A 144179-nucleotide genomic window follows, 5' to 3' on the forward strand; every position below is an offset into this window, starting at 1 on the left:
TGAGCACCCCCCTGTCATTGATCACCCCCCTGTAAGTCTCCATTCAGACGTCCGTATGTGTTTTGCGGATCCGATCCATGGATCCGTGGATCCGCAAAACACATACGGACCTCTGAATGGAGACAGCCTTACCGGGGGGTGATCAATGACAGGGGGGTGATCAGGGAGTCTATATGGGCTATATGTCATTGATCACCCCCCTGTAAGCCTCCATTCAGACGTCCGTATATGTTTTGCGGATCCGCGGATCAATGGATCGGATCCGCAAAACACATACGGACGTCTGAATGGAGCCTTACAGGGGGGTGATCACCCCATATAGACTCCCTGATCACCACCCTGTCATTGATCACCCACCTGTAAGGCTCCATTCAGACGTCCGTATGTGTTTTGCGGATCCGATCCATGGATCCGTGGATCCGCAAAACACATACGGACCTCTGAATGGAGACAGCCTTACCGGGGGGTGATCAATGACAGGGGGGTGATCAGGGAGTCTATATGGGCTATATGTCATTGATCACCCCCCTGTAAGCCTCCATTCAGACGTCCGTATATGTTTTGCGGATCCGCGGATCAATGGATCGGATCCGCAAAACACATACGGACGTCTGAATGGAGCCTTACAGGGGGGTGATCAATGACAGGGGGTTGATCAGGGAGTCTAATATGGGGTGATCAGGGGTTAATAAGGGGTTAATAAGTGTCAAGGGGGGTGTAGTGTAGTGGTGTTTGGTACTACTTATTACAGAGCTGCCTGTGTCCTCTGGTGGTCGATCCAAGCAAAAGGGACCACCAGAGGACCAGGTAGCAAGTATATTAGATGCTGTTATCAAAACAGCGTCTAATATACCTTTTAGGGGTTAAAAAAATCGCATCTACAGCCTGCCAGCGAACGATCGCCGCTGGCAGGCTGTAGATCCACTCGCTTACCTTCCGATCCTGTGAACGCGCGCGCCTGTGTGCGCGCGTTCACAGGAAATCTCGCCTCTCGCGAGAGGACGCGTATATGCGTCCACCCAGAATAACAGGGCCGCCGCCAGGACGCAATCCTGCGTACGGCAGTCCTGAGCTGGTTAAAGGCCTGATCCCTGTTGTTGGGAAAATGGCGTCTCTGTGTTTTGAAAGGTAGTGGTGGACTTACTAATGTAGTCTGACATATGACAATACACATAATACAATATGCATACAGATGCAAACCATGTGAAACATACCAGCGATGCTACCGTAAGCTTAGATATAGAGGATGGATCAGGACACTACCAGACCGTGCGGATACCTCTGTAATGGTGGCAGTGCATGAGGGAAATGGCTGCTATGTGCAGGGCTGATGCTGTCACTAGAGTTCACATAGGCTACAAGTTATGGAAGCTGAAGTGGGTCAAACTTCTAGTGTGAAGAGCTGCAGTGTATGTAAACAGCCACTAGATGGTGCAGTTACACAATGAACAGAGAATTATGAATTATAAAGCATATTAACTGTGAATAAAGTAACAATAACAACTGCTGAAGGCCTGACAGACACCGTCTATTGAAAAAGTACACTTTATGTCAGATACATTTTTTCAGTGCACACGTTACACTGCAGATGTGGCGCCGGTAATGTCACTGTCAGAAGCGGACACCGTCTACAGAAAAAGTACACTGTATGTCACAGAGAATTTTTTTCAGTGCGCACGTTACACTGCAAATGTGGCGCTGGTAATGTCACTGTCAAAAGCGGACACCGTCTAATAAAAAAGTACACTGTATGTCACAGATACATTTTTTCTGCGCACACGTTACACTGGAGATGTGGCGCTAGTAATGTCACTGTCCGCAGCAGACACCGTCAACAGAAAAAGGACCCTGGATGTCACAGATATTTTTGGGATGCGCACTCTTTACACAGGAGATGTGGCGCAGATAATGTCGCTGTTTGCAGCGGCCTAACTATTGCACGCTATTTAGCGCAGGTTGCAATAAAAATATATATTACTGCTGCCAGACACAACAATAGTCCTTAAAAGGACTTTTGGGTCTCTGAAAAGTTTTTCTAATAAATATATTCGTATATCACTCTCTACACTGTCTTTCCCTTCCTCAGCACAGATGACATCATCACCATGTGACCAGTAACCTAGCAATATTACTGGTCACGTGGCTATGAGGTAATCAAAGGTCCTTTCTTTTCTTTTCAATTATTTTTTTATTGATTTTTTTTTAAGTAGAACAGAAAATTGAACAGGTGGTACAATGTTGCCAGGATGGACAAGTGGCAGGAGTAACAAAGACATCATGTATCTAAGTATGTTGACACTGCACACAGATATAATAGACATATTGTACCAAAATGTTGAAGGTTATAAATGTTGTGGGTGAAAGGGAGGGGTGGGGTGCTAATAGGAGAGGTGGGAAGAGGACAGCACGGGAGGGGGTGAGGGCTCGGAATGAATAGAGGTCTTAGAATAGTTAAAGGGGTTGTCCGAGTTATGAAAAAAAAATATATAGCACTGAAAATCTGAGATATAACTGAGCTAAGCAAGTTTTATGCAAGAAAAATATATATATTTCCTCATTTCCCTGGTTCTTTTCTGGCCCTTTGTTTACATGCAATAAAAACAACCTCTGCCCCTCCCCCTGCTCTGCAAAGGGAGTGAATACAAGAGCTGCCCTGAGTGACATGTCCGCCTGCTGGGAGACTCTGCAGCATGTTGTATGTGTAGGACTACAAGTCCCAGCTGTATAATGACACTGCTAAGGGAGAGTGAAGGCAAAAGGGCCAACAAGTGCTAAGCATCTCTGGGAACTCCTTCAAGACTGTTGGAAGACCATTTCAGGGGACTACCTCTTGAAGCTCATCAAGAGAATGCCAAGAGTGTGCAAAGCAGTAATCAAAGCAAAAGGTGGCTACTTTGAAGAACCTAGAATATGACATATTTTCAGTTGTTTCACACTTGTTTGTTATGTATATAATTCCACATGTGTTAATTCATAGTTTTGATGCCTTCATAGTCATGAAAATAAAGAAAACTCCTTGAATGAGAAGGTGTGTCCAAACTTTTGGTCTGTACTGTACATAAAGATAAAACGTGACCTTTAATAATGTAACTATGAGGGTCCATTCACACGTCCGTAAGTGTTTTGCGGATCTGCAAAACACGGACACCTGCAATGTGCATTCCGCAATTTGTGGACCGCACATCGCCGGCACTATAATAGAAAATGCCTAATCTTGTCTGCAATTGCGGACAAGAATAGGACATGTTCTATTTTTTTGCAGAAACGAAAGCACAGATGTGGAAGTGCAGATCCGCAAAAATGCAGATGTGGATCCGCAAATGCCGATGCGGACAGCACATTCCGGCCCCATTGAAAATGAATGGGTCTGCACCCGTTCCGCAAAATTGCGGAACGGATGCAGACCCATTTTGCGGACGTGTGAATGGAAAAGATATCCCTCAAAATGAAAATAAATAAAATTATTAAAGTTAAGCAAAAAGCATAGATGTGGTCGGCAATAACAAGTGCTCGGCGGCACCAAATCAGAAACCATATGTCCTACCACAATCCGGGGGGTTCCAGTGCACATTCATGAAACCGGGAGGGAAAGCAAAAAACATCCATCCCTGGGCTAGATGATGATGTGGTATTGAAGGACAGGGTGGGCAAATAACTGTCCCTGATATTGCCCTACAGGGGGGGCTATTCTGGCCCTGATAGCCTAACCACAGACCACCCGCCCTGATAAGAGCGACCCCATCCGGAACCTTACCCTATATAAAAATGGCCCTAGTAAGGCCCTAGCCCCTAGGCCCCTGACTTCCAGGTGATCACTATATAGATCTATGTGATTTTGACTCATTATAAAAGTATATTATAAGTATATCGCACCCCTCTGTGTATCACACATATAGATAGCACACCTATACTAGTCCTTAAAAGGACTTTTGTGGCCCTATTAGCTAGCGTTTGGTGTCCCTAACAGCCTGTCCTTGCTCCACACAGCAACCTCTCCCTACACTGGCAAAAGACTGAATGTAAAATGGCGGCCAGATCGGGTTCTGTTATAGGGTTGGGGGTATGTCCATGTGCTGAAACGTCTCAATTGGCTGTCCTGTACCACCTGATGGATGTGTCATGGGTCAAAGTTCTTCACAATGTAAAAGAATATGGCGGGCGCAAATTTCTCCATATGTTCGCATGTTCGGCGAAACAACCGCCGGGCGAACCGCAAGGCCATCTCTATTCCAGATCTTCCAGTCTTCTTAAAGTTCCAGTACTAGCGGGGAAGGCCACCCCAGGAGGGGGAAGAAGAGACAAAAAAAAAAAGGTGGGGTTCAAGAAAACATATTGTCATCCACTAAAGGCACATTGGGCTGCAAGAGAGGGAATTAGTGCATGCGTCATTTCCTCCGCACGCCTGAATTTCAGCAAGAATGCCAGCATTCACCTTGCCTGGCAACCGTCCCGTCTGATTTAATGCAGAGAAGTTGGCATAGGCATACCCTCATCCCAGAAACAGTTTTGGGTTATTCTGCCCTTTCTCCACCTTCTTTATTGCCCTCCTTAAACCAAATCGCTTATGGGATCAGCCCCCTCCCTCAGGCTGGACAGAACAGAGGTAGCCCCCAAATGTATATTTCAGGGCAAAAGGGGGGCCGCCAGCTGGTTTTCCCAGCTGGAACCTTAGAGCCGATCCGTCGGTCTCAACTCCCCTCAATTGTTCTCCCTTGAGACTGCTTGCCTCACCTCAGTTCAAGGACCCAACCAGCCGCCCGATTCCACTCCGACACTGCAGTGAGAACCGCTCATCCACCTTCCTCCGTTCTCCTAAGAGGGGACCCAAAGGAGCCAGAGGCGAAGAAGCAGTCGACTCTCAAACCTGTTTAGCGAATCGCCACTTAACGCTGCCCTTCTCCATCTGCGCTCCGGTCACGCTCTCCATCAGGGCAGGGGTTCGGCAGGGCTTCAAGGGCTTCAGACGTTCTCCATTTCACCGGGAGAAAGAGCGATCAGGTGAGTCGCAGAAGCAGCGGTTCACGGCCAGGGCTCTCGGCGAGATTCACAGCAAGGTTCGCATGTGGAAGTCAGCTAATCAGAAGATCGTCAGCTGGGGCGGCATCTCACCTGGGCTGGGAGCTCACCATTCGGGAGGGAGGAGCGTGCGTCACCTGCGTGCGCCCGCACACATGCTCCCTGTCTCATGCCAGAGAATACCTTTAGTTTCTTGTAGTGAGTGGCCTGCAGGCCCTGAGCTAACATTTCAGTCAGCTTGGCTAAAGTGTTAATTGCACTGTCACTAGGTGGGCTTCCAGCACTAGCCATACTGGGATGGGGGGGGGGGGGGGGAAATGGATGACTGGGGTCTTCCTTTACCTGAACCAGTGGGGGAACAGGAGGTGAGTAATCCCATGTAGCAGCTAATGGGAGGTGCCCCTCTGAGCCATATCGCTTCTCCATATCAATGACTTCTTAATCTCAGCACTGCCTCAAAATGTAGCCCTATTTGGGGTGGTGTGAGTAATGTCCCTCCCACAACAGACTCGGGCGCTGACCTGTGTGTATAATGGGACCTAGAGCCTTTGTTGAATGGAAGAGTGGGAACATAAGTAAAGTATATCAGTGCCTCCACCCAGGTCAGAGCCTCTGTATTACAGGGAGGATCTCTTCCTGGGACTTACATATGGAGTATAGTTAGTAGCCTTAACAAGGATTACTGTGCTAATCTCACAGTCTGAAGAATACATATAGATACCACATAAGGTTATAATAGTAAGGGTAAGAATGATAATAAAACATACATGCAGTATATGGAGAGCGCAGCAAATATTGAAATAACCAGTTATATACCAGGGTGTATATATATATATATATATATATATATATATACAGGGCTTTTTTTCTCAGAGAAAAGGTGGTGGAACTCAGCCCCCCTCCCCTGGCCACGCCCCTCCCCACCCCTAGGACCGCCCCCTAAAACCGAGAACAGGGATGCAAGTAAAATTTGGGGGGGCTATAAAAGTCCAGCCCAGCAAAGAAACCCCCCAGATGGGGATGGCACTGTTAATAGGGGATCTGGGGATGGCACTGTTAATGGGGGATCTGGGGATGGCATACGCAGATCCCCCATCCTACAACAGTGCCATCCACAGACCCCCCATCCTATAACAGTGCCATCCACAGACCCCCCCACCCCATAACAGTGCCATCCACAGACCCCCCCCCTTTAAAGTGCTATCCACAGACCCACCCACCCCATAACAGTGCCATCCACAGACACCCCCCCATCCCATAACAGTGCCATCCACAGACCCCCCCCACCCCATAACAGTGCCATCCACAGACCCCCCCTTAACAGTGCCATCCACAGACCCCCCCTTAACAGTGCTATCCACAGACCCCCCCACCCCATAACAGTGCCATCCACAGACCCCCCCCCACCCCATAACAGTGCCATCCACAGACCCCCCCACCCCATAACAGTGCCATCCACAGCCCCCCCACCCCATAACAGTGCCATCCACAGACCCCCCCCCACCCCATAACAGTGCCATCCACAGACCCCCTTTAACAGTGCCATCCACAGACCCCCCTTAACAGTGCTATCCACAGACCCCCCCCCACAACAGTGCCATCCACAGACCCCCCACCCCATAACAGTGCCATCCACAGACCCCCCCACCCCTTAACAGTGCCATCCACAGACACCCCCCCACCCCATAACAGTGCCATCCAAAGACACCCCCCCACCCCATAACAGTGCCATCCACAGACACCCCCCACCCCATAACAGTGCCATCCACAGACCCCCCCTTAACAGTGCCATCCACAGCCCCCCCACCCCATAACAGTGCCATCCACAGACCCCCCACCCCATAACAGTGCCATCCACAGACCCCCACCCCATAACAGTGCCATCCACAGACCCCCCCCTTAACAGTGCCATCCACAGACCCCCCCCCCATAACACTGCCATCCACAGACCCCCCCATTGCCGCTCCAGTACAGTTATAAAATGTGTAAAATTAATAATGATTCTATTCATGAGGCCCCCTCTGTAGTAGAACATTCAATATATCCATCCTACTCACAGGGCTGTTATCGTAATCCAGGCCGGCGTCACTGACTGACGTCACGTGCCTGCGCCGCCTGCTTCATTCATAAAGTAGGCCGGGCAGGCACGTGACGTCAGTCAGTCACGCTGCCGCTCGTCTGCCCGGCCGGCCTGGATTACGATAACAGCCCTGTGAGTAGGATGGATATATTGAATGTTCTACTACAGAGGGGGCCTCATGAATAGAATCATTATTAATTTTACACATTCTATAACTGTACTGGAGCTGGGGGCCGGAGCACAGTGAACGCACCGGCCCCCAGCTCCTCCTCCCAGTCCCTCCCCGCTGATACATCGCAGCCTGCCATGCTGGAGCATGGCAGGCTGCGATGTCAAAAGGTGGCGGAACGCCGTTCTGGTGCGTTCCGCCAGAAAAAAAGCCCTGTATATATATAGAAAGAGTCCTGTGCACGATACCTCCAGACAACAGAAGAGATGATCCAGGTGCAGGGGCCCCTGTGGATGACTGTAGATCCAGAACTCTTTCAGATGACAGACAGCCGATCAGAAGAAGACGATGACGATGATGAAAGGATTTCTTCCAAGCTGCAAACAGGACAGCAACAGTAGTAGATGCAGGCCTGACTACCCTAACACTGAGTCCTTAACCTGCCAACTTATCTACCAGTGCAACCGGGCCTCTAACTATCTAGTTGGCCATCTGAAGCCTAACCTATAATTACCCTGAACTATATACTGATCCCTAACTACAATTACTAGCTAGATTCTGTGAATATATACACTCACCTAAAGAATCTTTAGGAACACTATACTAATACGGTGTTGGACCCCCTTTTGCCTTCAGAACTGCCTTAATTCTACGTGGCATTGATTCAACAAGGTGCTGATAGCATTCTTTAGAAATGTTGGCCCATATTGATAGGATAGCATCTTGCAGTTGATGGAGATTTGAGGGATGCACATCCAGGGCACGAAGCTCCCGTTCCACCACATCCCAAAGATGCTCTATTGGGCTGAGATCTGGTGACTGTGGGGGCCATTTTAGTACAGTGAACTCATTGTCAAGTTCAAGAAACCAATTTGAAATGATTCGAGCTTTGTGACATGGTGCATTATCCTGCTGGAAGTAGCCATCAGAGGATGGATACATGTTCTCATTCTGTTTACGCCAAATTCGGAATCTACCATTTGAATGTCTCAACAGAAATCGAGACTCATCAGACCAGGCAACATTTTTCCAGTCTTCAACAGTCCAATTTTGTTGAGCTCGTGCAAATTGTAGCCTCTTTTTCCTATTTGTAGTGGAGATGAGTGGTACCCGGTGGGGTCTTCTGCTGTTGTAGCCCATCCGCCTCAAGGTTGTGCGTGTTGTGGCTTCACAAATGCTTTGCTGCATACCTCGGTTGTAACCAGTGGTTATTTCAGTCAACGTTGCTCTTCTATCAGCTTGAATCAGTCGGCCCATTCTCCTCTGACCTCTAGCATCCACAAGGCATTTTTGCCCACAGGACTGCCGCATACTGGATGTTTTTCCCTTTTCACACCATTCTTTGTAAACCCTAGAAATAGTTGTGCATGAAAATCCCAGTAACTGAGCAGATTGTGAAATACTCAGACCGGCCCGTCTGGCACCAACAACCATGCCACGCTCAAAATTGCTTAAATCACCTTTCTTTCCCATTCTGACATTCAGTTTGGAGTTCAGGAGATTGTCTTGACCAGAACCACACCCCTAAATGCATTGAAGCAACTGCCATGTGATTGGTTGACTAGATAATTGCATTAATGAGAAATAGAACAGGTGTTCCTAATAATTCTTTAGGTGAGTGTAAGTAACACAGAGCAGAACTACCGGCTGGGAGATAAAGAGGAGCAGGTGGCAATCTATTCTTATACACTCCAGCCTCACTAGCTGATTTTAAAGTTGTAGATACTCAAAGCCCTGCTTATCTATTCCTCCTAGTTATAAAGATTACACATGCTACTGGCCTTAGACTTCTGGAGACATAAGATATGGTTTTTGGAAGGCAGATTTCACTGGAATAATTTTAAGTTGCCATGTAACATTTGAAGACCCCCTGATGCACCCCTAGAGTAGAAACTCCCAAAAAATGCCCCCATTTTGGAAACTACGGGATAAGGTGGCATTTTTGTTGGTACAATTTTAGGGTACATATGATTTTGGTTGCACTATATTACACTTTTTGTGAGGCAAGGTAACAAAAAATAGCTGTTTTGGCACCATTTTAATTTTTTTTATTTACAGTGTTCATCTAACAGGTTAGATCATCTGGTATTTTTATAGAGCAGGTTGTAATGAACGCGACAATACCAAATGATTTGTTTTGTGTCTCCATATAAATTTTTTTCAATATGAGATGACAGTTTGATTGATACTATTTTGGGGTATATAAGACTTTTTGATCGCTTGGTATTACACTTTTTGTGATGTGAGGTGACCAAAATGGCTTTTTTGACTTTTTTTTATTTTTTATTACAGTGTCTACCTAAGGGGTTAGGTCATGTGATATTTTTATACAGCAGGTTCTTATGGATGCGGCAATACCTAATATGTATACTTTTTATTTATTTAATTACGTTTTACACAATAACAGCATTTTTGAATCAAAAAATCATGTTTTAGTGTCTCCATATTCTGAAAGCCATATTTTGTTTTTATTTTTTGGGTGACTGTCTTAGGTAGGGTATCATTTTTTGTGGGATGAGATTACGGTTTGATTGGCACTATTTTGAGGTGCATATGTCTTTTTGATCACTTGCTATTACACTTTTTGTGATGTAATGTGACAAAATGGCTTTTGACACAGTTTTTTTTTTTTTTTACAGTGTTTACCTGAGGGGTTAGGTCATGTGGTATTTTTATAGAGCAGGTTGTTACGGATGCGGCGATGCCTATATTTTAAACAAATAAAATCACGTTTTAGTGTCTCCATAGTCTGAGAGCTATAGTTTTTTTTTATTTTTTAGGCAATTGTCTTAGGTAGGGGCTAATTTTTTGCGGGATAAGCTGCCATGTAACAATTGAAGACCCCTGATGTACCCCTAGAGTAGAAACTCTCAAAAAATGCCCCCATTTTGAAAACTACGGGATAAGGTGACGGTTAGATTGTTACTATTTTGGGGGGCGTACGCCTTTTTGATCGCTTAGTGTTGCACTTTTAGTGATGTAAGGTGACAAAAAGATTGCTTTTTTAGCACAGTTTTTAGTTATATTTTTGACGGTGTTCATGTGATATTTTTATAGAGCTGTTCAATACGAACGCGGCGATACCTAATATGTCTACTTTTCTTTTTTTGAATTGAATAAAAAGTGAAATTAATTAAAAAGTGATTAAATAGTCATACAGACTCCAAAATGGTATCAATTAAAAATACAAATCATAAATGAATATGATGTGCAAAGAAAATAATTTTTTTCAAAGTTGTTTTTTTCAGTATTAGGGCTCATGTACACAACCATTGCATGTTTTGCCGTCTGCAGAACACGGATACCGGCCGTGTATATTCCGCATTTTGTGGAACTGAACGGCTGGACCTTAACAGAACAGTCCTCTCCTTGCGGACAATAAAATGAAATATTCTATTTGTTTGCGGAACGGCCATTGAGTGAATGGATCCGCATACGGGCAGCAAAAACATGGAATGGACACGCAAAAAGAATACGTTCGTGTACATGAGCTCTTCAAACACAAGAATTCCATGAGTTATCCAGGAAATGATACATTATTACATTGGCAAGGCTATCACCCCCGCCGATCGGCTGTTTCAGAAACCGCCACACTCACCGGAGCTCTGGTGAGAGCGACGGACCCCCATCAGCTCACCAGGCACAGCGCCGTACATTGTATAGCGGCTGTACTTGGTATTGCAGCTCAGCCCCATTCACTTCAATGGGGCTGAGCTGCAACTAGGCCAGATGAACGATGTATGGTGACATCACTTGGCCTAGGAAGAGGCTGCAGCGGGGAAACCCGGGATCCCTGCTGATCTTGAGGATAGGTAATTTATATAATTTACCAGATAACCCCTTTAAAATTGCCCAGTCAGGACAGGCATCAACCTGATATATGTCTGGTAGATGGGCTCCTGAGGGTGTTTGAGTCTCCTGGCTTGATTTTGTGATTTCAGTTTTCAAGGCTGTATTCAGTGAGCTGATTAAATGAAAAGTTATGGTGAACTTAGTAAAAAAAACTTTTTTTTTCCTCATTGTGAAATACGAAAGCTCATAACCGGGTAGAAAGGTAAGTGTGCATAACATCATTCCGGCACTTATCTCCATAAAAACAGATGCTTTATTGATCCGTGATTGAAAATGCCATCCGTAAGTATAAAAGTGGTGATTATAACAGACCTACCAACAACAACCAACCTATCCTTACTCACGGTCTTAACCGGAGCCAACACGGAGGTCTGAAGCACCACTCTGATGTATGGGGAAGATTATGGGATTATAGCCAGGGAAACATTTATCTATATCTGTAAAATGTAATCACGTTGAATAGTATTGTACTATAAAAACAAGCAATGTTAAGAAAGTAATAAAGAAGAATTTCAAAATGTAGGTCCCACCGAGATTTGAACTCGGATCGCTGGATTCAGAGTCCAGAGTGCTAACCATTACACCATGGAACCTTTGCCTATAGAAGGGCATGGTTGGAGTTGGAGTTGGAGTTGGAGTTGGAGTTGGAGTTGGAGTTGGAGTTGGAGTTGGAGTTGGAGTTGGAGTTGGAGTTGGAGTTGGAGTTGGAGTTGGAGTTGGAGTTGGAGTTGGAGTTGGAGTTGGAGTTGGAGTTGGAGTTGGAGTTGGAGTTTTACAATAGCTGGAAAGCCGCAGGTTGGCCATGCCTATATTAGGCCATAAGTCTTCTCAGGTCCCAAATGATCATGATAATCATGCAGACTTCGGAAAATCATTTTCTAAAAGCAACTTGGGATAACTAACTGGAGCCTTCCAGGGTAATCATTATACAACACCACACGATAAAGTAGGCCCTTGTCTAATTCAAACTTCTCCCAGTCTCATAGAAATTGACTGCACTCAGATGGTAGAGATGCCTTTAACATTTCTCTATCTTGAGAACTCACTGCTTGATAAAGAGGTCTAATTAAAGCATCAGTCTTTTGACTCCAGATCATTCACTTTGAAGATATAGAGCAACTCTCAAAGGACCCTAAAGCGGCAGGGTATGCAAACATGTCTGCTACAGCTTCGGGACCTCCTCCAAAAGAGTCAATAAGTCGAGTTTCAGACAAAGCTACTTGGTCTTCAACTACAGCAGTCATGGCACACAAAGGTCCTACTCCCAGACTTGGTACTTCTTCCCATTCATCCACTGCTTCTGGACTAGGTAAGCCCGGCCGTTTTGATAGAGTATCTGCCCCAATGTTCTTAGGCCCTGGTTTATACTTGAGTGTGAATTGGTAGTTGGATAAAGCTGCCAACCAGCGATGTCCTGTAGCATCAAGTTTAGCGGTTGTCAAGACATAGGTCAGTGGATTGTTATCTGCTCTTACTTCAAATGTAGCTCCGTATAAGTAGTCCTGATCAGGTAGGGTTCTTCGGTTCAGAATCCACACATAGGCGAATTATTCCAGATTTTTTTCCTTAAGACCACAATAGATGAGGCATAGGGACTTTTACTATCCACGATGATCCCTTGATCTTTCATTTGCTATAGAGTTTGTCTTAACTCATCAACATCCTTTGGAGCAACTCTCCCAGAAGGGAGTAGAATCAGTCAATCGGAAAGTGTGTTGAGCACTCTTAGCACAACCTACATCTGCATCATCAATGGAGAATACTTCTGATAATTCTGACAACTTCTGTGTCAATCGCTGATTCCACGCCTCTGGTAAATGTGGATCACTCAAATCAAGATTGAGATTAGGGATTGCATCTCTGATTTGAATCCTGCACACTTCAGCGTATGGATTTACTCCAAGCACAGGGTAGCAGCGCATTCTAGTATGGTCCAATTACGATCGGGTGCGGTGGACAATTCCTCACTGACACACGTGGATAACTCCACTTTATTCCTCCAGTCCTTTCCCTTCAGGATCACCATCCAGCCATTCTGGTTAATCATTTCTTCAGGGGTTTCCATAAGGACATAACTCCCCCCTTCAAGCAAGTCGGGAGAAATGCTGGAGGCTACTCTCAGAACTCTCTCTCCGCTGGCAGGAACTTCTACGTTTCTCTCAACAATATTATATACTGTTCCATGTCGATAGCCAGCAGACAGGGCATCACAGAGTTCTCGGAGATCAGAGGATATATTCACCGGCCGAACTGCAGGGTTCCAATCTCTTCCAAGAAACTTCTGAAAAGCATGATGCACTGCGGAACAATTAGTGCCAAGTATCACAGGAGCTGCACTGGAATCCCCTGTGTCAGGACAGACAAGGGCTGTAATCTTCATAGGAGCGACACTCTGATCTTCTAATTCAGGAATAGCTAAAACTACTAGTAAGCTCCCATCCACAGGATATGAAAAGAGCCCTTTAAGGAGCATGAGATGCTCCAATGCTAACATCAGGGGGCCTACCTGGGTGAAAATAAGGGTATGTCCGGGTTCAGCTTTAAACCCAGACAACCCCTTTAAGGACACTGACTACCCTACCGATGATGGCCAAGTGGTTACACTATCAATATGTCTGAACAATGTCTCTTGCCGCAGATTCAAATCCTGTTCATGTTATGCATAGTAATTTTTATCATTTTACAAGGCATGTGGCATTGGTAGATATCAACCAGGTAGGTAGAAGAGCTCCTGATGGCATACGAGTCTCCTGCCTTGATTCTAGAGTTGCTATTTCAAGGTGTATTCAATGAGCCGGTTGAATGCGAAGTTATAGTGAAGCTAGTCATTTTTCTCATTGTGAAATACAAATGCTCATAACTGGGTTGAAATGCAATCACATTGAATAACATTGTACTGTAGAAAACAAGCAATGTAAAGAAAGTAATAAAAAAAAAAATTAAAGGGTTAGGTCCCACCGAGATTTGAACTCGGATCGCTGGATTCAGAGTCCAGAGTGCTAACCATTACACCATGGAACCCTTGGTGCTCATACTTGTTGACCCACCTCCAGAGCTTGTCATAGTGTATGCGCCTACTTACAGGAGCTTTAGAATAGTTCTATAAAACATTACAATCCATACTACTACTTTCAAGCCTGACTTCACCTTTGACAGCCCTCTACAGATATTACCTTCTTCTATATACTGGCGTCTCCTGCCAGTATAAAGGTTCTATTTGTTTGCGGAACGGCCATTGAGTGAATGCATCCGCATACGGGCAGCAAAAACATGGAATGGACACGCAAAAAGAATACATTCGTGTACATGAGCTCTTCAAACACAAGAATTCCATGAGTTATCCAGGAAATGATAGTGATAACCTATCCTCAGGATAGGTTATCATTATTACATTGGCAGGGCTACTTGTCTTATCACCGCCGCCGATCGGCGGTTTCAGGGAACCGCCACACTCACCGGAGCTCTGGTGAGAGCGACGGACCCCCATTAGCTCACCATGCACAGCGCCGTACATTGTATAGCGGCTGTACTTGGTATTGCAACTCAGCCCCATTCTCTTCAATGGGGCTGAGCTTCAACTAGGCCAGGTGAACGATGTATGGTGACATCACTTGGCCTAGGAAGAGGCTGCAGCGGGGAAACCCGGGATCCCTGCTGATCTTGAGGATAGGTAATTTATATAATTTACCAGATAACCCCTTTAAAATTGCCCAGTCAGGACAGGCATCAACCTGATATATGTCTGGTAGATGGGCTCCTGAGGGTGTTTGAGTCTCCTGGCTTGATTTTGCGATTTCAGTTTTCAAGGCTGTATTCAGTGAGCTGATTAAATGAAAAGTTTTGGTGAACTTAGTAAAAAAAAATAATTTTTTTTCCTCATTGTGAAATACGAAAGCTCATAACCGGGTAGAAAGGTAAGTGTGCATAACATCATTCCGGCACTTATCTCCATAAAAACAGATGCTTTATTGATCCTTGATTGAAAATGCTATCCGTAAGTATAAAAGTGGTGATTATAACAGACCTACCAACAACAACCAACGTATCCTTACTCAAGGTCTTAACCGGAGCCAACACGGAGGTCTGAAGCACCACTCTGATGCATGGGGAAGATTGTGGGATTATAGCCAGGGAAACATTTATCTATATCTGTAAAATGCAATCACGTTGAATTGTATTGTACTATAAAAACAAGCAATTTAAAGAAATTAATAAAGAAGAATTTCAAAAATGTAGGTCCCACCAAGATTTGAACTCAGATCGCAGGATTCAGAGTCCAGAGTGGTAACCATTACACCATGGAACCTTTGGCAAATGTTGTGGCTAACGCAACTCCAAAGTTGGTCATAATAACAATAACAGTTTGTAAGGCTGGAAAGAAGCCCTTTGTCTATCCAGTTCAGCTGATTATTATTCAAGGTGGGAATAAATGAGGGCATGATGTGGCTCTGTCTGTAGCCTTCAGGATAAGGAACAAATATGAGGAGCAGGTGAGATGGAGGGAAAGATAAATAGTTTGAGGGTACTTCAGGAAGTACCGGGGTGACAACTATCATAAGAAGAGACATTATTTGCCGTAACAATTTCTTTAGTTACCTATAGTTCTGATTCTATTCTGGTATAATTCGATTATGTGCACTTAAAGAGTTGCTGGGGGAGGGGGGCCTATTCAAAAATTTGCTGTGGGGCCCAGTCATTTCTACTTATGTCACTGGCTGGTGTCATATTCTGTAATCTGTCAGAAAGTTGTGTATGTGGTTGGAGGAGTTTACATGGGTCTGGCATGATTGGCTGAAGTCAGGAGATCATCTGCCAGTTTGTCTCTCACGTTGATCATGAAGGGTCCCACATAGGATGGATTGGCGGCATACCAGCTGATGTTTATCTTCTGTGTATGGTCGGCGTGAGCATTTCAGGGTTGGGCTAACCCCTTTAAGATGAAACAGCATGACCCCAAAACATGTTGTGCAATCAAATGACTTATTCCAGGTGAGTCTTCTCCATAGGGCAGAGCTGCTACTGCTGTTTCTTCACTTGGCTTTCCTTCTTTTATAGCTAAGTGCCTGAGTAATGGTTATTCTACCAATGTGGCATCACCTACCAAGGTGGGAAACAACAAGACCACTAGACCCAATGTCATGCCTTTAGACATCTACTATGTGTGCTAGTATTCATGCTGTTTTAGCTGCAACTAGTGGTTGTTTATGCTAATACTTTCTAGTTAGTTAGCATTTAATATTAGAGCGGTCTTATGCCAGCCACCGTAACCGCTCCCTCTGACCTTGCAGACATCATCAGCTCAGCCCATAGCGGCCACCCTCTTTTCCAAGATCAGTGAAAGACATACAGCATCCATTACCATTCTCCTCACCCAGTCTAACGTGGCATCACTGGTATGTAAGATTGTCTAGTTTAAGATTGCATCTTCATGTACATTCATATGATATACTATATGTTTCCTGTATTTTATGCTCATGTTCTACTGTGATGTGTTAGCATATTGCCATGTGGTCATTCACTATAGTATGTACATCCCTTTCTTTCTGTTCTCTACTTCACCCTACCCTCACAATCATTGGCTGATAGTACTGAAGCTCCACTGGACTATGGAAGTCACGCCGACTTGACTTACATGGTCCAGTGGAGCCTCAGAACTACACTGCGTGCAGAATTATTAGGCAAATGAGTATTTTGACCACATCATCCTCTTTATGCATGTTGTCTTACACCAAGCTGTATAGGCTCGAAAGCCTACTACCAATTAAGCATATTAGGTGATGTGCATCTCTGTAATGAGAAGGGGTGTGGTCTAATGACATCAACACCCTATATTAGGTGTGCATAATTATTAGGCAACTTCCTTTCCTTTGGCAAAATGGGTCAAAAGAAGGACTTGACAGGCTCAGAAAAGTCAAAAATAGTGAGATATCTTGCAGAGGGATGCAGCACTCTTAAAATTGCAAAGCTTCTGAAGCGTGATCATCGAACAATCAAGCGTTTCATTCAAAATAGTCAACAGGGTCGCAAGAAGCGTGTGGAAAAACCAAGGCGCAAAATAACTGCCCATGAACTGAGAAAAGTCAAGCGTGCAGCTGCCAAGATGCCACTTGCCACCAGTTTGGCCATATTTCAGAGCTGCAACATCACTGGAGTGCCCAAAAGCACAAGGTGTGCAATACTCAGAGACATGGCCAAGGTAAGAAAGGCTGAAAGACGACCACCACTGAACAAGACACACAAGCTGAAACGTCAAGACAGATTTTTCTAAGGTTTTATGGACTGATGAAATGAGAGTGAGTCTTGATGGGCCAGATGGATGGGCCCGTGGCTGGATTGGTAAAGGGCAGAGAGCTCCAGTCCGACTCAGACGCCAGCAAGGTGGAGGTGGAGTACTGGTTTGGGCTGGTATCATCAAAGATGAGCTTGTGGGGCCTTTTCGGGTTGAGGGTGGAGTCAAGCTCAACTCCCAGTCCTACTGCCAGTTTCTGGAAGACACCTTCTTCAAGCAGTGGTACAGGAAGAAGTCTGCATCCTTCAAGAAAAACATAATTTTCATGCAGGACAATGCTCCATCACACGCGTCCAAGTACTCCACAGCGTGGCTGGCAAGAAAGGGTATAAAAGAAGAAAATCTAATGACATGGCTTCCTTGTTCACCTGATCTGAACCCCATTGAGAACCTGTGGTCCATCATCAAATGTGAGATTTACAAGGAGGGAAAACAGTACACCTCTCTGAACAGTGTCTGGGAGGCTGTGGTTGCTGCTGCACGCAATGTTGATGGTGAACAGATCAAAACACTGACAGAATCCATGGATGGCAGGCTTTTGAGTGTCCTTGCAAAGAAAGGTGGCTATATTGGTCACTGATTTGTTTTTGTTTTTTTTGAATGTCAGAAATGTATATTTGTGAATGTTGAGATGTTATATTGGTTTCACTGGTAAAAATAAATAATTGAAATGGGTATATATTTGTTTTTTGTTAAGTTGCCTAATAATCATGCACAGTAATAGTCACCTGCACACACAGATATCCCCCTAAAATAGCTAAAACTAAAAACAAACTTAAAACTACTTCCAAAAATATTCAGCTTTGATATTAATGAGTTTTTTGGGTTCATTGAGAACATGGTTGTTGTTCAATAATAAAATTAATCCTCAAAAATACAACTTGCCTAATAATTCTGCACTCCCTGTATTGTTCACCCGGTTGGCGGTCTGGCCCCCGCCTAAGGAGATTTCAGACTAAATCGGCAGCACCAACCAGTTACTTTTTCCAGTTGGCCTTCATTGTGGTTGCTCCAAATATTGGTGCAACCTTAACAGGTGAGTTTAATTTAACCCACCTTTGTTTGGACAACACTGTTTATTTGACATACTCACCCTATGAGCACCTTTCTCTCCCCGTGGCCATTTTTTGCTGAATCATTGGCTGAAGCAGTGACCGAACTCAGTTGGTGATTGGCTGAACAGGAATCTCCAGGCAATTTTTGAGTTGGGACCAAGAAGCAGGAACCAGCAGGATGCAGTAATCTTAGAAATAGCCTGGGCAGTGACCATTTTGGATATCAAGTGTAGTTATGATGATAATGAGTGTTTTAGATGGGGAATGCAGTATTATATGGACACTGCCAGAGGCGCTGTGGCTTAGTTGGTTAAAGCGCCTGTCTAGTAAACAGGAGATCCTGAGTTCGAATCTCAGCAGTGCCTATTCTTTTCGACAATTTTTTTTTTTGAATGAACATTCATGATACACATTCAACTTCTTTTCATCTCTAAAATGGACTTGTAAGCCCAGAACCCTGAGATGCCCTTACTTCAGCATGTTGTGCATATTGACATTAGTTTCAAAGAACGTCCCTGGTCATCCTGCTTCTCACCTAACCTTATCGGCTCCCCTGTTCTACTGTAACCTGACACTGCCCTGTTATATACTACGAGATTGGCCTTTTTTACACAAAGCGTATATGCAATCCGTATATGTCGTGTATTTTCTGTACTGGAATCTGCTGCTAATGTTAATGAATAGGGCTACCCCCAGGGGCGTACAATGTCCCTCAGTATTTGAAGTTTGCAGCATGTCCTAGATTTGCTTCCAAATACACCAATTATAGTCTCTGGAAGAACATCGAAACGCAGGAAGGAAAGAATATACAGTACAGACCAAAAGTTTTGACACACCTCATTCAAAGAGTTTTCTTTATTTTCATGACTATGAAAATTGTAGATTCACACTGAAGGCATCAAAACTATGAATTAACACATGTGGAATTATATACATAACAAACAAGTGTGAAACAACTGAGAATATGTCATATTCTAGGTTCTTCAAAGTAGCCACCTTTTGCTTTGATTACTGCTTTGCACACTCTTGGCATTCTCTTGATGAGCTTCAAGAGGTAGTCCCCTGAAATGGTCTTCACTTCACAGGTGTGCCCTGTCAGGTTTAATAAGTGGGATTTCTTGCCTTATAAATGGGGTTGGGACCATCAGTTGCATTGAGGAGAAGTCAGGTGGATACATAGCTGATAGTCCTACTGAATAGACTGTAAGAATTTGTAATATGGCAAGAAAAAAACAGCTAAGTAAAGAAAAACGAGTGGCCATCATTACTTTAAGAAATGAAGGTCAGTCAGTCAGCCGAAAAATTGGGAAAACTTTGAAAGTAAGGGCTATTTGACCATGAAGGAGAGTGATGGGGTGCTGCGCCAGATGACCTGGCCTCCACAGTCACCGGACCTGAACCCAATCGAGATGGTTTGGGGTGAGCTGGACCGCAGAGTGAAGGCAAAAGGGCCAACAAGTGCTAAGCATCTCTGGGAACTCCTTCAAGACTGTTGGAAGACCATTTCAGGGGACTACCTCTTGAAGCTCATCAAGAGAATGCCAAGAGTGTGCAAAGCAGTAATCGAAGCAAAAGGTGGCTACTTTGAAGAACCTAGAATATGACATATTTTCAGTTGTTTCACACTTGTTAGTTATGTATATAATTCCACATGTGTTAATTCATAGTTTTGATGCCTTCATAGTCATGAAAATAAAGAAAACTCTTTGAATGAGAAGGTGTGTCCAAACTTTTGGTCTGTACTGTACATGTAAATCTGGATGAATTACTGAACCAATACTGAAGACAATTCAGATAATCAATAGGACATTCACTAGAAAAATCAGGATCCACATTCAACTTCAATTTATCTGTAATATCGTCTTCTAAGCCCAAGGTACCATCTATAGATACCCCTACTTAACCATGAAGCACCCATTGACATTAGTTTGAGAGAACACCCACCTCCATCTTGCTTCTCGCCAACCTTACCAGCTATCCTGTTCTACTGTAACCTGACACCCAACCTGTTATGTTCTAGGAGATAGCAGCAAGATGACCCCCAGCTTCTATACCTGCCCAGATGTTCTGCTCTCTTTATAATCCATTCGTCCTCTGATCTCAAAACCGTTTGTCTTGTCAGAAAGACAAAGTTAAAGAGAGGCCGATTTCCAAAAGATCTCTATATTGACTGTCCAATGCAAAAAAAAAGTAGGGTGATTGATCATACATCAACCAAGATGGCAGTAGAAACTCATGACTGGATCTTAAAGGGGTTGTCTGGGTTCAGAACTGAACCCGGACATACCTCCATTTTCACCCAGGCAGCCCCCCTGACTTGAGCATCGGAGCAGTTCATGCTCCGATGCTCTTTTTTGCCCTGCACTAAATCGCGCATGGAAAATGCATTTTCTGGAGTTCCGGTGACGAACCGGCTTTCCATGGGGCTGCCAGGAAGCCCGGTGGTGGGCGGGCTTTAGTGCTGCCCTAGCCAGTAAAATGGCTAGGGCAGCGCTAAAGCACGCCCATCGGAGCCGGTGACGTCACCGAACACACTGCTGGGCGGAAGCTTCCGCCCGGCATTGTGTTATTGTAAACAAAATAGCCCGTGCCCTGCGCTATCTAGCGCAGGGCAAGGGAGCGCATCAGGGCATGAGTTGCTCCAATGCCAACATCAGGGGGGCTACCTGGGTGAAAATGTGGGTATGTCCGGGTTCAGCTTTAAAGGGTTTCTATCACTTCGTATGACATAATTAGCTGTCAGACACTAGCGATCTGCTAGTGTCTGCTCTGGCCAACCATCCTACTATAATCACTTGTGGCGCAGCGGTTTTGCTAAAAAACTAACTTTTATAAATATGCTAATGAGCCTCTAGGTGCTATGTGGGCGTCATTAGCACCTAGAGGCTCCGTCTACCTTCATACACAGCCGCCGCCCAGCGCGTCCCTCCAGCCCGCCCATGTCCTCCTCCGTGTGACGCAGCGGACAAGTTCTCGCGCATGCGCCGTGCGCGGCTGTATTCGGCGCATATGAGATCTCAGCTCGGAGCGGTCAGACATTCAATGCGCATGCGCCGAATACAGCCGCGCATGCGCATTGAATGTCTGACCGCTCCGAGCTGAGATCTCAAATGCGCCGAATACAGCCGCGCACGGCGCATGCGCGAGAACTTGTCCGCTGCGTCACACGGAGGAGGACATGGGCGGGCTGGAGGGACGCGCTGGGCGGCGGCTGTGTATGAAGGTAGACGGAGCCTCTAGGTGCTAATGACGCCCACATAGCACCTAGAGGCTCATTAGCATATTTATAAAAGTTAGTTTTTTAGCAAAACCGCTGCCCCACAAGTGATTATAGTAGGATGCTTGGCCAGAGCAGACACTAGCAGATCGCTAGTGTCTGACAGCTAATTATGTCATACGAAGTGATAGAAACCCTTTAAACCGAGACAACCCATTTAAGGACATTGACTACCCTACTAATGATGGTCAAGTGGTTACACTATCAATATGTCTGAACAAAGTCTCTTGCCGCAGATTCAAATCCTGTTCATGGTATGCATAGTAATTTTTATCATTTTATGTGGCATTGGCAGGTATCAATCAGGTATATGGTAGGTAGAAGAGCTCCTGATGGCATACGAGTCTCCTGCCTTGATTCTAGAGTTGCTATTTCAAGGTGTATTCGATGAGCCAGTTGAATGCAAAGTTATAGTGAAGCTAGTCAATTTTTTTTTCCCATTGTGAAATACAAATGCTCATAACTGGGTTGAAATGCAATCACATAGAATAACATTGTACTGTAGAAAACAAGCAATGTAAAGAAAGTAATAAAAAATTTTTTTTTAAAGTTTAGGTCCCACCGAGATTTGAACTCGGATCGCTGGATTCAGAGTCCAGAGTGCTAACCATTACACCATGGAACCCTTGGTGTTCAAACTTGTTGACCCACCTCCAGAGCTTGTCATAGTGTATGCGCCTACTTACAGGAGCTTTAGAATAGTTCTATAAAACATTACAATCCATACTACTACTTTCAAGCCTGACTTCACCTTTGACAGCCCTCTACAGATATCACCTTCTTCTCTATACTGGCGTCTCCTTATGTAATAGAGAAGCCTCTGAACCTCCTCCGACATCAAGGCTGGAGTGAGACATCAGCTGAATGGGAGCAGCATGGCAGGTATAGTTTGTGAACGAGAACTTCAGACACTGATGATACTGAATACAAACAGTGACCTCTGAAGGCCAGGAGGAGAAAGAGCAAGTATCTGAAGAAAGTGGTGGATTATTGCACATTTTGATCAACTATATCAGGCATGGCCAACCTGAGGCTCTCCAGCTGTTGTAAAACTACAACTCCCACATTGCCCTGCTGTAGGCTGATAGCTGTAGGTAGCCTGGGCATGCTGGGAGTTGTAGTTTTGCAACAGCTGGAGAGCCTCAGGTTGGCCATCCCTGAACTATATGAAGTCAAGTAAGTGCATTAGCAAAACTAGACGTAATTCCACAGGTTCCTCATGGTTCTTTATTCTCTATTCCCTTAAAGTTGTTGTCTAGGATTTAGATGTTAATGGCCATTCCGCATGATATGTCATCAGTATCTAGTCAGCGGGGGTCTGACACCCCACACCCCCACCAATCAGCCGTTTCTAGTCAACCAGAAGTAGGAGGAACTGCACAGCCTTGTCCATTGTGTAGATGATTGAGGTGGTAACTGCAGTTCTGCTCCCATTCACTCCAATAGGAGTTTCAGTTACCAGTTCTGTCCACAACACGATGTACTGGGCTGTGTAGTTCTAACTCCTACTTCCAGTGCAAGAGCTACAACAAAACAGCTGCTCAGGCCCCCATTGGTCAGATATTGATGGCCTATATTTCATTGCCCTTTGCGATCACTGTGCGGTGTAAATGACACGTTAAAGCGGTTGGTAAGTAAAAAAGAAATGAAAATAAAGTGTTAAAAGTGCTACGCATTTCGAGAGTCAACCATGTCAACAAATGAATAGAACCACCACGACTAATATAGGGATAAAACAGGAAGTGACAACACAAGGGTCAGCCCATAATTGTAATACAAACTCCGCCCACAAGCAAATCATTCATAATTTGACATCATCAATAGTTTTATTCAATCCAAAGGGAACTAAAGTATTTAAATAAAAAAATCCAAAAAGACCCCTGAGGGTATGAAATCTATTGTTAATAGAGTCGTCAATACGTTCTAAAATAATTAATCGAAAGGTTGGACGTCTCCTTTTTATGGGCTGACGAAAAATGTCTTGAGACACTGTGATTGGTAACACCCTTTAAGATGTTAGATCTATGTTTGTTTCTACGCAATCTCATGCTCTGTACCGTGCGGCCTACATGTTGCAGGAGATAGATGACACATGTTAATGTGGTTGTATGAGAAAATTTAAAATCTTGGACCAGCCATAAAATATCTTTTAAAAAAACATCTTATACTACGATCTACACAGTGATTGGCTGCAGCGGTAATGTACTGTATGCCGGCAGGTGACTGCAAATAACGTCAGAAGCACCGGACCAGCTCCACAGAGAACGGTGCTGGAGAAAGGAGTGTAAGGCCCCTTTCACACGGGCGAGATTTCCGCGCGGGTGCAATGCGTGAGGTGAACGCATTGCACCCGCACTGAATCCGGACCCATTCATTTATATGGGGCTGTGCACATGAGCGGTGATTTTCACGCATCACTTGTGCGTTTTGCGTGAAAATCGCAGCATGCTCCTCTTTGTGCGATTTTCACGCACGGTTGCTAGGAGACGATCGGGATGGGGACCCGATCATTATTATTTTCCCTTATAACATGGTTATAAGGGAAAATAATAGCATTCTGAATACAGAATGCATAGTAAAATAGGGCTGGAGGGGTTAAAAAAAAAAAAAAATTATTTAACTCACCTTAATCCACTTGTTCGCGCAGCCGGCATCTCTTCTGTCTTGTTCTGTGAGGAATAGGACCTTTGATGACGTCACTACGTTCATCACATGGTCCGTCACATGATCCATCACCATGGTGATGTATCATGTGACTGGCCATGTGATGAGCGTAGTGACGTCATCATCAAAGGTCCTTTTCCTTTTTTTAACCCCTCCAGCCCTATTTTACTATGCATTCTGTATTTAGAATGCTATTATTTCCCCTTATAACCATGTTATAAGGGAAAATAATACAATCTACACAACCTTGAACCCAAACCTGAACTTCTGTGAAGAAGTTCGGGGCTGGGTACCACAGTCAGTTTTTTATCACCCGCGTGCAAAACACATTGCACCCGCGCGATAAAAACAGAACAACGGAACGCAATCGCAGTCAAAACTGACTGCAATTGCGTACCTACTCGCGCGGGTTTGCCGCAATGCACTGGGACGCATCCGGACACGTTCGTGTGAAAGAGGCCTACGTTTTCTTTTGTTATTTTAAGACATTTTGCGGCACTTATATTATGTCTGTTATTATCCAGCACAGTAACTGCTGGCCTCAGCACTGTCCTGCATCTCATGGCCACAGCACTGTCCTGCATCTCATGGCCTCAGCACTGTGCTCCATCTCATGGCCTCAGCACTGTCCTGCATCTCATGGCCACAGCACTGTCCTGCATCTCATGGCCACAGCACTGTCCTGCATCTCATGGCCACAGCACTGTCCTGCATCTCATGGCCTCAGCACTGTCCTGCATCTCATGGCCTCAGCACTGTCCTGCATCTCATGGCCTCAGCACTGTCCTGCATCTCATGGCCTCAGCACTGTCCTGCATCTCATGGCCTCAGCACTGTCCTGCATCTCATGGCCTCAGCACTGTCCTGCATCTCATGACCTCAGCAGTGTCCTGCATCTCATGGCCTCAGCACTGTGCTCCATCTCATGGCCTCAGCACTGTCCTGCATCTCATGGCCACAGCACTGTCCTGCATCTCATGGCCTCAGCACTGTCCTGCATCTCATGGCCTCAGCACTGTCCTGCATCTCATGGCCTCAGCACTGTCCTGCATCTCATGACCTCAGCAGTGTCCTGCATCTCATGGCCTCAGCACTGTGCTCCATCTCATGGCCACAGCACTGTCCTGCATCTCATGGCCTCAGCACTGTCCTGCATCTCATGGCCTCAGCACTGTCCTGCATCTCATGGCCTCAGCACTGTCCTGCATCTCATGGCCTCAGCACTGTCCTGCATCTCATGGCCTCAGCACTGTCCTACATCTCATGGCCTCAGCACTGTCCTGCATCTCATGGCCTCAGCACTGTGCTCCATCTCATGGCCTCAAGCACTGTCCTGCATCTCATGGCCTCAGCACTGTCCTGCATCTCATGACCTCAGCAGTGTCCTGCATCTCATGGCCTCAGCACTGTGCTCCATCTCATGGCCTCAGCACTGTCCTACATCTCATGGCCACAGCACTGTCCTGCATCTCATGGCCTCAGCACTGTCCTGCATCTCATGGCCTCAGAACTGTGCTCCATCTCATGGCCTCAGAACTGTGCTCCATCTCATGGCCTCAGCACTGTCCTGCATCTCATGGCCTCAGCACTGTCCTGCATCTCATGGCCACAGCACTGTCCTGCATCTCATGGCCTCAGCACTGTCCTGCATCTCATGGCCTCAGCACTGTCCTACATCTCATGGCCTCAGCACTGTCCTGCATCTCATGGCCCCAGCACTGTGCTCCATCTCATGGCCTCAAGCACTGTCCTGCATCTCATGGCCTCAGCACTGTGCTCCATCTCATGGCTTCAGGTCCTCCATCTCATAGCCTCAGGTCCTCCATCTCATCTAGATCAGGTCCTCCAAACATCGTGTCTCAGGTGTCCTCCAAACTGTTTCTGCTGTTGTCTCTCCCAGTACCATTGGGGAGATTTATCAAAGTGGTGTAAAGTAGAACTGGCTTAGTTGTCCATAGCAACCAATCAGATTTTATATTTCATTTTCCAATGGAGCTGTGAAAAATGAAAGGTGGAATCTGATTGCTTGCTATGGGCAACTAAGCCAGTGTACTTTACACCACTTTGATAAATCTCCCCCTATGTCTGTTGCCCTCCAATACTATGGGCCTCATTTATCAAAACTGTCTTAGTTGCCCATAGCAACCAATCAAAGCGGACCTTTCATTTCCCTTCAAGTGTTCTGAAAAAATGAAAGGTGAGCCCTGATTGGTTGCTATGGACCACTAAGACAGTTTTGATAAATGAGGCCTGTGCACTGTGCAGACCCTAAACACTAAGCATCCTGGGTCCAACCAGAAGTCTTCCCCCAGTTTATATGAATTCATATTGTCAGTTTACCTCACATTTTCTCAGCAATGTACGACCAGTTTTATTAAAGTTCTAAAAAATCTTCACATTTTAATAAAAATAATGTGTAATAATAATTCACCACTTTTTTACCAGATACCTGCTCTTTCTCCACGTGGCCTGCAGGTGTCGCTGTTGTACAAGGTTTTGTCAGGGTCTGATGTTCTTGTCCACCAGCTATAGCCTCCATGCCGCTCTCATTCAGAAGCTGCAGTCATACCCCAGACTTGATATCGGCTCAAAGGCTCCTCTGTTACATAAGAAATGCTAGTACATAGGAGAAGGTAATAGTAGAGGGCTGCCAAAGGTGAAGACAGGACCAGTGGTACTTCGCTGTGTCCCGTCACAGGTGGGCGCGATGATGTCATCAGGCACACATGCGCAGGCAGTGATTTACTACCTCATAGGCCTCAGGCCTACTAAGCGTGAGGCATATGAGGGTGATACGAGGCAGGGCAGGGAACTATCGGCTTCCGCGCATCGCCACAATACCCAACTGCGGAGCGGCAGCAGCGGATCTAATCGCAAATGGCGACAAGACTAAAAAGTCTTTTTGAACAATATACCGCCTAGGCCGGTTCAGTGCTGGCCAGGTGAGAATACCCCATTAACGCCACCACACAATAGCTATGTCCCTTTGGTTCTCACTTCATAATAGAATTTCGTGCCTCCACACAGTAGTTATGCCCAGGGGCTGACTGGAAACTTATAGTGGCCCTGGGGAAAAAAAAGTGGCCCCCAATGTTGTAGATGGGTCCAAATTGACAGCAGGTGGAGCAACACAAGTAGATGGGGCCAATACAAGTTGGCAGGGTCAGTAATACCATTGTGCAGCACAGAATACCAGTCCACAGAACCAAATGCCACAGGGCAGCACAAGATACCTCCCAGAAGCTGTCCCTCTGTGGTGGCCATCAATAGCTGCCATGTTCAGTCCTCCTACTTCAGTTGTCTCCAATATGGATCTGGAGCAGGGGGCTTAGGAGGTGAGATGTGGGTCCTAACACCAAGCCAGCACTACCTTCAGCACGATGCCTGGACTTCCTCTAATAATGATCCCTATAGTTCTATCATTAGTATTTACTCGGCCACCGGCAGTGAGGAGTTCATGGGAGGCCCTATAGGCATAGGCGTGCGCACGGGGTGTTCCGGGTGTGCCTGGGCACACCCTAATCTCACCTCTGTGCTCCAGCACTGCCGCCTGCCGCAGCTGCCTCTTGAACCCCGGCTGCCCCGCACACTCGCACAGCTTCAATGACATCTGCTCGACCGCTCCTGGGGAGTCCTGTGCTCCGTGTCCTGGCGGCCGGCTGCGTAACGTCACTCACTCCGACGTCACGCGCCTGCTCCGCTGGAGGGAGGCCCACTGTCCCAGTAAGTTAGTAATAGTAGTACAACTACAAGTTTACAACACTTTACATAAGGAACGCGGCTGGGTCTAACAATAGTTGCCGGCCAGAGGCCTCCACCCCCTGTTGGGGTCACTGTCAGGGACACTGTTTTGGGGGGGGGATCTTTGGATGATGACACATATATAGCACAAGATGCTGCTATATATGTGTCATCCTCAGATCCCCCCCAGCATCTGTGGAATATGACACTGTTATGGGGGATCTGTGGATGACACTGTTATGGGGGGGGATCTGTGGATGACACTGTTATGGGGGATCTGTGGATGATGCACTGTTAATAACAGTGCGTCATCCACAGATACCCCCATAACAGTGCGTCATCCACAGATGCCCCCATAACAGTGTCATACACAGATACCCCCATAACAGTGTCATCCACAGATGCCCCCATAACAGTGTCATCCACAGATGCCCCCATAACAGTGTCATCCACAGATGCCCCCATAACAGTGTCATCTACAGATGCCCCCATAACAGTGTCATCCACAGATGCCCCCATAACAGTGTCATCCACAAATCCCCCATAACAGTGTCATTCACAGATGCCCCCATAACAGTGTCATCCACAGATGCCCCCATAACAGTGTCATCCACAGATGCCCCCATAACAGTGTCATCCACAAATCCCCCATAACAGTGTCATCCACAGATCCCCCATAACAGTGTCATCCACAGATCCCCCATAACAGTGAATCATCCACACATGCCCCCATAACAGTGCGTCATCCACAGATGTCCCCATAACAGTGTCATCCACAATTCCCCCATAACAGTGTCATCCACGGATCCCCCATAACAATGTGTCATCCACAGATCCCCCATAACAGTGCACCTGCGCACTGAGGAGAGACTGAGAGGAGGGGAAGATCCGCGGAAGCAAGCAGAAGACGGCACAGCAGACGACTGAATAGCTTCTTTTGTAAGTAAATTATTTTATTATAGTGCTGAAACTGCTTTAAAACTATAAAGAAAAGTTTTGGAGAGCATTTGTTTCTCTCTTTCTCAGGTCTGAAGCCAAACCGAGGAAGAAAGGAAAACTCCTGAAAGCTTCTCTTTATAGTATTAGGTGAGTACAATACATACCGCAGTACTCTCGGATTCTGTAATCTGTTTTATATATACTTATTTAGTTTTTTTTCAGTAGTATGATTAAGTGGTGAAAATTATTAGTGCCCCCCCCATTTTTGACTGTGGTATCTTATGTGCCCCCCCTATATATTGTTCCTAGAGTCGCCACTGCGCAGAGGCGGAGTCACGGCAACGCTAGGGTGAGGCCCGGCCTGTGTGTATATGTGTGTGTGTATATATATATATACGGGGCGTGTGTGTTTGTACTTTAGGGTGCACACCCTAATGCAATAAGCTGCGCACGCCTCTGCCTTTAGGCATCGGTCCACAGGGAAAATTAGTCCACCCTTGGTTATGCTCCCCTCACAGTAAGGCCTAGTTCACACAAACGTTTTTTTTTGAGGGTGTACGGGCCGTTTTTTTGTGGTCCGTATACGGTCCGTATACGGAACCATTCATTTCAATGGTTCCGCCAAAAAAACGGAATGTGTTCTGTATGCATTCCGTTTCCGTTTTTCCGTTCTGTTGAAAGATAGAGCAAGTCCTATATTTGGCCGCAAATCACGTTCCGTGGCTTCATTAAAGACAATGGGTCCGCAAAAAAATCGGAACACATACGGAAATGCATCCGTATGTCTTCCGTAACTGTTCCGTTTTTGCTGAACCATCTTTTGAAAATGTTATGCCCAGCCCAATTTTTTCTATGTAATTACTGTATACTGTATATGCCATACGGAAAAACGGAGCAGAAAAACGGAACAGAAACGGAAACACAACGGAACTCAAAAACGGAACAACGGATCCGTGAAAAACGGACCGCAAAAAACTATAAACGCCATACGTTCGTGTGAACTAGGCCTAAGAATGACCCCTTAATGCTCCCCTCACAATAGTTCTGCCCCCTCATTGCAGTTTAAATACCATTAAAAAGTAATACTCTCCTAGCTCTGTTCCCCCGATGAATGGAGTCCATGATCCCCCAACTTGCGCTCTCTCCAGCTCAGCCCGGCAGGGGCGATGACATCACTGCACCTCACCTCCTGGTGAATAGAGGAGCAGGTTGCTGACATCTGCAACTGACACCGTTGTATTCGTCCACAGGTTGCAGATATGGATGAAATCAGGAAATGCTGCAGCCCTCCTGGATCCAGCGGGACACTCTGGGATTTCAGCATATCCCGATTGTGGACAAAATCACTCTACTTTGATGTGGCCCCTCTAATTCCTAAGAAATTTTTGCCTCCTACAAACCGCTTCCAGGGGCCTGCCCACACTTTCTTATGCATTGGATAGTCAATATGTAGCGATTAGGGTTGAGCAAACCCGTGGAAGTTCTGATTCGCCTGAACTTCAGGTCAAAGTTCGGGTTCGGGACCCGAACTTCACCCCGAACTCAGACCCCATTTAAGTCAATGGGGACCCGAACTTCACTTTATTATTTTCCGTTATAACGGAAAATAATAGCATTCTTAAAACAGAATGCTAAATAAAATGTCTACTGAGGGGTTAAAAAAAAAAAACTCACCTCATCCACTTGATTGCACAGCCGGTATCCTCTATTCTTCAGGACCTGCAAAAGGACCTGCGGTGACGTCACCTCGCTCACTACATGGTGAGCGCGGCGACGTCACCGCAGGTCCTGCTGAATGAAGATAGAAGGACCTGCAGTGACCAGGTGAGCGCGGTGCGGTGACGTCACCGCAGGTCCTTCTATCTTCATTCAGCAGGACCTGCTGTGACGTCACCACAGATCCTTTTGCAGGTCCTGAAGAAAAGAGGATATCAAGTGGATGAGGTGAGTTTTTATTTTTAACCCCTCAGTAGACATTTTATTTAGCATTCTGTTTTAAGATTGCTATTATTTTCCATTATAACCATGTTATAACACCCAAACACCGAACCCGAACTTCAGCGAAAAAGTTTGCGTACGCTCAACTCTAGTAGAGATCTTTTTGAAATAATGTCTCGTAGCATGGACTGCCGGAGGAGGTGGTCATAAATGAAATGTCTGCTCCGGCAGCCCATCAATACTGACATAGCACATGCACGTCTTGCTAAATTAGGACCATATGGGGTCATTTATTAGGACCGATGTTTTAGACGCCGGCCTTAAAAACCCTGCACTGGCGCTTGATGCCCCTACGTTATGTAGAGGTGCCAGCCTTTAGGCGCATCCACTGCCGGTCTAAACCTACGTAAGCTCCCATACTAGTGTAGTTTAGACAATTTTCTACGCTTAAAACATAGCGTAGAAAATGATAAATTAGATGCCCTTCCCCGCCTATTCTATGCCTCCTTTTTTTTTAGAACTGGTGTACGTGACATGGATGGGGAAGAAGTTGCAGATTCGGCCTCAAGTCCCCTTCGAGACCGAATCTGTGACAGATATACAGATACACAAAAAAATGGTGTATATCTATTCATAAATGATACCCATAATTTCTAAACTATTTTTTTTCAAAAAGTTGAAGAAAGATCAGAAAAGATGACACATTACTTAGAGTGAAAAAACTCCACAGCCATGAGGTGCTGTGGCTTAGTTGGTTAAAGCGCCTGTCTAGTAAACAGGAGATCCTGAGTTCGAATCTCAGCAGTGCCTGCTTTTGGAAACCCTATGTAGTCTCCCTGCAAAAATGTTAATTTATTTCAGTAACTTTTTATCATTGTATGTATAAGGCATACGACACGAGCATGAGTCCTGGCTTGATTTTAGGCACCATTTGTCGTTTTAATTTTCAAGGGAGTAGTCAATGAGCTGGTTGAAAGCAAAGTCATCATGATGCTAGCAATTCGTCTTCTCATTGAGAAACACAAACGCTCATAACTGGGTAGAAACTTAATCATGTTGGATAGTTTTGTAGTGTAAAAAAAAAAGCAACGTAAAAAATGTAATAAAGAAGAAGAATTTCAAAATTCAGGTCCCACCGAGATTTGAACTCGGATCGCTGGATTCAGAGTCCAGAGTGCTAACCATTACACCATGGAACCTGTGATGGTCAGGCCAGATCAAGGGATGAGTGATGTGAGTTTTGGATCCTAGATCTGAAGTCACTTCTCTCCAAACTTTGTTTGAATGCTGTGCGGAGAACCATCTCCAATGTATAGCATTAAGATGTATGGGCTCCAGTGAGGCCAAATTAGTCTTGCAGGACTTCGGTGAATAACTTCAGCATTTGATTATTAAACTTAAAAAACATTTTAAAACGGGTATCCGAAGTCTGCTTAGCATCCAAGTTTTAAAGGGAACCTGTCACCGGGATTTTAGGTATAGAGCTGAGGACATGGGTTGCTAGATGGCTGCTAGCACATCCGCAATACCCAGTCCCCATAGCTCTGTGTGCTTTGATACATATGCAAATTAACCTGAGATGAGTCCTGTACGTCCGATAAGTCAGGGACAGGACTCATCTCAGGTTAATTTGCATATGTATCAAATCGGGTTTTTTACACAATAAAAGCACACCGAGCTCATATACAAGTAGAGACGAACGGACGGCACTCACCACTTTGCGCTGTAACAATCTTCCCTTTATTTTCGGTAGAGAGCGGACAACATATACAAGTGTGTACCAGCTGAGTAGGCGACGGCCGTTTCGCACCTTAGTGCTTCATCTGGCCCTTAATCGAGTGAACCCTTCACCTGCTCTTTTAAGAGATTCAGCCTGTGACGCGATATTACCTGCACCGGCCCGGCGCCTGCCCCTGTGCGTCAGAGTAAACCGCGTCACATCCGAAAGACAAACAATAAAACACAACTTTAAAATAGTACCATAGTTTTACAATTATAAATGCAACATGATGGTAGGAGAGATCGGGTCCCTATAGGAATACCCCCATATCGATTTTGTCGTTTAACCCCAGGGGTCCCATTGCGTCTGCACGTAGGATCCATTTGCTTTCTCTTCTGAGGAGTTCCTTGTGTCTATCGCCCCCCTGTGGTAGACTCTGTATTACCTCTATACCGGCAAAGCTGAGGGTGAGATGGTTCCCTGCGTGCTCCTCCCTCACATGATCTATCAGTCGTATGCAGCCTTTTCCCGTGGACAGTGAGTTTATATGTTCCCTGATCCTCTCCTGGAGACACCTGATCGTTTTGCCTATATAAAACCTATATAGGTACACGCGATATTACCTGCGCCCAAGGGGCCTGGATGTGTTTCTGGAGTGTAATAATATTACAGGCTATAGCTACTAGAGAGGGGTCGTTGATCCAGGGAGTTATTCTGATGCCTGATTGGAGTCGGGAAGGAATTTTTTATTCCCCTAAAGTGAGGAAAATTGTCTTCTACCTCACAGGGTTTTTTGCCTTCCTCTGGATCAACTTGTAGGATGACAGGCCGAACTGGATGGACAGATGTCTTTTTTCGGCCTTATGTACTATGTTACTATGTTACACCACGTATTTACTTTTACAGGTGATGAGGGTGTTGGATCCCTCCAAACCTTAAAATGTTCCATTGGGGATTCAACCTACAGCACGAACAATGTCCACACCTGCGGTTCCCTTTCGGTCCCCAATTCTCCAGCCATGTGGTAGGTTTCTTCTCTAGGAATCTGCTGCGGACTAACTTGTCCCTCAAGGTGTGGCATCTCCTGAAAGCTATAATCGGTGCCACGTTTTTTATCTCCCTTAATGATTCGTCTCTTTCAAGTATGGACCAGTTGTCCTTAATGACCTTCTTAATTAGAGAGGCCATGGGTCCATACTCGAAAGAGAAGACAAAGGGATGGGAGCCCTCGTCAGGCACTACTCTCTCTCAGTGGGTACAGGGCAGATTTGGGGTTTAATGTGATCGGCCTTCTTCATGGCCTGGTTCAGTAGTCTAAGGGGATACCCCCTGGCCAGTAGTCTATTCTTTAGCTCCAAAGCCTGGAGAAGAGAAAGCAAATTGATCCTATGTGCAGACGCAATGGGACCCCTGGGGTTAAACGATAAAATCGATATGGGGGTATTCCTATAGGGACACGATCTCTCCTACCAACATGTTGCATTTATAATTGTAAAACTATGGTACTATTTTAAAGTTGTGTTTTATTGTTTGTCTTTCGGATGTGACGCGGTTTACTCTGACGCACAGGGGCAGGCGCCGGGCCGGTGCAGGACCTGTTGGGCACAGGTAATATCGCGTCACAGGCTGAATCTCTTAAAAGAGCAGGTGAAGGGTTCACTCGATTAAGGGCCAGATGAAGCATAAGGTGCGAAACGGCCGTCGCCTTTTCAGCTGGTACACACTTGTACATGTTGTCCGCTCTCTACCGAAAATAAAGGGAAGATTGTTACAGCGCAAAGTGGTGAGTGCCGTCCGTTCGTCTCTACTTGTATATGAGCTCGGTGTGCTTTTATTGTGTAAAAAAACCGATTTGATACATATGTAAATTAACCTGAGATGAGTCCTGTCCCTGACTTATCGGACGTACAGGACTCATCTCAGGTTAATTTGCATATCTATCAAATCGTTTTATTCACACAATAAAAGCACACAGAGCTTTGGGGACTGGGTATTGTGGATGTGCTAGCGGCCATCTAGCAACCTATGTCCTCAGCTCTATACACAAAATCCCGGTGACAGGTTCCCTTTATAATGGTTTTCAAGTTGAGAGTTCAACTTCGGGGATAACGAATTTGCCTCCCCGAAGCCCATACATTTTAATGCGGTACAGAGACGGATCTCCGTACCGAAACAAAACGAAGCTTGGAGCGAAGTGACCTCGGATGTAGGATCCGAAGCTCGCTCTGCTCATCCCTAGTTGTGATAATGAGTAGGTATGAACGAGTTTGTGTTTTCAAGTTTGGCGTACAAGGTTCGGGTTATCTAAGAATTCCGTCCTGGATTCCGCTACCGAAGAGCGTATCTTGGTCCGTGGTAGCGGAATCCATAATAGAATTCTTGGATAACCCGAACCTTGTACGCTGAACTTGAAAATACAAGTTCGCTCATCCCTAATAATGAGGGGTTGTCCAGTTTCAGAAGGCTACAGCCCGCAATAAGGAAGCGATCATTACTTAGGCCTCATGCACACGACCGCTGTTGTGTTCCGTGTCCGTTGTTCCGTTTTCCGTGATTTTCTGCAGACCCATTGACTTTCAATGGGTCCGTTGAAAACTCGGATAATGCAACGTTTGTCATCCGCGTCCGTGATCCGTGTTTCCAGTCCGTCAAAAAAATATGACCTGTCCTATTTTTTTCACGGACAACTGCTCGCGGACCCATTCAAGTCAATGGGTCCGTGAAAAAACACGGAGGCACACAAGATTGTCATCCACGTCCGTTTTTTTTCCTATCATTTGCATGGCAAACTTGACTTTTTCACTTTCCTTCATGTCTGGTGGTCCTCCAAAAATCAAGGAAGACACACGGAAACAAAAACGGAAACGGATCACGGAACAACGGAACCCCGTTTTGCGGACCGCGAAAAAATACTGTCGTGTGCATGAGGCCTTACCTGGCAGATCCTGCTTTGCTGCTCCAGTTCTCATGTCAACAATATGTCACCACTGCAGTCAATTATTGGTCTCAGGTGTGACCACAGCTTATGAATGGAAGCAGCATGAGAGCTATAAGGCCTCTTTCACACGGGCATCGCGGGTTAGGGCCGGGTGCGTTCAGGGAAAATCGTGAGAGTAGGCTTGCAATTTCAGTCAGTTTTGACTGCGATTGCATTCCGTTTTCCGTGCGAGTGCATGCACGTGAGAAAAAACTGAATGTGGTACCCAAACCCGAACCCGGACTTCTTCACTGAAGTTCGGGTTTGGTGTTCTGTAGATTTTATTATTTTCTATTATAACATGGTTATAATGGAAAATAATAGCATTCTTTAATACAGAATGCAAAGTCCAATGTCAATTGAGGGTTAAAAAATAATAAAAACATTACTCAACTCATCGAGCAGCCGGGATCCTCTTCTTTGTTCTTCTTGAAGGACCTGCAAAAGGACCTTCGCTGAAGTCATCGCGCTCACCACGTGGTGAAGCTGTGGTAGACAAATGCTTAGGTGCTTGTCACCATGGCCGAAAATACAAACAAAACGCAACACAGAATACATAAACCAATGAATACAGGGAGACTAGGCTTCAGCATATCCCAATTTCAACTGTATCATCCTGAGTTAGGAGGCATGGGGATAGGGGCAAAGTTTACTAGAACTTGGAGACTCCCTCAAAGATGATAGGAAGCTAGATTACACCTGCAGCTTTTACTGGTGGTGGTATCTGATTCTGTTTTTGAATCAAAAACAGCAGTGGACACAAAAAAAGGAAAAGGAAAAAGTTATGTTCCAATTCTGAGTTTACAGCCATCTACTAGCTCTGATAATCTTCTATAGGTCTTGCTCTAGTGTTGGAGGTCTCCTTTTTCCAAAGGAAAATTTAGAGCCTCCATGGTGGAGCAGCTAACTAAAACAATTTAGTTTAATATTGCATTGTTGAGCGGTTAATGAAAAATGTTTAGCCTCCCCGTCGGGGAATCGAACCCCGGTCTCCCGCGTGACAGGCGGGGATACTTACCACTATACTAACGAGGAAATGCTTGTGTTTCCTGGCATGCTGAAATCTTCTTAAAGGGGTAGTGCACAAAGTGCATGCTCTGTTTTTATTCAGAGGAAAAAGTGCTCATTGACACCATCTTACAGAATTAGGGTTTAAACTTGTGCGGTGAGGGACTATCGCATTTCAAGCTCAGCGTCTTAATACTCCCTATACGCTCACTATATGAATAAAGGTGAGTAATCAAAATCATTTGCACCCATCCACCACGGCAAGGTGACCTCTTTTGGATAAGAACCTATGCAAAATAATACCTCTTTTGGTTTTGACCGGCCTCCAATGAATTTAGGGAAATCACACAAGGCGGCTGAGAGACGTTGTCCATACCGAATGGAGAAGATGATGAAGAGAAGATCTACATCGGAGGAGACGTCACCTGGGAGCTCCTGGATGTGACAGGTATGTACTGCTGTATAGCAAGTACAGCAAAATGTCTTCAGTGCTAGTGTTTCCCGGGGGGGGGGGGGGGGGGGGGGATGCGGTTGTTCAACTTAGAGAATTGGGCCATATGCATTGGTGCTTTGGCCCCGGATCTTTTGAGACCCTAGCAACACCCCTGTGGCTGTGTGTTGAGTTATTTTGAGGGCACACTGACTACTGTACATTGTATCAAAGTGTCATATCTTCAGTGTTGTCCCATGAAAATATTTCCAAAAATGTGAGGGGTGGACTCACTTTTGTGAGATACTGTATGTGGAGACTGCCTTGCTTGGCACCAAAAAAAAGGTAGCATTTAGTATAGGTTTTCATCCAAAATACCTTACCGTGGTGAATGGGCATAAATTATTTTGATCAAAATACATTTGCTAAGTACCTCACATTAATTTATTCATTTATATAGCGGGTATAGCACTAGTTCACACCGGTCTCAGCGCTGTTGCATTGTGTTTAATTTGGTAGTTTTTACTAGTCTGTGCTTTTTTTTATTTAATTGTGGAAAAGTCTAAGTCTACTTTCACACTGCTGTTTTGGCTTTCCATTTGTGAGATCCTTTCAGGGCTCTCACAAGCGCTCCAAAACGGATCAGTTTTGCCCTAATCCATTCTGAATGGAAAAGGATCCGCTCAGAATGCTTCAGTTTGCCTCCGATCCGTCTTCATTCCGCTTTGGAATAAATAGGACACTGGCAGTTTACTACAGATGTCAGGATCCAGATTCAGCTTCTACGTATCTGTGGTATGGACTTGTAAGCCCAGGCCCCTTGGTACCACCCTTAGATACCCCTGCTTTACCAGGTAGTTCATATTGACATTAGTTCCAGAGAATGTCTCTGGCCGTCCTGCTTCTCACCTACCCTTACACGGCCAGAGGAGCAGTGGCTCCTGTAGATAGGGGATAATTTCCTAATGGTGGATTTACATGGCCAGAGGAGCAGTGGCCAGTCGATGGTCTACCCCTCAACCAAGATGGCAGAAACACCCATCACAAGGTCTTAGAGTTTCAATACTCATGGGCTGTGATGGCCGAGTGGTTAAGGCGTTGGACTTGAAATCCCTGTTCTCATTGTAACCTGACACCTGACCTGTTATGTACTAGGAGATAGCAGCAAGATGGCTGCCAGCTTCTATACCTGCCCAGACATCCTGCTCCCTTCATTATCCCTCATCCTCTTATCTTAAAACTGTTCCCGTTTCAGTTCTCAAGGGTGAATTCAATGAGCTGGTTGAACGCAAAGTAAGTAGCTTTTTCTCATTGTGAAATACGAAAGGTCACAACTGGATAGAAATGTTAACACACCTCCAGAACTTCTCCTACTGGAAGTTATTCAGGACTACTTAGGGTTACTTTAGAATAGCTCTATAAAACATTACAATCCATACTACTTCTTCAGGGCCCATCTTCACTTCTGATAGCCCTCTACAGATATTACCTTCTCCTATATACCTGCATCTTCTTATGTATCAGAGAAGGCTTGGAGCCTCCTCTGATATAAGACTGCTGCTTTTGAATGAGAGCAGCATGGAAGCTATAGCTTGCGGACAAGAACTTCAGACGCTGACAATATCTTGTTATTGTTGTGTACAACAGTGACCCCTGCAGACTAGGAGGAGAAAGAGCTAGTATCCGGTAAGAAAGGAAAAAGTGGTGGATGAATAGTCCCAACCTTTATTTATCCCCTCTCCTGTAGATAGGGGATAATTTCCTAATGGTGGATTTACATGGCCAGAGGAGCAGTGGCCAGTCGATGATCTACCCCTCAACCAAGATGGCAGAAACACCCATCACAAGGTCTTAGAGTTTCAATACTCATGGGCTGTGATGGCCGAGTGGTTAAGGCGTTGGACTTGAAATCCAATGGGGTCTCCCCGCACAGGTTCAAATCCTGTTCACAGCGGTTCTTCTTTTTGTATGGCATTGGCAAGTATCAACTTGAGCCTCCTGGCTTGATTTTAAGCACATGTTTCTATTTCATTTTTCAAAGGGGGAATTCAATGAGCTGGTTGAATGCAAAGTTATGGTGAAGCTAGTAAGTAGTTTTTTTCCCACTCGATAGAAATGTTAGCACACCTCAAGCACTTATCCTATTGAAGGTTATTCAGGACTACTGGTATCTGGTAAGAAAGGAAAAATGGTGGATTAATAATAATAGCCTTTATTTTTCCCCTTTACTGTAGATAGGGGATAGTTTGCTAATGGTGGATTTACACGGCCGGTGGATCAGCGATTATCAGGAAGGAAGCGTTCCTTCCTGACAACTGCCTGACCGTTCAGTGGGGGGGGGGGGCACACTGCATTTACAGATCACCTGTGGCAATGTTCACCTCCAATCGCTCATCCTCATACAGCTACACTGCTTCTGGGCACCAGGATGCTGTTTAGACCGCACAATCTACTGCCCAGAAATGATAATTTCGCTGCACCTTTAGACGGGCAGATTGTGCTGCTTCTGCTGTTTGCACTACTATAACCACCCTTACTTGCAGTAGACAAGGTATGGGCCTTTTATTTCCCACTCTGTCATTTACCAGACATTTTATTATGAGGTCTATTTAAACAAGTCATAGGTTTGGTACACTGATTATTAAACGGTAGCAAAATTGCAACAGTTTTTTGGGTAAGAATTACAGGCCCAATTACACGTCTCCTGGATGAGAACACACTATAAGGGTCCATTCACACATCCGTGTGTGTTTTGCGGATCCTCAGATCCGCGGGTGCGCAAAACACGGACACCGGCAATGTACATTCCGCATTTTGCGGACCGCACATCGCCAGCTCTTAATAGAAAACGACTATTCTTGTCCGCAATTGCGGACAAGAATAGGACATGTTCTATTTTTTTCAGGATCGGAATTGCGGACCCAGAAGTGGGGGTCCGCATTTCCTGGATCCGGGCCGCACATCGTGCAGCCCCATAGAAATGAATGGGTCCGCAATTCCGTTCCACAAAATGCGGAACGGAATTGCGGACGTGTGAATGGAGCCTTAGCTGGTATTGAATTACCAAAATGCAATTGAAGCGCCCTAGAGCAAGGGTACTTTGGAGTATGGACTTTTGTGGACATTGGCCCCTACGGCTAAAACGGATCAAATACGGAAACCATACGGATATGTTTTGTGCAATAACGGAACGGAAGAGGACTTAAATCAGAGGGGGAAAAAACTCAGATACGGAACAACAGATCAGTGAAAAACGGACCGCAAAACAACAACGGTCGTGTGCATGAGCCCTAAGGCTGTGTTTCTCCACTCCACCACTCCCACTAGAAGGTTCTAGTTCAGTTAGAAACTGTATAAAAGAAGAGCAGTCAGAGTCCCTAGTTCTCTGCAGACAGGAACCAGTGTTTAGTAGGAGAGACTCTGCCAGACTGCACGGGTGACCAGAAGAAGACGCTGAGATGGAGATACTCTGCCACAGACCCTGCGTCACCAGCCTTTAGAGCAGGGAGCCCTTCAGACAACTTAGCCACAGACCCTGGGCCACCAGTCCGTTAGCCAGGGTAACAGCCTTCTGAGAGGGACAGCTAATTCAGGCCTTTCCTCAGCACTAAATTTTCTTCCGCCAGGGAGGAGAATGGAGAAGCAGCTCAGTGCACTGCCTATATTGTTTTGCACTTCCTCCAGTAAAGAAGCACACTGGTTTACTGCAGACTCTGAATGTCTGGACCAGTGGCGGATTATAATTGGGGCGCTTGGGTCTGTAGCCCTCGGCCCGGCATCGCTGGGGAACCCAACGCCGACCCAAATGCCCACCAACTCTGGCGGGACACGGGAGCGCATAGTTCCCTGCCCCGCCACCGTCCGCCGATCACCGCCATAGGCCTGAAGCCTGTGCGGTAGTAAAATCCCGATGCAGGTGGGCGTGATGTCATCACGCCGCGCCTGTGCCCGGATGCAGCACACTGACGTGTGTGCGCAGCGCGCCTGCGCCATCTACGAGTGAGCGTTGTTTGCCAACTGCCAACTCTGGGGGACATTACTAAAGGGAAAGTGGGGGGCAAACTACTACATAGGGGCAAATTACTAGTGTGGGGGAAATGAATACTGTGTGGGACAATTAATACGGTGGGGGCAAATTACTACCATGGGGGGAAATTACTGCTGTGAGGGCAGTGTGGAGAAATTAATACTGTGGGGGCAGTGTGGGGGGCAAATTACTTAATGGATGGCAGTGTCGGGGCAAATTATCTAATGGGGGGCAGTGTGGGGGGGTTATTACTTGATGGGGCAGTGTGGGGGCAAATCACTTAATAAAGGGCAGTGTGGGGGCAAATTACTTAATGAAGGGCAGTTGGGGAAAATTATCTAATGGGGGCAGTGTGTGGGGGTTATTACTTGATGGGGGCAGTATGGGGGCAAATTACTTTGTGGGAGGAATTACTCCATGGGAGGCAGTGTTGAAGAAATTACTGTATGGAGCAGTGTGGGGGAAATTACTGTATGGAGCAGTGTGGGGGAAATTACTGTATGGAGCAGTGTGGGGGAAATTACTGTATGGAGCAGTGTGGGGGAAATTACTGTATGGAGCAGTGTGGGGGAAATTACTGTATGGAGCAGTGTGGGGTAAACTGACACCCAACCTCTTATGTTATAGCACAGGGATATGACACCTCCAGCACTCCAGCTGATCAGAACAATTCCCAGAATGCTTCATTCACTTCTAAGGGAGTTAGAGGAACAGACAAGCATGTTTGCATGCTGGGAATAGTAGTTTAACAGCAGCTGGAGTGCTGAAGGTTGCTGATCCCTGTTCTAGCAGATAGCAGCAAGATGGCTTCCAGCTTCCATACCTGCCCAGATGTCCTGCTCCCTTCACAATCCCTTATTCCTCTTTATCTCCAAACTGCTTATGAGTTTAGAAAGAAAAAGTTAAAGGGTTTCTGTCACCCCACAAAACTCATTTTTTTTTTTTTGGATAGTTAGATTCCTCATAGTGCGATATAGGAGAATATAATGCTCTTACTTACTTTCATGCGGCCGATTCTTTAGAAAACGAAGTTTTATAATATGTAAATCAGGGCTCTACCAGCAAGTAGGGCGTCTACTTGCTGGTAGCCGCAGCAGAAAACCGCCCCCTCGCCGTGTTGATTGACAGGGCCAGCCGTGATCTCCTCCTCCGGCCGGCCCTGTCACTATTTCAAAAATCGCGCGCCTCTGTTCATTCGGCGCAGGCGCTCTGAGATGAGGAGGCTCGTCTCCTCAGCACTCCCTCAGTGCGCCTGCGCCGATGACATCACCGAAAGAGAAGACGTCATCGGCGCAGGCGCACTGAGGGAGTGCTGAGGAGACGAGCCTCCTCATCTCAGAGCGCCTGCGCCGATGACCAGAGGCGCGCGATTTTTGAATTACTGACAGGGCCGGCCGGAGGAGGAGATCACGGCTGGCCCTGTCAATCAACACGGCGAGGGGCGGATTTCTGCAGCAGCTACCAGCAAGTAGACGCCCTACTTGCTGGTAGAGACCGGATTTACATATTATAAAACTTCGTTTTCTAAAGAATCGGCCGCATGAAAGTAAGTAAGAGCATTATATTCTCCTATATCGCACTATGAGGAATCTAACTATCCAAAAAAAAAAAAAATGAGTTTTGTGGGGTGACAGAAACCCTTTAAAGAGAAGCCAGTTTTCAAAAGATCTCTTTATGTTGACTGGCCAATGCAAAAAATTTGTGAGGCAAACATTCCTTAGGAACTCAACACTCAACAACACACCTGGTTTAACTCGACACTCGACACTCGACACTCGACACTCGACACTCGACACTCGACACTCGACACTCGACACTCGACACTCGACACTCGACACTCGACACTCGACACCTGTGATGGCCGAGTGGTTAAGGTGTTGGACTTGAAATCCAATGGGGTTTCCCCGCACAGGTTCAAATCCTGTTCACAACGATGCATGATATGTTTTTGGTAGGTCTCCTTAACCACCTCCGGACCGCCTAACGCAGATTCGCGTTCCGGAGGTGGCAGCGCTGCGCACAGTCACGCATATACGCGTCATCTCGCGAGACGCGAGATTTCGCTCCAAGCCGGCCCGCGCATGCGCATCGCGGGCCGGCAAAAGTTAAAGAACAAGTTCGTCACCAGCCTGCCAGCAACGATCATTGGCTGGCAGGCTGGCGATTTTTTAAAAATCCAATCACAAGCCATATAACAGATCATATTAGTAAATATGATCTGTTATATGGCTTCTCTGCTCCTCTGCTGGTCCTTTTCGTCGGTTGGATCCAGCAGAGAAGCAGACTGAACTGTAAGTACACCAAACACTTCACTGTAGCCCCTGATCACCCCCCTGCACCCCAATTAACCCTTTGATCACCCCTTTGATCGCCCCTGTCAATCACCAGTGAAAGGAAAAAAAGTGATCAGTGTAAACTGTCACTTTTTTTTTTTCACTAGTATTGGCTGTTAGGTTTTAGGGATAGTTTAGGCCCCTTGGTTAGGTAGTTAGCGTCAGTTAGCGCCCACCCCACCGCACCGCAGTCACTTTTATTCGCTGAATAGCGTATCGCTAATCAGCATTTGTACTTTTATAGTATCTGTAAGTGATCAAAACTGATCACGGTCAGATCTATAATAGTATTAGTGTCACTTTAGTTCGCCCTCCACCCAAAACGCAGTGTTTGCCCGATCAGGCCTGATCGGTCGCCCACACGTGCGTTCACCCACGCCCGCCCCACCGCAGTGACAAAAAATATATATTTTTTGATCACTGCACATTCATTTTACACGCACTGCGGCGATAAAAAAATCTGTTTTGATATTTTTTATCAACCGCAGCGGCCTCCGGTACTTCGCTAGCCTCCCCTTTGTAAGACAGGCTTGCTTTTTTTCTTGGGTAGTCTCAGGGAATACCCCTAAATTTAGTAGTCCAAAATGTCAAACAGGGGGTATTCTTCTGAAGAGGCCTACAGGATTCTGACCCAGTCGGATGAGGAGTGGGAACCCTCATCTGACGAATCTAGCGGGTCAGAATATGAACCTGTAGAAAGCAGTGGCTCTCTGACCCAAAGTTCGGACGAGGAGGTGGAGGTCCCTGGCAGCACCAGGCGTACCCGGCCCCATGTCGCTAGACCACAGGTTATGCAGGATCCGCTTCAAGAGCAGCAGAGTGGGGCTGTCGCTGCCGGATTACGTGGTGAGGCATACACCAGCAGCGCAGCCCTCCCTGGACCTAGTACCAGCACTGCCGTACAACATGGTGACGTGGCGAGCACCAGAAGGGCAGTTGAAGCTGGTACGGTGGCACGTGCACTAGTTACCCCGTCGCAGCCACCGCACAGACAGGCCCGTAGAGCCCCTAGAATCCCTGAGGTGCTGGCAAACCCTGATTGGCAGTCACCAACTTCAGCCGCACCTGTAGTTCCCCCTTTCACCGCCCAGTCTGGAGTTCGGGTTGAGACGGCTCAAATCGGTTCGGCCCTGGGATTTTTTGAGCTGTTCTTGACTGCGGAGCTCTTGGACTTAGTCGTGGCAGAGACCAACCAGTATGCCACACAATTTATATCCGCCAACCCGGGAAGCTTTTATGCCCAGCCTTTCCGGTGGAAACCAGTCCAAGTTTCCGAAATTAAAAATTTTTTGGGCCTTCTCCTCAACATGGGCCTGACAAAAAAGCATGAATTGCGGTCATATTGGTCAACGCACCCGATTCATCACATGCCCATGTTCTCTGCTGCTATGTCCAGGGCACGATTTGAGGCCATCCTCCGTTTCCTGCATTTTAGCGACAACACCACCTCCCGTCCCAGAGGCCACCCAGCTTTTGACCGGCTCCACAAAATTCGGCCCCTCATAGACCATTTCAACCAGAAATTTGCAGATTTGTATACCCCCGAGCAAAACATCTGCGTAGACGAGTCCCTAATACATTTTACCGGGCGCCTTGGCTTCAAACAGTACATCCCAAGCAAGCGTGCCCGGTATGGGGTCAAATTGTATAAGCTCTGTGAAAGGGCCACAGGCTATACCCACAAATTTCGGATCTATGAGGGAAAAGATCAGACCCTGGAGCCGGTCGGTTGCCCTGATTACCTGGGGAGCAGTGGGAAGACAGTCTGGGACTTGGTGTCACCCTTATTCGGCAAGGGGTACCATCTTTATGTGGACAATTTTTACACAAGTGTGGCCCTCTTTAGGCATTTGTTTCTAGAACGGATTTGCGCCTGTGGCACCGCGCGAACTAGTCGCGTGGGCTTCCCCCAACGGCTTGTAACCACCCGTCTTGCAAGGGGGGAGAGGGCTGCCTTGTGTAACGAAGAACTGCTCGCGGTGAAATGGAGAGACAAGCGTGACGTTTACATGCTCTCCTCCATTCACGCAGACACGACAATCCAAATTGAGCGAGCAACCCGTGTCATTGAAAAGCCCCTCTGTGTCCACGACTATAATGCGCTCATGGGAGGGGTGGACTTCAATGACCAGATGTTGTCTCCGTATTTAGTTTCCCGCAGAACCAGACGCTGGTATAAGAAGGTGTCTGTATATTTAATTCAATTGGCGCTCTACAATAGTTTTGTTCTCTACAGTAAGGCTGGGAGAACACGATCTTTCCTCAAATTCCAGGAAGAGATCATCGAGAACCTCCTTTACCCAGGAGGTTCCGTGGCCCCATCCCCCAGTGTAGTTAGCCGTCTACACGAGCGACATTTCCCCAGTGTCGTTCCTGGTACCTCAACCCAACCGTCACCCCGAAAAAGATGTCGTGTCTGTAGCAGGAGTGGAATAAGGCGTGACACCCGCTATTTCTGTCCTGACTGTGCTGACCACCCTGCCCTATGCTATGGAGAGTGTTTCCGGAAGTACCACACACAGGTACACCTAGCATAGGGATTGCATCTCACAGGACAGGCACACAGGGCTATTAGGGCCCTTTTACTCTCAGCTGCTGCAAACCTCTCCTTTCACCTGGGATAAAGTGCATAACGTACTTCGCCACATCTTTGGGCGATTTGCGCTTTGCACATTGTCCCATGGGGAAGGAGAGGTTTGTTCTATAAAGGTAAAAAAAACTAAACAAAAAAAAAATTACCGGTAAGTAAAAAAGTTAAAAAAGTTTAAAAAAGTTAATATGTTCTGTTCTAAAGTTAATAAAGTTATTGCTTTGCGGCCTGGTTTTTTCTTTTTTGTTTTGTTTTTTTTACCTTCCAGGTGGACCAACCGATCGACTAGCTGCAGCACTGATGTGCATTCGGACAGAAGCATTGCGCTGCTGTCAGATTACACGCAAGTCGGTGTATGCGGCGCTGCAAGACGAGATTTCTCCTCTGCAGTAAAAGATATGTTTGCCGAGGCATATGAGCTGAGGAGGTGGCGGTGTTCATATACTTTGGCAAACACTTTGTATATATAAAAAAAAAAATCCCGGCAATGATTTATTCATCCACATCGATTGATGTGAATGGAGAAATCTGGTTTGCCAGGGCATACGAGCTGAAGTGGGTATGGATGTTGGGCGGAGCTCCTATGTCCTGGCAGATGCCTTTCCCCTCCTTTTTCTTTTTTTGGCAGAGATTTTTTCATCCACATTGATCGATGCGAATGAAGAAATCTGTGCCGTTCATTTTTTTCTTTCAGCCCAGAGGCTGAACGGAAAAAAAAAATCTCATTACCCGTATGCTCAATATAAGGAGAATAGCAGAAACTCCTAATGCTGGGCATACATGTAATGATTGCGGAGACCCTTAAATGCCAGGGCAGTACAAACACCCCACAAATAACACCATTTTGGAAAGAAGACACCCCAAGGTATTCGCTGAGGGGCATATTGAGTCCATGAAAGATTGAAATTTTTGTCCCAAGTTAGCGGAAAGGGAGACTTTGTGAGAACAAAATCCAAAAAATCAATTTCCGCTAACTTGTGCCAAAATTTTTTTTTTTCAATGAACTCGCCATGCCCCTCATTGAATACCTTGGGGTGTCTTCTTTCCAAAATGGGGTCACATGTGGGGTATTTATACTGCCCTGGCATTTTAGGGGCCCCAAAGCGTGAGAAGAAGTCTGGTATCCAAATGTCTAAAAATGCCCTCCTAAAAGGAATTTGGGCCCCTTTGCCCACCTAGGCTGCAAAAAAGTGTCACACATGTGGTATCTCCGTATTCAGCAGAAGTTGGGGAATATGTTTTGGGGTGTCATTTTACATATACCCATGCTGGGTGAGATAAATATCTTGGTCAAATGCCAACTTTGTATAAAAAAAATGGGAAAAGTTGTCTTTTGCCAAGATATTTCTCTCACCCAGCATGGGTATATGTAAAATGACACCCCAAAACACATTCCCCACCTTCTCCTGAGTACGGAGATACCAGATGTGTGACACTTTTTTGCAGCCTAGGTGGGCAAAGGGGCCCACATTCCAAAGAGCACCTTTCAGATTTTACAGGTCATTTACCTACTTACCAGACATTAGGGCCCCTGGAAAATGCCAGGGCAGTATAACTACGCCACAAGTGACCCCATTTTGGAAAGAAGACACCCCAAGGTATTCCGTGAGGGGCATGGCAAGTTCCTAGAATTTTTTATTTTTTGTCACAAGTTAGTGGAAAATGATGATTTTTTTTTTTTTTTTTTTTCATACAAAGTCTCCTATTCCACTAACTTGTGACAAAATTTTTTTTTTTCCATGAACTCACTATGCCCATCAGCGAATACCTTGGGGTCTCTTCTTTCCAAAATGGGGTCACTTGTGGGGTAGTTATACTGCCCTGGCATTCTAGGGGCCCAAATGTGTGGTAAGGAGTTTGAAATCAAATTCAGTAAAAAATGACCTGTGAAATCCGAAAGGTGCTCTTTGGAATATGGGCCCCTTTGCCCACCTAGGCTGCAAAAAAGTGTCACACATGTGGTATCTCCGTATTCAGCAGAAGTTGGGGAATGTGTTTTGGGGTGTCATTTTACATATACCCATGCTGGGTGAGATAAATATCTTGGTCAAATGCCAACTTTGTATAAAAAAAATGGGAAAAGTTGTCTTTTGCCAAGATATTTCTCTCACCCAGCATGGGTATATGTAAAATGACACCACAAAACACATTCCTTACCTTCTCCTGAGTACGGAGATACCAGATGTGTGACACTTTTTTGCAGCCTAGGTGGGCAAAGGGGCCCACATTCCAAAGAGCACCTTTCAGATTTCACAGGTCATTTACCTACTTACCAGACATTAGGGCCCCTGGAAAATGCCAGGGCAGTATAACTACCCCACAAGTGACCCCATTTTGGAAAGAAGACACCCCAAGGTATTCCGTGAGGGGCATGGCAAGTTCCTCGAATTTTTTATTTTTTGTCACAAGTTAGTGGAAAATGATGATTTTTCTTTTTTTTTTTTTTTTTTTTCATACAAAGTCTCCTATTCCACTAACTTGTGACAAAAAAAAAAAAATTCCATGAACTCACTATGCCCATCAGCGAATACCTTGGGGTCTCTTCTTTCCAAAATGGTGTCACTTGTGGGGTAGTTATACTGCCCTGGCATTTTCCAGGGGCCCTAATGTGTGGTAAGTAGGTAAATGACCTGTGAAATCCGAAAGGTGCTCTTTGGAATATGGGCCCCTTTGCCCACCTAGGCTGCAAAAAAGTGTCACACATCTGGTATCCCCGTACTCAGGAGAAGTTGAGGAATGTGTTTTGGGGTGTCTTTTTACATATACCCATGCTGGGTGAGATAAATATCTTGGTCAAATGACAACTTTGTATAAAAAAATGGGAAAAGTTGTCATTTGACCAAGATATTTATCTCACCCAGCATGGGTATATGTAAAAAGACACCCCAAAACACATTCCTCAACTTCTCCTGAGTACGGGGATACCAGATGTGTGACACTTTTTTGCAGCCTAGGTGGGCAAAGGGGCCCATATTCCAAAGAGCACCTTTCGGATTTCACTGGTCATTTTTTACTGAATTTGATTTCAAACTCTTTACCACACATTTGGGCCCCTAGAATGCCAGGGCAGTATAACTACCCCACAAGTGACCCCATTTTGGAAAGAAGAGACCCCAAGGTATTCGCTGATGGGCATAGTGAGTTCATAGAACTTTTTATTTTTTGTCACAAGTTAGTGGAATATGAGACTTTGTAAGAAAAAAAAAAAGAAAAAAAAAAATCATCATTTTCCGCTAACTTGTGACAAAAAATAAAAAGTTCTATGAACTCACTATGCCCATCAGCGAATACCTTAGGGTGTGTACTTTCAGAAATGGGGTCATTTGTGGGGTGTTTGTACTGTCTGGGCATTGTAGAACCTCAGGAAACATGACAGGTGCTCAGAAAGTCAGAGCTGCTTCAAAAAGCGGAAATTCACATTTTTGTACCATAGTTTGTAAACGCTATAACTTTTACCCAAACCATTTTTTTTTTACCCAAACATTTTTTTTTTATCAAAGACATGTAGAACTATAAATTTAGAGCAAAATTTCTATATGGATGTCGTTTTTTTTTGCAAAATTTTACAACTGAAAGTGAAAAATGTCATTTTTTTGCAAAAAAATCGTTAAATTTCGATTAATAACAAAAAAAGTAAAAATGTCAGCAGCAATGAAATACCACCAAATGAAAGCTCTATTAGTGAGAAGAAAAGGAGGTAAAATTCATTTGGGTGGTAAGTTGCATGACCGAGCAATAAATGGTGAAAGTAGTGTAGGTCAGAAGTGTAAAAAGTGGCCTGGTCTTTCAGGGTGTTTAACCACCTCCGGACCGCCTAACGCAGGATCGCGTTCCGGAGGTGGCAGCCCTGCGCAGAGTCACGCATATATGCGTCATCTCGCGATGGGCGAGATTTCCTGTGAACGCGCGCACACAGGCGCGCGCGCTCACAGGAACGGAAGGTAAGAGAGTTGATCTCCAGCCTGCTAGCGGCGATCGTTCGCTGGCAGGCTGGAGATGTGTTTTTTTTTTAACCCCTAACAGGTATATTAGACGCTGTTTTGATAACAGCGTCTAATATACCTGCTACCTGGTCCTCTGGTGGTCCCATTTGTTTGGATCGACCACCAGAGGACACAGGTAGCTCAGTAAAGTCCCACCAAGCACCACTACACTACACTACACCCCCCCCCCCCGTCACTTATTAACCCCTTATTAGCCCCTGATCACCCCATATAGACTCCCTGATCACCCCCCTGTCATTGATCACCCCCCTGTCATTGATTACCCCCCTGTAAAGCTCCATTCAGATGTCCGCATGATTTTTACGGATCCACTGATAGATGGATCGGATCCGCAAAACGCATCCGGACGTCTGAATGAAGCCTTACAGGGGCGTGATCAATGACTGTGGTGATCACCCCATATAGACTCCCTGATCACCCCCCTGTAAAGCTCCATTCAGATGTCCGCATGATTTTTACGGATGCACTGATAGATGGATCCGATCCTCAAAACGCATCCGGACGTCTGAATGAAGCCTTACAGGGGCATGATCAATGACTGTGGTGATCACCCCATATAGACTCCCTGATCACCCCCCTGTAAAGCTCCATTCAGATGTCCGCATGATTTTTACGGATGCACTGATAGATGGATCCGATCCGCAAAACGCATCCGGACGTCTGAATGAAGCCTTACAGGGGCATGATCAATGACTGTGGTGATCACCCCATATAGACTCCCTGATCACCCCCCTGTCATTGATTACCCCCCTGTAAAGCTCCATTCAGATGTCCGCATGATTTTTACGGATGCACTGATAGATGGATCGGATCCGCAAAACGCATCCGGACGTCTGAATGAAGCCTTACAGGGGCATGATCAATGACTGTGGTGATCACCCCATATAGACTCCCTGATCACCCCCCCTGTCATTGATCACCCCCCCTGTCATTGATCAACCCCCCTGTCATTGATCACCCCCCCTGTCATTGATCACCCCCCTGTCATTGATCCCCCCCCCCCCCCCTCTGTAAGGCTCCATTCAGATATTTTTTTGGCCCAAGTTAGCAGAATTTTTTTTTTTTTTTTCTTACAAAGTCTCATATTCCACTAACTTGTGTCAAAAAATAAAATCTCACATGAACTCACCATACCCCTCACGGAATCCAAATGCGTAAAATTTTTTAGACATTTATATTCCAGACTTCTTCTCACGCTTTAGGGCCCCTAGAATGCCAGGGCAGTATAAATACCCCACATGTGACCCCATTTCGGAAAGAAGACACCCCCAGGTATTCCGTGAGGGGCATATTGAGTCCATGAAAGATTGAATTTTTTGTCCCAAGTTAGCGGAACGGGAGACTTTGTGAGAAAAAAATTAAAAATATCAATTTCCGCTAACTTGTGCCAAAAAAAAAAAATTTCTATGAACTCGCCATGCCCCTCATTGAATACCTTGGGGTGTCTTCTTTCCAAAATGGGGTCACATGTGGGGTATTTATACTGCTCTGGCATTCTAGGGGCCCCAAAGCGTGAGAAGAAGTCTGGTATCCAAATGTCTAAAAATGCCCTCCTAAAAGGAATTTGGGCCCCTTTGCGCATCTAGGCTGCAAAAAAGTGTCACACATCTGGTATCGCCGTACTCAGGAGAAGTTGGGGAATGTGTTTTGGGGTGTCATTTTACATATACCCATGCTGGGTGAGAGAAATATCTTGGTCAAATGCCAACTTTGTATAAAAAAATGGGAAAAGTTGTCTTTTGCCAAGATATTTCTCTCACCCAGCATGGGTATATGTAAAATGACACCCCAAAACACATTCCCCAACTTCTCCTGAATACGGCGATACCACATGTGTGACACTTTTTTGCAGCCTAGGTGGGCAAAGGGGCCCATATTCCAAAGAGCACCTTTAGGATTTCACAGGTCATTTACCTACTTACCACACATTAGGGCCCCTGGAAAATGCCAGGGCAGTATAACTACCCCACAAGTGACCCCATTTTGGAAAGAAGACACCCCAAGGTATTCTGTGAGGGGCATGGCGAGTTCCTAGAATTTTTTATTTTTTGTCACAAGTTAGTGGAAAATGCTTATTTTTTTTTTATTTTTTTTTTCATACAAAGTCTCATATTCCACTAACTTGTGACAAAAAATAAAAAGTTCCATGAACTCACTATGCCCATCAGCGAATACCTTGGGGTCTCTTCTTTCCAAAATGGGGTCACTTGTGGGGTAGTTATACTGCCCTGGCATTCTAGGGGCCCAAATGTGTGGTAAGGAGTTTGAAATCAAATTCTGTAAAAAATGACCTGTGAAATCCGAAAGGTGCTCTTTTGAATATGGGCCCCTTTGCCCACCTAGGCTGCAAAAAAGTGTCACACATCTGGTATCTCCGTAATCGGGAGAAGTTGGGGAATGTGTTTTGGGGTGTCATTTTACATATACCCATGCTGGGTGAGAGAAATATCTTGGCAAAAGACAACTTTTCCCATTTTTTTATACAAAGTTGGCATTTGACCAAGATATTTATCTCACCCAGCATGGGTATATGTAAAAAGACACCCCAAAACACATTCCTCAACTTCTCCTGAATACAGAGATACCAGATGTGTGACACTTTTTTGCAGCCTAGGTGGGCAAAGGGGCCCACATTCCAAAGAGCACCTTTCGGATTTCACAGGTCATTTACCTACTTACCACACATTTGGGCCCCTAGAATGCCAGGGCAGTATAACTACCCCACAAGTGACCCCATTTTGGAAAGAAGAGACCCCAAGGTATTCGCTGATGGGCATAGTGAGTTCATGGAAGTTTTTATTTTTTGTCACAAGTTTGTGGAATATGAGACTTTGTATGAAAAAAAAAATAAAAAAAAAAATCATCATTTTCCACTAACTTGTGACAAAAAATAAAAAATTCTAGGAACTCGCCATGCCCCTCACGGAATACCTTGGGGTGTCTTCTTTCCAAAATGGGGTCACTTGTGGGGTAGTTATACTGCCCTGGTATTCTAGGGGCCCAAATGTGTGGTAAGGAGTTTGAAATCAAATTCAGGAAAAAATGAGGAGTGAAATCCGAAAGGTGCTCTTTGGAATATGGGCCCCTTTGCCCACCTAGGCTGCAAAAAAGTGTCACACATCTGGTATCCCCGTACTCAGGAGAAGTTGAGGAATGTGTTTTGGGGTGTCTTTTTACATATACCCATGCTGGGTGAGATAAATATCTTGGTCAAATGACAACTTTGTATAAAAAAATGGGAAAAGTTGTCTTTTGCCAAGATATTTCTCTCACCCAGCATGGGTATATATAAAATGACACCCCAAAACACATTCCCCACCTTCTCCTGAGTACGGAGATACCAGATGTGTGACACTTTTTTGCAGCCTAGGTGGGCAAAGGGGCCCATATTCCAAAGAGCAACTTTCGGATTTCACAGGTCATTTTTTACAGAATTTGATTTCAAACTCCTTACCACACATTTGGGCCCCTAGAATGCCAGGGCAGTATAACTACCCCACAAGTGACCCCATTTTGGAAAGAAGAGACCCCAAGGTATTCGCTGATGGGCATAGTGAGTTCATAGAACTTTTTATTTTTTGTCACAAGTTAGTGGAATATGAGACTTTGTAAGAAAAAAAAAAAAAAAATCATAATTTTCCGCTAACTTGTGACAAAAAATTAAAAGTTCTATGAACTCACTATGCCCATCAGCGAATACCTTAGGGTGTGTACTTTCAGAAATGGGGTCATTTGTGGGGTGTTTGTACTGTCTGGGCATTGTAGAACCTCAGGAAACATGACAGGTGCTCAGAAAGTCAGAGCTGCTTCAAAAAGCGGAAATTCACATTTTTGTACCATAGTTTGTAAACGCTATAACTTTTACCCAAACCATTTTTTTTTACCCAAACATTTTTTTTTTATCAAAGACATGTAGAACTATAAATTTAGAGCAAAATTTCTATATGGATGTCGTTTTTTTTTTGCAAAATTTTACTACTGAAAGTGAAAAATGTCATTTTTTTGCAAAAAAATCGTTAAATTTCGATTAATAACAAAAAAAGTAAAAATGTCAGCAGCAATGAAATACCACCAAATGAAATCTCTATTAGTGAGAAGAAAAGGAGGTAAAATTCATTTGGGTGGTAAGTTGCATGACCGAGCAATAAACGGTGAAAGTAGTGTAGGTCAGAAGTGTAAAAAGTGGCCTGGTCTTTCAGGGTGTTTAAGCACTGGGGGCTGAGGTGGTTAAAGAGACTAGTTGTGTGGGAATTGTTTTAGCAATGCTCTATGGCAGGGATCAGCAACCTTCGGCACTCCAGTTGTGAAACTACAATTCCCAGCATGCTTCATTCATTTCTATGAGAGTTCTTAGAAGAGCAGAACAAGTATGCATGCTGGGAGTTGTAGTTTCACAACAGCTGGAGTGCCGGAGGTTGCCTACCCTGCTCTATGGGTAGATAATATGTAAAGAGTCATCTCCCAAGGAAGGAGAACCATCGCCCTAGTGCAAACTTGGAAGTGACTCCCTATGAGTCAAAATCCAACTTCTTAACAAGCCTTGGGACATGACAAGGGTAAGAGTCAAGCCTTGGTAAATTTTATAATGCATATGACATTGTCAGGTGGGCTCCTGGGTGCATATGAGTCTCCTACTTTCATTCTAGGCTCTTCAGGTTTCAAGGGCATATTCAATAACCTAGTTTAACGCAAAGTTATAGCGAAGCTAGTAAGTACTAGCTTTTGTCCACTTGCAAAATACAAAAGCTCACACATGGGTAGAAATGTAATCACGTTGAATAGTATTTTAGAGTAAAAAACAAGCAATGTGAATAAAGCAATAAAGAAGAAGAATTTCAAAATTTAGGTCCCACCGAGATTTGAACTCGGATCGCTGGATTCAGAGTCCAGAGTGCTAACCATTACACCATGGAACCCTTGGTGCTCAGACTTGTGGACACACCTCTAGAGCTTGTCGTAGTGTATGTTATCTGAGCCTACGTAGGGGAGATTTAGAATAGCTCTATAAAACGCCACAATCTATAGAACTACTTCTGGCCCCATCTTTACCTTTGACTGCTCTCTACAGATATTACCTTCTTCTATATACTGGTATCTTCTTATAAATGAGAGAAGCCATTTATCCTCTGCCGACAACAAGGCTGGGGTGAGACTGCAGCAAGAACTTGAGACGCTGACGAAATCTTGTTGCAGCTCTATACAGTTGTGACCCCTGCAGGCTAGGAGGAGAAAGAGCAGGTATCTGTGAAGAAAGTGGTGGATTACTGTGTATTATACAATATTTTGATTAATTGTGGGAAGAATCTTGCAATGTTTTAGCAAAACAAGACGTACATTTCTGAGAAAGTATGAGATAAACTGACAATAGGAGTTCGCAGAAGACTTCTTTTGGCCTCAGGATTCTTAGTGTTTGTTAGAGGAGGCAGCAGATCTGGTATTGGGGCAGGAACAGTATTGAGGGCACCTGGGTAACAGTGTTTGGAGGACCTGAGCTATAGGAGGTACGGCATTGAGGACCACTTAGCATCGACCCAGAAGGGAGGCGAGGACGGTGGGAGGAGTGGTAGTGCCTATGATAGTGGTAGTTGTACTCACAGTCTCCACCCAGCTGTGCAGTAATAGGAGAATGCACCCTTTCTTCCCTGGAGGCACTCCCTGGTATTAGGGCTCCTATCTGGTGGTAGTTCAATTGCCCTTGATGGAGTATGTTTGGCAGGGTGCAAGGTGGAAATGGGTGACAATAATCTGGCCAGCTGGTTGTAATAAATAAAGTCTTTTTTTCACTAGGTTGATGATAGGGATTGTAGTACCAATAGCACCAAAAGGCGCAGTTCCAAAGTGCGATATAATCTCAATAGCAGGGTAGGGACCGCAGCAATGATGGTGGTTATAATACTCCCTCTCTCTATAGACACTTTGCAGTCTCCCAGCAGAACCACAGGCATGCAATAAGGTTCTTGTCAAAGGGGTTGTCCCATCTTGGACACCCTGACAACCTAACATATCGCTAGCATATGCCTCCAGAACGGAGGCCGCCTCTGCTTTGTGGCCACCTCTAGGACCCGCACCTATCAGACATGGGGGGGGGGGGGGGGCATAGCCTAGTGATATGCCCGCAATGTCCAATATGGGACAAGCCCTTCTGCAGTTACCAGACTGAGGGGTGCAGAACTGAGTTACAGGTGGCCAGTCTGGCTCAAGGTTTGGTGGATGCTTTAGCAATATTCCCTTCCACAGCAGCAGAGCCTTTCAGCCATTAGGCTAGGGCTACACGACAAGATGGATTTTTCTGCGACTGTCGCAGCATGTCACAGTGCGACACCATAAACTATCATTATAAAAATTGTCACCATGTAGCCCTAGCCTGAACAAGCAAATGACCTTGCTGTTAGAGTCCAGCGCATGGCCTCGTGGGTACTAGACCTTCTCAGATGTCTGGTCTCTCTTTGTCTCCGGAGTACTGTGATAGTATGGGCAGTCGTATGCTCAGAGACTAGTGTGCAGGAGATCTCTCACACATGTCTTTCCTCCACGCTGCTTCAGACTAGACTCTCTCTCTAACCAGCGACAGGGGCGGACCTGGTCCATCACCCTGATAACCTGTCATAATTGTTTAGCCATATGGTGTGCATACTGCGCTATTAAATGCATATAGATAACAAATCCCAATATTTGACTCAAGAAACATTACATTAAAGGGGTTATCCGACCTCTGAAATGCCCCCCATATGCATGGGCCCCTCACACACAATGTCCTTACCTAGCTCCCTGGCACCCACGTCGCTTCTGAAGCCCGCATGACGGCCGCTGCATCTCCCTGACGTGCAGATGAAAACATCCGGCATCCGGGGGAAAGAAGTGAAGGCGTTCAGCCGATGTCAGGCAGTGACGGGAACGAGTCTCCCTAGCATCGCAGGTGACACTAGGGACCCTCACGGAATAGACACAGTCGATTCCGTTTTTTTTTTTTTTTTTTTGCGGACCCATGGAGGTGAATGGTTCTTCATACAGGCTGCAAAAAAAAATAAAAAAATGAACGGACACGAAAAAAAAATTCTGTCGTGTGAATGAGCTGTAACTCTTTTAATAGTAATTAACCCTTAGGTACTACACTGACTCATAAGACAAGAGTATGGAACTGTTGTTTCTTCAGTAAATGGTCACTCTATCTAATATCAGAGGGTTTTTCCGACACTTTTTTACTGATGACCTGTTCTCAGAATAGGTCATTTTAGTATTTGATGGGTGGGGGTCTGACACCTGGGACCTCCGCTGATCAACTGTTTGAGAAGGCAGCGGCTCTAACCGTAGCCCCACGGCCTTCTCTCAGTTTACCCCCAGTCCACTGACGACACTTTCATCAGTCACATGACCGAGGCGCAGCTCATCCTCATAGAAGTCAATGGGGCCGAGCTCGACACCAAACAACCGCTATACAATGTACGGAGCCGCGCTTGAGCAGGGAGAAGGCCACTACGGCAAATGCCGGCGCCTTCTCAAACAGTTGATCGACAGGGATCCTGGGTGTCGGAAAAACCCCTTTAATCTTTGCATAGCGGTTTTATTCTATCGCTGTATCATGGTCACCATGTGGCTGTAATAGTTCAGTTGCAAGATTTGCTCGCTGTGCATTGTTTTATGCTGTCACGCTAATGGTTTGTCCTCACAGGTGGTATTAGTGGTATTAGTGGTCAGTGTAATGACGGTATTATTTACTGGTATACTATTGCATATTCATGACAGTGTGTGGGACACATATCTGTGACTAGGACTAGCCGACGTATTTATAGGAAATACTCACTATTATCAGGAGCCATGAGTCAGGACGCAGATAGCGTCTGAAACACGTTGGCTTATTCCCATGGGCAGGGCCGGCTCCAGGTTCATGTGGGCCCTTTGGCGATAAATGTCAGTGGGCCCTTCTTGTGACATTTTTTAACATTTACATATCCCTCTGTGGCTCCCACACCATATAATGACCCCCGGCACCCCCAGAAAGTATAGTGGCCCCCATACAGCATAATGACCACTAGTGGCCCTTCACACAGTATAATGACCCCCAGTGTCCGTCCGTCCCCCACACACAGTACATTACGTATACCTCTACAAAACATACAGGGTAATACAGCCCCACATACCTCTTACATCCAGTGATGTCACCTTTAATGTAGGCATTCTCTGTCCTCATCTTCTCCATTCAGACCAGACCGCCATGATGGTTTTTCAGCCGTCTCTCATCTCTGCATTTTGACAAAAAGACATCTTAGTCTCCTCCTTTTCCATCATCCTTCTGGACAAATCATCCTACCACCCCCAATACTGTGCCGCTGTGCTCCCCAATACTATACTGCAGAAACAGATAAACCCCCTGATAATACTAGTACTATGCAGATAGCGCCCCCTTCAATAGTTATTGGCATGTAGTGTCCTAACATAACTGCGCCCAGCAAATAGTGCCCCTGACACCTATAGTGTAAGCATAACTTCCCCCAAAAATAACTGTGCTAAGCTGATACTGTGCCAAGGTGCCCCCACAGTAATAGTGCTCCCAAAAGTCGCACCAATAGGAATAATTCTCTGCTAGAGCACACATGATAGTATAGTGCTCCTACAGTGCCCACAACTGTCCCCACTGTGCCCCAGAAGTAATAATGCTCCCATAGTGCCCATACTAGTAATATTGTTCCCCAGTGTAATAAAGCCCACCATAATGCCCCCCAGTAGTAATAATTCTCCTTATAATTGTGACAGTAAAAAAATGCCCTTTAAAATGAGCACCAGTACAAAAAATCTCCTCTTATAATGTGCACTACTACAAAAATGTCCCTGTTCTGTGTGCAGTACATAAAATACCCCCTATTATTGCACCCCGGTGACCTAATGTCCTCATAATGTATGCCAGTATAAAAGACCCATATATAATGCCCCCAAGCCAATGCCTCTATAATGCTTCTCTCCTCCTTCCCCATAGTGCCCCCCCTAATGTGCCATTATAAAATACCCCTAAATAGTGCCCCCAGTAACTGCCCCATAGTGCTTCTCTTCCCCCTTCTTTCTAGTGCCCCCAATAATGTACCAGTATAAAATGCCCCTATATAGTGCCCCAGTAGATGCCCCAAGTGTCTCCCATAATGTGTGCCAGTATAAAATACCCCTTCTTAGTGCCCCCAATAGATGCCCCCATAGTGTCCCCCATAATGCGCCAGTGAGAAATGCCTCTGCCTCCTAAAGACGGCGATACAGATGAATATATAGATGCGTGCTTCCACAATGGAAGGGCTCATCTCTCCCTGCCCTGAACCTCCGCCACCCCCCCCCCCCCCCCCACACACTTATCTCCAGGATGGCGCCACCTTAAGGCCATCGCCTCACCTCGACTAATTGGCGGTGCGGCCCTGGTGGGCCCCCAGGACATTTGCACGGGTATGCTGGGTGCTAACGCTGGCCCTGACCAGGTGTTCAAGTCACACTTCAGGGAAGAGAAGTGTGAGGGACACATGTTACAGATCCTTCCAGCATGCTTCTCATCAGAAGACAAATGGAAGATGCCAAGTAAAGAACACTGAAGGTCCACAGCCACCAGATGGCTCCTGGAAGGTCTCCAGGCTATCTCCCTTCCAAGTACAGTCCTCTAAGAAGAAACCAAAGAAACAACCCTCTACTGTAAGATAAAAGGAAGACACTGTCCTTACATCATTACCAGGAGAGCTGGAACTTTTTTGTAGAAGTTTTGAAAAAGGTTTATAACTGTCTTTTCTAGATCTCAGCATTGGTGGTTCAGTGGTAGCATTCTCACCTACCATGTGGGAGACCTGGGTTCAATTCCCGGCCAATGCAGGAAGATTTTTTGTTTCATAACTTACTATATTATTTTTGATATGTGAAGAATTGATCTCCTTCATGATGTAGTGTCCTATAGTAAATCCCTCCATGTAGATGTTGGTGATCTTATAGACTGTGTACAGGGTGTCAGGCAGACATCTCTCCACATCTGGACAGAAGATCCAGGCTCTGGGATTACACTGAGGATTACTTGCAGGATTTCATTTTCAGGAGTTGCTTAGAATATTTCTCACTGTAATTTCTCCATATTTTATAAACCTATGGAATAAGGCGGTCACAACGTGCGGTAGAAATAATGGGAAAAGCAAACCTAAAAAACAAAAAAACAAGCAAAAACTTTCTGTAGGTATAGTCAGCACGCGACTTCACAATGTACATTAATAAATTGACATTGGATGTTAGACGGCCAGTAAAAGTCTAAGGGGGCTATTGGCTGCCCATAAAATGTTATGTTTTACTACATTGTTCTAGAAATAACCACTTCCTCGTTCCTCATGGTTCTTTATTCTTTAATCCCTTAAAGGGGATGTCCACTTTAATCCTCAGCCCTAATATGTCCTAAAAAGTCTTAATATTAAAAAAACTTTTTCTACTATCTTTGGACAATGATTGGCTGCACTGGTCATGTGTCACATCCTGGAGAACGGCGCTGGAGAACGGGTATGAGTATCTTATTTTAAGACATTTTAGGGCATTAATATTGTGTCTGTTATTCTCCAGTACATGCTACCCTCAGCAATTCATCTGATAGAGCTCAGGTCCTCCAAACACCGTGCCTCAGGTGTCCTCCATACTGTTCCCAGTACTACCTCGCTGTCCTCTGAGACCATGTTCACAGTTCAGACCATAAAAACTATCCAGAGTCCAACAGAAGTCTTTCCCCAGTTTCAATGAATCCATATTGTACGATTGGTTTTACTAAGAGTAAAAAAAAATCTTTACATACTTAAAATAATCAAAATATGAGTAATAATAATCCACCACTTTATCAGATGCCAGCTCTTTCTCCTTCTGACCAGCAGGGGTCACTGTTGGATACACTATCAACTAGACCTTCTCAGTGTCTGAAGTTCTTGTTCACAAGCTATAGCTTCCATGCTGCTCCCATTCAGAAGTTGTAGTTCGGAACAGGCCCAAAGGCTTCCCTGTTACGTAAGAAGATGCCAGTGTAGGAAAAGGTAACATCTGTAGATGGCAAAGACAAGCCTAAAAGTAGTAGTATGGATTGTAATGTTTTATGAAGCCATTCTAAAACTCCCCCATAGACATAAGAGAAAAGCTCCCATAGAGAATGAATGCCTGACCTGCTGCTCCATCAGATTAGGGGAACAGGACCCCTGTTCTTAGGATTGCTATGGTTCCAGCAGTAAGACCCCCCCCAAGCAATTAGCTAGGGATAGGGGAAAACTTCTAAACTTGGCACATCCCCATTAACGTGGCTTTCCTTCTTTTATCGCCTACAAATGCCACATTATGTTCCGGACCAGCAGTCATGACTCTTGTCTTCATTCTCTGTCCATTACCGGTGTTCTGTCTTATCAGTAGAAGACCACCCAGTGCCCTTTTATGTTCCTGATGTCCAGAGATACTACCCTATGTAGCCTTTCTTTGGCCTTAGGTCTGTATTACAACAACTGATTATCTGATAGATTTTCTGACCTCTCATTGATCAGATGGCCAATTACACATACAGGGCTTTTGTTATACCCACCAACTGTCGGTCTGATTGGACAGATGTTGGTCAGATAATATGTTGGTGTAATACCGGCCTTACTGTTTGATCGTTCTAGAAGTATGACGACGTTTCCTGGTAATTGCACGATAACATAATCCATACCTTTTGTCTTACCAAGCAAGCTGTGATCCAACTCTGGGACACCCATGACTCCAAGAACTACAGTCCCATACATATTAGACAATGGTCAGTTGGCTCCCAATGTTTCCCCAACACATGACTCCCCACTTAACACACATACAAACATGGGGGAGTCGAAGCGTTTGGACAACATATAGACATTTATGGGGGTTGTAGACCCTTCAGTTTGGTTGGGAGTGTGTTATCTAACATTGTAGTTCCTTTATTTGAAGACCCCTATCAGTCATATAGTGGGAAACAAAGGCATAACTCCATGCCAGCCATTGTGCCATTTATAATACTGGTGTCTTCAGGGGCCTTTTGGCCGGATCAGATTCTTAGGCCCGGGGTTGACTCCACATTCTACAGCTAAGTGCTTGGTTGATTGATGTTATTCTAGCAATATGGCATCACATACTATGATGGGAAAACACAAGACCACTAGACCCATAGCTCCTTAGTTGAGGTTCTCACAAATGTCAGACCGAATCCAGAATCCTACAAGTCATTTATTTTTCTAATTCATCAAATATTCAGTATAAAAACCCATAAATAATACTGTACACAGTTATTACATCATACCTTCCCACCCCCCACCGCCGCTTCAATACCTACCGGATCCCCTCTGGTCTCTGCTTCCTGGTCCTGATTTGACACACAGGAAATCGGTGGCAGGAGCCGTGACCGAACTCAGTCATTGATTGGTTATTCTCCAGGCAATTTGTGTGTGTAGAGCCGGGACCAAGAAGCAGAGACCAGCAGGATGCAGTAATCTGAGGAGCGGGGGATCAGTGATTTTATCAGTTTCACCCCTCATTTTTTAAAATGATTAAATTATCCCACCTGACAACCCCACCTGACAACCACTGACAATGGATGCACTGGATGTTCTGCATGGTGGGTACAAGTAATTCTCATTATCTGGGTTATGCTAGTATCAAACTAGCGTTAAAATGTCTCAGTAGAGGAACAGCCTGCTGGAGTTCATCATACCTTTCCCCGCCCAAGCCCATTGACTATAATGGGATCCAGCCTGTTTCCGGCATTTAAGCCCCGGTCAAAAAACGCTGCTTGCGGCCCTATTTGTCCAGCTGAATCTCAGCACTAATGGCAGAAACAGGCCGGATCCCCGCTGGGTCCCATTACAGTCAATGGGGCCTGGTGATGCTCCAGCCCCTTCCGGCCATGCCAGATGCGATGAACTCCAGCAAGCTGATCATTTTAACGTTAACATGAAACTAGCCTTACATGGGAATATTAGCCACATGGTGGACTTTACAATCCACGCTAGAGGCATTTGTGTTACTAACAATATTACAGACTCTCCAGGCCAATGTCTTCAGATTCTTCAGATTTTCTGAATATAGAGGGCATGTTAAGTGCCTGTTTAGGGGCAAAATTTCATTCCCATAGCACAGAAAACCTTTGGGACTACTTAAGTACAAGGGCTCAGATGTAACTGCTACTACTGCACCCCCTATAGCTCCATTTCTTCAATATAACTTCAGAGAAATCGCCCACTTACAGCCATGGTCTCCACGACCTAATCATTTGGTTAGAATGCCAGTCACTTTGGATATCAACATTATTTGCAGCAGGGGTGGAGTTATGGTGATGATTAAGGCATTTAGATGTTACATGAGAATCGAAATGCAGTCTATGGATATGGCTGGAACTTTGATCAACTCTAAGCAGACCCTGTCCTAGGTGGCCACAGTTCAGGTCCCTGAAATAACTCCTCCTGTCTCCCGAAAGTTCTTAAGACCTTAAAGAACCAGATGGGGAAGGAGGAAAGGGACTGGTGGATGGAAAAGGGGGGACTACAAATAAGAAGGGAAAACTTTGCCTTCCCAGGTCCCTCTACTCCACGATTGCACAGGCAACCCATGGAGTGATGCACCAGGGGACACTGCCCGTTCCCCTGAAGACGCCAAGAGAGCTTGGCGAAACATGTCGGGGGGCAGAGTGTGTTGCATGTTATTTTAGGCAGTGAGTGCGATGCCAAGCAGCAGGAGTATCACATACAAGTTACTATTAGCACACTGGGAAAAAGCCCGCCGCTCAGTGAGCGGCATTGTGGAAAAACAGTGAGCAGATACCAACTAGTAATCTGGGAATAAGCCGTACCTAGAGGAGTAGACTGTGCTAATAACAGTGCACCAGAAATAATGGCGAAATACTGCTGCATCGAGACAGCAGGAACTAGCTAAGAGAACAGTAAAGGGCCCCCAGTGGTCAATAAGCATAACACCAAAGGATACAATATAAGATACATTGGTAATAGGGCAGGCACCACTGATAGTTTTAATGTGTGAGTTCAAGGCATTTATTTTAAATGTATGAAATATAAACGTTAAATTTTATTTGTGTAGGGGCTTACGGTAGTACAGTGAAGAGCCCTGGGAAAGCAGGGAATGAGTGCAGTCGGTTGTGGTGTGCCGAAACCGAGGATGAGGTAAGGCCTGAGAAGAAGAGGGCCTACCCAAGGAAAAGATATGGAAGAAATGAGTTGTAAATGAGTGGAGTGGTGGGAGGGTCAAAGCACAGACTCAATGATGCAGGAGCCAGGTAAGGGAGTGCCCTAAATAGGCTGGAGGCGGACCTCAGCCCTCCCACAAATCCAGGCAATCTGCCTTAATACTTGTGTAAGGGGGCTTACGGGTAGGTACAGTGAAGAGCCCTGGGAAAGCAGGGAATGAGTGCAGTCGGTTGTGGGTGTGCCGAAACCGAGGATGAGGTAGGCCTGAGAAAGAAGAGGGGCAAAAATGGAAATAAACCAGTTTATTGTAGCCAATTGATGTATCAATAGCTTGACCCGACATGTTTTGGAAAGCAACTATTAAGCTCTTGTGTTGGATTGGGAATGTATTGCGCGTAAGCGGATGACTCCCAGCGCCCCCAATTCCCTGATGACATGAGTGAGGATGTTGGCACTGGAGGCCGTGATCGTGGGCTCCAATGCGAAAGGAGTGCCCTGAGTAGTTGGCTGCGTTGAGGCCTAGTTGTGTGAGGGATGACCCGGCATGGGTCCTTGAAGGTGGTGGTGGTGAGTACCGAACCATGTAGTTGAAGTAGCAGTTGAGAGGGTAGAACTTGTGACGCTGATTGTAAGCATCCAGGACCCTGACTGGACACCATCTGTTGTGCGTGGGGTAATATGAAATGTTGACCGGGTAGTGCTGACTATTCTTGGAGTGAGGTAAGGGATAACTGCCGCACGTTAGTAGTAATCTACCTGCTCACCTGTGAGTGTGGCATCAGATACGTAGGCAAGACCCGTAGGGAGCTACGGGTACCGTATAGGTGAGCACATGGCGACATCCGTATAAGAGAGATACCCCGCCGTAGCAAGACATATGCACTCGGCGCACGGTGGACGTGCATCAGGGGTTAAATTCATAGGTTTGGAGGTGATCAAGAAGCCACTACGGGGAGGCGATTGGGACAAAAAAATCCTCCAGAGGGAGTGTTGGTGGATATTCAAGCTGAGGACCACCAACCCCCTTGGCTTGAACGACCAACTGCACTTTGGCTGCTTCCTGTAACCTCTCTGATAACCGTATACCAACTGGATAATTAGGTCTCCCGTGGTCTGGACAGGAGGCGCATCGTCTTTAAAATAACCATGACCTGTCCCTGGGACCTGATCTGAGATGACTAGTATAGCCCTATACTCGCCTCAGGCTATCATCACCTCGGGTTTGCTTACTTCCACTATGTCGCTATATACGCGGATCTTAGTCATGACTGCACTGCCAGATTTGAGCGGTGCAGTCAAGTAAATTCACATATAAGTTGAAAACATTATCGCTCATTTGTAGAGTCATGGCACTCCGTACAGATCTGATAGTTAACCTGCCAGAAATGCCCCCTCTAGGTCCTACATAGGGGTTGATGTAATTTCCATCCCCAACACCAGCGCAGGGTTGGTAGTAGGTTGTCACTTCGTTTTTACCAGTGACTCCTCCCACCTTCGCTGCCCCCCATTGGACGGCGGCGTGGCGCTCCGTTTCGACCACGCCCCCTGATTTTGTGACGCTGCGGCAGTCGAGCGGTCGCAAACGGCCGCCCCTTCTTGCCAGTGCGCATGTGTAATTGAGGTGGCCGACCGCGTCATGCAATACACTAGTCTAAGCTTGCGCGGCGGCCACGCCCCCTAAACAGGCGCACGGCCAGCCCCCCCCTGCACATTTAAACCCCTGAGCGCACACCACTGGCGCTAACAGACGCCGGCAGACAGGCAGTGTATCTAGCTGCCCTGCAATCCTCCTCGGTATAGGCCATACGCATTCCATGGGAGAAACAGTAAGTAACTTGCATCTAATATGCCAGCTGCCGGAATTATGGTTTATACTTTGTACCTGAGAGGGCTTTTCTCTATGTTTTCCCTTCCACAGGTACTTGTGCTGATTTGGACTGTATATGTCCATTCAAGCTGGTATAATCTCTGTTTCCTTTACCCTCCCCTCTGTCTGCTACATCATACAGCGACACAGGAGTGGGCACTTGTCCTATCTCCATGACCCCTTCCCCTGATGAATGTAGGGGGTCGTGTAGAAGTAGATGAACTGTATCTATCACAAGGTGTTATATTTCATTAAGGAAACGCGTTGGGACCATGAATATATCCCCAGATCTGTCCTTTGGACTATTAATACATCCTTTCCATAGTCATACAGGACTCCCTTCCCCTTACACACCGTACCATCTTTATAGTCAACAGCCCCTCTTTGGCCTCTTCCCTTCTTTCACAGGGCCATCTAGGGTGCATGTTTCAGGGTCAGGTTCCGGACGGGGCCACCCCTTGCGGGGGCCAGGACCTCGTGTTAGGTGGTTAGGGTACAACAGGCCAAGTAGGGCAGTAACAGGGTTAGATTTTTCCCTGTTGCCCTCAGCCATCAAGACCTAACCGACCGACGGTCGCAACCAGGTTCAAAGACACCCGTTTTGAGCAGTGGACCATACGACCTGGGCATCCTCACCGGTAAGACCCACCCTGTTTTTTCTGCCTATTGGCATACTAGTAGACCTTGGGTACACCACCCAGGGCCTTTCAAATATTGTATATGTATTTTGGTCACCTCCACTTTGGCTCCCACCTTTGGGCCTGATTGGACCGGACCAAAAGTGATCTTACTTGTTCGTCATTGTTATGTGGTTTGTCTAGTAGGGGCTCACCATCTTAGTTCTTAATCGTCCAAATAAAAGATAGATTTTAAAACGTTACTGCCCTTTTCTTACATATTTGCTTCACAGAGCAGTACACTTGAGAGAGGTGTCTCCCGCACCTTCTCTCTCCAGGGGACCACCCTCTTTTCTTTCCAGGATGTAGTGAACCATGTGTTTTGACAAGTGGGAGACAAGAAGACAAGGTGAGGTTCGGGTCGTGGAGGCTGTAGTGAATTCCCGGAACTCAGGAATCCGTAGAAGGCCAAGTAAATTGCCGTTTTTGATGATGGAGTTGGTATCTGTTTCAAGAGGCGTGGCGTCCAGTAAGTCGGATAATGCTTTGAAGATATGATTGATTATGGGTAGCCTCTGGGCTGGACGTGCGGGTTCCGTTTCCTGAATACCTCTGAGTATGGATTTGATCTGGTGCGAGGACATGAAGCTGATGGTTATTGGGGTGCATGATTAGCATATGATGTTGAAATGCCAGTGAGATATAGTTTGATGGTGTTGTATGACATTTTAGTTTGAGGTGGCAAAAAGAAGCCAACCCCTGGAGAGACGTCATGACAAAAGGGTGCGTGATGTTGTGTTCCAACAGGAACCTGTTGAATAGTGTGAACGCTCTGTCGTATGTGCTATGTGTATTGTCTGATAGTGCTAAGTGGGACAAAGACTGGCTATGCCGCATGATGCCTTCTAATCCGGAATGAGCTGTTTGAAATGATGGAGTGATGGAGGCCGTGGGTGACGCTGATGGGAGAGCTTGATGAAATGCCTGAAATTTGACGCGAGACAGATTGTCAGCTGCCGTATTGCACACCCCCCGGGACATGGAAACAATGTAAGAAGAAATTATTGCAAGCGGCCAACCAAGGAAGTCTCCGCAGAAACCTCACGATTGTGAGAGATTTGGAACGATCCTGTTGATGAACTGGCAGGTCGTATGGTTGTCTGAATAGCACCGGACCGACATGTTTGCCCATGAATGACCCTACGCTACGGCAGCCGCCACGATGGGGTAGATCTTGAAAAGCGCTGAGGCAGTGGAGAATCCTTCCAAACCCCGGACCGCAGGAGGCCAGCTGCCCCACAGCCAATCGTTCCCAAAAATGGCCGCGAAGCCTGTGGTAGATGCCGCATCTGACCAGATAGAGGGGGAAGAGTCCGACGGCTGAGGGAGAAACAAGCTCCCGCCATTCCAGGTGGACAGAAATCTCCCCCACATGCCCAGACCTGCCGCAGCGTGGGCATCCAGGGACAACCTGTGCGGGTCGTGTAGGAAAAAGGGGAGAGGTGCAGGAGCCGTGATATAAATGAGCGACCCTGAGGTGGATGCGCATGGCAAAGATCAGGGAGCCCAGCAGGGACTGCAGTTCTTTGCGGTTGCCGGTGCTGAGTTGAAGGTAGTTGTCTATGTGGGCGAGAATGTCCTGGATCTTCCCGGATGGCAAACTGGCTTGCATTGAGGCTGAATCCAACTGGGTACCCAGGAAAGGTGATGACCGTGTCAGGCCCTTCTGTCTTCTTGGTGGCGATGGGTACCCCAGGTTCCTCCTCCGGTATTATGTGCGCCGGGCTGACTTCTTGGTCTTCCAGGCTAACGGTCGACGTGATCACTGGCAATCCGGCCGGCGCCGGTGACGCTGCCGGTGGTGGCCCTGCCAAGGAGAGGGTCGCGGTGACCGATTCCAGCCTCTCCAACCTGGCGTTGACTTTAGACATGGATGACATTTAGAGAGGACAGCATGGTATGTATATCCCCTGTGATGGACTGGCTAGGTCCTTCCCCTGCCTCCCTGTTATCGATTGGCGTGCGCAGCAGCCGGAAAAGCTCTGCTTTCCTCGCCGTGGCGGGGAAGGGAACATGCCGTCACCTTAACTCCGTCGTTATGCGCGGGATTGTCCAGGATCTGATGGGTGCTGGACTGGCTAGACCGTCTCCCTGGGTAGCAGTGACGGATCTAGCAGGGGTGCCAGGTAGGGAGAAGTTCTCTATCCCTTCCAGAGACATGGTAAAACAAAACAGTTGATTAGCTTGGGGAAACACAGGATCGTGCTGGCAAGCTAGCTAGGCCGGACGGCGAAAAAATTATACTTGCATGGTGACAGATGAGGCCCTGCTAATTTGCCAAGCGGCTGAGAGGCTCTACCTATGATTTGGCGCGAGGGGTTAATGAGGCCACTTGTGGTAGTGGCAGGAGCGTTGGCCTCTCGGTGACTGTAAGAACAGGACTAGGGGAAGGGAGTGACAGGTGAGGCCCTCTCTATGCAACACGCGAGGCGGCTTACTAACGAGGTGGCGCGTTGGGCGGGTTGCCTCTGTACGTTTGAGGCGGGGGGTGTCGGCCTCGCGGGACCACTAACTGCTGGCGAAGCCAAGAAGGGGGTAACCTAGTGGGATGATGGTGCCCCTAAAGCCAGCACGCTGACCCTAACGGGATCATTCGAAATGTAAGGAAGACTTTTGTTAAATGAGCAGGTGAACGTACCTGGTGGTAAGAAAAAATTCTCCGGATACATGGTAGTGCAAAATACAATATAGGTTGACCGCCTGAAAAAGGGGGATGGTAGACATAAAATAGTGTGATGAAATGTGACAATGTACATGGTACATATGCATGACCCGGAGGATCATGACGGTTGTTCATGAAATGATAGCTTGCGCCTGGTGTCAGAAGAGACCAGCACGTGGCGCATGGCCATGCACAAGTGGGAATGTGCGTTTTGCAATCCAATGGAACGTATTGGTCTGTGTCCTTTAATTATTATTATTATATTATTTTTTTTTGGTGACCAGCTGATATCTCTTCCCCCCCCCCCTTTTTTTTTTCCCTTTATTAGTAACCAGACGATAACTCCTCCCCCCTGTTTTTAATTTTTTTTAATTTTTATTATTGTGTGGGGCTGCTGGGGTGATGTTTGACTTTGGAGGGGCGTGCTGGAAGCCCCCCCTGCAACCTGCGCAGGAGGGGCCCCCTGTGTGACCGGCGCCCCCTGAGCTCAGCCGACCAGCCGGGCCGGACCGTCCGACGGCGGCCCCCCCGCATCAGATGCGGCGCGCACGGCCGCCGGGACACCGCGCATGCGCCGACGGAATCGCCGCTCATGCGCAGAACCCCGGCCGCGCATGCGCAGACCAGGCACCAGGACGCGGCCGGGCGCCATCGGCCGCGCGGCAGGAGGAGCGGCAAAACAGGCAGGAGGCGGTGGGGAGGGGATGTCTGTGCAGCGGTAAGCCCAGAGGAGGTTGAAATGAATAGGGGGTGTGCCGGGAGCACCGCAGCTGGCCCCCGTAGCTGTGTTCCTGAATGCGAGGAGGGGGGGGGGGGAGGGCATGAATGTTGGATGTTGGATGTGAGGGGTGAAATGAACTAACCCAGAAATGGGAAATGGGGAATGGGGCCGGAACCCCCAGGGAGCTGACCGGAGTGTCGGTCCTGTGGGGAAACGCCAGAATAGGCATGAGAGCAAGAGCTGCCGGTGATTGATGCGAGAAGCCGTGACATGGGTGCAGCGTGTGTGATATAAACAACAGAAATGGGGGATTGATCCAGGCACCATTGGCCGCCTGCTGCAGAGCTGTTGACCGAAATGGTGGTACGGTTTGTGAACAAATGCGCATGAACAGGTGTGACAGAAATGAATACTGGTGACTTTGTATGAAAACCGTGACATTGGTGCGTATTGATGAAATGAAATGAACCGGTACAGGGGCAACCGGGAGGCCCTGCCTGTCCCGTATGAATGACTCATACGCATTTGTGCTCCTGCAGCCGTGCACATGAACATGAGGAGGGGGGGGGGGGCATGAATGTGGGTGATTGTGGGGTGATATGGACTGAAAAAGAAATGGGGAACGAGCCTGGAACCACAGGGGTGCTGACCGCAGTGTTGTTTCTGTGGGAAGATTGCTTGAACAAGACATGACAAAATGAGATGCTGGTGACTGTGAGAAATCCGTGACATTAGCGCAGCGTCCATGAAATGAAATGAAACAGAAATGGGGGATTAGGCCAGAAACCATTGCCGCATGCTGCAGAGGTGTTGACCGGAATCGTAGTACGGTGTGGACAAATTGCGCATGAACAAGGCGTGACAGAAATGAATACTGGTGACTTGTATGAGAAAACCGTGACATTGGTGCAGCGTATGATGAAATGAAATGAACCGGTACAGGGGGCAACCGTGAGGCCCCGGCTGTACCGTATGGATGACTCGCAGTTTAACGGGCAAACGTGACCCACAGTGAACCTGAGTAAAGCTGGAAAAATAGAACCGAAATGCTCCAAATCCAGAACTGATGGCAACGAAAAACTCCCAGAAATTCAGCGACTCGCAGGCAACTCTCCAGACACTCCACAAGCGACCTCCTCTCTCAAAGCTCAGACCTCAATGATGCAGGAGCCAGGTAAGGGGAGTGCCCTAAATAGGCTGGAGGCGGACCTCAGCCCCTCCCACAAATCCAGGCAATCTGCCTTAATACATGTAATTAACCAATACATTTAGTAGCACGTATAAACCAAGAGACATTTTGTGGTCTTACTGACCAAATGAAAATATTCCCATATATAGAGTCTCAATACGTGCTAATGGGTCGTATGTAATTTTCATGTATGCTAAAATAACTGCACCCAGCAAATAGTGCCCCTGACACCAATAGTGTAAGCATAACGTCCCCCAAAAATAACTGTGCTAAGCTGATACTGTGCCAAGGTGCCCCCACAGTAATAGTGCTCCCAAAAGTCCCACCAATAGGAATAATTCTCTGCTAGAGCACACATGGTAGTAATAGTGCTTCTACAGTGCCCCCAACATGTCCCCACTGTGCCCCAGAAGTAATAATGCTCCCATAGTGCCCATACTAGTAATATTGTTCCCCAGTAGTAACAAAGCCCACCATAATCCCCCCCCCCCCAGTAGTAATAATTCTCCTTATAATGTGACAGTAGAAAAATGCCCCCTTAAAATGAGCACAGTACAAAAAATGCCCCCTTATAATGTGCACTACTACAAAAATGTCCCTGTTCTGTGTGCAGTACATAAAATACCCCCTCTTATTGCACCCCGGTGACCTAATGTCCTCATAATGTATGCCAGTATAAAAGACCCATATATAATGCCCCCAAGTCAATGCCTCTATAATGCTTCTCTCCTCCTTCCCCATAGTACCCCCCCATAATGTGCCATTATAAAATACCTCTAAATAGTGCCCCCAGTAAATGCCCCATAGTGATTCTCTTCCCCCTTCTTTCTAGTGCCCCCAATAATGTACCAGTATAAAATGCCCCTATATAGTGCCCCAGTAGATGCCCCAAGTGTCTCCCATAATGTGTGCCAGTATAAAATACCCCTTCTTAGTGCCCCCAGTAGATTCCCCCATAGTGCTTCTGTCCTCCCTTCCCCCATAGTGTCCCCCATAATGCGCCAGTGAGAAATGCCTCTGCCTCCTAAAGACGGCGATACAGATGAATATATAGATGCGTCACCATCGCCTCACCTCGACTAATTGGCGGTGCGGCCCTGGTGGGCCCCCCAGGACATTTGCACGGATATGCTGGGTGCTAACGCTGGCCCTGACCAGGTGTTCAAGTCACACTTCAGGGAAGAGAAGTGTGAGGGACACATGTTACAGATCCTTCCAGCACACTTCTCATCAGAAGACAAATGGAAGATGCCAAGTAAAGAACACTGAAGGTCCACAGCCACCAGATGGCTCCTGGAAGGTCTCCAGGCTATCTCCCTTCCAAGTACAGTCCTCTAAGAAGAAACCAAAGAAACCACCCTCTACTATATGATAAAAGGAAGACACTGTCCTTACATCATTACCAGGAGAGCTGGAACTTTTTTGTAGAAGTTTTGAAAAAGGTTTATAACTGACTTTTCTATATCCAAGCATTGGTGGTTCAGTGGTAGAATTCTCGCCTGCCACGCGGGAGGCCCGGGTTCGATTCCCGGCCAATGCAGGAAGATTTTTTGTTTCATAACTTACTATATTATTTTTGATATGTGAAGAATTGATCTCCTTCATGATGTAGTGTCCTATAGTAAATCCCTCCATGTAGATGCTGGTGATCTTATAGACTGTGTACAGGGTGTCAGGCAGACATCTCTCCACATCTGGACAGAAGATCCTGGCTCTGGGATAACACTGAGATTACATTGCAGGATTTCATTTTCAGGAGTTGCTTAGAATATTTCTCACTGTAATTTCTCCATATTTTATAAACCATATGTACATGGAATAAGGCGGTCACAACGTGTGGTAGAAATAATGGGAAAAGCAAACCTAAAAAACAAAAAAACTTTCTGTAGGTATAGTCAGCACGCGACTTCACAATGTACATTAATAAATTGACATTGGATGTTAGACGGCCAGTAAAAGTCTATGGGGCTATTGGCTGCCCATAAAATGTTATGTTTTACTACATTGTTCTAGATATAACCACTTCCTCGTTCCTCATGGTTCTTTATTCTTTAATCCCTTAAAGGGGATGTCCACTATTTGGATATTAATCCCAAATCCTCAGCCCTAATATGTCCTAAAATGTCTTAATACACTGCTCAAAAAAATAAAGGGAACACTTAAACAACACAATGTAACTCCAAGTCAATCAGACTTCTGTGAAATCAAACTGTCCACTTAGGAAGCAACACTGAGTGACAATCAATTTCACATGCTGTTGTGCAAATGGGATAGACAACAGGTGGAAATTATAGGCAATTAGCAAGACACCCCCAATAAAGGAGTGGTTCTGCAGGTGGTGACCACAGGACCACTTCTCAGTTCCTATGCTTCCTGGCTGATGTTTTGGTCACTTTTGAATGCTGGCGGTGCTTTCACTCTAGTGGTAGCATGAGACGGAGTCTACAACCCACACAAGTGGCTCAGGTAGTGCAGCTTATCCAGGATGGCACATCAATGCGAGCTGTGGCAAGAAGGTTTGCTGTGTCTGTCAGCGTAGTGTCCAGAGCATGGAGGCGCTACCAGGAGACAGGCCAGTACATCAGGAGACGTGGAGGAGGTCATAGGAGGGCAACAAACCAGCAGAAGGACCGCTACCTCCGCCTTTGTGCAAGGAGGAACAGGAGGAGCACTGCCAGAGCCCTGCAAAATTACCTCCAGCAGGCCACAAATGTGCATGTGTCTGCTCAAACGGTCAGAAACAGACTCCATGAGGGTCCGACGTCCACAGGTGGGGGTTGTGCTTACAGCCCAACACCGTGCAGGATGTTTGGCATTTGCCAGAGAACACCAAGATTGGCAACGGCCACTGGCGCCCTGTGCTCTTCACAGATGAAAGCAGGTTCACACTGAGCACATGTGACAGACGTGACAGAGTCTGGAGATGCTGTGGAGAACGTTCTGCTGCCTGAAATATCCTCCAGCATGACCGGTTTGGCATTGAATCAGTAATGGTGTGGGGTGGCATTTCTTTGGAGGGCTGCACAGCCCTCCATGTGTTTGCCAGAGGTAGCCTGACTGCCATTAGGTACCGAGATGAGATCCTCAGACCCCTTGTGAGACCATATGCTGGTGTGGTTGGCCCTGGGTTCCTCCTAATGCAAGACAATGCTAGACCTCATGTAGCTGGAGTGTGTCAGCAGTTCCTGCAAGACGAAGGCATTGATGCTATGGACTGGCCCGCCCGTTCCCCAGACCTGAATCCAATTGAGCACATCTGGGACATCATGTCTCGCTCTATCCACCAACGTCACGTTGCACCACAGACTGTCCAGGAGTTGGCAGATGCTTTATTCCAGGTCTGGGAGGAGATCCCTCAGGAGACCGTCCGCCACCTCATCAGGAGCATGCACAGGCGTTGTAGGGAGGTCATATAGGCACGTGGAGGCCAGACACACTACTGAGCCTCATTTTGACTTGTTTTAAGGACATTACATCAAAGTTGGATCAGCCTGTAGTGTGTTTTTCCACTTTAATTTTGAGTGTGACTCCAAATCCAGACCTCCATGGGTTGAAAAATTTGATTTCCATTTTTTTATTTTTGTGTGATTTTGTTGTCAGCACATTCAACTATGTAAAGAACAAAGTATTTCAGAAGAATATTTAATTAATTCAGATCTAGGATGTGTTATTTTTGTGTTCCCTTTATTTTTTTGAGCAGTGTATAAAAAAAAAAATGTTTTCTACTATCTTTGGACAATGATTGGCTGCACTGGTCATGTGTCATATCCTGGAGAACGGCGCTGGAGAACGGGTATGAGTATCTTATTTTAAGACATTTTAGGGCATTAATATTGTGTCTGTTATTCTCCAGTACCTGCTACCCTCAGCAATTCATCTGATAGAGCTCAGGTCTTCCAAACACCGTGCCTCAGGTGTCCTCCATACTGTTCCCAGTACTACCTCGCTGTCCTCTGAGACCATGTTCACAGTTCAGACCATAAAAACTATCCAGAGTCCAACAGAAGTCTTTCCCCAGTTTCAATGAATCCATATTGTTAGTTTATCTCATAGTTTCTCAGCAATGTACGATTGGTTTTACTAAGAGTAAAAAAAAATCTTTACATACTTAATCAAAATATGAGTAATAATAATCCACCACTTTCTTATCAGATGCCAGCTCTTTCTCCTTCTGACCAGCAGGGGTCACTGTTGGATACACTATCAACTAGACCTTCTCAGTGTCTGAAGTTCTTGTTCACAAGCTATAGCTTCCATGCTGCTCCCATTCAGAAGTTGTAGTTCGAACCAGGCCCAAAGGCTTCTCTGTTACGTAAGAAGATGCCAGTGTAGGAAAAGGTAACATCTGTAGATGGCAAAGACAGGCCCAAAAGTAGTAGTATGGATTGTAATGTTTTATGAAGCCATTCTAAAACTCCCCATACACATAAGAGAAAATCTCCCATAGAGAATGAATGCCTGACCTGCTGCTCCATCAGATTAGGGGAACAGGACCCCTGTTCTTAGGATTGCTATGGTTCCAGCAGTAAGACCCCCCCCAAGCAATCAGCTAGGGATAGGGGATAACTTCTAAACTTGGCACATCCCCATTATCGTGGCTTTCCTTCTTTTATCGCCTACAAATGCCACATTATGTTCCGGACCAGCAGTCATGACTCTTGTCTTCATTCTCTGTCCATTACCGGTGTACTGCCTTATCAGTAGAAGACCACCCAGTGCCCTTTTATGTTCCTGATGTCCAGAGATACTACCCTATGTAGCCTTTCTTTGGCCTTAGGCCTGTATTATAACAACAGATTATCTGATAGATTTTCTGACCTCTCATTGATCAGATGGCCAATTACATATACAGGGCTTTTGTTATACCCACCAACTGTCGGTCTGATTGGACAGATGTTGGTCAGATAATATGTTGGTGTAATGCAGGCCTTACTGTTTGATCGTTCTAGAAGTATGACGACATTTCCTGGTAATTGCACGATAACATAATCCATACCTTTTGTCTTACCAAGCAAGCTGTGATCCAACTCTGGGACACCCATGACTCCAAGAACTAACAGTCCCCATACATATTAGACAATGGTCAGCTGGCTCCCAATGTTTCCCCAACACATGACTCCCCACTTAACACACATACAAACATGGGGGAGTCGAAGCGTTTGGACAACATATAGACATTTATGGGGGTTGTAGACCCTTCAGTTTGGTTGGGAGTGCGTTATCTAACATTGTAGTTCCTTTATTTGAAGACCCCCATCAGTCATATAGTGGGAACAAAGGCATAACTCCATGCCAACCATGTGCCATTTATAATACTGATGTCTTCGGGGGCCTTTTGGCCGGATCAGATTCTTAGGCCCGGGGTTGACTCCACATTCTACAGCTAAGTGCTTGATTGATTGATGGTTATTCTAGCAATATGGCATCACATACTATGGTGGGAAAACACAAGACCACTAGACCCATAGCTCCTTAGTTGAGGTTCTCACAAATGTCAGACCGAATCCAGAATCCTACAAGTCATTTATTTTTCTAATTCATCAAATATTCAGTATAAAAAAACATAAATAATACTGTACACAGTTATTACATCATACCTTCCCACCCCCCACTGCCGCTTCAATACCTACCGGATCCCCTCTGGTCTCTGCTTCCTGGTCCTGATTTGACACACAGGAAATCGGTGGCCGGAGCCGTGACCGAACTCAGTCATTGATTGGTTCCTTAGGCATCTCCAGGCAATTTGTGTGTGTAGAGCCGGGACCAAGAAGCAGAGACCAGCAGGATGCAGTAATCTGAGGAGCAGGGGATCAGTGATTTTATCAGTTTCACCCCTCATTTTTTAAAATGATTAAACTATCCCACCTGACAACCCCTTTAAAACGGATAGTCTGGACAGTGCACTGACAATGGATGCACTGGATGTTCTGCATGGTGGGTACAAGTAATTCTCATTATCTGGGTTATGCTAGTATCAAACTAGCGTTAAAATGTCTCAGTAGAGGAACAGCCTGCCGGAGTTCATCATACCTTTCCCCGCCCAAGCCCATTGACTATAATGGGATCCAGCCTGTTTCCGGCATTTAAACCCCGGTCAAAAAACGCTGCTTGCGGCCCTATTTGTCCAGCTGAATCTCAGCACTAATGGCAGAAACAGGCCGGATCCCCGCTGGGTCCCATTACAGTCAATGGGGCCTGGTGATGCTCCAGCCCCTTCCGGCCATGCCAGATGCGATGAACTCCAGCAAGCTGATCATTTTAACGTTAACATGAAACTAGCCTTACATGGGAATATTAGCCACATGGTGGACTTTACAATCCACGCTAGAGGCATTTGTGTTACTAACAATATTACAGACTCTCCAGGCCAAAGTCTTCAGATTCTTCAGATTTTCTGAATATAGAGGGCATGTTAAGTGCCTGTTTAGGGGCAAATTTCATTCCCATAGCACAGAAACCTTTGGTACTACTTAAGTACAAGGGCTCAGATGTAACTGCTACTTCTGCACCCCCTATAGCTCCATTTCTTCAATATAACCTCAGAGAAATCGCCCACTTACAGCCATGGTCTCCACGACCTAATCATTTGGTTAGAATGCCAGTCACTTTGGATATCAACATTATTTGCAGCAGGGGGAAAGTTATGGTGATGATTAAGGCATTTAGATGTTTCATGAGAATCGAAATGCAGTCTATGGATATGGCTGGAACTTTGATCAACTCTAAGCAGACCCCTGTCCTAGGTGGCCACAGTTCAGGTCCCTGAAATAACTCCTCCTGTCTCCCGAAAGTTCTTAAGACCTTAAAGAACCAGATGGGGAAGGAGGAAAGGGACTGGTGGATGGAAAAGGGGGGACTACAAATAAGAAGGGAAAACTTTGCCTTCCCAGGTCCCTCTACTCCACGATTGCACAGGCAACCCATGGAGTGATGCACCAGGGGACACTGCCCGTTCCCCTGAAGACGCCAAGAGAGCTTGGCGAAACATGTCGGGGGGCAGAGTGTGTTGCATGTTATTTTAGGCAGTGAGTGCGATGCCAAGCAGCAGGAGTATCACATACTAGTTACTATTAGCACACTGGGAAAAAGCCCGCCGCTCAGTGAGCGCATTGTGGAAAAACAGTGAGCAGATACCAACTAGTAATCTGGGAATAAGCCCGTACCTAGAGGAGTAGACTGTGCTAATAACAGTGCACCAGAAATAATGGCGAAATACTGCTGCATCGAGACAGCAGGAACTAGCTAAGAGAACAGTAAAGGGCCCCCCAGTGGTCAATAAGTATATCACCAAAGGATACAATATAAGATACATTGTAATAGGGCAGGCACCACTGATAGTTTTAATGTGTGAGTTCAAGGCATTTATTTTAAATGTATGAAATAAACGTTAAATTTTATATGTAATTAACCAATACATTTAGTAGCACGTATAAACCAAGAGACATTTTGTGGTCTTACTGACCAAATGAAAATATTCCCATATATAGAGTCTCAATACGTGCTAATGGGTCGTATGTAATTTTCATGTATGCTAAAATAACTGCACCCAGCAAATAGTGCCCCTGACACCAATAGTGTAAGCATAACGTCCCCCAAAAATAACTGTGGTAAGCTGATACTGTGCCAAGGTGCCCCCACAGTAATAGTGCTCCCAAAAGTCCCACCAATAGGAATAATTCTCTGCTAGAGCACACATGGTAGTAATAGTGCTTCTACAGTGCCCCCAACATGTCCCCACTGTGCCCCAGAAGTAATAATGCTCCCATAGTGCCCATACTAGTAATATTGTTCCCCAGTAGTAACAAAGCCCACCATAATGCCCCCCCAGTAGTAATAATTCTCCTTATAATGTGACAGTAGAAAAATGCCCCCTTAAAATGTGCACAACTACAAAAATGTCCCTGTTCTGTGTGCAGTACATAAAATACCCCCTCTTATTGCACCCAGTTGACCTAATGTCCTCATAATGTATGCCAGTATAAAAGACCCATATATAATGCCCCCAAGCCAATGCCTCTATAATGCTTCTCTCCTCCTTCCCCATAGTACCCCCCCATAATGTGCCATTATAAAATACCTCTAAATAGTGCCCCCAGTAAATGCCCCATAGTGATTCTCTTCCCCCTTCTTTCTAGTGCCCCCAATAATGTACCAGTATAAAATGCCCCTATATAGTGCCCCAGTAGATGCCCCAAGTGTCTCCCATAATGTGTGCCAGTATAAAATACCCCTTCTTAGTGCCCCCAGTAGATGCCCCCATAGTGCTTCTGTCCTCCCTTCCCCCATAGTGTCCCCCATAATGCGCCAGTGAGAAATGCCTCTGCCTCCTAAAGACGGCGATACAGATGAATATATAGATGCGTCACCATCGCCTCACCTCGACTAATTGGCGGTGCGGCCCTGGTGGGCCCCCAGGACATTTGCACGGATATGCTGGGTGCTAACGCTGGCCCTGACCAGGTGTTCAAGTCACACTTCAGGGAAGAGAAGTGTGAGGGACACATGTTACAGATCCTTCCAGCACACTTCTCATCAGAAGACAAATGGAAGATGCCAAGTAAAGAACACTGAAGGTCCACAGCCACCAGATGGCTCCTGGAAGGTCTCCAGGCTATTAGATCTCCCTTCCAAGTACAGTCTCCTAAGAAGAAACCAAAGAAACAACCCTCTACTATAAGATAAAAGGAAGACACTGTCCTTACATCATTACCAGGAGAGCTGGAACTTTTTTGTAGAAGTTTTGAAAAAGGTTTATAACTGACTTTTCTATATCCAAGCATTGGTGGTTCAGTGGTAGAATTCTCGCCTGCCACGCGGGAGGCCCGGGTTCGATTCCCGGCCAATGCAGGAAGATTTTTTGTTTCATAACTTACTATATTATTTTTGATATGTGAAGAATTGATCTCCTTCATGATGTAGTGTCCTATAGTAAATCCCTCCATGTAGATGCTGGTGATCTTATAGACTGTGTACAGGGTGTCAGGCAGACATCTCTCCACATCTGGACAGAAGATCCTGGCTCTGGGATTACACTGAGATTACATTGCAGGATTTCATTTTCAGGAGTTGCTTAGAATATTTCTCACTGTAATTTCTCCATATTTTATAAACCATATGTACATGGAATAAGGCGGTCACAACGTGCGGTAGAAATAATGGGAAAAGCAAACCTAAAAAACAAAAAAACTTTCTGTAGGTATAGTCAGCACGCGACTTCACAATGTACATTAATAAATTGACATTGGATGTTAGACGGCCAGTAAAAGTCTATGGGGCTATTGGCTGCCCATAAAATGTTATGTTTTACTACATTGTTCTAGAAATAACCACTTCCTCGTTCCTCATGGTTCTTTATTCTTTAATCCCTTAAAGGGGATGTCCACTATTTGGATATTAATCCCAAATCCTCAGCCCTAATATGTCCTAAAATGTCTTAATACACTGCTCAAAAAAATAAAGGGAACACTTAAACAACACAATGTAACTCCAAGTCAATCACACTTCTGTGAAATCAAACTGTCCACTTAGGAAGCAACACTGAGTGACAATCAATTTCACATGCTGTTGTGCAAATGGGATAGACAACAGGTGGAAATTATAGGCAATTAGCAAGACACCCCCAATAAAGGAGTGGTTCTGCAGGTGGTGACCACAGGACCACTTCTCAGTTCCTATGCTTCCTGGCTGATGTTTTGGTCACTTTTGAATGCTGGCGGTGCTTTCACTCTAGTGGTAGCATGAGACGGAGTCTACAACCCACACAAGTGGCTCAGGTAGTGCAGCTTATCCAGGATGGCACATCAATGCGAGCTGTGGCAAGAAGGTTTGCTGTGTCTGTCAGCGTAGTGTCCAGAGCATGGAGGCGCTACCAGGAGACAGGCCAGTACATCAGGAGACGTGGAGGAGGTCATAGGAGGGCAACAAACCAGCAGAAGGACCGCTACCTCCGCCTTTGTGCAAGGAGGAACAGGAGGAGCACTGCCAGAGCCCTGCAAAATTACCTCCAGCAGGCCACAAATGTGCATGTGTCTGCTCAAACGGTCAGAAACAGACTCCATGAGGGTCCGACGTCCACAGGTGGGGGTTGTGCTTACAGCCCAACACCGTGCAGGATGTTTGGCATTTGCCAGAGAACACCAAGATTGGCAACGGCCACTGGCGCCCTGTGCTCTTCACAGATGAAAGCAGGTTCACACTGAGCACATGTGACAGACGTGACAGAGTCTGGAGATGCTGTGGAGAACGTTCTGCTGCCTGAAACATCCTCCAGCATGACCGGTTTGGCATTGAATCAGTAATGGTGTGGGGTGGCATTTCTTTGGAGGGCTGCACAGCCCTCCATGTGCTTGCCAGAGGTAGCCTGACTGCCATTAGGTACCGAGATGAGATCCTCAGACCCCTTGTGAGACCATATGCTGGTGTGGTTGGCCCTGGGTTCCTCCTAATGCAAGACAATGCTAGACCTCATGTAGCTGGAGTGTGTCAGCAGTTCCTGCAAGACGAAGGAATTGATGCTATGGACTGGCCCGCCCGTTCCCCAGACCTGAATCCAATTGAGCACATCTGGGACATCATGTCTCGCTCTATCCACCAACGTCACGTTGCACCACAGACTGTCCAGGAGTTGGCAGATGCTTTAGTCCAGGTCTGGGAGGAGATCCCTCAGGAGACCGTCCGCCACCTCATCAGGAGCATGCACAGGCGTTGTAGGGAGGTCATATAGGCACGTGGAGGCCAGACACACTACTGAGCCTCATTTTGACTTGTTTTAAGGACATTACATCAAAGTTGGATCAGCCTGTAGTGTGTTTTTCCACTTTAATTTTGAGTGTGACTCCAAATCCAGACCTCCATGGGTTGAAAAATTTGATTTCCATTTTTTAATTTTTGTGTGATTTTGTTGTCAGCACATTCAACTATGTAAAGAACAAAGTATTTCAGAAGAATATTTAATTAATTCAGATCTAGGATGTGTTATTTTTGTGTTCCCTTTATTTTTTTGAGCAGTGTATAAAAAAAAAATGTTTTCTACTATCTTTGGACAATGATTGGCTGCACTGGTCATGTGTCATATCCTGGAGAACGGCGCTGGAGAACGGGTATGAGTATCTTATTTTAAGACATTTTAGGGCATTAATATTGTGTCTGTTATTCTCCAGTACCTGCTACCCTCAGCAATTCATCTGATAGAGCTCAGGTCCTCCAAACACCGTGCCTCAGGTGTCCTCCATACTGTTCCCAGTACTACCACTGCTGTCCTCTGAGACCATGTTCACAGTTCAGACCATAAAAACTATCCAGAGTCCAACAGAAGTCTTTCCCCAGTTTCAATGAATCCATATTGTTAGTTTATCTCATAGTTTCTCAGCAATGTACGATTGGTTTTACTAAGAGTAAAAAAAAATCTTTACATACTTAATCAAAATATGAGTAATAATAATCCACCACTTTCTTATCAGATGCCAGCTATTTCTCCTTCTGACCAGCAGGGGTCACTGTTGGATACACTATCAACTAGACCTTCTCAGTGTCTGAAGTTCTTGTTCACAAGCTATAGCTTCCATGCTGCTCCCATTCAGAAGTTGTACTTCGAACCAGGCCCAAAGGCTTCTCTGTTACGTAAGAAGATGCCAGTGTAGGAAAAGGTAACATCTGTAGATGGCAAAGACAGGCCCAAAAGTAGTAGTATGGATTGTAATGTTTTATGAAGCCATTCTAAAACTCCCCATACACATAAGAGAAAATCTCCCATAGAGAATGAATGCCTGACCTGCTGCTCCATCAGATTAGGGGAACAGGACCCCTGTTCTTAGGATTGCTATGGTTCCAGCAGTAAGACCCCCCCAAGCAATCAGCTAGGGATAGGGGATAACTTCTAAACTTGGCACATCCCCATTATCGTGGCTTTCCTTCTTTTATCGCCTACAAATGCCACATTATGTTCCGGACCAGCAGTCATGACTCTTGTCTTCATTCTCTGTCCATTACCGGTGTTCTGCCTTATCAGTAGAAGACCACCCAGTGCCCTTTTATGTTCCTGATGTCCAGAGATACTACCCTATGTAGCCTTTCTTTGGCCTTAGGCCTGTATTACAACAACAGATTATCTGATAGATTTTCTGACCTCTCATTGATCAGATGGCCAATTACACATACAGGGCTTTTGTTATACCCACCAACTGTCGGTCTGATTGGACAGATGTTGGTCAGATAATATGTTGGTGTAATGCAGGCCTTACTGTTTGATCGTTCTAGAAGTATGACGACATTTCCTGGTAATTGCACGATAACATAATCCATACCTTTTGTCTTACCAAGCAAGCTGTGATCCAACTCTGGGACACCCATGACTCCAAGAACTAACAGTCCCCATACATATTAGACAATGGTCAGCTGGCTCCCAATGTTTCCCCAACACATGACTCCCCACTTAACACACATACAAACATGGGGGAGTCGAAGCGTTTGGACAACATATAGACATTTATGGGGGTTGTAGACCCTTCAGTTTGGTTGGGAGTGTGTTATCTAACATTGTAGTTCCTTTATTTGAAGACCCCCATCAGTCATATAGTGGGAACAAAGGCATAACTCCATGCCAACCATGTGCCATTTATAATACTGATGTCTTCGGGGGCCTTTTGGCCGGATCAGATTCTTAGGCCCGGGGTTGACTCCACATTCTACAGCTAAGTGCTTGATTGATTGATGGTTATTCTAGCAATATGGCATCACATACTATGGTGGGAAAACACAAGACCACTAGACCCATAGCTCCTTAGTTGAGGTTCTCACAAATGTCAGACCGAATCCAGAATCCTACAAGTCATTTATTTTTCTAATTCATCAAATATTCAGTATAAAAAAACATAAATAATACTGTACACAGTTATTACATCATACCTTCCCACCCCCCACTGCCGCTTCAATACCTACCGGATCCCCTCTGGTCTCTGCTTCCTGGTCCTGATTTGACACACAGGAAATCGGTGGCCGGAGCCCTGACCGTACTCAGTCATTGATTGGTTCCTTAGGCATCTCCAGGCAATTTGTGTGTGTAGAGCCGGGACCAAGAAGCAGAGACCAGCAGGATGCAGTAATCTGAGGAGCAGGGGATCAGTGATTTTATCAGTTTCACCCCTCATTTTTTAAAATGATTAAACTATCCCACCTGACAACCCCTTTAAAACGGATAGTCTGGACAGTGCACTGACAATGGATGCACTGGATGTTCTGCATGGTGGGTACAAGTAATTCTCATTATCTGGGTTATGCTAGTATCAAACTAGCGTTAAAATGTCTCAGTAGAGGAACAGCCTGCCGGAGTTCATCATACCTTTCCCCGCCCAAGCCCATTGACTATAATGGGATCCAGCCTGTTTCCGGCATTTAAACCCCGGTCAAAAAACGCTGCTTGCGGCCCTATTTGTCCAGCTGAATCTCAGCACTAATGGCAGAAACAGGCCGGATCCCCGCTGGGTCCCATTACAGTCAATGGGGCCTGGTGATGCTCCAGCCCCTTCCGGCCATGCCAGATGCGATGAACTCCAGCAAGCTGATCATTTTAACGTTAACATGAAACTAGCCTTACATGGGAATATTAGCCACATGGTGGACTTTACAATCCACGCTAGAGGCATTTGTGTTACTAACAATATTACAGACTCTCCAGGCCAAAGTCTTCAGATTCTTCAGATTTTCTGAATATAGAGGGCATGTTAAGTGCCTGTTTAGGGGCAAATTTCATTCCCATAGCACAGAAACCTTTGGGACTACTTAAGTACAAGGGCTCAGATGTAACTGCTACTTCTGCACCCCCTATAGCTCCATTTCTTCAATATAACTTCAGAGAAATCGCCCACTTACAGCCATGGTCTCCACGACCTAATCATTTGGTTAGAATGCCAGTCACTTTGGATATCAACATTGTTTGCAGCAGGGGTGGAGTTATGGTGATGATTAAGGCATTTAGATGTTTCGTGAGAATTGAAATGCAGTCTATGGATATGGCTGGAACTTTGATCAACTCTAAAAGACGTTCTACAAAGATTTGTGGAAGACAACTTTCGGAAGAAGTCCTTTCTTGAAGGAGACAGTTGTTGATTTTGGGTGATAAAGCTCAAGGCGGTTTGAAGACATTCCTGAAAGCCACATTGGTATTCCACAGATTGGAGGTCTTCATGGAACCTCTCTGTGGACGTCATCTTGGACCGAAGAAATTCAACTGTATACTCCAGAATCTCTGCTTTCTCTATCTTTGGATTCTTTAGCTTCTGCTGCAGTAAAACAGAACCAAAGGATTGCATTTCATATCTTCATGACCTCAACGTGTAAACTCACATCTTCCCAATTTGTAAAGTGGCTGATGGAAAAATTTTAGATACTAGATACAAAATGTTTGCCAAATAATTTCATCATGCATTTTGGCTTTGGCCCCAGTAGCCCATTTAAAGGACCACCAAACCTAACATTTGTCTAGATGAACAGGTTGACTTACATGTATGAGACTGGTATTAGTAATTCATGTTATAAAATGTATATCTATAAGCTTTATTCTAAAGGTTGAGAAGAGCCATAAGAGCCAGTGTATGTGAGGTGGCTGTTCCCACCATTTTTACCTCATTTTTCATTGCTTCAGATAAGAGAACTCTTAGCATCTCCAAACAGCTGTTAATCCTCTCTCGTCTTCGTCGTTCTACTTGTGGTTTCAAAAGCTGTTGAGGAGTAAAATATTTTATTAGAAATCATTAGGTTTTATTTATTAGATTATATTAGAAACCCAGCCTCCGTATTGACAAGGTAGAAACTTAAGACCTCCTCTGAGGAGTCCCATAATTTATCCTGATATTATAATGGGACATTAGATAAATTATTAAAATAAACAAAATATGTGGAACCATCTAACATTGAACTCCATATATTATCAGACTGAGGGATCACTCTAAAGGGTCGGGACCAAGCCCATTCATTCTCAAGATCTTAGGAAGTTAGACAATCTCATCATGGTCTTCAAATTTATGTTCTTGGTTCATGTTCACAAAATACATCCTTAAAGGGGTTGTCCCATCTCAGCCTTTCATGGCCAAGATGGAAATAACCCACAGTAAAGGTGGGTTTACACCAAATAATTGTCGGGCTGATTATTAGGAAATGAACATTAGTACGAACGGTCGTTCCTGATAATCAGCCTTTGTAAAGGTGTCGCTGATCACCCGGTTAATGAGCAAAACATACACCTATCAGGTGAGTTCATCATTTATGCAGCATATGACATCATTGTTTCTGGGCAGCAGATTGTGCTGCATGAACAGTGATCTGCGGCCCAGAAACAATGAGTCTTTAGGAGAAAGAATGATAGCAGTAACCATCGCTTGTCCCCATACTGTGGAGGTGCTCGCTGCATGTAAATACTGCTCTCACCTCCTCTGATGAGCAGGCAATTATCAGGAAGGAACATTTCCTTCACAATAACTGCCTGTTCATTTGGGGGTTTCTGAGATTTTCATATTGATGGTCTATCCTCAACTACATGAAGGAGATTTGCGAAGCTCAAAGAGGATTGACTATACTACTACAATTGTAACAAACCCTCTGTTATTATAAGAAATAGGCAAATATATTAGAGGGGCAAAGGTTTAAAAGTAATATCAGGAAGTATTATTTTACTGAGAGAGTAGTGGATGCATGGAATAGCCTTCCTGCAGAAGTGGTAGCTGCAAATACAGTGAAGGAGTTTAAGCATGCATGGGATAGGCATAAGGCCATCCTTCATATAAGATAGGGCCAGGGGCTATCCATAGTACTCAGGATATTGGGCAGACTAGATGGGCCAAATGGTTCTTATCTGCCGACACATTCTATGTTTCTAAATATAATGAATGGTGGCTCACCCTACACAACTAGTGGACCTTGGTGCTCTTGTGCCAGGACTGCCCCAGTCCTTTTGAGGAAACAAATCAAATGTGTATAGGGTGGAACAGGCACTTAATCACCTGAGGCAGCGAAGAGGTATTTATGTAGATAGGTGTAGTGTGGATATAGTGTACCCACACTACACCTATCTACATAAATAACTCTTCGCAGCCTCTGGTGATTGAGTGCCTGTTCCACCCTATACACTTATATGATAAGAAATAGGTCTCTACAAGCCAGAAGTTGTACCTGAGCTTAAATCTATCTATAAGAAAGTCTGTTTTGGTCTCTTTACCTTTCTTTGAGCCCCTGGCGGTGACTTTGCTTCCTTATCGCCTCTCATCGTCCGAACGTGACCCAGTACAAATTCTCCTTATCTCACAGGAACATTGAGAATTTCCCTAATGGAACCAAACACAGCCCATTTATATCTAGTTCGCTCCATCTACACATTGTGTCCTCTTTACAAATGAGATGGCCAATAGGTAGTCAGCATCCCTGACCAGTCACCGGAGGACCTGGCCTGCCCAGTAATCCCATTACTCGCTCCCCAGTCCCAGCTCCCCCTCTCTTTTCACATGAGTAATTAGTTAATTAATTAGATATTGAGCCTTGAAGCTGTGAGGTCTGAAAGTGATGAATATTGGGCTGGTGTACTGTGTGTGTAGTAAAGGAGACCATAGGCAGGAAGGTCTATCTCTGATCCTCCCAGCCTGTAGATGGTATGTCTTCTCATCATAGTAACCTGTCACTGAGGCGTGTACAGGATGTGTTCACATAACTAACATAGTGCCCAAATCTCAGGGCTGGACCTTGACAGAGGACCTTGAGGCCCCCTGGTAGAACATCTGACTCCAGATGAGAAGTGTGTGTGACAATTTGATTGTAATAAATGTATTTTATAAACAATAAATACAGAAAAATCTGACTCCAGATGAGAAGATAAGATTGTATCCAGATGATGTTTGTTTTCACTAATGGGAAGAAAAGCAGAACAGTGGTGTGAACAGGTACCTACATTGTGATGGGGCATTTCTCCTCTATGTATATTAGTAGAAGGAACCAAATTTATTCTATCTAAATATCTATCTATCTATCTATCTATCTATCTATCTATCTATCTATCTATCGTATTCATCTAATCGTATTCTAACATCTATTAAACTAAAGTTCTGATTCCAGAACTTTTTTCCATCTTTGGTCACTGACAGGTCAAACATTATTAAAAACTACAAACCATAGTGGTCGGAGGGATTCCCTTTAGTAGAGCTGATTTAGAGATTTTCTGGAATAATGGTTGTTTATGGTTGGATCATGACTGATCACTATTTTGCTTCTAGCCAGCTTAAAATGTTGTATTCTAGTAAGATGTTTGATTACATGACCCTCAACTATGGTCTGTGGACCTTTGGTTTGATCTGTATCATTCTATATGTCTTCTTAGTGATGGTCCCTATCTTCTCATCTGAAGGCATTTCCTCTTTTGGAGGATTTTTGGCTGTAATCTGTGGTTTCTATGGAATCCTGAGCCCATTTTATGGACTTTATCAGGCGGATGAAATGAGTTAGAAGAAGCTTGATGGGGAATTAAGGCACCTTGAATATCTAAGCAGCTGCCGGACCAAAGAAAGAGATAGGATTTAACGGCTTTAAAGCCAAAAATGAGAGTCACAAAAGACCCCACAGATAAAATGGATTAGGAGGATAAGCTGTGATTAATTCCCTTATGGATGGGTCAAAGGAGAGGACAATAGATTTTACAAGTGTCCCACCTTTCACTTCTACTGCTCTGTCCAAATGCAAATATTTTACTATCTGCTAAATCCAATTATGTCTGGTTCCATGAGAAAGAAGACAATTAAAAACATATGCATACAATCTAATCTATCTCATATCTATCTATCTCTAAATCTATCTATCTCATATCTATCTATTAATCTATCTATCTATCTCTAAATCTATCTATCTATCTATCTCATATTTCCTATCTATTATCTATCTATCTATCTATCTATCTATCTATCATCTATCTATCTATCTATCTATCTATCTATCTATCTATCTATCTATCTATTAATCTATCTATCTCTAAATCTATCTATCTATCTCATATTTCCTATCTATTATCTATCTATCTATCTATCTATCATCTATCTATCTATATATCTATCTATCATCTATCTATCTATATATCTATCTATCTATCTATCTATCTCATATCTATCTATCTATCTATCTATCTATCTATCTATCTATTGTATCTATCTATCTATCTATCTATCTATCTATCTATCTATCTATCTATCTATCTAATGTCTATCTATCTATCATCTATCTATCTATCTATTATCTATCTATCTATCTATCTATCTATCCATCTATCTATCTATCTATTATCTATCTATCTATCTATCTATTATCTATCTATCTAGAAATGACAAAAAATGGGCAGCATTCCGGTCTTGTGGTGAAATCTCAGTGATGTTTATTTACCCAAAGCAATGCATTTCAGCTCTCTCAGTGGAGCCTTTGTCAAGCTATCTATCTATCTATCTATCTATCTATCTATCTATCTATCTATCTAATATCTATATATCTTTAATCTATCTAGCTATCTATGTAGAAATTCACAAAACAGGGCAGCTCTCCTTGGATATAGCAATCTGGGTGCCAGCGTTCAACCCTTGATCCTGGGTACGTATACACTCACCTAAAGAATTATTAGGAACACCTGTTCTATTTCTCATTAATGCAATTATCTAGTCAACCAATCACATGGCAGTTGCTTCAATGCATTTAGGGGGGTGCTCCTGGTCAAGACAATCTCCTGAACTCCAAACTGAATGTCAGAATGGGAAAGAAAGGTGATTTAAGCAATTTTGAGCGTGGCATGGTTGTTGGTGCCAGACGGGCCGGTCTGAGTATTTCACAATCTGCTCAGTTACTGGGATTTCCACACACAACCATTTCTAGGGTTTACAAAGAATGGTGTGAAAAGGGAAAAACATCCAGTATGCGGCCGTCCTGTGGGCAAAAATGCCTTGTGGATGCTAGAGGTCAGAGGAGAATGGGCCGACTGATTCAAGCTGATAGAAGAGCAACGTTGGCTGAAATAACCACTCGTTACAACCGAGGTCTGCAGCAAAGCATTTGTGAAGCCACAACACGCACAACCTTGAGGCGGATGGGCTACAACAGCAGAAGACCCCACCGGGTACCACTCATCTCCACTACAAATAGGGAAAAGAGGCTACAATTTGCACGAGCTCACCAAAATTGGACTGTTGAAGACTGGAAAAATGTTGCCTGGTCTGATGAGTCTCGATTTCTGTTGAGACATTCAAATGGTAGAGTCCGAATTTGGCGTAAACAGAATGAGAACATGTATCCATCCTCTGATGGCTACTTCCAGCAGGATAATGCACCATGTCACAAAGCTCGAATCATTTCAAATTGGTTTCTTGAACATGACAATGAGTTCACTGTACTAAAATGGCCCCCACAGTCACCAGATCTCAACCCAATAGAGCATCTTTGGGATGTGGTGGAACGGGAGCTTCGTGCCCTGGATGTGCATCCCTCAAATCTCCATCAACTGCAAGATGCTATCCTATCAATATGGGCCAACATTTCTAAAGAATGCTATCAGCACCTTGTTGAATCAATGCCACGTAGAATTAAGGCAGTTCTGAAGGCAAAAGGGGGTCCAACACTGTATTAGTATGGTGTTCCTAATAATTCTTTAGGTGAGTGTATATGCAAAAAAGTCCACTGCACTCCTCTGTAGATGGTGAAAAAAGTGAATTACAAAATGCAAGTGTTTATATATGCCATGATTAATCAATTACTAATCAATATAAACAGTACATAATTTGTATCTAGTGTGAATACAATTCTATTCAAATATAATTCATACATGTGCATTCATTTATATATATCCAATAAAGTGCAATAGTGCCTGTGTATATCAGATAAAAACCGCCTGGCCATCCGAATATTATAGAGAATATATAAACATCTATAAACAAAAAGAAAAAGAAGAGGGGGGAAATCATAGTCATAAATACTGTCAAATAATCACCATTTCCGGACATGTAATTTGCTTGAAAAGCACGCCGCAACCTCGGCGTTGTCCTCCCTGTCACTGCGCATGCTCTGCCTCTATTCTCCTCCTATGTTCACAAACAGTAATCGCCATCTTAATTAAGGGCGAAATTATGGGTAATTTCATATTAATACTTTATGCTTCTACAGCTACCTGTTGCTGATCCGAACTTGGAGGGGACGCACAGCAGACTGCATGTCAGTTCTCTTAGCTGAGCGGAGCAGGCAGAGGCAGGATCCCGCACGCTCAGCTAATCCTGGCATAGTACATGGGTACAGGGTACACATTTGCTATGCCAGCAGTTAGTAATAGTCCAGGGAACACGGGCAGGACCAGAAATATGCGCTCGCACAAGTGTCAACCATGAAGACGGAGCCAGACGACCGTCCATGACTGATGACAACTTTAAGGCTGCACTGGAACTGATTCTGTGGGATAGACGAGTGGCAGTGGATTATGTGGCAAATCATTTGCAAATTAGCCGTTGCTCAACCTATCAATAATCCATGACAGACTTGGGTTTTAAATTTTTTTGGTGAGATGGAAGAGCTCAAACAGAGGCATTTCGATATCTGCAACCACAATTGGGACAGATACTCTAAGGAAGGTGAAAGCCTCTTAAGAAGAATCATTACTTTTGACGAGACATGGATTCATCACCACGAGCCTGAGAGTAAACATTAGAGTAAGGAATGGAAACATCTTCCAAGAAAGGCAACCATCAACTGGAAAATTGATGCTTTGGAGACGAAGATTCACATCTGATGAATAGGTGAAGACAGAGGTGCATTAGTGGCTCTCAGCTCAGCCCAAAACATTTTTTGTGAAGAAATACAAAGGCTTGTTGACAGACGGGCAAAGTGTATTGAAAAGCAGGGAGATTGCGTTGAAAAAAATATGTATTTGTCTTTTCTGAAAGCTAATTAAAATAAATTCTAGAGCCAGAGTGCGGATAATTTTGGACTCATCCTAATATAAGCACCTGGCAGCGCCATCTTGAGCAGAATGAACATAAGCCCACTTGGCAAGCCATACCACTCCCCCAATGAGGTTGGACACCAGAAAAAGGCCTGCTGCAGGAACAACTTAGTAAACACAGAGAGCTGGAGGGGAGGGGGTCTTCCTCTGGCATGTGTATTCCTGGTGGAGTGGAGCCGTAACGCCAAGAGCAGCATGCATCCCACTGGTGGGTGTTTCACAAAGAAGAAAAGGACCAAACAGATAATGGGGTCTTGGTGCATGCCTTGCGTTAGAGAGGCCTAAGAGAAGCAGTCCAGGCCTAAACTATCTTCCCTGGTTGTGGACAAGGTGTGGTCAGGGGCGTAGCTATAGGGGGTGCAGAGGTAGCAGTCGCTACCGGGCCCAGGAGCCTGAGGGGGCTCAAAGACCCTTGGGCCACATAAGAAGACACCGGTATTATAGAAAGTGCATGCTGGTCAAGTTACACCTCTGGCTGGAGGGAATGGGTTAGGTCAAGAATTTGACATTGGAGGAGTGCTGTTTCAATTTTTGCCTCAGGGAGCACAAAGGCTATGTGCTCCCCTGCTCCTGGACACAAAGCACTGAGGGAAGGGGGGCAGAAGATGAACTCTCGCACCAGGGCCCATGAGCCTTCAGCTACGTTCCTGGGTGTGGTGGTCACTGCTGCTTTGGTGAATAGGAGATGGACACAGACAGTAATGGCCTGCAGACAATGCAGAAAAAGAGGGGAGTCTATCTCCTGTAGACTTTCCACGGTGAAAGAGTTGGCAGATGTACAGGGATTTTCTCTCCCACATGAGAGCTAACCACAGAGGCCGCAAATATGGAGGAGTTGTCAGAGAATATGGAAGGAGAGGGAGTCTCCCTACACCAAGCATGCCAAGCAATTTCAGAAACCAGAATGTTCTCAGGCAGACCATCCAATGAAGTGACAGAGGCCTAGAAGTAGTAATGTCCAGAGGCGATGATGAGAGACCTCCAACTGGAGTGAGAGTGGTCCATGAGCTCAGAGAGTCTGGTGAAGATGTGGACAGGAGCTCCTCTGCAACACGCTACAGCAGAAGCAGGCAATACTGAGGACTCTGATGAGAGATCCTAGGGGGGTGTCACATGTAAGAACATCGCCTTTGTAACAGGAAGGGCCTCCTAGGTAATGGTGAGACTAGGCAGAGTTAAAAGGACTGCCTCTTTAAGAGACTGTAATGGCTATGAGAAATATTCCCTTATAATGAGGGACTTAAACCACAAAGCATATGAACTTGTAGACATGTTTTATGCAACGGGCACGAGTTTTGTAAATATGATATGTGCTTCCTTCTGCCATTATTTCCTTGTCATCTCAACAACCTGTTCTCCACATTCTTGAGAGCAAGGCTCACTATCTTGAATAAAGATGCCATTGCCATTAGGGAGCACCTCTGGTATTTAAGGAGATTCTCGTTTGTACAATGGTTAGGTAGGTGGTGTCACATCCCAAGGTGTCCAGCAGAACATCCCACTGCTTCCACCGACTTGTCTTCTTACCATAATGCGTTCTGGTGCCATCTCTTCCCCCAGGTAAGTGATGCATACAGCTGTCCACCTAATGTACACGTGATTCATCAGACCAGGCCACCTTCTTCTAGTGCTCCATATTCCAGTTCTGATGTTCAGGTGTCTAATGCGCTTCCATTGGTGGACAGGGATCAGCAAGGACACTCTGACCAATCTATGGCTAGTCAGCCCCATATACAACGAGCTGTGATGTCCACCATACTATCCTCGTCCTGAGGAACATTTACTGCAGTTTGCTCTACAGTAGTTCTTCTGAGGGATTGAACCAGACAGGATGCAAGCTCAAGACAAAAACATCCCAAAAGCACCAAAGTGCAACATCAGCGAGCAGATGGCATCTAATGCACCCAAACAAGATGGTCTGGAAGGCCGGTCTGTTCAGAATTGCTGCTGATCAGCATTTTGGTGAAGAGACGTCTGTACCAAGTACCAGTTGACCTCGTGGCGCAACGGTAGCGCGTCTGACTCCAGATCAGAAGGTTGCGTGTTCAAATCACGTCGGGGTCAGGTTCATTTTTTTGGTGTTTTATGCTTGATTCCAGAAACGCGCTCTGATATCTGCAAAATTCAATACACTAAACCAGCGATCAGCAATCTCCGGCACGCCAGCTGCTGTTAAACTATAACTCCCAGCATGCTCCATATACGTCTATGGGAGTTTTAAAGAACAGATGAGTGAGTGCGTATTCTGGGAATTGTAGCTTCACAACAGCTGGAGCGCCGAAGATTTCAGATCCCTGCACTAAACCAAAGGTCACCAAGCTGCTGTGGAACTACAACTCCCAGCATGGAGATAGATAGAAGGTAGATGATAGATAGATATATACAGGGCGGTCTTTAAGGCTGGGCAAAAGGGGCAGCTGCCTCTTGAGCCCCGCTGGCCACAGGTGACGTGGGGGCGGCGGCAGGGCACAGGGAGATGAGCGTTTCGATTGTGGAAGCGCTCATCTCCATAGTCATCTGTATCGCCGTTTCGGCAAACATGCCTTTATCATGATATATTCTGGAATAAAAAAAGACACAGCTGTTGGGATTCATTACTACATGCAGCCTATCAGTGGCCGGTGCAGGCGGCGCAATAACAGCATCGCGCCGCCTGAGCCGTACAGCGCGGGACACAGGCTGGAAGAGGTCTGCATCGCATCTCTGCCAGCCTGATGGAGGTAAGTGTTTATTTTTTTTATATGGTACTACTACTGGCACATGATTGGGGGGCATCTATGGGGGCAACTGTTACTGGCACATGATTGGGTGGCATCTATGGGGGCACTTGTTACTGGCACATGATTGGGAGGCATCTATGGGGGCACTTGTTACTGGCACATGATCGGGTGGCATCTATGGGGCACTTGTTATTGGCACATGATTGGGGGCATCTATGGGGCACTTATTACTGGCACATGATTGGGAGGCATCTATGGGGGCACTTGTTACTGGCACATGATCGGGTGGCATCTATGGGGGCTCTTATTACTGGCACATTATTGGGAGGCATCTATGGGGCACTTGTTATTGGCACATGATTGGGGGGCATCTATGGGGGCACTTGTTACTGGCACATGATTGGGAGGCATCTATGGGGCACTTGTTATTGGCACATGATTGGGGGGCATCTATGGGGGCACTTGTTACTGGTACATGATCGGGTGGCATCTATGGGGGCTCTTATTACTGGCACATTATTGGGAGGCATCTATGGCGCACTTGTTATTGGCACATGATTGGGGGGCATCTATGGGGGCACTTGTTACTGGCACATGATTGGGAGGCATCTATGGGGGCACTTGTTACTGGCACATGATTGGGAGGCATCTATGGGGGCACTTTTACTGGCACATGATTGGGGGGCATCTATGGGGGCACTTATTACTGGCATATGTTTGGGAGGCATATATGGGGCACTTGTTACTGGCACATGATTGGGAGGCATCTATGGGGGCACTTGTTACTGGCACATGATTGGGAGGCATCTATGGGGGCACTTGTTATTGGCACATGATTGGGGGGCATCTATGGGGGCACTTATTACTGGCACATGATTGGGTGGCATCTTTGGGGCACTTGTTATGGGCACATGATTGGGGGGCATCTATGGGGCACTTGTTATTGGCACATGATTGGGGGGCATCTATGGGGGCACTTATTACTTGCACATGATTGGGTGGCATATTTCGGGCACTTGTTACTGGCACATGATTGGGAGGCATCTATGGGGGCACTTGTTACTGGCACATGATTGGGCGGCATCTATGGGGGCACTTATTACTGGCATATGTTTGGGAGGCATATATGGGGCACTTGTTACTGGCACATGATTGGGTGGCATCTTTGGGGCACTTGTTACTGGCACATGATTGGGAGGCATCTATGGGGGCACTTGTTACTGGCAGATGATTGGGAGGCATCTATGGGGGCACTTGTTATTGGCACATGATTGGGGGGCATCTATGGAGGCACTTGTTACTGGCACATGATCGGGTGGCATCTATGGGGGCACTTGTTACTGGCACATTATTGGAAGGCATCTATGGGGTACTTGTTATTGGCACATGATTGGGGGGCATCTATGGGGGCACTTATTACTGGCACATGATTGGGTGGCATCTTTGGGGCACTTGTTACTGGCACATGATTGGGAGGCATCTATGGGGGCACTTGTTACTGGCACATGATTGGGAGGCATCTATGGGGGCACTTGTTATTGGCACATGATTGGGGGGCATCTATGGGGGCATTTATTACTGGCACATGATTGGGTGGCATCTTTGGGGTTACTTGTTACTGGCACATGATTAAGGGCATCTATGGGGGCTCTTGTTATGAACACATGATTGGGGGCATCTATGGGGGTACTTGTTACTGGCACATGATTGAGGGGCATCTATGAGGGCACTTGTTACTGGCACATGATTGGGTGGCATCTATGGGGCACTTGTTACTGGCACATGATTGGGAGGCATCTATGGGGGTACTTGTTACTGGCACATGATTGGGGGGCATCTATGGGGGCTCTTGTTATGAACACATGATTGGGGGGCATCTATGGGGGCACTTGTTACTGGCACATGATTGTGTGGCATCTATGGGGGCACTTGTTACTGGCACATGATTGGGTGGCATCTTTGGGGCCGCTTATTACTGGCACATGATTGGGGGCATCTATGGGGGCTCTTGTTATTGACACATGATTGGGGGGCATCTATGGGGGCACTTGTTACTGGCACATGATTGAGGGGCATCTTTAGGGGTACTTGTTACTGGCACATGATTGGGGGGCATCTATGGGGTACTTGTTACTGGCACATGATTGGGGGGCATCCATGGGGGCACTTGTTACTGTCACATGATTGGGGGGCATCTATGGGGGCACTTGTTACTGTCACATGATTGGGGGGCATCTATGGGGCACTTGTTATTAATATATTATTGGGTGGCATCTTTGGGGCACTTCTTACTGGCACATTATTGGCAGCACTATGGGGCATCTACTGAGGCCACAAAGAAGGGGTATTTTATATGGGGGGAACTGTATAGGGGTATTTTATACTGGGTCACATTATGGTGGGTAGTATGGGGAAGGGGGAGAGGAGTACTATGGGCTCATCTATGGGGAGCACTAAGAAGGGGTATTTTATACTTACAAATTATGGGGGAAAACTGAGGGCATCTACTGGGGCATTTTATACTGGTACATTATGGGTGGCACTAGGAAGAAGGGGGCAGAGGAGCACTATAGGGCATTTACTTGGGGCACTATGTAGTGGTATTTTATACTGGCACATTATGGGGGCACTATGGGGACATTAGTTCAACTGGGGGCATTAAAAGGGGTATTTTTTGCACTGGCACATTATAAGGAAAATTATTACTACTGGGGGGCATTATGATGGGCTTTATTACTACTGGGGGTCTATGGGGAACATGATTAATAGTATGGGCACTATGGGAGCATTATTACTTCTGGGGTACAGTGGGGACATGTTGGGGGCACTGTAGGAGCACTATTACTACCATGTGTGCTCCAGCAGAGAATTATTCCTATTGGTGGGACTTTTGGGAGCACTATTACTGTGGGGGCACCTTGGCACAGCATCAGCTTACCACAATTATTTTTGGGGGACGTTATGTTTACACTATTAGTGTCAGGGGCACTATTTGCTGGGCGCAGTCATTTTAGGGCACTACGTGCCAATAATTATTGAAGGGCTCTATCTGCATGGTACTAGTATTATCAGGGGGTTTATCTGTTTCTGCACTATAGTATTGGGGAACACAGCGGCACAGTATTGGGGGTGGTAGGATGATTTGTCCAGGATGATGGAAAAGTAGTAAACTAAGATTTTTTTTGTCAAACTGCAGAGACGAGAAATGGCTTAAAAATGGTGTCTGGTCTGAAGGTCTGAAAGGAGAAGATGAGGAAAGAGAACATCTACATCAAAGGAGACGTCACTGGATGTAAGAGGTATGGGGCTGTATTACCCTGTATGTAGGGTGGATGGAGGGGGGAGTAGTACAGTACTATCTGCACATTGTAAAAAAATAAATAAAATAGTGTTGTGCTTTTTTAATTTTTAGAGTAATGATACAGCCATTTTATTTGATACTTTTGTGCTGATTATTTTTTCCCCCCTCTATATTAAGGGACACAATAGTCACCAGAACCACAACAGCTAAACGTCGTAGTTCCGGTGTCTATAGCAGGTCTAATGTAAACTCTGCCAAGGAACACCTTCATCATTATTACAGTTTACTACTCTACCAGGTGTGTGGATTTTATTTTGTGTGTGTGTGTTGTGGTGGAGGGCGTGATTGCATGCTAGTGTGTGGGAAGTCGGGATCCAGGGGGCCCAAGTAAATTCTTGCCCAGGGTCCAATCAATATTAAAGACGGCCCTGAATAGATAGATCGATAGAATTCCAATCTTTGTGAATGTCATCCTCTCAATCTTCTTTCACCCCCCCCTCCTTTGATCTTCGGACACTGACCGCGGCTTCCAGGCCTGGAACAGATTGTGACTTTTACCGCAGGATTAGGCACAAGTCACTGCGGCCAAATGTTTGGGCAGGAGGCAGAGTGTGAATGACTTGTTGGGGCTGCCTGGCAGGTGGGCGCGGGGCACAATGAGGAGGAGGCAGGAGCGGAAGGGCAGGGGGTAATCAGCCGTTGAATGACCATCTGAATGCTCCTGAAGACTTCCTGGAGAGAGGGAGGAGGATGAGAGGAGTAGTGAGGCGGAGAACGGCCGGCCTCACTAATTTCCTCCGCACCACAGGGAAAAGGCTGCTGCACCGTATCACATAGGCTAGGCTTAGATACAGCAGATCATGTGGACATTGTATCGTGCATGAAAGGCTTAGCTGCTGCAGTTCAGCAGACAGTATCACATGAGACACGCTTAGATACCGCACATTATGGGGTTTAGTGCAACAGCTCAGCAGATATCATATGTCATGACAAGCTTAGATACATCGACTAGGCAGACAGTGTCACACATGACAGTATGTGACGTGATATCCTGAGATACACAGCTCAGCAGTCAGTATCACACAGGATAAGATTAGATACATAGCACAGCAGGCAGTATCACACAGGATAGGATTAGATACAAAGTCCAGCAGGCAGTATCAGACATCATTAGATTAGATACACAGTCCAGCAGGCAGTATCAAACATCATTGGATGAGATACACGGCTCAGCAGACAGTATCATACATCATAGCATTAGATTCATGATTTAGCAGACAGTATCACACAGGATAAGATTAGATACATAGCTCAGCAGACAGTATCACACAGGATAGGATTAGATACACAGCTCAGGAGTCAGTATCACACAGGATAGGATTAGATACACAGCTCAGCAGACAGTATCACACAGGATAGGATTAGATACATCACTCATCAGACAGTATCACATAGGATAGGATTAGATACACAGGTCAGCAGACAGTATCACACATGATAGTATTAGATACACAGCTCAGCAGACAGTATCACACATGATAGTATTAGATACACAGCTCAGCAGACAGTATCACACAGGACAGGATTAGATACACAGCTCAGCAGGCAGTATCACACAGGATAGGATTAGATACACAGCTCAGCAGACAGTATCACACAGGACAGGATTAGATACACAGCTCAGCAGACAGTATCACACAGGACAGGATTAGATACACAGCTCAGCAGACAGTACCACACAGGACAGGATTAGATACACAGCTCAGCAGACAGTATCACACATGACAGGATTAGATACACAGCTCAGCAGACAGTACCACACAGGACAGGATTAGATACACAGCTCAGCAGACAGTATCACACATGATAGGATTAGATACACAGCTCAGCAGACAGTATCACACAGGACAGGATTAGATACACAGCTCAGCAGACAGTATCACACAGGACAGGATTAGATACACAGCTCAGCAGACAGTATCACACAGGACAGGATTAGATACACAGCTCAGCAGACAGTATCACACATGATAGGATTAGATACACAGCTCAGCAGACAGTATCACACAGTACAGGATTAGATACACAGCTCAGCAGACAGTATCACACATGATAGGATTAGATACACAGCTCAGCAGACAGTATCACACAGGATAGGATTAGATACACGGCTCAGCAGACAGTATCACACATGATAGGATTAGATACACAGCTCAGCAGGCAGTATCACACAGGATAGGATTAGATACACAGCTCAGCAGACAGTATCACACAGGATAGGATTAGATACACAGCTCAGCAGACAGTATCACACATGATAGGATTAGATACACAGCTCAGCAGACTGTATCACACAGGATAGGATTAGATACACAGCTCAGCAGACAGTATCACACAGGATAGGATTAGATACATAGCTCAGCAGACAGTATCACACAGGATAGGATTAGATACAGCAGGTCAGCAGACAGTATCACACAGGATAGGATTAGATACACAGCTCAGCAGACAGTATCACACATGATAGTATTAGATACACAGCTCAGCAGACAGTATCACACATCATAGGATTAGATACACAGCTCAGCAGACAGTATCACACAGGATAGGATTAGATACACAGCTCAGCTGACAGTATCACACAGGACAGGATTAGATACACAGCTCAGCAGACAGTATCACACAGGATAGGATTAGATACACAGCTCAGCAGACAGTATCACACAGGATAGGATTAGATACACAGCTCAGCAGACAGTATCACACAGGAGAGGATTAGATACACAGCTCAGCAGACAGTATCACACAGGATAGGATTAGATACACAGCTCAGCAGACAGTATCACACAGGATAGGATTAGATACACCGTTCAGCAGACACTATCACACATGATAGGATTAGATACACAGCTCAGCAGACAGTATCACACAGGATAGGATTAGATACACAGTCCAGCAGGCAGTATCACACATCATAGGATTAGATACACAGGTCAGCAGACAGTATCACACAGGATAGGATTAGATACACAGCTCAGCAGACAGTATCACACAGGAAAGGATTAGATACACAGCTCAGCAGACAGTATCACACATGATAGGATTAGATACACAGCTCAGCAGACAGTATCACACAGGATAGGATTAGATACACCGTTCAGCAGACAGTATCACACAGGATAGGATTAGATACACAGCTTAGCAGACAGTATCACACAGGATAGGATTAGATACACAGCTCAGCAGGCAGTATCACACAGGATAGGATTAGATACACAGCTCAGCAGACAGTATCACACAGGATAGGATTAGATACACAGCTCAGCAGGCAGTATCACACATCATAGGATTAGATACACAGCTCAGCAGACAGTATCACACATGATAGTATTAGATACACAGCAGGCAGTATCACACATGATAGTATTAGATACACAGCTCAGCAGACAGTATCACACAGGATAGGATTAGATACATAGCTCAGCAGACAGTATCACACAGGAAAGGATTAGATACACAGCTCAGCAGGCAGTATCACACAGGATAGGATTAGATACACAGGTTAGCAGACAGTATCACACAGGATAGGATTAGATACACCGTTCAGCAGACAGTATCACACATGATAGGATTAGATACACAGCTCAGCAGACAGTATCACACAGAATAGGATTAGATACACAGGTTAGCAGACAGTATCACACAGGATAGGATTAGATACACCGTTCAGCAGACAGTATCACACATGATAGGATTAGATACACAGCTCAGCAGGCAGTATCACACAGGACATGATTAGATACACAGCTCAGCAGGCAGTATCACACAGGAGAGGATTAGATACTCAGCTCAGCAGACAGTATCACACAGGATAGGATTAGATACACAGCTCAGCAGGCAGTATCACACAGGATAGGATTAGATACACAGCTCAGCAGGCAGTATCACACAGGATAGGATTAGATACACAGCTCAGCAGGCAGTATCACACAGGATAGGATTAGATACACAGCTCAGCAGGCAGTATCACACATGATAGTATTAGATACACAGCTCAGCAGGCAGTATCACACAGGATAGGATTAGATACACAGCTCAGCAGGCAGTATCACACATGATAGTATTAGATACACAGCTCAGCAGGCTGTATCACACAGGATAGGATTAGATACCACAGTTTAGCAGACAGTATCACACAGTACAGGATTAGATACACAGCTCAGCAGACAGTATCACACATCATAGGATTAGATACATAGCTCAGCAGACAGTATCACACAGGATACGATTAGATCCACAGCTCAGCAGACAGTATCACACATGATAGGATTAGATACCACAGTTTAGCAGACAGTATCACACATGATAGGATTAGATACCACAGTTTAGCAGACAGTATCACACAGGATAGGATTAGATACCACAGTTTAGCAGACAGTATCACACAGGATAGGATTAGATACCACAGTTTAGCAGACAGTATCACACAGGATAGGATTAGATACCACAGTTTAGCAGACAGTATCACACATGATAGGATTAGATACCACAGTTTAGCAGACAGTATCACACAGGATAGGATTAGATACCACAGTTTAGCAGACAGTATCACACAGGATAGGCTGTGGTACAGCAGCTCAGCAGAATCATACATGATGATTATTATGACTTGTCCCCAGGGCCGCACTGCACATTAGTCCAGGTGAGGCGGTCGCCTCAGGCGGAACATCCCTGGAGATTAGTGGGGGCGGTGGCAGGGCCGAGGGAAATGAGCACTTCCATTGTGGAAGCCCTCATATCTCTATATTCGACTGTATCGTCGTTGTCAGGATGGCGATACAGTTGAATGCCGCGGTAGGGCACGGGAGCGAGGTCTCCCTGCTCCATTCCCTCTGATAGGCTTCAGGCCTAGTGTCTGTAGCCTATCAGAGGTCAAATCGAATATGGCCAGCACCTGCTAATTACCTGGCGTTGCCCGGAAGGAGCGTGCTCCACGTAGATCAATGAAAAAATTCAGCAAGCCGCCAATGTGTTGCGAATATTAATCTTCTTCATTGCTCAGTAGAGTAGATTATTTCAAAATAACGCGTTTCAGCCTTCATCAACAGATACATCTCAGATTCACAGTGACTCTTATAGATACACATCAATTAATTAAAGTGACATCATCCACCCGCTTATGGGCGGGAACAAAAAATAAACCAACCGATTTCTTGGTTTGCATATCCTGTCCCTCACCGTTTGCATAGTGTAGCCTATCAGAGGCCGGCGCAGGTGACGCAATGACGTCATCATCATCGCACTGGCTGAGTCGCGGGGCATACAGAGCAGGACACAGTCCGTAAGACACCTGCATCACATCCTGAAAGCCACATGGAGGTACAGTACAGTATTCATACTCCTTGAAATTTTACACATTTCTTCACGTTACACCCACAAACTTAAATGTATATATTGGGATTTTCTGCGATAAACCACCTAATTAGTAAAGTCACCTAATTAGTAAATAGAGTCCACCTGTGGGTAATGTATTCTCAGTATAACTACAGCTGTTCTGTGAAGGCCTCAGAGGTTTGGTAGTGAACATTAGTGATCAACCAGCATCATGAAAGCCAAGGAACACACCAGACAGGTCAGGGATAAAGTTGTGGAGAAGTGTAATGCAGGGTTAGGTTATAAAAAAATATCCCAAGCTCTGAACATCTCACGGAGCTCTTATCAATCCATCATCCGAAAATGGAAGGAGTATGGCACAACTGAAAACCTACCAAGACATGGCCGTCCACCTAAACTCATAGCCCAGACAAGGAGAGCACTAATTAGAGAAGCAGCCAAGAAGAGGTCCATGATCACCCTGGAGGAGCTACAGAGATCCACAGCTCAGGTGGAATAATCTGTCCACAGGACAACTATTAGTTGTGTCCTTCACAAATCTGACCTCTATCGAGTGGCAACAAGAATTGTGGTCATTTTTGAGAGCAAGCCATCAGGAGTTCCACTATATAGAGGTATTTTATACTTGCACACATTATCGGGGCACTATGGGGAAGGGTAGAGAGGAACACTATGGGGGCTGCTACTGGGGGCACTTTATAGGGGTATTTTATACTTGCACACATTATCGGGGCACTATGGGGAAGGGTGGAGAGGAACACTATGGGGGCTGCTACTGGGGGCACTTTATAGGGGTATTTTATACTTGCACACATTATGGGGGCACTATGGGGAAGGGTGGAGAGGAACACTATGGGGGCTGCTACTGGGGGCACTTTATAGGGGTATTTTATACTTGCACACATTATCGGGGCACTATGGGGAAGGGTGGAGAGGAACACTATGGGGGCTGCTACTGGGGGCACTTTATAGGGGTATTTTATACTTGCACACATTATGGGGGCACTATGGGGAAGGGTGGAGAGGAACACTATGGGGGCTGCTACTGGGGGCACTTTATAGGGGTATTTTATACTTGAACACATTATGGGGGCACTATGGCGAAGGGTGGAGAGGAGCGCTAAAGAGGCATCTGCTGGGGGCACTAAAAAGGAGCATTTTATACTAGCATATTTAGGGGGATTACTATGGGGAAGGGGTAGAGGAGCACTATGGAGGCATGTGCTGGGGGCACTAAGATGGTGTATTTTATGCTGCCACATTATGGGGGACACTATGGAGAAGGGGGAGAGGAGCACTATGGGGGCTCCTACTGGGGGCACAATATAGGGGTATTTTATACTGGCACACATTATGGGGGCACTCTTGGGACATTGTCTCTATTGGGGGCACTAAGATGAGGTATTTTCGTGTACTGGCACACAACAGGGCATTTTTTGTACTGCACGCATTATAAGGAGAATTATTACTACTGGGGGGCATTATGTTGGGCTTTATTACTACTCGGGAACTATGGAGAACATGATTAATAGTATGAGCACTATGGGGGCATAATTACTTCTGGGGCACAGTGGGGACATTATTACCTTTGGGGGAACTGTAGGGGCACTATTACTACTAAGTGCACTCTGGCAGAGAATTAATTCTAATGGTGGGACTTGGGACCAGACAGGATGCTCAAGACAAAAACATCTTAAAAGCACCAAAGTGCCACAACAGCGTCGTGTAGATTTTTGTGCATTTTGGTAACAAGACAGTAGTATCAAATAGTGTTGGAAGCTGCACTACCAGCTGACCTCGTGGCGCAACGGTAGCGCGTCTGACTCCAGATCAGAAGGTTGCGTGTTCAAATCACGTCGGGGTCAGGTTCCACTTTCTTTTTGTGTTTTATTCTTAATTCCAGAAATGCAAAACTATATGAAAAGTAGAAGCTATTTGCACATATTTTTGATCAAGAATGTGTCGGGCCCATCTACTAGCGACAAGGTGGCTTCTATCAGACGGGGCCTACACTAACACAGGCCTCAGCTGTGCCCTAGGCCTACAAGTTTCAGGGCAAGTTAGGATCCAGCTATGAGATACTCTGATTAAAAGCACCAGGTAGATGGGCGGGAGTTCAGAGGGGACACCGCTCCCCCACATATATAGCACATCTATATATCTATCTATCTAGATCAGAAAATGTACATGCTGGGAGTTGTAGTTCCACAGCAGCTTGGTGACCTTTGGTTTAGTGCAGGGATCTGAAATCTTCGGCGCTCCAGCTGTTGTGAAGCTACAATTCCCAGAATACGCACTCACTCATCTGTTCTTTAGAACTCACATAAACGTGAATGGAGCATGCTGGGAGTTGTAGTTTAACAGCAGCTGGCGTGCCGGAGGTTGCTGATTGCTGGTTTAGTGTATTGAATTTTGCAGATATCAGAGCGCGTTTCTAAGAGGAAGTATTTTTACTACTGAAGGACTACTGGGAACATTACTAGTATAGGCACTATGGGGGCATAATTACTTCTGGGACACAGTGGGGACATTATTACGGTTAGGGGCACGATTACTATGTGGCAGAGAATTATTTCTATTGGTGGGACTTTAGGGAGCGCTATTACTGTGGGGGACTATGTTACGGCTATAAGTTTCAGGGACACTATTTGCTGGGTGCATTTATTTTTTGGGGCACTGTGTGCCAATAATTATTGAAGGGGGCGCTATCTGCATGGTACTAGTATTATCAGGGGTTTATCTGTTTCTGCAGTATAGTATTGGGGAACACAGCGGGCACAGTATTAGAGGTGGCAGGATGGGATGTTGAGAAGGTGGGAGGAGGATGGAAAAGTAGGAAACTAAGATGTCTATTTGTCAAACTCTGCAAAGACAAGAGATGGCTGAAAGAAACCATCATGGCGGTCTGGTCTGAATGGAGAAGATGAGGAAAGAGAATATCTACATCAGATGAGACATCACAGAGGCTGAACCTAAACCTAATACTTCACACATCTCCCTCCTGTCCTGTTGCGGTTACAGTGTATCAGTCTGGAGAGCGGGTCGCTTAGCTGACAGAGGACTGTGTGTGCTGGATACAATTGTAACGACCCATCAGCTGTGACAACTAGTAGATCTGGAAGGGGTTCTCAGCTTCTGGATTTCCAGGATCTGAGTCGATTATTATTAGGACTTCAGAATTGGAAGATCCTCGAAAACGTGTCAGGGACAGCTACAGACATACGCCTCAAAATGAAGGTTATTTGATGTCCACCCTCCTTCAACACCCTGCAAAAACACTTTGAGGACTTTTTCTCCACATGTCAACACCCAGTTTAGATGATGGTGTTTTTAAATCCAGAAGGACATGGTCAGAGGTGTGAGGAACGACACTGGGACACACTCAGCAGGGAGGAGATAAGAGACACATGGGATGATGACCCTTCTACCCTGTCCCTCTGCTCCCTCTGAGAACTCACCTGCTCCTCACCACTAGAGATGGCCTTGCGGTTCGCCCAGCTGTCGTTTTGCAGCGAACTTTGCATGTTCGCGATTCGCCGAACATGCAAACGTATAGCGATGTCCGCCGAACTTTGACCCATGAAACATCCATCAGGTGGGACAGGACAGCCAATTAAGACGTTTCAGCACATGGACATACCCCCAACCTATCACAGAACCCAATCTGGCAGCCATTTTACATTATCTGTTTTGCCAGTGTAGGGAGAGGTTGCTTTGTGGATTAGGGACAGACTGTTAGGAACACCAAACGCTAGCTAATAGGGGTATAAAAGTCCTTTTCAGGACTAGTATAGGTGTGCTATCGATAGGTGTGATATACTGAGGGGTGTGATATACTAACATAGAAAGTATATTATAGTGCAATTGTATTGTGCAGCAGTTGTGTGCAGTTCTGCTGCAATGCCGCAGCTATACAGAGGGACAAGCGTTATTGGACCAACTATTTGCAATGGGTGTGATATACATTATTGCCCCCAAAAAAACTGATTAAGGGGTGTGATATACCTGCTTCCACAAAATACTGATTGAGGGCTGCGATATACCTGTTGCCCCAAATAAACAGGGTGGTGTGATATAACAGGGGTGTGATATACCTGCTTCCACTAAATACTGATTAAGGCTGAGTTCACACCTTAGTTATTTAGTCAGTTATTTCCATCAGTTATTGTGAGCCACAACCAGTAGTGAAGCCTACACAGCAATAAGGTATAATGGGAAAATGTCCTATGTTTTTGACCCGCACCTGGTTTGGGCTCAAAATAACTGATCAAATAACGGAAGTGTGAACTCAGCCCTAGGAGTTCAATATACCTGCTTCCACCAAATATTGATTGAGGGGTCTGATATACCTGCTTCCACAAAATACTGATTAAGGAGTTTGATATACCTGTTTACACAAAATACTGATTGAGGTCTGCAATATACCTGCTTTCACAAAATACTGATTAACGGGATTGATATACCTGCTTCCACTAAATATAGATTGAGGCCTGCGAGATACCTGCTTCCGCAAAGTACTGATTGAGGGCTGCGATATACCTGCTTCCACAAAATCCTGATTAAGGGGATTTATGTACCTGTTTCCACCAAATATTAATTGAGGCTTGCGATATACCTGCTTTCACAAAATACTGATTAAGGGGTTTGATATACCTGTTTCCACCAAATATTAATTGAGGCTTGCGATATACCTGCTTCCACAAAATACTGATTAAGGGGATTAATATCTCTGTTTCCACAAAATACTGATTGAGGGCTGTGATATACCTGCTTCCACAAAATACTGATTAAGGCGATTTATATCTCTGTTTCCACCAAATATTGATTGAGGCCTGCGATATACCCTGAGCAGGACTCAGGGCTTTCCACCGCTTCCAATTTAGTGCAAATGGGGCCTTCATGCTTCAGTGTTTGAAGAGGGACCCCCGTATAAAAAGCATAAAGGGCAAGGACCAGTACTGGGGGCAACATACTTAGACCGCTGGTACAAACACAAAATGGCGGACATGTAACGAGCATCACAGAGCGCTGGCAGAATGCAGCATTTTCAGGCCTTGCTGCGAGAGATGCTGCATTATTCTGTTGCGGGTGCTGGCAGAGGAATTTCCACCCACAGTGAAACAGTTGCTAGTACCAATCCTACCATGCCTGCAAGAAGAGGGTGGTTTGAAGATGTGTTGGTCACTTCAAATATGAGATTATTCTTTCAGCCAACCCATCGACAGCCGCCCTCTGTATCCAGCCTCAGGGAATGCCTAGACCGACAGATGTCCCACTACATCGGGTTAACGGCCGATGTAGACGATCTGAGAAGCGAGGAACACCTGGACTATTGGGTGTGCAAGCTTGACCTGTGGCCAGAGCTGGCACAATTTGCCATGGAACTCTTGGCTTCCCCCTCGTCGAGTGTCCTGTCTGAAAGGACGTTCAGCGCAGCAGGGGGGATAGTGACCGATAAGCGCACTCGCCAAGCTCACGACAGTGTGGACTACCTCACATTTCTAAAAATGAAAAAGGCATGGATCTCTGAGGAATTCAACACCTGTGACGACCACGTGTAATTGAATTTCCTCATGCCAGCCCACACATATCCACCACCACCCAGAACGAAGAATGGTCCTTGTCTTATGTATATACAGCAGCATAAAAGACCTTTTCTGTCAGGTGAATGCCTCATTTTTGGGGCCTGTACTGGCCGACAGTAAAATTTGTATCCAGCGACCGCCTAATGTACCTCTAGCCACATCATCACTTGTTCTTTTCTGTCAGGTGACTGCCTCATTTTTGGGGCCTGTACTGGCCTACAATAAAATTTGTATCCAGTGACCGCCTAATGTACCTCCAGCCACATCATCATAAGTTCTTTTCTGTCAGGTGAATGCCAAATTTTTGGGGCCTGTACTAGGCAAACTTTTTGACTCGTGGGCCACAATGGGTTTATATATTGGACCCGGGGGCTGGACCAAGAGTAGATGGATGGGGCGTTTGTGTGAATTAATATAAATTAAATTAAAATTTCGTAACATTAAAGTTTTAGTTTAATTCAAGGTAGAAAAGCATAAAAAGAGTTATTGTACAAAACTTTTATGCAATGTATTTCTTTCATAACATAGTATGTATAACTCACCTTAAATTTTAGTGGGAATCAAAGTCTGGAGTTAGCTTTGTTGTTGCAATTCGCAGAATAGATACTGTGCCATTATATAGGGCCCCCATAGTGCCCCCCATAATGTGCCAGTATATAGGGCCCCCATAGTGCTTCCCCTCTTCTCCATAGTGCCCCCCATATTTTGGCAGTATATAGGGCCCCCATAGTGCCCCCCATAATGTGCCAGTATATAGGGCCCCCATAGTGCTTCCCCTCTTCTCCATAGTGCCCCCATATTTTGGCAGTATATAGGGCCCCCATAGTGCCCCCCATAATGTGCCAGTATATAGGGCCCCTATAGTGCTTCCCCTCTTCTCCATAGTGGCCCCCATAGTGCTTCCCCCTCTTCTCCATAGTTCCCCCCCTATTTTGGCAGTATATAGGGCCCCCATAGTTCTTCCCCTCTTCTCCATAGTACCAATCCATATTGTGCCAGTATATAGGGCCCCCATCCCCCTTCTTGCCACAGTATACTATAGATAATAAAAACAATAAACACATATACTTACCTTAGGCTGCTGTCAGGGATGCGATGCAGGCCTCTTCCGGCCTGTGTCCCGCTCTGTACGGCTCAGGCGGCGCGCCTGCACCGGCCTCTGATAGGCTACAGGCCTAGTGCCAGTAGCCTATCAGAGGAACGGGCAAGGGAGAAGCCTCTCCCCTGCTCCTCTTCACTATTCATCTGTATCGCTGTCCTGAGGACGGCGATACAGATGAATATGGAGATGAGCACTTCCACAATAGAAGCGCTCATCTCCACTCCTGCTGCCTCCGGACAGCTCAGCGGGCCAGATAAAAAGGTCCGCCGGGCTGTAGATTGCCCATCACTGGTCTAGGCCGTCCGGAGCATGTTCTCCATGTGTGCATTCCCTCACATAACCACTGCCCCCCATAACTCCTAACAGCTAGGTCAGACAAGATGATTGGAAATTTCATTGTACAGTTTTTCTCAATAAACTTCTCCTTTTGCTATAATATTGTAATCACTTCCATACATCATCACATAGAAAGCTTCATTCCAACAACTCCTCCTTGCTGCAGGATTTTTTTCCCCGCAGTGAGTGTCTATAGAGCTTTCTGTGTTATTACTTTTATCTATTGTCTGTCTATTTCTCTGTGATCACTTCTCCCAGAAAGATGGATTCTGAAACAGAGAGATAACTTGAAACGTTTGGGCCATAATGCAAAATCTATAATGGAGTCCATCAGCTGCTATGTGCCATGAATTAACGCTGTTGTCTTCTTATGTGGCAGGGGGACCTTAGGGCCCGACTGATACCTCTACACCCCCTATAGCTATTCTCCTGGTCTTGTGTCAATGTGGGAACCTGGCACTGTGACCTTGGAAGACAAACAAAGGGCAATTCTCAGATTGGTGTGAATTGTGTTAAGACTGTTCTAGGACAAAAGGCCAAGTGTGTCAGTCTGCACCTAGAGCCGTCTTGACCAGTTTCCCACCAACTCCTGCCATAGTGACTAATCTTAAGTGATTTTATAACTATATAAGATTAAGTAATATAATCACCATTAAGGTAGATATATGTATTTTGGATTAGTATACTGACCAGTGTGGTCACTATGAGTGTGCGTGGATAGATTGGATCACTGTGATGTCCCAAGCTTGGATCCATACATATTACACATTTACCTAGGTCTCATAATGTCCTCATATACATCCTTGATTCACACTGCATAGCCCTCTTTTCCATGACTCCTATTTACCACCTGCAAACACATTTGTGTATTGGTGTAATTGGTATGTTAATGTTATATGTGGAGTGTGCTGTGACAGGAGCAAGGAAGGACATGGGCGGGCAATGAGTGCTTGGGCCTCTGGGTGTGAACTAAGCATGACTTCACAAGCAATACAATAGTGACTGAGGGGTGAATCCAAAAACTCAAGGGAGTGGTCTAAGTACTACTGCAGGAGGAGTTTGTGGGTTAACATAGCAGGCAAGTGTCTTGTCCCTTTAGACCAGTCTTGACTCTTGGACTGAACAGACCAACACCAAGATGAGAAATACATACCTATCGAAAGAGGATAAAAAGGTAACTGACCATCTAATAACACAACTATAATATATTTCTATTTTATATTATTTAATCCTCTCTTTTTAAACAATTTTTATGATTTTGAGAGACTTTTTCCCAAAACATTTTTACTCTCACTAATTGCTGTGTTTCTGCTCTTTCGTTTAACTACTATAGTTCTACTTTGTCTAATAGATTTTTACCTTTGACCCAGTTTATGACTCTTCAAGACTTTTTCCAAAAAATTACTATTTTTTTCCAACTCACTCTACTACCATTTTTTGACTCTTTGACCAGGACTATGGTCATTTCCTTCTGTACTGTCTGCACTGTATAATGCAATGTTCTAGGTCAGCTACTTACTTCGATGATTCTAAACAAATCCCAAAAACTCACTCATCCCACATCCTCTCAACAGCTGATGAAGCCCGTCATAGAAAAGAGAAGACGGGACAGGATAAACCAGAGTTTAGAGAACCTCAGGACGCTTCTTCTAGACGCCACACAGGATGAGGTTGGGGCTTTTTTCATATTTAATGTTTCATAGGTTATATCTGTTTGTTAAAGATTGTAGAGATTTCTGTTGAGGTTCTTTAGGGTCAGGTTCCTACCATATAAGGTACAGGCAGATGTACTGGTGGTGAGGACTTTAAAGTTCTGGAGGTGAGACAGCTAAGAGTAATTTCCTGGTGACATTAGCAAATTCATGTCTTTCAAGGTGTTACTACCATGAATAGATGCCTGTAGTTGATGACTAAGTCAAGCTAAATAACCCCATAGTTAACAACAATTTTTGAGTTCTGTCCAGAAAGATAGCAAGTATATATGACTTTCCAGAAGTTTCTAGAATATGTATACTTAAGTTCTAATCAGACAATGTACACACATCTATGTTGCTTGGTTCTGCATAGAGAAATTAGAGAGAGATTCCATCAAAATGTATTAGAAAATAAATTCAAGATAGAATACCATTTTTAGTATATACCGGTAGTTATACAATTTAATATATATATTATTTTTTTTACATTTTTTTTTTTTTTTTTATAGGTTAAATTTTTACATTTTTTTTTAATATATTTTTTTGTTTTAAATACATTTTAATATTTTGGATATGCAGCATAACTTACGAACAAATAGACCGTATCCTCAATTTAATCTTAAGTATTTTAGAACTCCATTTGTGTGATTTTCTTTTTTTGTGACAATTTCTTAAACTTTCTTTTATCGTTCTTTTAGTCATTAAAGAATCCTAAAACAGAGAAAGCTGACATTTTGAAAAAGACTGTGCAGTTTTTAAAACTGTGTCATAATTCAGGTGAGAGAGATCCAAGGTTATTTTCTGATTATACCGTCACAGCTTATTTGCTTTTATTTTTCATTTGTTCCACTGTAGGCTCTTTTCACACTAACATGATGCAATGCAAAATCTATTTCAGGGTCTCCCCAAGGCCATGTGCTATTTATTACATCAGTGTTCTCTTATGTGGCAGAAGGACCATTGGCCAAAATGCAACAGCTACCTTCCCCCCCCCCCCCCCCTCCATTACTATGCCAATGATGGCTTCCATTGACACCAAAGCCATGACAGTTATGTCAAGTCCATTGGTGTAAAATCCTGGTGGACCTTACTGACATAAATGCAGTTCATGGGGTTCTAATATTTTTGACAGACTGCACTGTTCTTGTCTTGAAAAAATATTGGAAAGATTGACAGAAACCCTATTGGATCCCATTAATGCAAGTGTGAACAGAGCCTTAAAAGAGAATTACACTTCTCTTGCCTGGATGTGGTGACCAGAGGTGATCAGAAACAAGTAGCGTATCCATCTATGCTGTTTCCATAACTTATATGATGTTGAAACTGCATAGCTCACTGTTCTACCCTGTTTTCCATAACTCCCGTTCACTTGTATGGGATCTATGGAAACAGCATAGCGCAAGCTGCACAGCTGTTTCTGCAGTTCTGACCACCTATGACAGCTACATCCAAATGGGGTTGAGGGGCCTTTCCCAGAGGTAGGAACCATAGTTAGCCATAAATGTTTGAGTGTGACTTCATTTAAGCAACTGGGTAATATATATACGTATATATATAATTTAATGCTTGATAAGTTTAATAAAGTTTATTCCAAATTAGGTAATATTCACAAATTTATTTTATACGAAATTGCTTGTAGGACCAGAAGATGCCAAAAAGGCAACGTCTGGGTTCAATAATGGATTTCAGGAAGGCCTGAGCCAAGCTACCAACTTCATAAGCTCCAGGTCTACTATTTGTGAGAAGAAGAGAGACTATGTTGTCGGAAAACTTTGTCAGCACATAGAAGAGAGGAGTCCCAACGAGTGGGAAGAATCGGCATCTGATGACTCGTTTTGCGTTGACCAAAGCCAACTTATACCGAGTCCTCCTCAAATCTCAAGGATCCCTGAACATGCCTTAACCATGAATCCAGAAAGACTCCCTTGTCAACCCTTTCTTCACTTCCCCTCACCCTCCAGTTCAACAGAGGCCCAAACTTTTGGCCAAGTGCAACAGTCTTCCACACACAAGTCGAACCAGTCTATACTCCAAGCCAACAGCTGTAGAAAGTCTGTTCAAAGGACTCTTTTCCCCGCAGTTGCCCCTAGCCCAGCTCTCTCTTCAACTCTTGTATGGCGACCTTGGCCTTAAATATAAATGTCTAATTTATTAACTTTTTGTACATAAGCATTGTAAATTTAAATTATATTTTGTTTACTTTGTATTTACGTCCTTGCTACCTGTAAGTCTTATTGTAAATTAAAGCTATATAATGATTGGGAGGTTTTTTTATTACATTCATTTTAACGTGCATGTGGAACCTGAATTCACTGTATGTAACGGAGGCCAGTATGGCACCAGTTAATGTGGTATTTAGTGTTAGGTTCCCGTCTTACTGAGATCACCTTGACGTTTGGCAGACGGGCCCAAATAATTTTGTACAAAATATATTTTCCAAGCATCTCAAATGTATTAGCGTAGCATTTGCACTAGAATACTTTCTATTATTTTGGCATTATTGTACTTTATTTGGTTTGCAGAGTGCTGTTGCATTGTATATTTTTTTTGCCTCTGTGCTTTTAGCCATGGCAACATGCACCTGCGCACTGGATGTGCTGAATGACCCGCAATTTTTTTTGCAGTTTGTATTGGTGGTGTGGCTGACTCTGTTGGTCGTGCACTTCTGATTAACCTTTCTGCCCCATAGGCTGATTTTAATTAGTGTAGCTATAAAGCTGTAGCCTGCTCTCCCTGTATGTATTGGAGGCCATTTGGCACCAGGTAAGGTGGAATACAGAGTGGGCTCAGCATGCTAGTGGAACCTGCCTTTCCTGAACAAAATGGAGGCCAGGCACCAAAGAGGTATTATATAGTGTAGGTTCAGCATGCATGTGAAGCCTGCATCTCCTAAATATAATGGAGGCCATAAGAGACATAATACGATGTGGGCTCGGCATGCATGTGGAACCTGCATTCCCTGTATGTAACCGAGGCCAGTATGGCACCAGTTAATGTGGTATTTAGTGTTAGGTTCCCGACTTACTGAGATCGCCTTGACGTTTGACAGACGGGCCCAAATAATTTTGTACAAAATATATTTGACAAGCATCTAAAATTTATTAGCATAGCATTTGCACCAGAATACTTTCTATTTTGGCATTATTGTACTTTATTTGGTTTGCAGAGTGCTGTTGCATTGTATACTTTTTTGCCTTTGTGATTTCAGCCATGGCAACGCGCACCTGCGCACTGGATGTGCTGACTGACCACCCAATTTTTTTTGCAATTAATTTTAACCGCACATTGAAGGGGTTGTCTGGGATTAGAAAGTAATATTTGCTTATTTTCCAGAGACAGTGTCACTCTTGCCTATGGGTTGTGTCTGGTATTGCAGCTCATAATCATTCAAGAAAATAGGGCTTTATACGAAAAACTAGACATAAATTTTTTTGGGGGGAAAAAAATTGACCTTTTTTCCTAGCCTAAACAACCCTCCTCAAGTTTTTCATTGAAGTTATAATAAAGATTGACATATGTACTATAAATCAAGTATTGTATACACCAGTTAAAATGGTATTCCGGTAAACATTTTTTTTTTTTAACAAACTCCTGCAGCATGACCACTGAAACAGAAGATCCATACTTAACTACTCCATGCTATAGTGTTCCTCCGCTTTCTTCATCTTCTGGTCGCGGCACTGTTTACATCCGGCAGGCTATGGGCATGTTCACATACAACGCTCCAGCCAATGATTGGCTGCAGGGGTGACATGCTGCTTGTGACCATATGACAGCTGAAGTCAGTCCATGCATGTGACCATGCCAATTGCAGCCAGATGGACCAGAAGATGGAGAAAGTGGAGGACCGCTGTAGCATGGAACAATTACGTATGGTGGCCATGGTGCAGGAACTTGTTAAAAAATAATTTTAACTGGAAAACCCTTTTAAAGGGGTTGCCCAGGTTAAGAGCTGAACCCGGACATATCCCTATCTTCACCCCTCCGGCCCCCTTGATATGAGCATCAGTGCATTTCATGCTCTAATGCTCTCCTTTTGCACTGTGCTGAATCGTGCAGGGCAAAGCCTTTTTCTGGAGATCTGGTGACGTACCGGGCTCTCCAACTAGAGATGAGTGTATTTCCCAAAATTATTTTTGGGTCCGATTCAGTCAAATCGGTCATCAGATCCAATTCGGTCAGAGCTTCAGATACTACATCCAAAGTTGCTTTGTTCAAAACTTCGGATTAAGGGCTCATGCACACAGCTGCAAAAAATGGAACTTGTTCTATTTTTTTTGTGGTACAGGCGGATCACTAATAAATTCAAGTTGATTGGGGCTGCATCCATCTGCGAAAACTGCATGGATGTTATCTGTGTATTGGAGACCACAAATTGCGGTCCCCAATGCATGGAACGACCGGAACACATCCGTGTGCGTTAGCCCTAAAAATTTACGGAGATCTGTCTCCATACAGTATTAAAATTTATGGGTTCTGATGACCTGAAGTCAGTTATTCGTGAAGTTGCCCATGACTTTTTTGAATAACTTCGGTAGTTGATTTTTAAAGTGAAAAACCACTTTAAAACTTGGAACTTACCTCGGCTTTGGTTCCGAGCTACCAGTTGGAACCAGAGCCGAGTTTGGTTTCTGAGTTTTAAAGTGCTTTCTACTTTATTCTGGAAAGTCACGCGTGACTAACTGACTTTGGCTTATTGGAGCCCATACATTCTAATACTGTATGAGATGGATGTCCATACAGTATTAATCTGAAGTTTTCGCTCATCACTAGTCAGAAAGACTCAATTGCCCTGAAAAGTAGTTTATGACACTTTGGAGTCTCCCAGGACTGTAGTCAACCTCTTTCAAGCTCTTTAACCCAAGACATTGTTGGTGATGGCAACATGACACCAACATATGTGGCTATGGGTAAACGAAGGGTAGTCAGTGGAAACAAACATTGGTGGTAAAAAATGTTCTAAAAATTATCCCTTTCTGGTGAAAGATGTCTTCTCTGTCTTTTTAGCTGTAAAATAGTGACTCCCATTTTGTGCAATTTCTGTAGGACTAACTCCACAAAATTCGGATCCGGGAAACCAAAGGATTTGGCAAATTTGTAACACATTTATTTCATTCAACTCTTCACATACAGTACAGACCAAAAGTTTGGACACACCTTCTCATTCAAAGAGTTTCCTTTATTTTCATGACTATGAAAATTGTAGATTCACACTGAAGGCATCAAAACTATGAATTAACACATGTGGAATTATATACATAACAAACAAGTGTGAAACAACTGAAAATATGTCATAATCTAGGTTCTTCAAAGTAGCCACCTTTTGCTTTGATTACTGCTTTGCACACTCTTGGCATTGTCTTGATGAGCTTCAAGAGGTAGTCCCCTGAAATGGTTTTCACTTCACAGGTGTGCCCTGTCAGGTTTAATAAGTGGGATTTCTTGCCTTATAAATGGGGTTGGGACCATCAGTTGCGTTGAGGAGAAGTCAGGTGGATACACAGCTGATAGTCCTACTGAATAGACTGTTAAAATTTGTATTATGGCAAGAAAAAAGCAGCTAAGTAAAGAAAAACGAGTGGCCATCATTACTTTAAGAAATGAAGGTCAGTCAGTCAGCCAAAAAATTGGGAAAACTTTGAAAGTAAGGGCTATTTGACCATGAAGGAGAGTGATGGGGTGCTGCGCCAGATGACCTGGCCTCCACAGTCACCGGACCTGAACCCAATCGAGATGGTTTGGGGTGAGCTAGACCGCAGAGTGAAGGCAAAAGGGCCAACAAGTGCTAAGCATCTCTGGGAACTCCTTCAAGACTGTTGGAAGACCATTTCAGGGGACTACCTCTTGAAGTTCATTAAGAGAATGCCAAGAGTGTGCAAAGCACTAATCAAAGCAAAAGGTGGCTACTTTGAAGAACCTAGAATATGACATATTTTCAGTTGTTTCACACTTGTTTGTTATGTATATAATTCCACATGTGTTAATTCATAGTTTTGATGCCTTCATAGTCATGAAAATAAAGAAAACTCTTTGAATGAGAAGGTGTGTCCAAACTTTTGGACTGTACTGTATATGAGGCCATGGTCAGAGGTATCACCATCGGTATTTCCGGATGGAAAATTCATACAACAGACTCCAACTTATGCCACTTTATGGCTTTATGGTTACGTCAATCAGTAACCTATGGAGATACACCGTGCACATGCACTAGGTTCCATGTGCAGTATGTATCTTTTGAGGTTACTGACTGATGTGTGTAATGATGTGCCTTTCCATTAGTGGCCATAGTATGACTGCAGCAGAGCTCTGTCAGAGGAAGGAGATACAAAGGGGGCATCACTTTACCGTTTGAATAAATTGCACAGAACTTCAAAACACTATATATGGGTAAGCTGCTGCAATTAATATTTCCAACACATTTGGAAATATACTCAAAGTGGCCAACCCCTTTAAGATCAGTACAGCACAACCACAGGATCCTGATCTTGAGTCCGTAATATGGACACTAAAATGTATTTACAGAAGGTGCAAAACTAAAACCCAACCTAATATTGACTATATGCAAACTACAAGGTCAGCAAACTCTAACATAACATAATAAAAAGTCTACAAAACTTTTCCCAGGATTTTTCATGGATAATCGGGGAGTGTGTCAGGGACAAATGTCAGAAGTCATGAGCTGTGATGTTGTCATCTCCCCATTCTTCTAACACCTCTCCATACATCCAAGTGTGACAAAAGCAAAAGGAGAGGTAACATTTCTGAAGGTACATCAAAAGAGACCAGGCTCAAGAAGATGGACCTTGTGTTATAATCTTGGTTAGAATGTACCTTGAAGGACCATCCATAATATGCGTACATATATAGCGAAGCAATGAGAGATGTTAGACCTCACATTCATAGAAGATGAACAACCACCCCAAATTCCTTGTTGATATATGAAATTAAAACCAAATGAGGTTTCCACTACAATGAAAAGAACCTGCAACTTTCAAGCCTTTAATGTCAAAAATTTATGACCAGTTCTTTGAAAGAGCATGTTCTTCAAAGAAATGTTTCAATATTAACTAAAAAAAGTTAAAGCACATGTAGTTTTTATCCATTTAGAACAGTTATGGTGTGCAAATCAATCAATCAATCAATTAATACATTTCATCTGTAGGGAGGATTCCCTGTGTCTGGGTGTTAAGAAATTCCCACAGCTTAGTGTAAAAATACCAACGAAACTCAAATTATGGAGATAGTGTCACTTCTATTGTGATGTGAAGTGTGTTCTTGGGAAAAACACACTTCTTGATCTCCAAGAGTCCTCTCTTTTGGTTTCTCTAACACTTTGATGTCACGATGTACTTCAGAGGTCTACCAGAAGCCAATTAATGGGTTCTACCCAAATATCACTATAAATTATAGGCTGTATATTGTGATGTAAGAGGTTTCCTTAGACATACCTCACTGGATGTCTTCTCAACTCATTGGCCTATAATCTTAATTTCTCTGTATGCAAAATATTCAATATTAATATTGTGTCTTATGTCCATTGAGTTTGTGGTCAAATAAAAAAAGCAATTAAGCCAAGAGATTTCCCAGTTTGAGGGAAAACAAGAACAGAATAAACCAAATCACTATAGAGACAATGGTCGGGGGCAGGTTCCATTCACTGAGCCACAGGCAATGTTGACGACTAACCATTTTAATGTAACTCTTGCTTGAGACTTGAATTGAAATGCTGATTCCCTGAGTATCTACATAATAATATCCTGAAACTAATTGTGGTATCAATGAGTGAGAAATCAAGGAAGGAAAGAATCAGACTTGCCCAGTACCAGAAAATCCTCCAGTGGGCCCAGACATAATAATTGCCGCATAGGTTCAGCAGAAGACAATCCAATTTGGGGGTGATCAGTTACCACTAGGGTCCTTCTTTTTTGGGTTCATTCACAAATAAACTATTAGACTTTTTTGAGGGTGGTCTTCACAATGATTTCTTCTGCTGGACCCAAGCAACCCCAGGCTGACACGACAGAAGATGACTCTGGGTCCTGATGACACAGCTATTTATAGACCCTGGACATTACTTCCAAATAATGATGCTTGCTCAAGATTTATTTAAGTTTCCTGGCAAGTGATAGATACAATGAACCCATCACCTACAGAATTCCACAAATGAAATAATTCCATCAATTTACAGTAAGATTCTCACCTCTTTATATGTGTGACTTTTTAATAGTCCTTCCTGCTCAGTCCATGTACTCAAAACATCCACTGAATGTTCTATTACTATGTAGATGAGCTCTGTATGTATTGCATACACATCATGCCGAGAATCAGAGAATAATCTCCTCAATCTAAGATGTTTATGGGACAACACAAGGATACGAAGGACAAAGAAGGAAGTTTTGGGACATGACTATTGGGCTACAATAGGAGTCAAGAAGCTTGCAAGGTTAGCAAGATTTAAAGCTGATAGGATCTCCTTTATCTAAAGACACATTTACACGAGCCAAGCAGCAGCAGATTGTTGGGAAAGGAAGAGATCCTTCTCGAGTGTCAGCTGCTCATTCAGTGGAGGTGACTGCTGCATTTACATGTAGCGATCACCTCCACAGTATGAGAATGAAAGATCGCTACGGCGATCGCTCATCCTCATACAGTTGCATTGTTTAGACCGCACGATCTGCTGCAGAGAAATGATAATGTAGGTGTCTACACAAACGACAGCATCACCAGATGGACGAGCATTTAGCTCGTTCATCAGGTGATCTGGGGCACTTTTAGACTGGCAGATTGTCGTGAACGAGCATTCACAGGAACGTTTGTTCCTGATAATCTGCCCGATTATCTGGGCGTCTAAATCCACCATAATTTATGGAAAGTACAATGTCCTACAGGAACTTCTTCAGAGTCCTGAACACTAGGGATCCCCATTCTGCTCATACCAAAAATGTAGACACAGTTTCAACCAAAAGAAACCATCAACAGGTATTAAATTGAATCCTTGTCAAATAAGAGAGGTATGAACATAGTACAGTATGAAGCTTCTATGGATGTCTTACTTTGTATGATAGAACAGTTAGAAATTTCTGAAGGAAATGTCACCAAAACTCAATGTTTTTGGTCAATTCCTGCTAGTGGGTCCATAAAACCTTAGGGAGTCTCTACCTCTGTGTTGGTGTATTCTAGTAAGCACGGGTATTATAGTAGTAGTGGACTGAGGAAAAGTAGTTCCACATGGCCACCATTTTCATGTAATTGATGAGGTCCCATGGAAGAACCCTCAGTGCTGGAGTAGATTATTTGACCCCCTGGCATCTTTTGACACTTAAGACCCTTTTACATGGACGGACTAACATGGCAATCATCGGAAGCCAAGCAATATGCTGCAAAGTAGAGTTTTTGGTGCAGCATTACAAATGAGATAACCTGACTAAACGTTTAGCCTTCAAACAATCTATGACATGTAACAATAATAATAATAATCTTTATTTATATTCCACTGCGCTTTACAATCAGCTATAGCGTAATAGACCCATAGATTATCTGTACAAGAATATATTATCAGTCACATCTCAGAATAACTGCTTCATGTATGTGCAGTGACCCACTGGTTCACTGCTAAATAAAAAATGCTCTAATCTAATATGGATTGCTAAGAGAGTTATTGTATGCAGACTATGCACTTTCAGTGGTACAAATGATTGATGTAGTTATCAGGGGCGTAGCTAACGGCTCATGGGCCCTGGTGCAAGAGTTCAGCTTGGGCCCCCCTTCTCTTAGTGCTTTGTGGCCAGGGGCAGGGAAGCACATAGCCTTTGTGCTGCCTGAGGCAAAAATTGAAACGGCATTCCCCCCCATGGCAAATTCTTGACCTAACCCCTTACCTCTAGCCAGAGGTGTAACTTGAATAGCATGCACTTTCTATAATACGATTGTCTTCACATGCGGCACAAGGGTCTTTGGGCCCCCTCAGGCTCCTGGGCCCGGTAGCGACTGCTACCTCTGCACCCCCTATAGCTACGCCCCTAGTAGTTATGCACTTTATGATCTAAAAAGACTGTATATGGGAAGGTAACAGTCAACTGGCAGCCATAGTGAGCTGGTCCTGCCCCCCTGGTTAGTGAGTCTTCTGGTGAACAAGCCAGTATTGAAGCTGAATTTATCCACGGAGACACCAGCCCTGTGTGATTTAAAGCTGCCAGAAAAGCAACTGTGCTAAAAAAAAAACCTCTTGGGGAGAGAAGCACTGAATTTTCTACAGATGGTTGAGGACCAGTTAAAATGCATTGTACATGGACTAAGACAGTAAAAGTAACGCACATTTATGGGTTTGGACTTTACTGCATTTGGTTTGGGTTATGTTGCTTCTGATGCCCACCACATTTTTTAGACGGACTGGCCATCCATTCTAAGACTGCACCCCACAGTTGGGCACTGCAGATATTTGGAGAAAGGACTTACACTCCTATGGTCAATTGGGAGTATTGCATTGCATACCTACCCCTTATACACAGCCTTTTAGGAAACGGCTACTGTGTGATATACTTGAGAACTGTGCCTACTACTTATATTCGCACTGTGCCACCTATTATCTCAAAGTAATGAGACTGTTGTTTGCTATAGCCTGTTCATTGACTCCACCATCCACCAGCCCTGTGCCTGTCCTCCTGCCTTGCACCCTGCTACGTGTCACTACCAAGCAGGAAGCCCCAAAATCCAAGGTATGCCTGGTGGGAAAGAAGGACAGACGGTTTGCACCCCTCCATTCTGCATGCGCTGCCTGGGAGGGTGCTGGAGAAGCAGTGTTAGCCACAGTGAGGACTATGATCACAGCTCCCTTGAGGGAGAACTCATTGCATATGGTCATCTTATGTTCTTGGAGTCCTACTGATGTTTTATATACTGACCTACAAAAACCAAGAAAGTAAGTACAGCCAGTGATGGACTGTGTGACACAAGGTGACTTCTAGTAGACTAAATGTCACAGTGGGTTTTTGCTACATGGACATTTTAATAACTGAAAACTGTTATTTTGGTAGTGATGGAACAGTACACTTAGTTTCCTATGAATGATCTATGATTGATGGTCTCCAAATTGACAAAATCCTCTATTCTGAGCAAAGGAGAACTATTTGCTTTCAGCCTAATTCTCTGATTCATCAAAGTTCCTTATAAACCCAAAAGTTCAGATCTGAAATAATCCAAATCCTAGTTCTGCAGTCTGATGAATATTACAACAGCCTGGGAATCCGTCCTCCAGTTACAGGACAGAGCGCTCATACGAGTTAGGCTTTGCACTGTTTGACAAGTTACATAATTGAATTCCCGATTAAAAAATAGCAAATGGCAAGAAGAACACAAGATGCAAGTAGTCTTGATGTAGTTATACTTTTTTATGCACAATAGTATGAAAGCCTGAAAGAAAAAAAACTTCCACTGCATTGGCCGGGAATCGAACCCGGGCCTCCCGCGTGGCAGGCGAGAATTCTACCACTGAACCACCAATGCTTTGAATAAATACTTTGTGCTCCATTAAGGAGTTCTAGAACCTGATAAATACTTATGGCACAGGGAAGATCTTGAGGTCCAAATGTACGTGATGTGAAATCTATGTCCCCTGCCAGCCCCTCAAGGTAGGTATCCTAATATCTGCATTCTTTGTATGTTATTCTACATACTGTGTACTGTTACAGTACTTATATTCTTGTACATAGGAGCAGTATTATAGTAGTTATATTCTTGTACATAGGAGCAGTATTATAGTAGTTATATTCTTGTACATAGGAGGCAGTATTATAGTAGTTATATTCTTGTACATAGGAGTAGTATTATAGTAGTTATATTCTTGTACATAGGAGGCAGTATTATAGTAGTTATATTCTTGTACATAGGAGCAGTATTATAGTAGTTATATTCTTGTACATAGGAGGCAGAATTATAGTAGTTATATTCTTGTACATAGGAGCAGTATTATAGTAGTTATATTCTTGTACATAGGATGCAGTATTATAGTAGTTATATTCTTGTACATAGGAGGCAGAATTATAGTAGTTATATTCTTGTACATAGGATGCAGTATTATAGTAGTTATATTCTTGTACATAGGAGGCAGAATTATAGTAGTTATATTCTTGTACATAGGAGCAGTATTATAGTAGTTATTTTCTTATACATAGGAGCAGTATTATAGTAGTTATATTCTTGTACATAGGAGGCAGTATTATGGCAGTTATATTCTTGTACATAGGAGCAGTATTATAGTAGTTATATTCTTGTAAATAGGAGCAGTATTATAGTAGTTATATTCTTCTACATAGGAGGCAGTATTATAGTAGTTATATTCTTGTATATAGGAGCAGTATTATAGTAGTTATATTCTTGTACATAAGAGCGGTATTATAGTAGTTATATTATTGTACATAGGAGCAGTATTATAGTAGTTATGTTCTTGTACATAGGGGGCAGTATTATAGTAGTTATATTCTTGTACATAGGAGCAGTATTATAGTATTTATATTCTTGTACATAGGAGCAGTATTATAGTAGTTATATTCTTGTACATAGGAGCAGTATTATAGTAGTTATATTCTTGTACATAGGAGGCAGTATTATAGCAGTTATATTCTTGTACATAGGACGCAATATTATAGTAGTTATATTCTTGTACATAGGAGCAGTATTATAGTAGTTATATTCTTGTACATAGGAGCAGTATTATAATAGTTATATTCTTGTACATAGGAGCAGTATTATAGTAGTTATATTCTTGTATATAGGAGCAGTATTATAGTGGTCTTATTCTTGTATATAGGAGCAGTATTATAGTAGTTATATTCTTGTATATAGGAGCAGTATTATAGTAGTTATATTCTTGTATATAGGAGCAGTATTATAGGGGTTTTATTCTTGTATATAGGAGTAGTATTATAGCAGTTATATTCTTGTACATAGGAGCAGTATTATAGTAGTTAGATTCTTGTACATAGGAGCAGTATTATAGTAGTTATATTCTTGTACATAGGAGGCAGTATTATAGTAGTTATACTCCTAACCAAATCTCTTTTTATTGAGATAGCAAATAGTTTGAAAGTGCAACAGTACAGCATATGCCATACGCAGATGGCATCAAATTAGTGTAATCAAATATAATCGTAGCCAAATAAATGATGGGGGGAACAAACAAAAATAGACAGACAAGACCACAGACAGGGATAAAGAAAACACAGACAAGAAGGAGGGAGGAAGGGAGAGGGATGGGGGGAAGGGGGTAGGTACAATAATGGCAGTATCATTCAGACCGCTATAAGGCTGTTCAAGGTGCCGGATGGCGATAGGCTTTCCAGGGACTCCATATGTCTAGAAAACGAGGGCGAGTGTGAGATTCCCAGTGAGCCAATTCTTCAAAGCGACATATCTGATCCACTTTCTCTTGCCACATCAGCAGCGTAGGCACAGAATCGTTCTTCCACAGCAAAGGGATTAGCAGACGGGCAGCAGTTAGAAGTAATGTTGGTAGGTTGTTCTTAGAAGGGGTAAAGGACATATTGGGGCACCAAAGCAGGACTAATTGTGCATTTAGACTTATATGGGAGTCGCAAATGTGCCCGATTAGGCTTTCAATCTGTGTCCAAAAGGGACGGATTAGATTGCAGGACCACCATATGTGAGAAAGGGACCCCTTCTCTGTTCCACACCTCCAGCACCGATCGGGTATTTCCTGATTGAGATTATGAAGGAACTCAGGCGTTTTGTACCAACGTGTGAGTAGCTTAAAGGAGTTTTCCTGTATTTTGATACAACGACTGAATCCGTGAGAATTGGAGAGGATAAATGCTTTTTCAGGTTCTGAGAGGTGGTACGAGAGCTCCTTCTCCCAGGCAGTTAGAAAGGATAGTGCTGGGGGTGTGGAAGAGAGAAGCTCCCTGTAGAGAGTTGACAAGGGCTTCCTCGGGGGGATCGGCATAACTAGTTTCTTTTCCAGCCAGGTGGGTTCTTCCGAGCAGAAGGGAGGGAGTTTCAAGATCGCAGTATCTTTGCGAAAGGCAGCAAGAGTCAGGAAGGATTGCCTTCGAACCTCCGGTAAGGCCCGAATTGTGTCCCATGCCAAGTCCCCAGCCGCAGATACAACGTCCTGTAGTTTGTGATTAGACAACTGACGCCAGATCCCGGAAGGAGCAGTGGTCTCAGGGTGAACTAAGTTTTGTAGAAGATGCAGAGGGAGGTGGGGATTGGGGAATCTTAGATCTTTAGATCTATATAGTTTAGCCCACTCAACGAGCATGCCCTTTCAAATGGAGGATACAAAGGAATGTGAGGGCGTGCAACTACGGATCCCCCACAGGACGAGAGTGTCCTTATATGTAACTAGGCCACGCTCTAGAGCTGTGCATAGGTTTGGGGAGCTTCGGGAAAGAAGAGAGAAGCACCTATTCAGGTGCGTTGCAGTGTAATACAGGTGGACATCGGGAAGGCCGAAGCCACCAAACCTCTTCTCCCTCGTCAACGTGGAGTAAGCTATCCTAGATGGTTTATTCGTCCAGAGGAAAAGAGAGAATCTCCGACGCAGCTCTCTAAAGTACGAAAGCGGGAGCCATATGGGTAATGTCTGCAGTAGGTATAGGAGTTTGGGAACAATGAAGGTCTTGAGATAATTCTTCCTGCCTATCCATGATATGAAGGGAAGTTTAACCGACAATAGATGGGATTTAATTGAGTTAAGCATAGGGGTGTAGTTAAGGCTGTAAAGGTCGTTCAGGTTAGCAGAGATGTGAATCCCCAAAAATGTGATGTCTCGTGCAGCCCAGGTGGAGGGGGTGGAGCGTTTAAGCGACGCAACAAGCGCGGGTCTACAGGTGACATTCAGGGCAAGGGATTTGCTATAATTGATTTTGAAATTGGAGACCCAACCGAATTCTTCAAAAATAGAGTGCAACCGGGGGAAAGATTTCTCCGGGTTGGTGGTCATAATAAGGAGATCGTCTGCAAACGCAGCCGTAAGGTGGGTGTGGGAAGCTTTCTGGAGACCTTCAATATCGGGATCTTGCCTGATTTTGCACAGGAGAGTTTCCATGACTATCACGAATAACGAGGGGGAGAGAGGGCAACCCTGCCGAGTGCCATTAGTAATGGCAAAGGCGGGTGAAAGAGTGCCGTTGACTTTGACCCTGGCAGAGGGGGCCGAGTATAGAGAGAGAATAGCTGAAATAAGTTGATCAGGAAAGCCAAATTTCGACAAAGCCAGTGACATATACTGCCAGCTCACTCTGTCAAAAGCCTTCTCTGCATCAGTGCTCAGTAGAGCTAGAGGAGTTGAAGTAGTCCGTGCCCAGTTCATAAGATGAAGGCGGGCGAACGGTATTCTCATTGCCCTGTCTGCCAGAGACAAAGCCAACTTGTTCCTTGTGAATAACATCCGGGAGAACTTTTTGAATCCGTTGGGCCAGGATCTTAGCCCACCATTTAATGTCCGTATTTAGTAGGGAGATAGGGCGGTAGCTACCGCATTGCAACGGGTCTTTATTCTCCTTATGAATAATGGTGATATGGGCTGTGAGTGATTGGGGAGGAAGGTGGCCACCCTCCAGGAGGTAATTACACAAAGAGCTAAAGTGAGGAACTAGAACAGATTTAAAAGTTTTATAATAGGAGATGGTGAAACCATTAGGGCCAGGACTACGTCCGGAGGGGATAGTGGCTAGAACTTTAAGGACTTCTGGGCCGGAGATGGGAGCTACTAGTTGGGAGAACTGGTCTGGGGATATGGAGGGAAGCTGAAGGGAGGAGAGGAATTTATTCGAAGCCTCCGCGATGGAACAGGGAGATGATCCAGGAGGGGCCGGGAGGTTGTAAAGGTCTTCGTAAAAAGCACAAAATGCTTTGGCTATGTCAGGGGTGGATTTAAGATGATTGCCCGCAGCATCTTTAATTGCTGGGATGAAGGAGTCAGAAAATTGTTGTTTAGTTAGCGCCGCCATAAGCTTGTTCCCTCTGTCACCGTGTGCATATGACTTAAAGCGCGCACGTAAGAGCAATTTAGCCGAGGTAATGTTTAACATATCTTTTAGTTGAGATCGCGCGACTGAAAGCTCCTCCGCGAGGCTTATCGCTTGGGATTGCTTATGGCTGAGCTCGAGAGTGGCGATACGGGATAGGAGGGTAGACATGGCCTGGGCTCTTTGTTTTTTAATATGGGAGCCGAGAGCGATAAGCTCTCCACGGATTACCGCCTTGTGGGTTTCCCAGATTACAGCAGGGGAGGGAGGGGAGGGACCTGCGGTGTTAGTACTGAAAAACTCCTGGAGGGAGGTGACTATTTTTTCCGATGACACCTGGTCCTGGATGATGGTTTCATTGAGACGCCAGTTCCATTCCCGTGTAGGGAGGGTGGACAGCGATACCGTCAGAAAGACGGGGGCATGGTCTGACAACGTGATGCTGCCTATTCGGGTGTTTACAATTTGTTTGACATGCTCAGAGGAGAGAAAGACATAGTCCAATCTGTGGTGTGAGGACTTGGCATGGGAGTAGAATGAATAATCACGACCTGTAGGGTTCAGGGTACGCCAGGTGTCAATAACACCTAATTTACGCAGAGCCCCCCTCAGGCGTCTAAGACGGACATGAGTGATTGCCGATCTCCCCGAGGAGGAGTCCAAGAGTGGGTCTAGAGTCACATTAAAATCTCCCCCCAGAATTACCATACCATGTTTGAAAGCAGCAAGTGCAGAGAGGGTCTTAACCAGCCACGCAATTTGTCCCCTATTAGGCGTGTAAATATTGGCCAGTGTAACCGGTGTGCCTGCTATAGAGCCCTTCACAAATAAGTACCGGCCATCAGGATCCGAGGAGGAGGCTGTAACCGCAAAGGGCACCTGCTTGTGAATGGCAATACTGACACCCCGGCTAGCGGAGGTCTGCGCACTGTGGAACCACTGAGTGAACTTTTTGGAAGGAAGATTGGGAATCTTACCTGCCCGAAAATGCATCTCTTGAAAAAAGGCAATCGAGACTTTGTCTTTTTGTAGCAAGGAAATCACCTGGGATCTTTTGCGCGGCTCGTTCAGGCCCCGGACATTAAGGGTTGAAACTACAAGAGAAGCCATTTTAAGTCAGTGGGAAAGCACATAACAATCAAGGTCTGAGCGAACCAAGCAAGAACATTAGGGTGGGAAAAGAGGACACAAAAGGGGAAACACATGAGGGCAAAAGAAGGTAGACAAAACGGCAAACAATTATTCAAAATCACGTAGTGCAATTCTAGGAGCTCCACGGAGCGCCTGTGAACCAGGGGATCCTTTCTCATCACGGACTGGTGCCGGGATCCATCAGGCGGGGGGTCTCGTAGAGCCGGAATAGGCCAAGAAAAGGCCATTAGGTAACAAGGAAGTCAATGAGGGAAACATTGGCAAACAAATCCCCTATGCAGAAGGGGTGGAAGGGGAGAGGTGAATAATACTCAGGAAGGTAAGGTCCACAGGGAGGTGAACAAAGGCCTGATCATATCCAGAAGGGCCTTATCAAAAAACTGGGCGGCCCTGATGCATGTCCTGAACAGCAAAACAGAAGAAATCTTCAGGAGAACACCGGAACTATGGCCGGCAAAAGATGGCAACCTTCATAGCAGGAAGGCTTCAGCGATGAGGAGAGCGTCCCGCAGCAGTGGAAGCTTGAGAACCCAGGCTGGATCGGGCTTTCTTCCCGGCCGGTACAAGGGACCAGGTTTCTGCAGTCGGAGGCGAGGGTATAGGGTCTCCCTGGTCCGCTGGCATCCAGGACGGGATTTCAATCGGGGCTATACCCAGTGAAACCCAGGCTCCGGACAAGTCCTGTGGTGTGCGTATGGTAATCTGCCTTCCGTTTTTGATGACGGCCAAGCCAAAGGGGAACAACCAGCGAAACTGGGTCCCAGAGGATCTAAGAGCTTCTAGAAGTGGACGCAGAGTACGTCTCTTTGTCAGCGTGGAAGGTGCCAGGTCTTGAAAGAACTGCAGCTGCGAGCCTTCATATTCTAGACGGTCCGTCTCTCTACTGGCCTTCAAAAGAGCCGCAGTGTCCACAAAGCTGAGGATACCACAGATAACATCTCTCGGAGGATCTGAAGCCTTTGGCTTGGGACGAAGAGCGCGGTGTATGCGTTCAATAACAATATTTGCTGCTCTTTCTGGATTCAAAAGATTCGCAAATATTTCTTTCGCGATTTTTTCGAACGCTTCCGGTGCGAATATTTCAGGTATACCTCGGATGCGAATATTACGTCTGCGGCTGCGATTTTTCTGGTCTTCGATTCGCAGGAGGGCATCGTTAATGAGATCTTTATGCGCACCCAGGGTAGAGCATGTTTCCTCACTAAAGCGAATAATCGCATCTTGCGAATTTTCCAGCGCCGCGACTCTCTGGCTGATGGAACGGAGATCGGTCTTTATTTCCGCCAAGTCCTGCTTCAGGGGAGCCAGAGCAGAATCCATAACTTCGCGCAGGATCGCTTTTGAAAGATTTGATCCCCGCCGTCTGTTTTTATATTCGGAAGCATCCGAAATACTTCCCGCTTCTGAGCAGTCTTCCGCATCGGAGTGGAGTGAGGGAGCCGGCGCCATCTTAGGCGTCCCTGCAGCGGTGCCCTTGGCAGCTTTCCTCAGAAATTGCTCCATGTCAGGCTGTTTGGAGCGGTTCACAGGTGGGTCGACAGGTTCCCTGGGGCGATCTCTCCCCGTTTTGCCCATTTTCAGCGTCTGAAAAGTGCTATTTAAGGGGATTTGTGCCGATTAGGAAGAGGAGCTCAGTCACCAGCAGCCATGCAGCTCAGCGGCCAAACTCCGCCCCCATAGTAGTTATACTCTTGTACATAGGAGCAGTATTATAGTAGTTATATTCTTGTACATAGGAGAAGTATTATAGTACTTATACTCTTGTACATAGGAGCAGTATTATAGTAGTTATATCCTTGTACATAGGAGGCAGTATTATAGTAGTTATATTCTTGTACATAGGAGCAGTATTATAGTAGTTATAGTCTTGTACATAGGAGAAGTATTATAGTACTTATACTCTTGTACATAGGAGCAGTATTATAGTAGTTATATCCTTGTACATAGGAGGCAGTATTATAGTAGTTATATTCTTGTACATAGGAGCAGTATTATAGTAGTTATATTCTTGTACATAGGAGCAGTATTATAGTAGTTATATTCTTGTACATAGGAGGCAGTATTATATAACTGACAGTCTCTTTAAGAGGGATCTGATCTCATCCTTGACATCCTCCCACCAGTCGGCCATATTGTCATAAAAGTCCACTCTCTCTAGCTGACTCTGTATAAGAGAGTGAACATGACTCTGAACCGAAGGGTCTTCTAATAGACTGGAATTAAGTCTCCATAACCCTCTACCTGTCCCAGAACACTTTGTGACACCTAAACAGAAATATAAGGCCAGATGGTCTGAATAAGGGACGATCTTCTCATCTTTTTCACCAATGGTCTCTGTGGGACTCACCAGAGCTAAATCTATCCGACTTCTTCTTTCACCACAAAAATAAGTAAATTTTGGTTTCCGACCACCCTGCACAAACACATCTGACAACCCGGCCTGTTGAATAATTCTGTTTAGGACCTTGGAGTCTCTGGTAAGAGGCCTATTAGAGGTCCTGTCACAAGATGTCCTGGTGGCATTGAAATCTCCAGCCATGATGACAGGGATAGATGTGAAGAGATATGGCTTCACTTCATTATAAAGGTTAACCCTTTCAGTCACTGTCTGCGAACCATAGATATTTATAAGACAGAGCCTCCTACCCCGAATAGTAACTTCCAGAATTAGGCACCTTCCCATCAATACCTCTGTCAACCTATGTATAGTTACATCATTGGTGTTAAATAGGATAGAGACCCCGGCACTTGGTTCTACAGCCAGTGACCAAAAGGATGGACCAGACCGCCATTCACGCTCGGCTTCCTGTAAGAGTCCTAGAGTATTCAAACGTGTCTCTTGTAAGAAAAAGACATCAGCATCAAGAGACCTTAGATGTTCATAAACCACATGCCTGGTCCTCCTCACTCTGACACTGTTCACATTACTGGAGAACACTTTAAGGGTAAAGTCAGCCATCAAAGCAAAGCAAAGCACAAGTAGCAGAGATATTACCCCCATCATCATAGATCTAAGTCTGAGCCCACCTGCCGACCACCTGTCTCCATGTCTGATTCGGACAGACGTTTAGCTCGCGGGGGTTTCCTTTTTGTGGGGGGATCGCCCTCTTGGTCCTCATTAAATTCATCTACCACCCTCTTTAACTCTCTCTCCATCTCTTCCTCAGCGTCTGACTCTGATAGGACACCGTACCTATTTGTGATAGTCATGACACCTGACCCGGGGTCTACTTTCTTTTTGGAAGGTTTTTGGACAGTGGTCCATTCCCCCTCAGGCTTACGGCTGGTTTTGTCCTTCTTCCGTTTCTTCTGCGGATTTATTGATGCAGGGGCAGAAGACGACGTGCCCACAACCTGCTCAGTGACCTCCCCGTTCCCCTCAGTGGCTCCTGGCTGGGACTGGTCAGGCACTATGTCTCCCATATTGTCACCCATGTTGTGCTGAGGCTCGGGCGGTGTCACTGCTGACCCTGACAACAGCGTCTCCTCCTCTAGGTCATCTGCCACTTCCAGCAAGTCCTCATCAGGGAAGTCCTTACAAACATTATGCCAGGCGTCTGGACAGTCCCTGTGGGAGTGACCGATCCTACCACAGAGGTTGCACCGGATGTTCTGGCAGGTGGCGCTGACTTTGCCGATCTCCCCGCATAAGTTACATTTTACCAGGGTGCACACACTCGCAATATGACCGGCCTTTCCGCATTTAAAACATTTTCTAGGCTGACCCGCATAGAAGCATACCCCTTTCTCCCGGCCAATAAAGAATGAGTTGGGCAGATGTTGGGTGATGTTGTTAACCTGCCGTAACTTTACCAGGACCTTCCACCCCCCAGTCCATATGCCATCCTCGTCCCTAGTCTTGGTCAGATCTGACATTAGGTCACAGTGTCTTTTTAGCCATACAACAATATCCTGGTGTGGTACCGACTCGTTCCAGAATATTATGGTGACTTTTGCTGTGTCTGGTCTAGAGATGGGGATGAGGCTGAACTTATTCCAGCCATCAGCATCTCTCACCCGGGCGAAATGAGCCCAGAAGCGGTCCAGGTCAGACATGAGTTTAAAACTGACGTCATACCCCTGCCTGTCAGGAAGGTTTATCACTGCCAGGATGTTAGATGGCAGGAAACCCATTTGGTGGCACAGAAGTTCACGGACCACAAACCTCCTGTCAGGCAACTCCTCCTTGGCCCCTCTATGTCTGAACCTGACCACGTTCCTCCTCTTAAAAGCCTGACTTGTATAGTTCACATTAGACCTGAAGGATGGTGACCCACGGCTCCAGGCATTACCAGAGGAGACACCACCAGTTCCACCCTCCTGCTGTACTTGGGGGCGCTGTGGTGGCTGCTGACCGCCTGCACTATGGGGGTCTGACACTTCTGGTGTAACTAAAGGGGGGGAAGTGCTGTGCATCAGACTGTACAGCCCCCTCCCCACCATCATCCATAATACTCTGCGGGTCACAAGCCTCTGAAGGCTGATCTAATGGTGGACCCGACTCTAGAGATGACCCCAAATCCCACACACACTGTGAAGCGCTCCCCTCTGCAGAAACATCATCAGTAACATCACATACAGCCATATCAGTGCAGTCACTAGCAGTATGATCCTGCTCTACAGAGCCCCGACAGTCCTGCTGAGCCATGACCTGTGAGCTCTCTGCTGCACTGCTGCCTTCAGGCGAGAGTCCACAGTCCTGCTGCTCTCTACTGCCCCCCAGGGCTTGTGGTGACTGCACTGCTACTGCAGAGTTACCTTCAGGCGAGAGTCCACAGTCCTGCTGCTCTCTACTGCCCCCCAGGGCTTGTGGTGACTGCACTGCTACTGCAGAGTTACCTTCAGGCGAGAGTCCACAGTCCTGCTGCTCTCTACTGCCCCCCAGGGCTTGTGGTGACTGCACTGCTACTGCAGAGTTACCTTCAGGCGAGAGTCCACAGTCCTGCTGCTCTCTACTGCCCCCCAGGGCTTGTGGTGACTGCACTGCTACTGCAGAGTTACCTTCAGGCGAGAGTCCACAGTCCTGCTGCTCTCTACTGCCCCCCAGGGCTTGTGGTGACTGCACTGCTACTGCAGAGTTACCTTCAGGCGAGAGCCCACAGTCCTGCTGCTCTCTACTGCCCCCAGGGCTTGTGGTGACTGCTCTGCTACTGCAGAGTTACCTTCAGGCGAGAGTCCACAGTCCTGCTGCTCTCTACTGCCCCCCAGGGCTTGTGGTGACTGCACTGCTACTGCAGAGTTACCTTCTGGTTTGAGTCCATAGTCCTGCTTCACATCACAAACTGCTGGGACTTGTGGTACCTTTTGAGGAGTCTCTGCAGGTCTTTGCTGTTGCTGGACACTTTCTCCCACTTCTCTGTACAAATTCCCTTTCTCAAAAGGGAAGCTGGCTGGTCTGAGGACTGGTCTTGCACAGGCCTGCTGGGTGTCATCTGGACAGGTTGGAGACTTGGGTTTAGATGGAGATGGTTCTGGCGCAGGTCTTCCCCCATGTCCCTCAAGTCTTTGCTGGTTCCTGAAGGATTCAGCGACTGGTCCCATCTGCTCCAGTACAGCCTCCATGTCCTGCACAGTCTCAGCGAGCTGCACGGCGAGGGAGCTCAGCTTCTTGTCATGGACAACCTGATTGTTGGGGTTTGCTGCCTTTAGCTTATAGACACAATCTATCTGTTTCTGCAGCTGTAGTTTTGTTCTTTTTAATGTTTCTAGCCTCTTGACCAGAGCTGGGATCCGCTCGGCCAGACATAGTTCAGGTGCACGCTGAGTATTGGGGGGTTGTGTACTCACAGAATGGCTCCTTACAGGCGTCCCTCTGCTTGGTCCTTGCACTGGACTTGGTGCAGCCGTGGTCACTGCTGCGAGGTCACTATCTGCAGATTGGGGACTGGGCCCCTGGTTCTTCCCAGTGACTGCACTTGTGGCCCCATGAAGCCTTCCTTCAGTATTCCCTCTGGTCTCATCTGTCGTGTTGGCGACTTTTGCGCTGTTCCCACTCCTGTAACGTGTGCGGTCAGACCGTATCAGGACAGGCTGCTGCAGATTCTCCTGCATGGTCTGCTTCTCCAGGGATGTTCTCCTCTGTCTGCCTGCGGGTGGGGTGGATTGCACACCTGCAGCCATGGTCTTACTCAGGGATGTTTCCTTCTTTACTTCCAACATTTTCTTTTCATCTTTGCTTCCTGCTGCACTGGGACTGGCAACACTCGGAACATTCCTTCCTTCCAAAGAAACTTTTGGATAATTATCCATGGTGTGAGAGGTCTGGGAATTATTTCCCAGAATAGGCCTTGGAGCCTGGGCCTTGCTTGGGGAGCATCCCCACCCAGAGTGACCCCGCCCTGGGCTTTCTCCAGACATCCAAAGCCTCAGGAGAGCTACTGACACACGTCCTCACAGCTAGGAGCAGTATTATAGTAGTTATATTCTTGTACATAGGAGGCAGTATTATAGTAGTTATATTCTTGTACATAGGGGCAGTATTATAGTAGTTATATTCTTGTACATAGGAGCAGTATTATAGTAGTTATATTCTTGTACATAGGAGGCAGTATTATAGTAGTTATATTCTTGTACATAGGAGCAGTATTATAGTAGTTATATTCTTGTACATAGGAGCAGTATTATAGTAGTTATACTCTTGTACATAGGAGCAGTATTATAGTAGTTATATTCTTGTACATAGGAGGCAGTATTATAGTAGTTATATTCTTGTACATAGGAGCAGTATTATAGTAGTTATATTCTTGTACATAGGAGCAGTATTATAGTAGTTATACTCTTGTACATAGGGGCAGTATTATAGTAGTTATATTCTTGTACATAGGAGGCAGTATTATAGTAGTTATATTCTTATACATAGGAGCAGTATTATAGTAGATATATTCTTGTACATAGGAGGCAGCATTATAGTAGTTATATTCTTGTACATAGGAGGAGTATTATAGTAGTTATAGCCTTGTACATAGGAGCAGTATTATAGTAGTTATATTCCTATACATAGGAGCAGTATTATAGTAGTATATTCTTGTACACAGGAGCAGTATTATAGTAGTTATATTCTTATACATAGGAGCAGTATTATAGTAGTTATATTCTTGTACATAGGAGGCAGTATTATAGTAGTTATATTCTTGTACATAGGAGCAGTATTATAGTAGTTATATTCTTGTACATAGGAGCAGTATTATAGTAGTTATATTCTTGTACATAGGGGCAGTATTATAGTAGTTATATTCTTGTACATAGGAGCAGTATTATAGTAGTTATATTCTTGCACATAGGAGCAGTATTATAGTAGTTATATTCTTGTACATAGGAGCAGTATTATAGTAGTTATATTCTTGTACATAGGAGGCAGTATTATAGTAGTTATATTCTTGTACATAGGAGCAGTATTATAGTAGTTATATTCTTGTATATAGGAGCAGTATTATAGTAGTTATATTCTTGTACATAGGAGGCAGTATTATAGTAGTTATATTCTTGTACATTGGAGCAGTATTATAGTAGTTATATTCCTGTACATAGGAGCAGTATTATAGTAGTTATATTCTTGTACATAGGAGCAGTATTATAGTAGTTATATTCTTGTACATAGGAGGCAGTATTATAGTAGTTATATTCTTGTACATAGGGGGCAGTATTATAGTAGTTATATTCTTGTACATAGGAGCCGTATTATAGTAGTTATATTCTTGTACATAGGAGCAGTATTATAGTAGTTATATTCTTGTACATAGGAGCCGTATTATAGTAGTTATATTCTTGTACATAGGAGCAGTATTATAGTAGTAATATTCTTGTACATAGGAGCAGTATTATAGTAGTAATATTCTTGTACATAGGAGTAGTATTATAGTAGTTATATTCTTGTACATAGGAGGCAGTATTATAGTAGTTATATTCTTGTACATAGGGGGCAGTATTATAGTAGTTATATTCTTGTATATAGGAGCAGTATTATAGTAGTTATATTCTTGTACATAGGAGCAGTATTATAGTAGTTATATTCTTGTACATAGGAGGCAGTATTATAGTAGTTATATTCTTGTACATAGGAGCAGTATTATAGTAGATATATTCTTGTACATAGGAGCAGTATTATAGTAGTTATATTCTTGTACATAGGAGCAGTATTATAGTAGTTATATTCTTGTACATAGGAGGCAGTATTATAGTAGTTATACTCTTGTACATAGGAGGTAGTATTATAGTAGTTATATTCTTGTACATAGGAGCAGTATTATAGTAGTTATACTCTTGTACATAGGAGCAGTATTATAGTAGTTATATTCTTGTACATAGGAGCAGTATTATAGTAGTTATATTCTTGTACATAGGAGCAGTATTATAGTAGTTATATTCTTGTACATGGGAGGCAGTATTATAGTAGTTATATTCTTGTACATAGGAGCAGTATTATAGTAGTTATACTCTTGTACATAGGAGCAGTATTATAGTAGTTATATTCTTGTACATAGGAGCAGTATTATAGTAGTTATATTCTTGTACATAGGAGGCAGTATTATAGTAGTTATATTCTTGCACATAGGAGCAGTATTATAGTAGATATATTCTTGTACATAGGAGCAGTATTATAGTAGTTATATTCTTGTACATAGGAGCAGTATTATAGTAGTTATATTCTTGTACATAGGAGGCAGTATTATAGTAGTTATACTCTTGTACATAGGAGGTAGTATTATAGTAGTTATATTCTTGTACATAGGAGCAGTATTATAGCAGTTATATTCTTGTACATAGGAGCAGTATTATAGTAGTTATATTCTTGTACATAGGAGCAGTATTATAGTAGTTATATTCTTGTACATAGGAGCAGTATTATAGTAGTTATATTCTTGTACATAGGAGGCAGTATTATAGTAGTTATATTCTTGTACATAGGAGCAGTATTATAGTAGTTATATTCTTGTATATAGGAGCAGTATTATAGTAGTTATATTCTTGTACATAGGAGGCAGTATTATAGTAGTTATATTCTTGTACATTGGAGCAGTATTATAGTAGTTATATTCCTGTACATAGGAGCAGTATTATAGTAGTTATATTCTTGTACATAGGAGCAGTATTATAGTAGTTATATTCTTGTACATAGGAGGCAGTATTATAGTAGTTATATTCTTGTACATAGGGGGCAGTATTATAGTAGTTATATTCTTGTACATAGGAGCCGTATTATAGTAGTTATATTCTTGTACATAGGAGCAGTATTATAGTAGTTATATTCTTGTACATAGGAGCCGTATTATAGTAGTTATATTCTTGTACATAGGAGCAGTATTATAGTAGTAATATTCTTGTACATAGGAGCAGTATTATAGTAGTTATATTCTTGTACATAGGAGGCAGTATTATAGTAGTTATATTCTTGTACATAGGGGGCAGTATTATAGTAGTTATATTCTTGTATATAGGAGCAGTATTATAGTAGTTATATTCTTGTACATAGGAGCAGTATTATAGTAGTTATATTCTTGTACATAGGAGGCAGTATTATAGTAGTTATATTCTTGTACATAGGAGCAGTATTATAGTAGTTATATTCTTGTACATAGGAGCAGTATTATAGTAGTTATATTCTTGTACATAGGAGCAGTATTATAGTAGTTATATTCTTGTACATAGGGGGCAGTATTATAGTAGTTATATTCTTGTATATAGGAGCAGTATTATAGTAGTTATATTCTTGTACATAGGAGCAGTATTATAGTAGTTATATTCTTGTACATAGGAGCAGTATTATAGTAGTTATATTCTTGTACATAGGAGCAGTATTATAGTAGTTATATTCTTGTACATAGGAGCAGTATTATAGTAGTTATATTCTTGTACATAGGAGCAGTATTATAGTAGTTATATTCTTGCACATAGGGGGCAGTATTATAGTAGTTATATTCTTGTATATAGGAGCAGTATTATAGTAGTTATATTCTTGTACATAGGAGCAGTATTATAGTAGTTATATTCTTGTACATAGGAGCAGTATTATACTAATTATATTCTTGTACATAGGAGCAGTATTATAGTAGTTATATTCTTGTACATAGGAGGCAGTATTATAGTAGTTATATTCTTGTATATAGGAGCAGTATTATAGTGGTTGTATTATTGTACATAGGAGGCAGTATTATAGTAGTTATATTCTTGTACATAGGAGCAGTATTATAGTAGTTATATTCTTGTACATAGGAGCAGTATTATAGTAGTTATATTCTTGTACATAGGAGCAGTATTATAGTAGTTATATTCTTGTACATAGGGGGCAGTATTATAGTAGTTATATTCTTGTATATAGGAGCCGTATTATAGTAGTTATATTCTTGTACATAGGAGCAGTATTATAGTAGTAATATTCTTGTACATAGGAGCAGTATTATAGTAGTTATATTCTTGTACATAGGAGGCAGTATTATAGTAGTTATATTCTTGTACATAGGGGGCAGTATTATAGTAGTTATATTCTTGTATATAGGAGCAGTATTATAGTAGTTATATTCTTGTACATAGGAGCAGTATTATAGTAGTTATATTCTTGTACATAGGAGCAGTATTATAGTAGTTATATTCTTGTACATAGGAGCAGTATTATAGTAGTTATATTCTTGTACATAGGAGCAGTATTATAGTAGTTATATTCTTGTACATAGGAGCAGTATTATAGTAGTTATATTCTTTGAAAATTCTCTTTTTATTGAAAAGTATATTGAAAATACATACTACAACATTATGCAGTGACATATACAAAGTGGTTGATATCGTACATTGCTTTGAGTATACATAACAGCTTGAAGGACTGTAGATATGGACCTAAACAGAATTCCGTATATAAATAACAGGACAATACTAATTTCCCATTTTTCACATATAGACAGAATAATCCTATCCCATTATATAAGTATTATGCAAAGGTTACAGATGCATCTTACCAGTATATAATGGTCTTGTAGTATGACTGGTGAACATAATGACGCAGAAATAGAGGAAAAAGGGGAGGGGAAGGATATGGGGATAGGGACAAGGAATAGGAGGGAGGGAAGGATAAAGAGGAATAACCAAAAACAACAACAATCCATCCATGACACTCGTTCGTTTGCAGCATATTAGATATCTAAAGTGCATATTGAATGTATTCATATTCACAGGTATTATTTTGTCAGTGACTCAGACATGGTCTAGAACGCGTACCATTAATGCGCATATATACCCTCTACCCGTGAGCTCATAATGTACCACTACTAGCAGACCCGTGTGCCGTCTGACTATTCGGAGGGTCATCCCTAAACATGAGCCAGGGTGTCCAAAGCTTCACATATTTATTGTGATTCCTGTCCTCCCAACTCGCCAGTTCCTCCATACGACAGATATGGTCCACCTTGTTCAGCCATGCCTCCACAGTGGGGGGTTCTGTACTCAACCAGTGCTGCGGGATGAGCAGCCTTGCCGCCTGGAGTAATTGGGTGGTTAAGCATCTTTTTGAGGGAGAGAAAGAGGGAGTCGGGAGCCACAGGAGCACAAGAGTAGGGGGCACCTCCACAACTACATGTGTTATTTTCTGAATAGTGGATAAGACCCCTTCCCAGAATGGACGGATCCTAGGACAAGACCAGAAGATGTGAGACAGAGTACCTGTATCCTCCAGACACCTCCAGCATTTATCGTCCTGTCTCATACCCCTGATAAACATCTGCTTTGGAGTCATATACCACTGGGTGAGGACTTTGTATGTGTGTTCCTGTATCCTGGTACACCTTGAGAAACCGTGGGAGTGCGCATGTATCCTCATAATGTCAGTCTCATTCAGTTCCACCTCAAGTTCAGCAGCCCAATGCCTCAGGTATTGCGGTGTTCCAGGGGAGCGGGGAGTAACCAAAGCCAAGTAACACAAAGAGATCAGTTTACGTGGGATGGACTCAAATGTTAAAAGTTTCTCAAACCAAGACTGTGTAGGTTTATGTCTATTACTCTCTATTAGTGGTCTGGATACTGAGTTAAGTTCAATCAGTTCTAGAAAATTACACTTTTTTATAAGGTTGTGTAGTGGGTGTTGATCAGATAAGTCCCCCGAGGTCGCCCCCAGGAATTCCTCTGTTGTAAACTTATGTAGTTTATGCCAGGTCGTTGCTATTTGTTTGGTATTCGGTCGTATAGTGAAAGGAAGAAGATCCGCTGGCATAGATGGAGAGGGGTTATTTAGGAGGTTAAGTTTGCCATTTAACTGTTGAATTACTGAGGCGGTTCCCCTAAGCAGAACTTGCGACCTAAGATTAGAAGTAGTAAGACCCCAGAGGCCCGCCCTCTGGACAGATGAAAGTTGGGCAAGTTCTAAGTCGCATCCCCAAGTCTGGTATTTAGTAGCGTGTAGCTGAATCCATCTTTTTAAATGAATCGCCTGATAGTATAGGTGTGCGTCTGGTAACCCAAACCCCCCCGTGCTCCTCCCCTGTATCAGCCTGCTATGGGCCAATCTAGCGGATTTCCCACCCCAAAGGAACGTTCTAAATAACCTCCTGACCTGGCAAAAGAAGGACATAGGGATAAAAACGGGCAACATTTGCATCACATACAGGAGCCTGGGCATGATGAAGGCCTTCAGAAGGTTCTTTCTACCCATCCAAGAGACATATGGGATTTTAAGCGAGTGAAGCTGCTTCTGTATATCATTTAAGAGGGGTTTAAAGTTCAAACTGAAAGTTTGGTCCAAATCTGCTGGTAATTTAATTCCTAAGTAGGAAAGATGAGAACCCTGCCAGATAAACGGGGTTGTGCCTTTTAAAGAGGAAATCATTTTGCTTGGCGCTGAGACGTTCATCGCCTCTGACTTTGTATAATTAACTTTAAAGTTAGAGATCCTCCCATATAATTCGAAAAGGGATAGAAGATGCGGAAAGGCCTCGACAGGGTTTGTGAGCATAACCAGTAGGTCATCCGCATAAGCGGCATTTATAAATTCTACAGAACTATCCCTAATTTTGAGACCCTTTATACCGGGGTGTTCTCTTATAGCTTGCAGTAATGTCTCCATTACCATGACGTACAGTGTAGGTGACAGAGGACAGCCCTGACGAGTCCCGTTTGTAATCGGGAACGATTGGGATAATGTACCATTTACCCTTATACGTGCACTAGGTTCATGGTAGAGGGACATGATGGCAGTTTGGAATTGCTCTGGAATGCCAAGTTTATGTAGGGTTTTCCTCATGTAGCTCCAGCTCACTCTGTCAAAGGCCTTTTCCGCATCCACACCCAAAAGGACCAGTGAGGCCTTCTCTTTCTTAGCTAATTGCATTGCTGAGAGAACCCTACAGGAGTTTTGATTTCCCTCTCGTCCAGGCACAAACCCGGCTTGGTCCGGGTGAATTAGTTTCGGCAGAAGGGGAGCAAGGCGGGAAGCCAGCAACTTTGCCCATACTTTAACGTCTACGTTGAGAAGCGATATCGGCCTATAACTGCCGCATTGGTTAGGATCTTTACCTGCTTTTGGGAGAATTGTGACCGTCGCTTCCAGGGATTGCCTATGGAGAACAGAACCATTTAATAGGGAATTACACCAAGTGGCCATACGAGGGGTTAGGACAGATGATAATTTTTTATAATACCCCACAGAAAACCCATCAGGTCCAGGGCATTTCCCCATTGGCATGGAGTTCAGAATATTTGATATTTCCTCTATTGTGACTGGGGCAAGGAGTTTTTCCCTATCTTTGGTCTCCAGTTTGGGCAGATTGAGGTTCCCCAAGAACTTGTCAGCAGCCTCTTCTATATTAGCTTCTGTGTCGTCATCTGGGCATTTGAGCCCATAAAGCTGACTATAGAACTTATGGAATTCTTTCGCAATATCTGAAGTTTTATGTAATAGCCTGCCATCTTTATCTTTAATTCCAGCTATATAGGAAGCATCTTTTTTCTGCTTAAGGAGCGAAGCCATAAGCCTCGTCCCTTTGTCTCCATGAGCATAAAAACGGAACTGGGCATATTGGTAGGATTTGGCCTGGTGATAGTTAAGGTGATCTTTTAGTTTTTTCCTAGTTAGTGTTAGTTCTTGTTGGGCCTCTGTGGTTCTGGATTTTTTGTGCAGAGATTCTAAAGCTGAGATCTTCTCTAGTAATGTATGAAATGTTTTTTGTCTTTCCTTCTTTTTCCGACTACCCAGGGCAATCAGCTCCCCTCTGATGACCGCCTTATGCGTCTCCCAGACAGTCGTGACAGAGACGTCATCCGTGGTGTTCTCCCTAAAGAAGTGCTGTAATTTAGCTTCTATGTCTCTCATTCCCTCCACATCATCCAGCAGAGTTTCATTTAACCTCCATTGTCGAGATTGCTGAGGTAATTCAGAGAACACCACGGATGTCGTGACAGGAGCGTGATCTGATACTGTCATAGGATCAATGGTGGAGTTACTCACCAGTTCAGCGTGAGCGTCAGAGATGAAAATATAGTCTAGCCTGGAATAGACCTTGTGCGCAGCTGAGAAGAATGTGTAATCTAAGTCAGT

The 144179-nt window shown here is 44.7% G+C and overlaps 1 protein-coding gene and 16 non-coding genes across 17 annotated transcripts; 10 read left to right on the forward strand and 7 right to left on the reverse strand.

Annotated features, from left to right (window-relative positions):
* Window positions 1-11638: 11638 nt before the first annotated feature.
* TRNAQ-CUG lies at window positions 11639-11710 on the reverse strand. Its single transcript has one exon. It is a non-coding gene; the product is annotated as a tRNA-Gln (tRNA).
* Window positions 11711-13739: 2029 nt separating this feature from the next.
* On the forward strand, window positions 13740-114662 carry LOC120988746 (transcription factor HES-2-like). The gene is made up of 5 exons (XM_040416405.1): window positions 13740-13832; window positions 111935-112009; window positions 112410-112505; window positions 113228-113306; window positions 114169-114662. The coding sequence occupies exons 1-5, from the start codon at window positions 13740-13742 to the stop codon at window positions 114660-114662; spliced, it is 837 nt and encodes a 278-aa protein (XP_040272339.1).
* Window positions 14067-14138, reverse strand: TRNAQ-CUG. The gene has a single exon. It is a non-coding gene; the product is annotated as a tRNA-Gln (tRNA).
* TRNAT-AGU lies at window positions 18753-18826 on the forward strand. The gene has a single exon. It is a non-coding gene; the product is annotated as a tRNA-Thr (tRNA).
* Window positions 22292-22363, reverse strand: TRNAQ-CUG. Its single transcript has one exon. It is a non-coding gene; the product is annotated as a tRNA-Gln (tRNA).
* TRNAT-AGU lies at window positions 31757-31830 on the forward strand. The gene has a single exon. It is a non-coding gene; the product is annotated as a tRNA-Thr (tRNA).
* On the reverse strand, window positions 32148-32219 carry TRNAQ-CUG. The gene has a single exon. It is a non-coding gene; the product is annotated as a tRNA-Gln (tRNA).
* Window positions 36681-36752, reverse strand: TRNAD-GUC. Its single transcript has one exon. It is a non-coding gene; the product is annotated as a tRNA-Asp (tRNA).
* TRNAS-UGA lies at window positions 39028-39109 on the forward strand. The gene has a single exon. It is a non-coding gene; the product is annotated as a tRNA-Ser (tRNA).
* TRNAS-UGA lies at window positions 43034-43115 on the forward strand. The gene has a single exon. It is a non-coding gene; the product is annotated as a tRNA-Ser (tRNA).
* Window positions 54954-55025, reverse strand: TRNAQ-CUG. Its single transcript has one exon. It is a non-coding gene; the product is annotated as a tRNA-Gln (tRNA).
* Window positions 59876-59946, forward strand: TRNAG-ACC. The gene has a single exon. It is a non-coding gene; the product is annotated as a tRNA-Gly (tRNA).
* On the forward strand, window positions 72872-72942 carry TRNAG-GCC. The gene has a single exon. It is a non-coding gene; the product is annotated as a tRNA-Gly (tRNA).
* TRNAG-GCC lies at window positions 80179-80249 on the forward strand. The gene has a single exon. It is a non-coding gene; the product is annotated as a tRNA-Gly (tRNA).
* Window positions 94390-94461, forward strand: TRNAW-CCA. The gene has a single exon. It is a non-coding gene; the product is annotated as a tRNA-Trp (tRNA).
* Window positions 105606-105677, forward strand: TRNAW-CCA. Its single transcript has one exon. It is a non-coding gene; the product is annotated as a tRNA-Trp (tRNA).
* A 9298-nt stretch (window positions 114663-123960) lies between the features above and the next one.
* TRNAG-GCC lies at window positions 123961-124031 on the reverse strand. The gene has a single exon. It is a non-coding gene; the product is annotated as a tRNA-Gly (tRNA).
* Between the last annotated feature and the right edge of the window lie 20148 nt (window positions 124032-144179).

This window comes from Bufo bufo, chromosome 1 (assembly GCF_905171765.1).
Source record: "Bufo bufo chromosome 1, aBufBuf1.1, whole genome shotgun sequence".
NCBI lineage: Eukaryota > Metazoa > Chordata > Amphibia > Anura > Bufonidae > Bufo > Bufo bufo.

Bases quoted from the DNA above. Each gene is read 5' to 3' on its own strand.
- LOC120988746 (XM_040416405.1), top strand. From the start codon at position 13,740: ATGTCTCTTGCCGCAGATTCAAATCCTGTTCATGTTATGCATAGTAAT. The intron at 112,010-112,409 runs GTAACTGACCAT...TCCTCTCAACAG, and splicing joins TATCGAAAGAGGATAAAAAG to CTGATGAAGCCCGTCATAGA. The intron at 113,307-114,168 runs GTGAGAGAGATC...AATTGCTTGTAG, and splicing joins AAAACTGTGTCATAATTCAG to GACCAGAAGATGCCAAAAAG.